The 144,179-nt window shown below is 48.6% G+C and overlaps 1 protein-coding gene and 2 non-coding genes across 3 annotated transcripts; 1 reads left to right on the top strand and 2 right to left on the bottom strand.

Annotated features, from left to right (window-relative positions):
* The first annotated feature begins 4,060 nt into the window (after positions 1–4,060).
* LOC139278588 (U1 spliceosomal RNA) lies at positions 4,061–4,222 on the top strand. Its single transcript, XR_011596311.1, has one exon. It is a non-coding gene; the product is annotated as a U1 spliceosomal RNA (small nuclear RNA).
* A 3,999-nt stretch (positions 4,223–8,221) lies between these two features.
* On the bottom strand, positions 8,222–8,384 carry LOC139278574 (U1 spliceosomal RNA). The gene has a single exon (XR_011596307.1). It is a non-coding gene; the product is annotated as a U1 spliceosomal RNA (small nuclear RNA).
* A 25,361-nt stretch (positions 8,385–33,745) lies between these two features.
* LOC139274588 (CD276 antigen homolog) lies at positions 33,746–85,960 on the bottom strand. Its single transcript, XM_070891296.1, has 7 exons — positions 85,927–85,960; positions 67,495–67,836; positions 64,034–64,303; positions 56,902–57,243; positions 56,554–56,823; positions 39,972–40,081; positions 33,746–34,770 (listed from the first exon to the last, which is right to left on the bottom strand). The coding sequence occupies exons 2-7, from the start codon at positions 67,718–67,720 to the stop codon at positions 34,657–34,659; spliced, it is 1,332 nt and encodes a 443-aa protein (XP_070747397.1). The 5' UTR covers positions 67,721–67,836; positions 85,927–85,960; the 3' UTR covers positions 33,746–34,656.
* Positions 85,961–144,179: the final 58,219 nt, after the last annotated feature.

The following is a 144,179-nucleotide window of genomic DNA, read 5'->3' as shown; positions in this document are numbered from 1 at the left end:
TTATGGTAGCTACCCTAATGCCTCACCCTTCAGGGATCTTGGCGGCTTGTCCCCTTTTTCTAGGACAGCCTAGGCACTTTTCCCCCTTTAGCTAGGAAAGTCCTTTTTTAAAATTCCTCTTTTTCTTTTAAGCCAATCTTACTTTTGTTCGTTTTGGATCTCGTTATCAGAGATCCTGCCGACTACGCCAGAAACTGTCGAGGAAATTTCTAAGTTAAATTAACTCAAGCGGAGATTTCAGAGTCTTGCTTCAAGAGATTCTTTATTTTACACGCGAGATATCTCGGAGAGCTGCTTGGTCGTTACCAAGGCAATACTCTGAATTCTACAGAAAACTCATTCTATCTTTATACAGAAACAAAGGAATTTTATCTCATACAATTGATAACCTCATTATTCATAAACATTACTAATTCTAAACAGGGCACAAAGGTCAGTTCGAAAAGCATGACTTTATCTATTCGGGGACATTTATCATTTCTTCTGAGGGTCAGCAAGATCATCATGAAAAGCCCCTCTTATCAGTTCCTGCATAGTTGAGAAATCTGTCTGCCTCCAGGCCATGGGGGTATCTTATCATATACAAATACCAGATGTACAGCCTTCATGTTATCTGTTCTTTTCTGTAATTTAAGGAACATTAAGTATTTTCTGGCTTTGCTGGATTCTGCTGTCTCAGCAAAGAAGCAAACTCAATTTACAGAAAGGAATTTAACCCCTTCTTATACTGTGAAAGCGGCTGGTTACTTTCTTCCACACAAGGTGTTGCTTCACTGGGAGCCAATGTAGGTCAGCGAGCACAGGGAGTGATGGGTGAGTGGGACTTGGTGCGAGTTAGGACACGGGTCAGCGAGCACAGGGAGTGATGGGTGAGTGGGACTTGGTGCGAGTTAGGACACGGGTCAGCGAGCACAGGGAGTGATGGGTGAGTGGGACTTGGTGCGAGTTAGGACACGGGTCAGCGAGCACAGGGAGTGATGGGTGAGTGGGACTTGGTGCGAGTTAGGACACGGGTCAGCGAGCACAGGGAGTGATGGGTGAGTGGGACTTGGTGCGAGTTAGGACACGGGGCAGTGAGCACAGGGAGTGATGGGTGATCGGGACTTGGTGCAAGTTAGGACACGGGGCAGTGAGCACAGTGTGTGATGGGTGATCGGGACTGGGTGTGAGTTAGGACACGGGGCAGTGAGCACAGGGGGTGATGGGTGATCGAGACTTGGTGCGAGTTAGGACACGGGTCAGCGAGCACAGTGGGTGATGGGTGATCGGGACTGGGTGTGAGTTAGGACACGGGGCAGTGAGCACAGGGGGTGATGGGTGAGTGGGACTTGGTGTGAGTTAGGACACGGGGCAGTGAGCACAAGGGGTGATGGGTGATCGGGACTTGGTGCGAGTTAGGACACGGGGCAGTGAGCACAAGGGGTGATGGGTGATCGGGACTGGGTGCGAGTTAGGACACAGGGCAGTGAGCACAGTGGGTGATGGGTGATCGGGACTTGGTGTGAGTTAGGAGACGGGGCAGCGAGCACAGGGAGTGATGGGTGATCGGGACTGGGTGCGAGTTAGGACACGGGGCAGTGAGCACAGGGGGTGATGGGTGATCGGGACTGGGTGTGAATTAGGACACGGGGCAGCGAGCACAGGGGGTGATGGGTGATCGAGACTGGGTGTGAGTTAGGACACGGGGCAGTGAGCACAAGGGGTGATGGGTGAGTGGGACTGAGTGCGAGTTAGGACACGGGGCAGTGAGCACAGGGGGTGATGGGTGATCGAGACTTGGTGCGAGTTAGGACACGGGGCAGTGAGCACAAGGGGTGATGGGTGAGTGGGACTGGGTGTGAGTTATGACACGGGGCAGTGAGCACAGGGAGTGATGGGTGAGTGGGACTGGGTGTGAGTTAGGACACGGGGCAGTGAGCACAGGGGGTGATGGGTGAGTGGGACTGGGTGTGAGTTAGGACACGGGGCACAGTGGGTGATGGGTGATCGGGACTTGGTGCGAGTTAGGACACGGGGCAGTGAGCACAGTGGGTGATGGGTGATCGGGACTGGGTGTGAGTTAGGACACGGGGCAGTGAGCACAGCAGGTGATGGGTGATCGAGACTTGGTGCGAGTTAGGACACGGGGCAGTGAGCACAAGGGGTGATGGGTGAGTGGGACTGGGTGTGAGTTATGACACGGGGCAGTGAGCACAGGGAGTGATGGGTGAGTGGGACTGGGTGTGAGTTAGGACACGGGGCAGTGAGCACAGGGGGTGATGGGTGAGTGGGACTGGGTGTGAGTTAGGACACGGGGCACAGTGGGTGATGGGTGATCGGGACTTGGTGCGAGTTAGGACACGGGGCTGTGAGCACAGGGGGTGATGGGTGAGTGGGACTGGGTGCGAGTTAGGACACGGGGCACAGGGGGTGATGGGTGATCGGGACTTGGTGTGAGTTAGGACACGGGGTCAGCGAGCACAGTGGGTGATGGGTGATCGGGACTGGGTGTGAGTTAGGACACGGGGCAGTGAGCACAGGGGGTGATGGGTGAGTGGGACTTGGTGTGAGTTAGGACACGGGGCAGTGAGCACAGTGGGTGATGGGTGATCGAGACTTGGTGCGAGTTAGGACACGGGGCAGCGAGCACAGGGAGTGATGGGTGATCGGGACTTGGTACGAGTTAGGACACGGGGCAGCGAGCACAGCGGGTGATGGGTGATCGGGACTGGGTGTGAATTAGGACACGGGGTCAGCGAGCACAGTGGGTGATGGGTGATCGGGACTGGGTGCGAGTTAGGACACGGGGCAGTGAGCACAGTGGGTGATGGGTGATCGGGACTGGGTGTGAGTTAGGACACGGGGCAGCGAGCACAGTGGGTGATGGGTGATCGAGACTTGGTGCGAGTTAGGACACGGGGCAGCGAGCACAGCGGGTGATGGGTGATCGGGACTGGGTGTGAGTTAGGACACGGGGCAGTGAGCACAGCGGGTGATGGGTGATCGGGACTGGGTGTGAGTTAGGACACGGGGCAGCGAGCACAGTGGGTGATGGGTGATCGAGACTTGGTGCGAGTTAGGACACGGGGCAGTGAGCACAGTGGGTGATGGGTGATCGGGACTGGGTGCAAGTTAGGACACGGGGCAGTGAGCACAGGGGGTGATGGGTGATCGAGATTTGGTGTGAGTTAGGACACGGGGCAGCGAGCACAGGGAATGATGGGTGATCGGGACTTGGTACGAGTTAGGACACGGGGCAGCGAGCACAGGGGGTGATGGGTGATCGAGACTTGGTACGAGTTAGGACATGGGCTGCCGAGTTTTGGATGACCTCAAGTTTACGTGGTGTAGAATGTGGGAAGCCAGCCAGGAGTGCGTTTGTGTAGTCAAGTCTGGAAGGAGATGCAATGGTTGCTGTCGAGGTTCATCCCAAGCAGCTCCATAACACAGGACTCTGTGCTCTACGGGCTGTTCCCAGGGACACACACCGAGACAGACATCATCAGCTGCTGGAGGGCCATCAACTCAGTGAAAGACGCACTTTGGTCTTCCCGAAACTTGCTGGTCTTCCAGAGCAAGGAGATGTCCACGTCTGCGTGTTGCAGACTGGCACAATCCAAGATCCAGGAGTACGTGCTGAGGGTCACACTAACAATTGGTGCAGTCGCCGCAAAGGCACGATGGGGAAGGGCCACAGTTTAAAGTCCTTCCACCACGGTAAACCCAGGGGATGGAATCAGACCCCCCTCGGGCTGTACTTGTAAACTTGTTGTATACATAGAGCACCATGATCTGAAAACACCTGTGTAGTGCCATGTATAATGCAAGTTCTGTTTAGTAATGTATGTTGCAAAGAAATGTAACTGTACCCTCACCCATTCCATGTACCGTATAGTGTCACTAGTAAAGTAATTTGATGACTGTATTACAATGTATCCTGGATTGTACTGAAATGTACCTCGAAATGTAAAGCAAGCAAATGTATTGAACGGAACTGCCGTCAGCATCCAAATGTATTGTATGGAATTGCTGACCACATCCAAATGTACTGAACTGCCCCCAATGTATTGTGCACATTTTTATATCAATCAAGTATATTTTGAAATGTAACAAAAAGGTGCTCCCAGGCTGAGGCTATCTCTCCCATTGCACTTGGGGTGTGGTGACTCCTGCGATGTCCCCAAATGTGGGATACTCGACTGCAGAATTTGTGGTAGTGGGGGACTGCGTTCGCTCTCCCCTGGCTTTACAATCAAAATCAGAATTTCAAATGCATCTATTGGCAAATTCAACATTTTGTTGATCAATCTCACGGTCTGTTTCAATTCCAGCTCTATTTTATTTCCAATAGAGGGAACTACAAAACCGGCCTTCCTCAGAAACACACAACACCATCCTGCACCTTTTCCTTCCACAGTCCCCCTGGTCCACCATCACTTCTTTCCTCACTAACATCACTTCCAACCTCACTCAGCACACCAATGTCGATCACCTGCACCACCTTTAAAACAACTCACCAGTCAGTCTATTCAAATGGCCCCATAAGTCATACCAACATTCACATTCAGTTCATCTCCACGCTCACATTTAGATTCATCTCTACAACTATCAAATGCCACATTTTACACAAAAAATCAACAATTTTTCACACTTGCAACTCAGTCAGTCATAGGCAGTCCCTCGGAATCGAGGAGGACTTGCTTCCACTCCTGAAGTGAGTTCTTCGGTGACTGAACAGTCCAATACGAGAGCCACAAACTCTGTCACAGGTGGGACAGATAGTCGTTGAGGGAAGGGGTGGGTGGGACTGGTTTGCTGCACGCTCCTTGCACTGTCTGTGCTTGATTTCTGCATGCTCTCAGCGATGAGACTCGGATGTACTTCCTCCACTGAGGGCGGTCTTTGGCCAGGGACTCCCAGGTGTCAGTGGGGATGTTGCACTTTATCAGGGAGGCTTTGAGGGTGTCCTTGTAACGTTTCCTCTGCCCACCTGGGGCTCATTTGCCGTGAAGGAGTTCTGAGTAGAGCGCTTGCTTTGGGAGTCTCGTGTCTGGCATGTGAACTATGTGGCCTGCCCAGCGGAGCTGGTCGAGTGTGGTCAGTGCTTCAATGCTGGGGATGTTGGCCTGGTTGAGGACGCTGATGTTGGTGCGTCTGTCCTCCCAGGGGATTTGTAGGATCTTGCGGAGACATCGTTGGTGGTATTTCTCCAGCGACTTGAGATGTCTACTGTACATGGTCCATGACTCTGAGCCATACAGGAGGGCGGGTATCACTGCAGCCCTGTAGACCATGAGCTTGGTGCAGGATGGTGTTGTGTGTTTCTGAGGAAGGCCGGTTTTGTAGTTCCCTCTATTGGAGGGCCTGGTCTTCAAACACTCTTTTCCTCAGACAACTCACACCACATCCAACAACATTTTCAGAGCAACATGCCAACTCTGCACTTTACCTCATAAGTATTAGTATCAGGCAGTCCCTCATATGGAGGATGACCTGGTTCCACACCAAAAATAGATGAGTTCACAGGTGTTTCAATGAGGGACCTGACAATCTAGGTCTCGAACTACAACCTGAAGGGTGGAAGATGCCTGTGCGTGGATTCTTTTAACGTGAGGTGGCCGTTGCACACCAGCCACCACACGGGCTTGACAGAGCGAGGTCTTGATCCAGTGACAAGGGTTAACCAAGGCGACTGGAGACCTGCTCTGCTGCACAGACCTAGAGCGCACGCATGCTCCTAGTATCCATAGATCGCAGTGTGGGCTGGCCTGTGCTGCCCCTGAACCCTCCCTCTCCTGGGCCCCGAACCCTCACCTCTCCTGGGCCTCGAACCCTCGCCTCTCCTGGGCCCCGAACCCTCGCCTCTCCTGGGCCTCGAACCCTCGCCTCTCCTGGGCCCCGAACCCTCGCCTCTCCTGGGCCTCGAACCCTCCCTCTCCTGGGCCCCGAACCCTCGCCTCTCCTGGGCCTCGAACCCTCCCTCTCCTGGGCCCTGAACCCTCGCCTCTCCTGGGCCCCGAACCCTCGCCTCTCCTGGGCCCTGAACCCTCGCCTCTCCCGAGCCCTAAACCCTCGTCTCTCCTGGGCCCTGAACCCTCGCCTCTCCTGGGCCCCGAACCCTCGCCTCTCCTGGGCCCTGAACCCTCGCCTCTCCCGGGCCCTGAACCCTCGCCTCTCCTGGGCCTCGAACCCTCGTCTCTCCTAGGCCCTGAACCCTCGCCTCTCCTGGGCCCCGAACCCTCGCCTCTCCTGGGCCCCGAACCCTCGCCTCTCCTGGGCCCTGAACCCTCGCCTCTCCTGGGCCTCGAACCCTCGCCTCTCCTGGGCCCCGAACCCTCCCTCTCCTGGGCCCTGAACCCACGCCTCTCCCGGGCCCTGAACCCTCGCCTCTCCTGGGCCCCGAACCCTCGCCTCTCCTGGGCCCTGAACCCTCGACTCTCCTGGGCCCTGAACCCTCGCCTCTCCTGGGCCCCGAACCCTCGCCTCTCCTGGGCCCCGAACCCTCGCCTCTCCTGGGTCCTGAACCCTCGCCTCTCCTGGGCCCTGAACCCTCGCCTCTCCTGGGCCCTGAACCCTCGCCTCTCCTGGGCCCTGAACCCTCGCCTCTCCTGGGCCCCGAACCCTCGCCTCTCCTGGGCCCTGAACCCTCGCCTCTCCTGGGCCTCGAACCCTCGCCTCTCCTGGGCCTCGAACCCTCCCTCTCCTGGGCCCTGAACCCTTGCCTCTCCCGGACCCCGAACCCTCCCTCTCCTGGGCCCCGATCTCTCACTGCTCCTCCACCCCAATCACAAATGGAACAGTCAGAAACAGGACATCAATTAGTCTCCTCTTATCTTGGAGACATCAAATATGAACACACTGTTATTTGAAATATCAAAATATTAAACTCCAGCCTAGTTGAAGGGTTATTAACATCAGCAGAAACAAACAGTAACTAACAGAATGAAGACAATTCAGTAGGATGTGAATAACAGCAGAATCCATACCCTGCAGTCACTTGTGAACTCGCTGGTGTCTCAGCAGGTTGGATGACTGAGTGAATCCCTTCCCACACTCAGAGCAGGTGAACGGTCTCTCCCCAGTGTGAACTCGCTGGTGTGTAAGTACTTTGATGGCTGTAAACTGCTTTGCGGTTGTCAAAGGCGCTATATAAATGCACCTCTTTCTTTTTCCACAACATTTTCAATCTTATACGACACAGCACAAGACGAGGCCATTCGGCCCATCCTATCTCTGACGGCCCTTTCAAAGGGCTATCCAATTCATCCCACTCCTCTCTTCTTTCCCCAAAGCCCTGACATTATTTATCCTTCAAGTATTATCCAAATTAACTTTTCAACATTACTATTCAATGTGCTTCCACCATGTTTTCAGACAGCTCACAACAATTTGCTGCCTAATGTTGTTTTACCTGAAGTCGCTTCAGGCCGGCGGGGGAACATCCTTCTGTTGCCTCTGGTTCTTTGGCAAATTTTCTCCAATCTCTGTCCCCTGGTTAATGACCCTTGTGACACTGGAAAAAGTTAATCCTTATTTACTTATCAATTTATAATTTATATAGCGCCTTTAACGTAGTAAAACATTCCAAGGCACTTCACAGGAATGTTATCAAACAAAATTTGACACGAGCCACATAAGGAGATATTAGGACATGTGACCTAAAGTTTGGTCAAAGAGCGAGGTTTCGAGGAGCGTGTTAAAGGAGGCGAGGTTTGGGGAGGGAATTCCAGTGTTTAGGGCCGAGGCAGCTGAAAGCAGGCCCACCAATAGGGGCTGTGCAAAAACGTGAAACTCCACTTAAAGCAAAGAAGGTGGAGTGAGATGAGCTACGGGAAACTGGTGAAATGGTTCCAGCACAGGAGGTGAATGTCACAGTCCTGGGAAATCCCTTGGGAAGTCTCACTGTGTGAGCTGATTTGTAGCAAAACTTTGCAGGATGTATTGAGAGAGTGTTTGAACAAATATTGCAGTGAGGCAGAAGTTGCAGCCTTGGGTTGCATATTGACCTTGAAAGTAAGGAAGTGTGTCGATGAGTAATTACTCTGGAGCCATTAAGGGCGGGAAAAATGTCTTGCAAATGCACGACAACTCTTGGTGCAGATAAAGTAACTGTTGGTGACGTGCGTGTGAAGAAAGCAGTTTCTATTGTCACAGATAAAGACAAAATAGGGAGCGAGAGCAGAGGATAAAGAAAGTGTAGAAGAGAGGCACTTTGCTGAAATCTAACTTTGAATTGTAAAGCCAGGGGAGAGTGCAGACACAGTCCCACACTACCACAAATGTTACAGTCGAGTATCCCACATTTGGGGACATCGCAGGCTCCAGCACACCCCAAGTGCAATGGGCTAGCCTCATCCTGGGAGCTTGTTTATTGTTTCACAAATATACTTTATTCATATAAAAATATTCACAATACATTGTAAAATACCTTGTGGTCAGCAATTCCATACAATTCGATGGATGCTGACAGCAATTCCATACAATGCACTAGCGTACATTTCATTTCAAGGTACAGTTTAGTACAATCCGTAAATCACGTTACATGTAGTACTGAGCAAATAAGGGTATTACATGGAGCAGGTAAGGACAGGTTTACATTACATTTCGGGATACATTTCAATACCGATGACCAATCATGTTACAGGTAGCACTGTGCAGATGAAAGCAGCACACAGAACGGATGAGAATACATTTATATTTCTTTACAAGTTACTAAACAGTGCAGAACTTTCATTATACATGACACTACACAGGTGTTTTCAGATCATGGTGCTCTATGTATACAACAAGTTTACAAGTACAGGCCGAGGGGAGTTTTATACTGATTCCAGCCCCTGGGTTTACCGTGGTGGAAGGACTTTAAACTGTGGCCCTTCCCCACCGTGCCTTTGCGGCGACTGCACCAATTGTTAGTGTGTCCCTCAGCACGTACTCCTGGATCTTGGATTGTGCCAGTCTGCAACACGCAGACGTGGACATCTCCTTGCTCTGGAAGACCAGCAAGTTTCGGGAAGACCAAAGTGCGTCTTTCACTGAGTTGATGGCCCTCCAGCAGCAGATGATGTCTGTCTCGGTGTGTGTCCCTGGGAACAGCCCGTAGAGCACAGAGTCCTGTGTTACGGAGCTGCTTGGGATGAACCTCGACAGCAACCACTACATCTCCATCCAGACCTGCCTTGCAAAGGGGCAATCCCGAAGGAGATGGATGACAGTCTCGTCTGCACCACAGCCAACTCTGGGGCAGAGTGCCGTGTCTCTGAAACCCCGGCTGTGTATGAAGGATCTGACGGGTAGGGCCCTCCTCACCACCAACCAAGCCACATCTTGGTGCTTGTGTGAAAGTTCTGGCGATGAGACGTTCTGCCAGACGAGTTCGACAGTCTGCTCGGGGAACCACCCGACAGGATCCATCATCTCCTTCTTCTGTAGGGTGTCCAGGACCTTGCGTGCTGACCACTGCTTTATGGCCTTGTGGTCAAAGGTGTTTTTCTTGAAAAACTTTCCCACGAAGGACAGGTGGACAGACATGGTCCAACTTGTGGGGGCGTTTCGCAGCAGCGTGGCCAGACCCATCCTTCGCAACACCGGGGACAGGTAGACCCTCAGCACGTAGTGACACTTGGTGTTTGTGTACCGGGAGTCTGTGCACAGCTTGATGCAGCCGCACACAAAGGTGGCCATCAGGATAAGGGCCACGTTCGGAACATCCTTTCCTCCACTGTCCAGAGATTTGTACATCGTGTGTCTGCGGACACGGTCTATTTTGGATCTCCAGACAAAGTGGAAGACGGCCCGGGTGACTGCCGCAGCACAGGAGCGTGAGATAGGCCAGACCTGTGCCACGTACAACACCGAGAGCACCTCACTCCTGATGACCAGGTTCTTTCCTGCGATGGAGAGGGAGTGCAGCTTCCACCATCCCAGTTATTGTTTCACTTTGGTGATACGCTCTTCCCAGTTTTTGGCGCACGCCCCGTCCGCTCCGAACCATATTCCCAACACCTTCAGGAAATCTGGCTTAACGGTGAAGGGAATAAAGGATCGGTCGGCCCAGCTCCCAAAGAACAGGGCCTGGCTCTTGCTGTGATTAACCTTTGCCCCCGAGGCCAGTTCAAACTGGTCGCAGATTGTGAGCAATCCGCAGACCGACTGCGGATCAGAGCAAAAGATGGCGATGTCGTCCATGTACAGGGAGGTCTTGACCTGAGCACCTCCGCTGCCTGGGATCATCACCCCTCTAATGCCCGCATCCTTCCTGATGGACCCGGTAAAGGGCTCGATACAGCACACAAACAAGACAGAGGAGAGGGGACAGGCTTGCCTGACTCCAGACCTGATCGGAAAGCTTTCAGTTTCCCACCCGTTGATTAGAACTGTGCTACTGATGTCTGTGTAGGGCAGTTGGATCCAATTGTGGATACCCTCCCCAAAGCCCATCTTGGAGAGCAGGTACGTGTGCGATATCCTGTCAAAGGCCTTCTCCTGGTCCAAGCTGATTGAACAGGTGTCCACCCTCCTGTCCCACACGTAGGCGATCGTATCCCTGAGTAGCGAGAGGCTATCAGAGATCTTCCTGCCGGTGACAGCTCAGGTCTGGTCCGGGTGGATCACCAGCTCCAGAGCAGACTTGACCCTGTTGGCGATGACCTTTGACAGGATCTTGTCGTTAACATTGAGCAGCGAGATGGGCCGCCAGTTTTTGATTTCCTCCCTCTCCCCCTTCAGAATGGCAGGCAGTGACTCGTGGGGTACCGCAAGTTTCAGTGCTGGGACCCCAGCTATTTACAATGTATATTGCTGATTTAGACGAAGGAATTGAATGTAATATCTCCAAGTTTGCAGATGACACTAAGCTGGGTGGTGGTGTGAGCTGTGAGGAGGATGCTAAGAGGCTGCAGGATGCATGGCAGATGCAGTATAATGTGAATAATTGTGAGGTTATCCAAGTTGGTGGCAAAAACACGAAGGCAGAATATTATCTGAATGGCGGCAGATTAGTAAAAGGGGAGGTGCAACGAGACCTGGGTGTCATGGGACATCAGTCATTGAAAATTGGCTTGCAGGTACAGCAGGCAGTGAAGAAAGTAAATGGCATGTTGGCCTTCATAGATAGGGGATTTGAGTATAGGAGCAGGGAGGTCTTACTGCAGTTGTACAGGGCCTTAGTGAGGCCTCACCTGGAATACTGTGTTCAGTTTTGGTCTCCTAATCTGAGGAAGGACATTCTTGAGGGAGTGCAGCGAAGGTTCACCAGACTGATTCCCGGGATGGCGGGACTGACATATGAGGAGAGACTGGATCGACTGGGCATGTATTCACTGGAGTTTAGAAGAATGAGAGGGGATCTCATAGAAACATATAAAATTCTGATGGGACTGGATAGGTTAGATGCAGGAAGAATGTTCCCGATGTTGGGGAAGTCCAGAACCAGGGGTCACAGTCTAAGGATAAGGGGTAAGCCATTTAGGAACGAGATGAGGAGAAACTTCTTCACTCAGAGAGTAGTTAACCTGTGAAATTTCCTGCCGCAGAGAGTTGTTGATGCCAGTTCATTGGATATATTCAAGAGGGAGTTAGATATGGCCCTTATGGCTAAAGGGATCAAGGGGTATGGAGAGAAAGCAGGAAGGGGTACTGAGGGAATGATCAGCCATGATTTTATTGAATGGTGGTGCAGGCTCGAAGGGCTGAATGGCCTACTCCTGCACCTATTTTCTATGTTTTGTTTAGCATGTGTTTATGGGGTAAAAATAATGCACCAGTACCTGTTTGGGTTTCGCTTCGAGCTGGAAACCGATCGCAAGCCGCTTATATCGTTGTTCTCTGAACACAAAGGTTTCAATACCAACGCATTGTCCTCCATCCAGAGGTGGGTGCTGACATTATCTGCCTATGATTATGCCATTCGCCATAGACCAGGCACCAACAACTGCACTGATGCATTGAGCCGGTTACCATTCCCCACACCAGAGGTGGAAATGCCAATGCCCGCAGAGCGACTCATGGTCATGGATGCCTTTGAGAGAGAAGGGTCGCCTGTCACTGCTCAACAAGTTAAGACCTGGACCAAGCAGGATCTGACCCTATCGGTTGTAAAACGTTGTGTTCTTAATGGGGACTGGTCGACCATCCCCAAGGAAATGGGTGATGAAACCAAACCGTACAGCCATCGCAAAGATGAGCTTTCCATCCAGCCCGACTGTTTACTGTGGGGTAATCGTGTTGTAATGCCCAAGAAAGACAGGGCGAGATTTGTACGGGAGTTACATAGTACGCATCCCGGTATTGTCATGATGAAGACCATCGCCAGGTCCCATGTTTGGCATTGACTCGGACTTAGAGTCACGCGTGCATCAGTGCAGCACCTGCATGCAGTTAAGCAATGCCCCAAAGGAAGCTCTGCTCAGTCTGTGGTCATGGCCATCCAAACCGTGGTGTAGAATCCACATCGACTTTGTGGGCCCCTTCCTCGGTAAAATGTTTTTTGTGGTGGTGGATGCATACTCCAAATGGATGGAATGTGTGATCATATCATCCAGCACTTCCACTGCCACCATTGAGAAGCTGAGAGCCATGTTTGCCACACATGGTCTGCCAGACATCATTGTCAGCGACAACGGCCCGTGTTTCACGAGCCTGGAGTTTCAAGAGTTCATGAAATGCAATGGCATAAAACTCGTGAGGTCAGCACCGTTCAAACCCGCGTCCAATGGTCAAGCGGAGCGGGTAGTTCAAACCATCAAGCAGAGCCTGAAACACGTAACTCACGGTTCCTTGCAGACACGCCTGTCACGCATACTGCTCAGTTACAGGACAAGGCCACACACACTCATCAGGTTCCCGCCTGCAGAACTATTGATGAAGAGAGGTCTCAAAACCAGGCTCTCTCTCGTCCATCCTAATCTTAACGATCATGTTGAAACCCGACGTCAACGCCAGCAGTGGTATCACGACCACGCTGCAGTGTCACGCGACATATCTGTAAATGACCCAGAGTATGTACTTAACCATGGTCAAGGGCCCAAGTGGCTCCTGGTCAACGTCACGGATAAGGAGGGTAACCGGGTGTATATGGTTAAGCTCAAGAATGGGCAGATGTGCAGGAAACACATTGATCAAATCAAGCTAAGACATAATGACGAACCGGAACAGTTGGAAGAAGACACTGCGAGCTTAGACAACCAACTCACGTCCAGCCATCAGAAGAACCCACTGTGGTCAACGCCCAGCCCCAAGTCTTGAGAGACTCGGAAAGCACTGGGATTGTACTGAGACGGTCAACGAGGGAGCGAAGGGCTCCGGACCATCTCCACTTGTAATATGGACTTGTGCCAAGAACTGGGGGGGTGAATGATGTACTGTATGTACATAAGGTCTGCCCACCACCAGAGGGCGCTACCATCGGAGGTCCGAGTGTCATAGGTACACCCGTGCTGGACCCGGTATATAAGCTGAACTTCTCCTTTGTATCTTCACTTCTGGAAGCTATTAAAGACTGACCAGGTTACACCTGATCGTTCGGGCTCAGAGAGGGGAAAGTGAGAGGGGATGGTGAAAACACGGCAAGGGCTGAGATTGGAAGAAGGGGTGGGATCATAGGGAAGAAGGTTCCGGAAAGGCGTAGGTGTCCAAGAGTTGTTGAAGTTTACCATCCTTGACACCTGAAAGGAAGGAGAAAAGTTATTTGTTAAAGTGCCGGATGAGGCGAAGGATGAAATGGAACTGTGGACCAGGACAGCTGGGAGATCGAGTGAGTCGGTGCTGCTGTCCACAGCGGGTGTCCAGGGAGGCCTACAAGAGGCCCATCAGTCGGTGGGAGATCGTCGTCGGAGAGGAGGGGGAGCGGGTGTCGGGGAGACCTACAAGAGGCCCATCAGTCGGTGGGAGTTCACCGTCGGAGAGGAGGGGGAGCGGGTGTCGGGGAGACCTACAAGAGGCCCATCAGTCGGTGGGAGCTCACCGTCGGAGAGGAGGGGGAGCGGGTGTCAGGGAGACCTACAAGAGGCCCATCAGTCGGTGGGAGCTCACCGTCGGAGAGGAGGGGGAGCGGGTGTCGGGGAGACCTACAAGAGGCCCATCAGTCGGTGGGAGTTTACCATCGGAGAGGAGGGGGAGCGGGTGTCAGGGAGACCTACAAGAGGCCGACTGGTGCAGCTGCAGCAGGGAGAGAAGGCAAAAAAGAAGTCGAATGAAATAGAAGGGTGACCTCAGAGCCAAGGGGGTACGTGATTGGCTGGTGATTGGTGAGTAGTTTTTATTTTTCTTTTCTTTATCAGTAAGTAATCTTTTAGCATTGTTGTTGCCAAACTAAGTTAATCTAAGGGTTAAGTCACGGCAGGAGAGCTCGGGCACGTGTTATGCTCCTCCTGCACTATGTGGGAAGTCAGGGGCACTTCCCGTGTCCCTGACGACTACATCCACCTGCAGCACCTGACAGACCGCATTGCGGCACCGGAGCTGTGGGTGGATTTACTCTGGAGCATCCGCGATGCTGAGGATGTCGTGAATAGCATGATTAGTGAGTTGGTCACACCGCAGGTAAAGGGTACACAGCCAGATAGTAAATGGGTGCCCAGCAGGAAGAGCAGTGCAAGGAAGGTAGTGCAGGGGTCTCCTGCGGTCATCCTCCTGCAAAATAGATACGGGGAGGGCAGCAGCAGCCAAGTTCATGGCACTGTGGGTGGCTCTGCTGCACAGGAGGGCAGGAAAAAGGGTGGGGGAGCTATAGTGGTAGGGGATTCTATTGTAAGTGGGATAGATAGACGTTTCTGTGGCCGCAACCGAGATTCCAGGATGGTATGTTGCCTCCCTGGTGCAAGGGTCAAGGATGTCTCGGAGTGGGTGCAGGAAATTTTGAAGAGGGAGGGTGAACAGCCAGTTGTCGTGGTGCATATCGGTAGCAAAGATATAGGTAAAAAAACGGGATGAGGTCCTACAAGACGAATTTAAGGAGCTATGAGCTAAATTAAAAAGTAGGACCTCAAAAGTAGTAATCTCAGGATTGCTACCAGTGCCACATGCGAGTCAGAGTAGGAATCGCAGGATAGCTCAGATGAATACGTGGCTTGAGGAGTGGTGCAGCAGGGAGGGATTCAAATTCCTGGGACATTGGAACCGGTTCTGGGGGAGGTGGGACCAGTACAAACCGGACGGTCTGCACCTGGGCAGGACCAGAAGAAATGTCCGAGGGGGAATGTTTGCTCGTGCTGTTGGGGAGGGGTTAAACTAATATGGCAGGGGGATGGGAACCTATGCAGGGAGACAGAGGGGAGTAGAATGGGGGCAGAAGCAAGAGATAGAAAGAAGAAAAGTAAAAGTGGAGGGCAGAGAAACCTAAGGCAAAAAGCAAAAAGGGCCACATTACAGCAAAATTCTAAAGGGGCAAAGTGTGTTCGAAAGACAAGCCTGAAGGCTCTGTGCCTCAATGCGAGGAGTATTCGGAATAAGGTGGACAATTAACTGCGCAGATAGCAGTTAACGGGTATGATGTAATTGGCATCACGGAGACATGGCTCCAGGGTGACCAAGGCTGGGAACTCAACATCCAAGGCTATTCAACATTTAGGAAGGTTAGACAGAAAGGAAAAGGAGGTGGGGTGGCATTGTTGGTTAAAGAGGAAATTAATGCAATAGTAAGGAAGGACATTGGCTTGGATGATGTGGAATCGGTATGGGTGGAGCTGCGGAATACCAAAGGGCAGAAAACACTAGTGGGAGTTGTGTATAGACCACCAAACAGTAGTAGTAAGGTTGGGGACAGCATCAAACAAGAAATTAGGTGCATGCAATAAAGGTACAGCAGTTATAATGGGGAACTTTAATCTATATATTGATTGGGCTAACCAAACTGGTAGCAATACAGTGGAGGAGGATTTCCTGGAGTGTATTAGGGATGGTTTTCGAGACCAATATGTTGAGGAACCAACCAGAGAGCTGGCCATCCTAGACTGGGTGATGTGTAATAGAAACATAGAAAATAGGTGCAGGAGTAGGCCATTCGGCCCTTCTAGCCTGCACCGCCATTCAATGAGTTCATGGCTGAACATTCAACTTCAGTACCCCATTCCTGCTTTCTCGCCATACCCCTTGATCCCCCTAGTAGTAAGGACCTCATCTAACTCCTTTTTGAATATATTTAGTGAATTGGCCTCAACAACTTTCTGTGGTAGAGAATTCCACAGGTTCACCACTCTCTGGGTGAAGAAGTTCCTCCGCATCTCGGTCCTAAATGGCTTACCTCTTATCCTTAGACTGTGACCTCTGGTTCTGGACTTCCCCAACATTGGGAACATTCTTCCTGCATCTAACCTGTCTAACCCCGTCAGAATTTTAAATGTTTCTATGAGGTCCCCTCTCATTCTTCTGAACTCCAGTGAATACAAGCCCAGTTGATCCAGTCTTTCTTGATATGTCAGTCCCGCCATCCCGGAAATCAGTCTGGTGAACCTTCGCTGCACTCCCTCAATAGCAAGAATGTCCTTCCTCAGGTTAGGAGACCAAAACTGTACACAATACTCCAGGTGTGGCCTCACCAATGCCCTGTACAACTGTAGCAACACCTCCCTGCCCCTGTACTCAAATCCCCTTGCTATGAAGGCCAACATGTCATTTGCTTTCTTAACCGCCTGCTGCACCTGCATGCCAACCTTCAATGACTGATGTACCATGACACCCAGGTCTCTTTGCACCTCCCCTTTTCCTAATCTGTCACCATTCAGATAATAGTCTGTCTCTCTGTTTTTACCACCAAAGTGGATAACCTCACATTTATCCACATTATACTTCATCTGCCATGCATTTGCCCACTCACCTAACCTATCCAAGTCGCTCTGCAGCCTCATAGAATCCTCCTTGCAGCTCACACTGCCACCCAACTTAGTGTCATCCGCAAATTTGGAGATACTACATTTAATCCCCTCGTCTAAATCATTAATGTACAGTGTAATGAGAAAGGACTAATTAGCAATCTTGTTGTGTGAGGCCCCTTGGGGAAGAGTGACCATAATATGGTAGAATTCTTTATTAAGATGGAGAGTGACACAGTTAATTCAGAGACTAGGGTCCTGAACTTAAGGAAAGGTAACTTTGATGGTATGAGGCGTGAATTGGCGAGAATATACTGGCGAGTGATACTTAAAAGGTTGACAGTGGATAGGCAATGGCAAATATTTAAAGATCACATGGATGAACTTCAACAATTGTACATCCCTGTCTGGAGTAAAAATAAAACGGGGAAGGTGGCTCAACCGTGGTTAACAAGGGAAATTAAAGATACTGTTAAATCCAAGGAAGAGGCAAATAAATTGGCCAGAAAAAGCAGCAAACCTGAGGACTGCGAGAATTTTATAATTCAGCAGAGGAGGACAAAGGGTTTAATTAGGAGGGGGAAAATAGAGTATGAGAGGAAGCTTGCTGGGAACCTAAAAATTGACTGCAAAAGCTTCTATAGATATGTGAAGAGAATAAGATTAGTGAAAACAAATGTAGGTCCCTTGCAGTCAGACTCAGGTGAATTTATAATGGGGAACAAAGAAATGGCGGACCAGTTAAACAAATACTTTGGTTCTGTCATCACGAAGGAAGACATAAATAACCCTCTGGAAATACTAGGGGACCGAGGATCTAGTGAGAAGGAGGAACTGAAGGAAATCTTATTAGGTGGGAAATTGTGTTAGGGAAATTGATGGGATTGAAGGCCGATAAATCCCTGGGGCCTGATAGTTTGCATCCCAGAGGACTTAAGGAAGTGGCCCGAGAAATCGTGTATGCATTGGTGATCATTTTCCAACAGTCGATCGACTCTGGATCGGTTCATATGGACTGGAAGCTAGCTAATGTAACACCATTTTTCAAGAAAGGAGGGAGAGAGAAAATGGGTAATTATAGACCGGTTAGCCTGACATCAGTAGTGGGGGAAATGTTGGAATCAATTATGAAAGATGAAATAGCAGCGCATTTGGAAAGCAGTGACAGGATCAGTCCCAGTCAGCATGGATATATGAAAGGAAAATCATGTTTGACAAATCTTCGAGAATTTTTTGAGGATGTAACTGGTAGAGTGGACAAGGGAGAACCAGTGGATGTGGTGTATTTGGACTTTCAAAAGGCTTTTGACAAGGTCCCACACAAGAAACTGGTGTGCAAAATTAAAGCACATGGTATTGGGGGTAATGTACTGACGTGGATAGAGAACTGGTTGGCAGACAGGAAGCAGAGAGTCGGGATAAACGGGTCCTTTTCAGAATGGCAGGCAGTGACTAGTGGGGTGCCACAGGGCTCAGTGCTGGGACTCCAGCTATTTACAATATACAATAATGATTTGGATGAGGGAATTGAGTGTAATATCTCTAAGTTTGCAGATGACACTAAACTTGGTGTCAGTGTGAGCTGTGAGGAGGATGCTTAAAGGCTGCAGGGTGACTTGGACAGGTTAGGTGAGTGGGCAAATGCATGGCAGATGCAGTATAATGTGGATAAATGTGAGGTTATCCACTTTGGTGGCAAAAACACGAAGGCTGAATATTATCTGAATGGCGGCAGATTAGGAAAAGGGGAGGTGCAACGAGACCTGGGTGTCATGGTTCATCAGTCATTGAAAGTTGGCATGCAGGTACAGCAGGCAGTGAAGAAGGCAAATGGTATGTTGGCCTTCATAGCGAGGGCATTTGAGTATAGGAGCAGGGAGGTCTTACTGCAGTTGTATACGGCCTTGGTGAGGCCTCACCTGGAATATTGTGTTCAGTTTTGGTCTCCTAATCTGAGGAAGGACGTTCTTACTATTGAGGGAGTGCAGCAAAGGTTCACCAGACTGATTCCCGGGATGGCAGACTAACTTATGAGGAGAGACTGGATCGACTGGGCCTGTATTCACTAGAGATTAGAAGGATGAGAGGGGATCTCATAGAAACATATAAATTTCTGACGGGACTGGACAGGTTAGATGCAGGAAGAATGTTCCCGATGTTGGGGAAGTCCAGAACCAGGGGACACAGTCTAAGGATAAGGGTTAAGCCATTTAAGACTGAGATGAGGAGAAATCTCTTCACTCAGAGTTGTTAACCTGTTGAATTCCCTGCCGCAGAGAGTTGTTGATGCCAGTTCATTGGATATATTCAAGAGGGAGTTAGATATGGCCCTTACGGCTAAAGGGATCAAGGGTTATGGAGAGAAAGTGGGAAAGGGGTACTGAGGGAATGATCAGCCATGATCTTATTGAATGGTGGTGCAGGCTCAATGTTTCTATATTTCTATGTTTATATCTCTCCCAGTCCCCTGGATCTATACTTCTGTCTGCTCTTTTCTTTGCTTTGATGTTATGTCTCAGCTCTTTTATCGGTCAGGGCTGTTTTATTTGGTGAGAACGTAAGAACATAAGAATTAGGAACAGGAGTAGGCCATCTAGCCCCTCGAGCCTGCTCCGCCATTCAACAAGATCATGGCTGATCTGGCCGTGGACTCAGCTCCACTTACCCGCCCGCTCCCCATAACCCTTAATTCCCTTATTGCTTAAAAATCTATCTATCTGTAACTTCAATACATTCAATGAGCTAGCCTCAACTGCTTCCTTGGGCAGAGAATTCCACAGATTCACAACACTCTGGGAGAAGAAATTCCTTCTCAACTCGGTTTTAAATTGGCTCCCCCGTATTTTGAGGCTGTGCCCCCGAGTTCTAGTCTCCCCGACCAGTGGAAACAACCTCTCTGCCTCTATCTTGTCTATCCCTTTCATTATTTTAAATGTTTCTATAAGATCACCCCTCATCCTTCTGAACTCCAACGAGTAAAGACCTAGTCTACTCAATCTATCATCATAAGGTAACCACCTCATCTCTGGAATCAGCCTAGTGAATTGTCTCTGTACCCCTCCAAAGCCAGTATATCCTTCCTTAAGTAAGGTGACCAAAACTGCACGCAGTACTCCAGGTGCAGCCTTACCAATACCCTATACAGTTGCAGCAGGACCTCCCTGCTTTTGTACTCCATCCCTCTCGCAATGAAGGCCACCATTCCATTCACCTTCCTGATTACCTGCTGCACCTGCAAACTAACTTTTTGGGATTCATGCACAAGGACCCCCAGGTCCCTCTGCACCGCAGCATGTTGTAATTTCTCCCCATTCAAATAATATTCCCTTTTACTGTTTTTTTTCCCAAGGTGGATGACCTCACACTTTCCGACATTGTATTCCATCTGCCAAACCTTAGCCCATTCGCTTAACCTATCCAAATCTCTTTGCAGCCTCTCTGTGTCCTCTACACAACCCGCTTTCCCACTAATCTTTGTGTCATCTGCAAATTTTGTTACACTGCACTCTGTCCCCTCTTCCAGGTCATTTATGTATTTTGTTAACAGTTGTGGTCCCAGCACCGATCCCTGTGGCACACCACTAACCACCGATTTCCAACCCGAAAAGGACCCATTTATCCCGACTCTCTGCTTTCTGTTCACCAGCCAATTCTCTATCCATGCTAATACATTTCCTCTGACTCCGCGTACCTTTATCTTCTGCAGTAACCTTTTGTGTGGCACCTTATCGAATGCCTTTTGGAAATCTAAATACACCACATCCATCGGGACACCTCTATCCACCATGCTCGTTATATCCTCAAAGAAATCCAGTTAATTAGTTAAACATGATTTCCCCTTCATGAATCCATGCTGCGTCTGCTTGATTGCACTATTCCTATCTAACTGTCCCGCTATTTCTTCCTGAATAATAGTTTCAAACATTTTCCCCACTACAGATGTTAAACTAACCGGCCTATAGTTACCTGCCTTTTGTCTGCCTCCTTTTTTAAACAGAGGCGTTACATTAGCTGCTTTCCAATCCGCTGGTACCTCCCCAGAGTCCAGAGAATTTTGGTAGATTATAACGAATGCATCTGCTATAACTTCCGCCATCTCTTTTAATACCCTGGGATGCATTTCATCAGGACCAGGGGACTTGTCTACCTTGAGTCCCATTAGCCAGTCCAGCACTACCCCAATAGTGATAGTGATTGTCTCAAGGTCCTCCCTTCCCACATTCCTATGACCAGCAATTTTTGGCATGGTTTTTGTGTCTTCTACTGTGAAGACCGAAGCAAAATAATTGTTTAAGGTCTCAGCCATTTCCACATTTCCCATTATTTAATTCCCCTTCTCATCTCCTAAGGGAGCAACATTTACTTTAGTCACTCTTTTCCGTTTTATATATCTGTAAAAGCTTTTACTATCTGTTTTGGTAAGTAGTGCTCTTACCCCTAAGGGTTATATATCGTTTCTGCATTTAGCTAAATGATTTTTGAACACCTCCCACTGATCCTCCGTATTATTACCCTGTTATGTATGCAACCCGATGTAACAGCATTCTATCGCCACCAGAGGGTGTATCTGTTGGAGCACTGTATATAAGCAGGCCTCCCATGCTGTATCAACACTCTGGAGTTAGAATAAAGAGACTAAGGTCACACTTACTCACGTCCACTGTACTCAATCACGTTACTTTATTCTGGACATAACAACTGGCGACGAGATAACGAACCATCATGCGAAAGTGCAGAGAACTGTTGGTATTCTGGAGAAATTCTCAGAAGGACATGATTAGGAGGCCTTCATGGAGTGACTCGACTAATACTTTGTGGCCAACGAGCTGGAAGGGAATGTGAATGCTGCCAAACGAAGGGCGATTCTCCTCACCGTCTGTGGGGCAACAGCCTATGGCCTCATGAAGAATCTTCTAGCTCTGGTGAAAGCAACAACCAAATCGCATGAAGAACTGTGTACGCTGGTCCGGGAGCACCGAAATCCGAAGGAGAGCGTTCTAATGGCAAGGTATCTATTTTACACATGTCAACGGTTTGAAGGCCAGGAAGTGGCGAGCTACATCACCTTGCAGGACATTGTGAATTTGATGGATTCCTGGAGCAAATGCTAAGAGACCTTTTTGTGCTTGGCTTTGGCCATGAGGTTATCGTTCGCAAAGTATTGACTGCTGAAACACCGAACCTGAGTAAAGCCATAACGATAGTCCAGGCATTTATGTCCACCAGCGATAACACCAAACAAATTTCACAGCATAAAGATGTTTCGGCAAGTACTGTACACAAAGTAACATCGTTTTCAGGCAGGAATGCATATGGCAGAACGTACACGCCTGCAGCTGCATGACCTCAGATGACTGAGTCCGCCATCAATTGTTAATGCGAAGGCCCAACCAACTCACCTGTGTTTGTACCGAGACGATCAACTAGGAAGCGGAAAGCCCCAGATCGTCTCACCCTGTAAATAAGTGTACTATTGACTTTGGGAGGGAGTAATGTTATGTATGTAACCCGATGTAATCAACATTCTACCGCTCTCAGAGCGTGTATCTGTTGGAGTGCCAAGGGATCCCAGCATCCCTTGGGAGCACTGTATATAAGCAGGCCTCCCATGCTGTGCCAACACTCTGGAGTTAGAATAAAGAGACAAAGTTCACACTTACTCACGTCCACAGTACTCAATCACATTACTTTATTCTGAACATAACATACCCAATGACAATTTTGACCAGTTTGCTGTTTTTAGTCACTGCCTTATCCCGGTAAAGAACATAAGAACATAAGGATTGGATCAGGGGTAGGCCATACAGCCCCTCGAGCCTGCTCCGCCATTCAATACGATCATGGCTGATCCGATCATGGACTCAGCTCCACTTCCCTTCCCACTCCCCATAACCCCATATTTCCTTATCAGTTAAGAAACTGTCCACCACTGTTTTAAATTTATTCAATGACCCAGCTTCCACAGCTCTCTGAGGCAGCGAATTCCACAGATTTACAACCCTCTGCGAGAAGAAATTCCTCCTCATCTCAGTTTTAAATGGGCGGCCCCTTATTCTAAGACCATGCCCCCTAGTTGTAGTCTCCCCCATCAGTGGAAACATCCTCTCTGCATCCACCTTGTCAAGCCCCCTCATAATCTTATACGTTTCGATAAGATCGCCTCTCATTCTTCTGAATTCCAATGAGTAGAGGCCCAACCTCCTCAACCTTTCCTCATAAGTCAAACCCCTCATCTCCGGAATCAACCTCGTGAACCTTCCCTGAGCTGCCTCCAAAGCAATTATATCCTTTCGTAAATATGGAAACCAAAACAGCACGCAGTATTCCAGGTGTGGCCTCACTAATACCCTGTATAACTGTAGCAAGACTTCCCTGCTTTTATACTCCAACCCCTTTGCAATAAAGGCCAAGATTCCATTGACCTTCCTGATCACTTGCTGTACCTGCATATTAATCTTTTGTGTTTCATGCACAAGTGCCCCCAGGTTCCGCTGTACTGCAACATTTTGCAATCTTTCTCCATTTAAATAATAACTTGCTCTTTGAGTTTTTTTGCCAAAGTGCATGACCTCACACTTTCCAACATTATACTCCATCTGCCAAATTTTTGCCCACTCACTTAGCCTGTCTATGTCCTTTTGCAGATTTTGTGTCCTCCTCACACATTGCTTTTCCTCCCATCTTTGTATCATCAGCAAACTTGGCTACGTTACACTCGGTCCCTTCATCCAAGTCGTTGATATAGATTGTAAATAGTTGGGGTCCCAGCACTGATCCCTGCGGCACCCCACTAGTTACTGATTGCCAACCTGAGAATGAACCATTTATCCCGACTATCTGTTTTCTGTTAGTTAGCCAATCCTCTCTCCATGCTAATATATTACCCCCAACCCCGGGAACTTTTATCTTGTGCATTAACCTTTTATGTGGCATCTTAAAGCAACTCTGCTTTTGCTATAAGCCTCTCCAATCTCTGAATTAATACCTTCTGCCACTTCATTGCTGCTATCAGTATATATCAATGAGTCGGACTTGAATGTTGGGGGTATGATTAAGAAGTTTGCAGATGACACTAATATAGACTGTGTGGTTGATAATGAAAAAGAAAACTGTGGATTGCAGGAAGATATCAGTGTACTGGTCAGATGGGCAGAACAGTGGCAAATGGAATTTAATCTGGCTAAGTTTGAGGTAATACATTTGGGGATGTCTAACAAGACAAGGTAATACACATTAAATGGAATGGCACTGAAAAGTGTAGAGGAACAAAGGGAGTGCAGGTCCACAGATCCCTGAAGGTAGCAGGCCAGGTAGATAAGGTGGTTAAGAAGGCATACGGACTACTTGCCTTTATTAGTCGAGGTATAGAATACAAGAGCAGGGGGGTTATGCTTGAATAAAACACTAGTTAGGCTGCAGCTGAAATACTGTGTGGAGTTCTGGTCACCACATTCCAGGAAAGATGTAATTGCAGAGGAGATTTACAAGAATGTTGCCTGGACTGGAGAATTTTGGCTATGAGGAAAGATTGGAGATGCTGGGTCTGTTTTCTTTGAAACAGAGGAGGCTGAAGGGAGAACTGATTGAGGTGTATAAAATTATGAGGAGCCTGGATAGAGTGGATAGGAAGGACCTGTTTCCCTTTGAAGAGGGGTCAACAACCAGGGGGCATAGGTTTAAAGTAATTGGAGGGAGGTTTAGAGGGGATATGAGGGGAAATTTGTTCACCCTGAGGGTGGTGGTGGTCTGGAACTCACTGCCTAAAAGGATGGTAGAGGCAGAAACCCTCACCACATTTAGAAAATTCTTGGAAGTGCATTGAAGTTGCATGTTCAGCCGTGAACTCATTGAATGGCAGTGCAGGCTCGAAGGGCCGAATGGCCTATTCCTGCACCTATTTTCGATGTTTCTATGTTTCTAAAGTGCCGTAACCTACAGGGCTACGGACCGAGAGCTGGAAAGTGGGATTAGGCTGGATAGCTCTTGTTTGGCCGGCGTGGACATGATGGGCCGAAATGGCCTCCTTCCGTGCTATAAATTTCTATGATTCTATGATCAGGAGGCCTGTAGACAACTCCCATTGCAGGTTGATCAGTTCTAACCACAGAATAACCGTTGATTGATTTCCCTTATCTATTTCTGCTTTTGCTAATGTTTTAATAGTATCTTTAATCGATAAGGCTTCACTTCGCCTCTTCCTGTGTCCCGATCCTTCCTAAAGATGGGAATTACACGCATAGAATTCTAATGAATGATTTTCAATGTAGTCAGATTTTTGTAGGTTTTATTTTAAAATAGTCCATGTAAAAATGAAACAGTGGTAAAAAATGGTAAGACCTATATAGAAATAGGCAGGATCCATAACTCAGTGAATGTTCCCTTCTGGTTATCTCAAAGTCCTGTGAGTGACACATGGAGGTCTTTTCACTGAAGTGATACATTTTGGTCGGAAGAACGAGGAGAGACAATATAAACTAAAGGGTGATGTTGTGTATCTGTAAAACATGCACTCCCATGTCCTGCCACCAGGGAGCGCATCCCCTGAAGTCCCAAGGGATCCCAGCATCCCTTGGGAGCACTGTATATAAGCCGGCCCCTAAGGCCTGTTCCTCAATCTGGAGTGTCTTAATAAAGACTGAGGTCACTGTTACTTTAACCTCCCTGTGTGCAGTCTCACCTGTGTTAGGAACACAACAACTGGCGACGAGTATACGAATTCAATGCAAAGATGCAGCAAACTGTGGGCATCCTGGAGAAGTTCTCGGAGGGTGAGGACTGGGAAGCCTACATCGAATGGTTAGACCAGTACGTTGTAGCCAACGAGCTGGACGGAGAAGGATGCGCTGCAAAAAGGAGAGTGGTCCTCCTCACAGTCTGCGGGGCTCCAACCTACAGCCTCATAAAGAATCTTCTGGCTCCAGTGAAACCCACAGATAAGTCATATGAGGAGCTGTGTACACTGGTTCGGGAGCATCTTAACCCGAGGGAGAGCGTACTGATGGTGAGGTATCTATTCTACACGTGCCAGCGATCTGAAGGTCAGGAAGTGGCGAGCTACGTCGCCGAGCTAAGGTGACTTGCAGGACAATGTGAGTTTGATGGCTACATGGAGCAGATGCTCAGAGACTTTTTTTGTACTGGGCATTGGCCACGAGACCATCCTACGAAAACGTTTGACTGTAGAGACACTGACCCTCAGTAAGGCCATTGCGATAGCACAGGCGTTTATGTCCACCAGTGATAACACCAAACAAATCTCTCAGCACACAAGTGCGAGCAATGTTCATAAATTAACTGGAACTGTGTTTGCGAGCAGAAATGTACAGGGCAGAACCCACGAGTCTGCAACTGCCAGCAGGCCTCAGGTGACCCGGATGACTCAGAGTCCACAACAAAGGATGAATGCACGGCGATTCACACCTTGTTGGCATTGTGGAGGCTTCCATTCAGCCTATTCATGCCGCTTCAAAGTGTATGTTTGCAAGAGCTGTGGAACAGACGAGCTACAAGCTCTGCAAAACCTGCGAACCACCACGTGGCAGAGGAAGGTCGGTCCATGGTGGATCAAAGCAATTTCGAGCCTCAGAGAGAGGAGGCAGATGCTGAAGTACACGGGGTGCACACATTTTCGACGAAATGTCCACCGATAATGCTAAATGTAAAATTGAATGCTTACCTGCAGCCATGGAACTGGACACTGGCGCTAGCCAATCCATCATGAGTAAAAAGATGTTTGAGAGACTGTGGTGCAACAAGGCATTCAGACCAGCCATGAGCCCCATCCACACGAAACTGAGAACGTACACCAAAGAGCTTATCACTGCCCTGGGCAGCGCCATGGTCAAGGTCACCCACGAGGGCACAGTGCACGAACTGCCACTCTGGATTATCCCGAGCGATGGCCCCGCACTGCTTGGAAGGAGCTGGCTGGGCAAAATCTGCTGGAACTGGGAAAACATCCGAGCGCTATCACATGTCGATGATGCCTCATGTACCCAACTTCTTAACAAATTTTTTTAAATTTCAAAATATACTTTATTGATATAAAAAGTGGCACAATACATTGGAGGCAGTTCAGTACATTTGGATGTGGTCAGCAATTCCATGCAATACATTTGGATGCTAACGGCAGTTCCGTTCAATACATTTGCTTGCTTTACATTTCGAGGTACATTTCAGTACAATCCAGGATACATTGTAATACAGTCATCATATTACTTTACTAGTGACACTATACGGTACACGGAATGGGTGAGGGTACAGTTACATTTCCTTGCAGCATACATTACTAAACATTGCATTATACATGGCACTACACAGGTGTTTTCAGATCATGGTGCTCTATGTATACAACAAGTTTACAAGTACAGCCCGAGGGGAGTTTTATACTGATTCCAGCCCCTGGGTTTACCGTGGTGGAAGGGCTTTAAACTGTGGCCCTTCCCCACCGTGCCTTTGCGGCGACTGCACCAATTGTTAGTGTGTCCCTCAGCACGTACTCCTGGATCTTGGATTGTGCCAGTCTGCAACACGCAGACGTGGACATCTCCTTGCTCTGGAAGACCAGCAAGTTTCGGGAAGACCAAAGTGCGTCTTTCACCGAGTTGATGGCCCTCCAGCAGCTGATGATGTCTGTCTCGGTGTGTGTCCCTGGGAACAGACCGTAGAGCACAGAGTCCTGTGTTACCTCGATGAACCTCGACAGCAACCACTGCATCTCCATCCAGACCTGCCTTGCAAAGGGGCAATCCCAAAGGAGATGGATGACTGTCTCGTCCGCCCCACAGCCAACTCTGGGGCAGAGGGCCGTGTCTCTGAAACCCCGGCTGTGTATGAAGGATCTGACGGGTAGGGCCCTTCTCACCCCCAACCAAGCTACGTCTTGGTGCTTGTGTGAAAGCTCTGGCGATGAGACGTTCTGCCAAACGAGTTCGACAGTCTGCTCGGGGAACCACCCGACAGGATCCATCATCTCCTTCTTCTGTAGGGCGTCCAGGACCTTGCGTGCCGACCACTGCTTTATGGCCTTGTGGTCAAAGGGGTTTTTTCTGAAAAACGTTTCCACGAAGGACAGGTGGACAGGCATGGTGCAACTGGTGGGGGCGTTTCGCAGCAGCGTGGCCAGACCCATCCTTCGCAACACCGGGGACAGGTAGAACCTCAGCACGTAGTGACACTTGGTGTTTGTGTACCGGGAGTCTGTGCACAGCTTGATGCAGCCGCACACAAAGGTGGCCATCAGGATAAGGGCCACGTTCGGAACATCCTTTCCTCCACTGTCCAGAGATTTGTACATCGTGTCTCTGCGGACACGGTCTATTTTCAATCTCCAGACAAAGTGGAAGACGGCCCGGGTGACTGCCGCAGCACAGGAGCGTGAGATAGGCCAGACCTGTGCCACGTACAACACCGAGAGCACCTCACTCCTGATGACCAGGTTCTTTCCTGAGATGGAGAGGGAGTGCAGCTTCCACCATCCCAGTTATTGTTTCACTTTGGTGATACGCTCTTCCCAGTTTTTGGCGCACACCCCGTCCGCTCCGACCCATATTCCCAACACCTTCAGGTAATCTGGCTTAACGGTGAAGGGAATAAAGGATCGGTCGGCCCAGCTGTCAAAGAACATGGCCTGGCTCTTGCTGTGATTGACCTTCACTCCCGAGGCCAGTTCAAACTGGTCACAGATTGTGAGCAATCTGCGGACCGACTGCAGATCCGAGCAAAAGATGGTGACATCGTCCATGTACAGGGAGATCTTGACCTGAGCACCTCCGCTGCCTGGGATCGTCACCCCTCTAATGCCCACATCCTTCCTGATGGACTCGGCAAAGGGCTCGATACAGCACACAAACAAGACAGAGGAGAGGAGACAGCCTTGCCTGACTCCAGACCTGATCGGAAAGCTTTCAGTTTCCCACCCGTTGATTAGAACTGTGCTACTGATGTCTGTGTAGAGCAGTTGGATCCAATTGCAGATACCCTCCCCAAAGCCCATCTTGGAGAGCACGTCCATCAGGTACGTGTGCGATATCCTGTCAAAGGCCTTCTCCTGGTCTAAGCTGATTAAACAGGTGTCCACCCTCCTGTCCCGCACGTAGGCGATCGTATCCCTGAGTAGCGCGAGGCTATCAGAGATCTTCCTGCCGGGGACAGCACAGGTCTGGTCTGGGTGGATCACCAGCTCCAGAGCAGACTTGACCCTGTTGGCGATGACCTTTGACAGGATCTTGTCGTTAACATTGAGCAGCGAGATGGGCCGCCAGTCTTTGATTCCCTCCCTCTCCCCCTTCTGCTTGTAGGTGAAGGTGATGATGCCTTTCCTCATTGATTCTTAACAAATTTCCTTCCCTTTTTGAGCCAGACATTGGAAACTCTTCCAGGGCGAAGGTGCGGATCCACTTGGTCCCAGAGGCACGACCCATTCACCACAAGGCGCGAGGGAGAGAGTGGAAATCGAGCTGGACAGGCTGCAATGCGAGGGCATCAGCTCCCCAGTGGAATTCAGTGAGTGGGCCAGCCCGATTGTTCCAGTACTCAAAATGATGGCACGGTCAGGATTTGCGATGATAAAGTTACTCTTAATTGTTTCTCGCTACAGGACCAATACCCGCTACCTAAGGCAGACGACCTATTTGCGATGCTGGCAGGAGGCAAGACGTTCACCAAGCTCGACCTGACTTCGGCCTACATGACGCAGGAGCTGGATAAGTCTTTGAAGGGCCTCACCTGCATCAACACGCACAAAGGACTGTTCATTTACAACAGATGCCCGTTTGGAATTCGGTCGGCTGCAGCGATCTTCCAGAAAGACATGGAGAGCCGATTCAAGTCGGTACCACGCACGGTGGTTTTTCAGGGCGATATATTGGTCACGGGTCGGGACACCGTCGAGCACCTACAGAACCTGGAGGAGGTCCTCGCGTAGGGCTGCAGCTGAAGCGGTCAAAATGTGTCTTCATGGCAACAGAAGTGGAGTTTTTGGGGAGAAAGATCATGGCGGATGGCATTCGGCCCACAGACGCCAAGATAGAGGCTATCAGGAACGTGCCCAGGCCACAGAACGTCATGGCTACGGTCGTTCCTGGGACTCCTCAACTATTTTGGTAACTTCCTACTGGGATTAAGCACCCTCTTAGAGCCCCTACATGTGTTATTGCGTAAAGGTGAGAAGTGGGTATGGGGAAAAAACCAAGTAGTTGCTTTTGAGAAAGCCAGAAACAGTTTATGCTCCAACAAGCTGCTTGTATTGTATAACACGTGTAAAAGACTTGTGCTAGCATGTGATGCATCGTCGTACGGAGTCGGGTGTGTATTACAACAAGCTAATGTTGTGGGGAAGTTGCAACCTGTCGCCTATGCTTCCAGGAGTTTGTCTAAGGCCGAGAGGGCCGACAGCATGATTGAGAATGAGGCATTAGCGTGTGTGTTCGGGGTAAAGAAAATGCATCAGTAACTGTTTGGCCTCAAATTTGAGCTGGAAACCGATCACAAGCCCCTCATATCCCTGTTCGCTGAAAACAAGGGGATAAATATAAATGCCTCAGCCCGCATACAAAGGTGGGCACTCGCGCTATCAGCGTATAACTATACCATCCACCACAGGCCAGGCACCGAGAACTGTGCGGATGCTCTCAGTCGGCTACCATTGCCCACCACGGGGGTGGAAATGGCGCAGCCTGCAAACTTGTTGATGTTGGCACAGCCCGCAGACTTGTTGATGGTCATGGAAGTGTTTGAAAATGATAAATCACCTGTCACGGCCCGCCAGATTATGACTTGGACCATCCAAGATCCTCTGCTGTCCCTAGTAAAAAGCTGTGTACTGCATGGGAGCTGGGCCAGCATCCCCGTTGAAATGCAAAAGCTAATCAAGCCATTCCAGCAGCGAAAGGACAATCTGTCCATTCAGGCAGACTGCCTGTTGTGGGGTAACCGCGTAGTGTTACCCAAAAATGGCAGGGAGACGTTCTTCTCGGATCTCCACAGCACACACCCGGGTATAGTAATGATGAAAGCGATAGCCAGATCCCACGTGTGGTGGCCTGGTATCGACTCTGACTTAGAGTCTAGTGTACGGCAATGCAATGTGTGTGCTCAGTTGAGCAACGTGCCCAGAGAGGCACCACTAAGTTTGTGGTCCTGGCCCTCCAGACCATGGTCGAGGATCCATGTCGACTATGCGGGCCCGTTTCTCAGTAAAATGTTCCTGGTGATGGTGGATGCTTTTTCAAAATGGATTGAATGTGAAATAATGTCGGGAAGCACTGCCACCACCACCATTGAAAGCCTGAGGGCCATGTTTGCCACCCACGGCCTGCCTGACATACTGGTCAGTGACAACGGGCTATGTTTCACCAGTGCCGAATTTAAAGAATTCATGACCCGCAATGGGATCAAACATGTCACCTCGGCCCCGTTTAAACCAGCCTCCAATGGACAGGCAGAGCGGGCAGTACAAACAATCAAACAGAGCCTTAAACGAGTCACAGAAGGCTCACTCCAAACCCGCCTATCCCGCGTACTGCTCAGCTACCGCACGAGACCCCACTCACTCACAGGGGTGCCCCCGGCTGAGCTACTCATGAAAAGGACACTTAAAACCAGACTCTCGCTGGTTCACCCCAACCTGCATGATCAGGTAGAGAGCAGGCGGCAGCAACAAAATGTAAACGATGGTCGCGGCACTGTGTCACGGGAAATTGATCTGAATGATCCTGTGTATGTGCTAAACTATGGACATGGTCCCAAGTGGATCGTGGGCACGGTGATAGCTAAAGAAGGGAGTAGGGTGTTTGTAGTCAAACTAGACAATGGACAAATTTGCAGAAAGCACCTGGACCAAACGAGGCTGCGATTCACAGACTGCCCTGAACAACCCACAGCAGACACCACCTTTTTCGAGCCCACAACACACACCCAAAGGATCAACGACACCACCCCAGACCAGGAAATGGAACCCAGCAAGGCCAGGCTCACCCAGCAGCCCTGCAGGGCCAATAACACGCCAGCCCAGCAAGGGCACAGCTAACACACCAGAACAGACATTTGTACCGAGGCGGTCCACCAGGGAAAGGCTCCCGACCGCCTCACCTTGTAAATAGTTTTCACTTTGACTTTGGGCGGGGAGTGATGTTGTGTATCTGTAAAGCATGCACTCCCATGTTCCACCACCAGGGAGCGCATCCCCTGAAGTCCCAAGGGATCCCAGCATAAGCCGGATAAGCCGGCCCCTAAGGCCTGTTCCTTACTCTGGAGTGTCTTAATAAAGACTGAGGTCACTATTACTTTAACCTCTCTGTGTGCAGTCTCATCTGTGTTAGGAACACAATAGGTGCAACTCTAAAGGGAGTGAATGAACAGAGAGACCGGGGGGTATATGGAGGTGGCAGGATGGTTGAGAAAATGGTTAAGAAAGCTTATGAGATCCTGGGCTTTATAATTAGAGAGATAGTGCAAAAGCAAGGACACTATGATGAACCTGTATAAAACACCGGTTCGGCCTGTGCTGCAGTATTGTGACCAATTCTGGGCACCACACTTTAGGAGGGATGTGAAGGCCTTAGAGAGGGTGCAGAGGAGATTTACCAGAATGGTTCCAGGGATGTGGGGCTTCAGTTACGTGGATAGATTGGAGAAGCTGGGGTTGTTCTCCTTGGAGCAGAGAAGGTTGAGAGGAGATTTGATCATGAGGGGTCTGGACAGAGTAGATCGAGAGAAACTGTTCCCATTGGTGGAAGGGTCGGGAACCAGAGGACACAGATTTAAGGTGATTGGCAGAAGAACCAAAGGCCAGATGAGGAAAAACGTTTTTATGCAGCGAGTGGTTCAGATCTGGAATGCACGGCCTGAGAGGGTGGTGGAGGCAGATTCAATCGTGGCTTTCAAAAGGGAATTGGATAAGTAGCTGATGTTAAACAATTTGCAGGGCTCCGGGGAAAGGGCGGGGGAGGGGGACAAGCTGAAGTGATAGTTTTTTATTTACACAGATCCATTACCTTGGATACATTCCCGTAAATGGTCAAAAGAATGAAGTCCGAAAGAAAGGGAAATGTATTCTCATTATTGCAACATGGGTAAAGAGGAATAAGAACAGAACACGCAGGAAATACTCAGCGGGTCAGGCAGCATCTGTGGAGCGAGAAACAGAGTTAATGTTTCAGCTCGATGACCTTTCAACAGAACTGGAAGATGTTGGAGATTTGACAGTTTTCAAGCAAGTCGAGATCCAGAGAAAAGTGTGTGTGGAAAGAACAAAGGGGAAGGTGTGTGATCGGGAGAGGGTCGGAGTGATTCAATGACAATACTTTCCCATTCCATTCCCAACCAATCTCTTCATCACAATCTATCAGTGCAATCAGCAAACAATTGATTAGCAGGGCTTTTAAATGATTGTTGAGGATAAATTAATAGAACATTCCCAGAGCTGGAATAATTCCCACTTTAATTTGCATATTTACTTTCCCACTTTTATTCATGCTGGTTCTTTTCTGTTAATCTTTCAGTCGCACTCTGCTGCAAACAATTCCCTGGGTGAGAGCATGGAGACATCCTTCCCCTGAGATTGTCCGAGGGACTGTCTAAGGGAGAGAAAACTGTAGCCCCAGTGTGGGGCCTCACCGGCCGCGAGTGGAGATCAGCAAATCTGCCCAATGTCCGATGAATTTCCACCCTTTGTAATTTCATACAGTGACCGGGAAAGTTAGCACTTGTAAAGTAAAATAACAGATACTGAGACTGACTGGGAACTATTGAACTGTAAACTTTGGGATATAAACTAATCCAGTTACACAAAAGATTACCACAAAATAAATCCAGAATAAAAACACAAATCTATTTCTAAAGTTTCCACGAAGTATCGATGTAGGTTCCTGAGGCTGCAGAACTCGATGGGCAGAGACACCATGGGCTGAATGCAGGGCTGGATTAAGGCTGTGTGGGGCCGAAGGTTAATAGGAGGGAAGGGCCTATATATGTACTATATATTGGTATCTATGGGGGATATCTAGGGGTATCTATGGGGGATATCTAGGGGTATCTATGGGGGATATCTAGGGGTATCTATGGGGGATATCTAGGGGTATCTATGGGGGATATCTAGGGGTATCTATGGGGATATCTAGGGGTATCTATGGGGATATCTAGGGGTATCTATGGGGGATATCTAGGGGTATCTATGGGGGATATCTAGGGGTATCTATGGGGGATATCGAGGGGTATCTATGAGGGATATCGAGGGGTATCTATGGGGGATATCTAGGGGTATCTATGGGGGATATCTAGGGGTATCTCTGAGGGATATCTAGGGGTATCTATGAGGGATATCTAGGGGTATCTATGGGGGATATCTAGGGGTATCTATGGGGGATATCTAGGGGTATCTATGGGGGATATCTAGGGGTATCTATGAGGGATATCGAGGGGTATCTATGAGGACATACTTACTCGACTAAATACTTTTCACATTTGACTTTGTCGTCGACATTTCCACTTTCAAAAGATAAATGAAAATACTTCATCCTTTTGTAAGGATTCACAATGATCAGACCTGATATTATAGCACTGGTCCTGTGAACAGTGCACATAACTCTCTGGGTGAATCATTTTTGGATATTTAAACATGTTTCCAGATTGTCACAGAATTTTAAACACACTTTGAGCCATAAGGACACAATATTTTGCACCTCTGAAGATATAATTATGCAGTTATATATGATATTGCTTCGCCAACCTTGTGATAAAGATTTAGGGTTAATGGTATAAAAATGAGGGCCTAAAGTCGAGGGCCTAAAAAATGAGGGCCTAAGGCTATAGCCTTCTTAGCCAATGGGTTAATCCGGCCCTGGCTGAATGGCCTCCTTCTATGCTGTACCAGTCATTCTATGGTCTCCAGATCAGGGTCAGAGTTCAGGGTCTGTAATGCGATAGCTTCTGGTGCATCATCTGTTTCATTTCCTGTCGCCTTTTGTGGGCTCCCGCTGTGCAATATCTGACAAAAGACAAGAAATGTGCTTTAAATAAAGAGTTTATGCTTCAAGAATAAACAGTGGACTGGAAGTGATGGATAAAGAGGAAGTTGAATAGAGGAGTAATTTTACAGAATGGGGAACAGAACAGAACATGGCCCACACATCACTGGCTCAGTGTTACTGAGATAATTTCAACAATTAAAGGTTCAGTCATTGGAAGAAGTAGACCTGATTAAAATGATAAACTAACTCCAGTTACTGAGAGAAGATATTGTGGAAGATTTTTCCCACTATGAATATATGAATGTAAAATAAGTTTATACTTTTGAGGTTAAAGGTCATGGCCATAGTGTGACCACATTTCTAAGAGGTTCTCCCTGTGGTTGACTGACCTCACCAGTAAAGTTACCTCGTTGAACTTATAACTCTGCTTCTGACACAACAATGGTCTCCTCCTGAAGCTACTGATCCTGTCTCTTTTGTTACCTCCCTGAGCTGTGATCTGCTGTGACGTTTATCAGAATCATTCATTTTCACAAAGTCAGTCATACTGTTCAATTTATTGTCATTTTTAATCTTACTTTTCAAATAATATTGGTTTCTGACAACATGGAAGTCATTAACTTCCAATATCAAAGAGGAATATGTTTGATAGTAAATTAAATGAACATAGAAACATGAACATAGAAAATAGGTGCAGGAGTAGGCCATTCGGCCCTTCGAGCCTGCACCACCATTCAATAAGATCATGGCTGATCATTCCCTCAGTACCCCTTTCCTGTTTTCTCTCCATACCCCTTGATCCCTTTAGGCGTAAGGGCCACATCTAACTCCCTCTTGAATATATCCAATGAACTGGTCTCAATGAGTCTCTGCAGTAGGGAATCCCACAGGTTAACAACTCTCTGAGTGAAGAAGTTTATCCTCATCTCAGTCCTAAATGGCCTGCCCCTTATCCTAAGACGGTGTCCCCTGGTTCTGGACTTCCCCAACATCGGGAACATTCTTCCTGCATCGAACCTGTCCAGTCCTGTCAGAATTTTATATGTTTCTATGAGATCCCCACTCATCCTTCTAAACTCCAATGTATAAAGGCCCAGTTGATCCAGTCTCTCCTCATTTGTCAGTCCAGCCATCCCAGGAATCTGTCTGGTGAACTTTCGCTGCACTGCCTCAATCTCAAGAACGTCCTTCCTCAGATTAGGAGACCAAAACTGAACACAATATTCCAGGTGAGGCCTCACTAAGGCCCTGTACAACTGCAGTAAGACATCCATGCTCCTATACTCAAATCCCCTAGCTATGAAGGCCAACATACCATTTGCCTTCTTCACCGCCTGCTGTACCTACATGCCAATTTTCAATGACTGATGTACCATGACACCCAGGTCTCATTGCACCTCCCCTTTTCCTAATCTGTCACCATTCAGATAATATTCTGTCTTCGCGTTTTTGCCCCCCAAGTGGATAACCTCACATTTATCCACATTATACTGCATCTGCCATGCATTTGCCCACTCACCTCACCTGTCCAAGTCACCCTGCAGCCTCTTAGCATCCTCCTCACAGCTCACCCAGTTTAGTGTCATCTGCAAACTTGGAGATATTACACTCATTTCCTTCATCCAAATCATTAATGTATATTGTAAAGAGCTGGGGTCCCAGCACTGAGCCCTGCGGCACTCCACTAGTCACTGTCTGCCATTCTGAAAAAGACCCGTTTATCCCGACTCTCTGCTTCCTATCTGCCAATCAGTTCTCTATCCATGTCAGTACATTACCCCCAATACCATGTGCTTTAATTTTGCACACCAATCTCTTGTGTGGGACCTTGTCAAAAGCCTTTTGAAAGTCCAAATACACCACATCCACTGGTTCTCCCTTGTCCACTCTACTAGTTATATCCTCTAAAAATTCCAGAAGATTTGTCAAGCATGATTTCCCTTTCATAAATCCATGCTGACTTGGGCGGATCCGGTCACTGCTTTCCAAATGCGCTGCTATTTCATCCTTAATAACTGATTCCAACATTTTCCCCACTACTGATGTCAGACTAACCGGTCTATAATTACCCGCTTTCTCTCTCCCTCCCTTTTTAAAAAGTGGTGTTACATTAGTTACCCTCCAGTCCATAGGAACTGATTCAGAGTCGATAGACTGTTGGAAAATGATCTCCAATGTATCCACTATTTCTAGGGCCACTTCCTTAAGTACTCTGGGATGCAGACTATCAGGCCCTGGGGATTTATCGGCCTTCAATCCCATCAATTTCCCTAACACAATTTCCCGCCTAATAAGGATTTCCTTCAGTTCCTCCTTCTCACTAGACCCTCGGTCCCCTAGTATTTCCGGAAGGTTATTTGTGTCTTCCTTAGTGAAGACAGAACCAATTTGTTGACTTGGTCTGCCATTTCTTTGTTCCCCATTATAAATTCACCTGATTATGACTGCAAGGGACCTACATTTGTCTTCACTAATCTTTTTCTCTTCACATATCTATAGAAGCTTTTGCAGTCAGTTTTTATGTTCTCGGCAAGCTTCTTCTCACATTCTATTTTCCCCCTCCTAATTAAATCCTTTGTCCTCCTCTGCTGAATTCTAAATTTCTCCCAGTCCTCAGGTTTGTTGCTTTTCCTGGCCAATTTATATACCTCTTCCTTGGATTGAACATTATCATTAATATCTCTTGTTAGCCACGGTTGAGCAACCGTCCTCTTTTTATTTTTACTCCAGACAGGGATGTACAATTGCTGGAGTTCATCCATGTGATCTTTAAATGTTTGCCACTGACTATCCACCGTATCATTTGCCAGTCTATTCTAGCCAATTCACGCCTCAAACCATCGAAGTTACCTTTCCTTAAGTTCAGGACCTTAGTTTCTGAATTAAATGTGTCACTCTCCATCTTAATAAAGAATTCTACCATATTATGGTCACTCTTCCCCAAGGGGCCTCGCACAACAAGATTGCTAATTAGTCCTTTCTCATTACACATCACCCAGTCTGGGAGGGCCATCTCCCTCGTTGGTTCCTCGAGATATTGGTCTAGAGAACCATCCCTAATACACTCCAGGAAATCCTTCTCCACCGCATTGCTACCAGTTTGGTTAGCCCAATCAATATGTAGATTAAAGTCGCCCATGATAACTGCTGTACCTTTATTGCATACATCCCTAATTTCTTGTTTGATGCTGTCCCCAACCTCACTACTACTGTTTGGTGGTCTGCACACAACTCCCACTAGCATTTTCTGCCCTTTGGTATTCCGTAGCTCCACCCATACCGATTCCACATCATCCAAGCTAATGTCCTTCCTTACAATTGCATTAATTTCCTCTTTAACCAGCATTGCCACCCCGCCTCCTTTTCCTTTCTGTCTATCCTTCTTAAATGTTGACTACCCCTGGATGTTGAGTTCCCAGCCTTGGTCACCCTGGAGCCATGTCTCCGTGATGCCAATGACATCATTACCGTTAACTACTATCTGCGCAGTTAATTCGTCCACCTTATTCCGAATACTCCTCGCATTGAGGCACAGAGCCTTCAGGCTTGTCTTTTTAACACACTTTGCCCCTTTAGAATTTTGGTGTAATGTGGCCCTTTTTGCTTTTTGCCTTAGGTTTCCCTGCCCTCCACTTTTACAATTCTCCTTTCTATCTTTTGCTTCTGCCCCCATTCTACTTCCCTCTGTCTCCCTACATAGGTTCCCATCCCCCTGCCATATTAGTTTAACTCCTCCCCAACAGCACTAGCAAACACTCCCCCTGGGACATTGGTTCCGGTCTTGCCCAGGTGCAGACCGTCCGGTTTGTACTGGTCCCACCTCCCCCAGAACTGGTTCCAATGTCCCAGGAATTTGAATCCCTCCCTTGTGCACCACTCCTCAAGCCACGTATTCATCTGAGCTATCCTGCGATTCCTACTCTGACAAGCACGTGATTAGTTATCCTGAGATTACTACTTTTGAGGTCCTACTTTCTAATTTAGCTCCGAGCTCCCTAAATTCGTCTCGTAGGATCTCATCCCGTTTTTTACCTATATTCTTGGTACCTATATGCACCATGACAATAATTTGAATTCTAGAATATTGGACTCAATGTGAGCAATCTCCTTTGATTTTCCGTTTTAATTTTATTCACTGATAATCAGGTACGGCTCTCAGAGATCTCACTGACATTCCAGGCTGGAGCTCACACACACACACAGAGGTTGGGGTGAATAGTATAGATTAAATTTAGGGGAGGCTAGATAAGTACACGAGGGAGAAAGGAATAGAAGGAGGTGTCGATTGGGTGGGAGGTGGCTCGTGTGGAGCATAAACCCCGACATGGACCAGCTGGGCCGAATGGCCTGTTTCTCTCTGTGAATTCTATGTAAACATCCTGAACAATACAGGTTACCTCACATCCTTCATGTAAGTTCAAACCTTCCACTAGTTACCACATTGCTGTGCCTCTCACCCCAACAGTTCCCATTCTACAATTCCTCGCACACAGCCCTGAAACACTCCTTCCTCGAACACTATCCCAACTGGGCTCTCCCAAACAGAAACTTTCCTTTTGAATGGACTGAGATTTGACCGTGAGTAAATCAGGTGAACCAAACCTACCACAGAGGAAGTGTTTACAGAGCGACAAATTCATTTCTATGCCCCAACACTCCTGCAGCTCTCTGGCGCCACCAGGCCACAGCAACAGGAATAACAGCAACGTTAAAATGATCAAACTCATTGCCAAACAAGCATTTGTATTTTGAGTTCATCTTAATTTTTACAGGTCGTGCTTTAACTGTTCAACTATTGGTTCCTGATAACTTTCAAGTTACTAATTTCCAAGAGGAATACTTGTGACAGTAAATGAAAAATAGTCAAAGATTGGGCCCCTAGTTTGAGCATTGTCCAATCATTGTCCAGCTATGGCCCTCCGAGATCTCCCTGATTCCTTCCTCAGAGCCTGGTGGAAAGTGGCAGCAGGGAAGTTAGTGCTGTTTGAATCAGGAAAAACATTCAAAGCTGTAAGAATTTAGCGAATTTGGAACAATTGCTTTCTTTAAATGTGCCAATCAATGATTCTTTAAATTCAGTACAATGTACAATATTTAAATAACATTTAAAAATACAGTTTGTGACATAATATCTGTTCAAAGAACATCAGTTTATCCGTGTCAAGTGACAGCTCGGCACTAATTCCTGATTTACTGGAAAGCTAAAAGAAATTCTTACTCTGTTCATCCTCTTCAAGCAGGAAATGAGTCCGACAGCAATGCCCAGTTTAACCAACAAGTAGCCCGAAACTGTGACCATCCAAATGGTCGGAAGTGGTCTCACTCTCACTGTGAAGGACAAAGTTAGAGTTTCAGTTTCACTCTCCATCTCGTTGAATATTTAAATACTCCTGTCAGTCATTCTATAAAAGATGTGGAAAGTGAAAACATTCAGCTTTAAACACTGGGAGCTAGAGGGCCAAATATTTCCACCAAGACCAAGTCCACGTCTTCTTTTTGTCCCATTTTATGTGTCTGAATTTGACTATTTTCATCAGATTATAGTGGGTGCAATAGCTTTAAATTAAAGTGAGCAGCTCTGAGGGAAAAGGGAGCGAATTAACGGGCATCAACTGGATGTAGACGTTAACCATCAAGGTGTCAGACAGACCCAGATCTGGAACTGGCATCACTAAAAAACACCCACGGTAACAAGGTGCAATTTTGTTGGAACTGTTCATATCTACCAGTCCGATCATGCGTGTTTTTAAAGTTCCGTGTGTTCTTGCAATGTTTATCTACCGAAGTAAAGTTCCCTCGACACTGTCCCATCAAACACTCCCAGGGCAGCTACAGCACGGGGTTAGATACAGAGTAAAGCTCCCTCTACACTGTCCCATCAAACACTCCCCGGGCAGCTACAGCACGGGGTTAGATACAGAGTAAAGCTCCCTCTACACTGTCCCATCAAACACTCCCAGGGCAGGTACAGCACGGGGTTAGATACAGAGTAAAGCTCCCTCTACACTGTCCCATCAAACACTCCCAGGGCAGGTACAGGGGGTTAGATACAGAGTAAAGCTCCCTCTACACTGTCCCATCAAACACTCCCAGGGCAGGTACAGCACGGGATTAGATACAGAGTAAAGCTCCCTCTACACTGTCCCATCAAACACTCCCAGGGCAGGTACAACACGGGGTTAGATACAGAGTAAAGCTCCCTCTACACTGTCTCATCAAACACTCCCAGGGCAGCTACAACACGGGGTTAGATACAGAGTAAAGCTCCCTCGACACTGTCCCATCAAACACTCCCAGGGCAGCTACAGCACGGGGTTAGATGCAGAGTAAAGCTCCCTCTACACTGTCCCATCAAACACTCCAAGGGCAAGTACAACACGGGTTAGATACAGAGTAAAGCTCCCTCTACACTGTCCCATCAAACACTCCAAGGGCAAGTACAACACGGGTTAGATACAGAGTAAAGTTCCCTCTACACTGTCCCATCAAACACTCCCAGGGCAGGTACAGCACGGGGTTAGATACAGAGTAAAGCTCCCTCTACACTGTCCCATCAAACACTCCCAGGGCAGGTACAGCACGGGGTTAGATACAGAGTAAAGCTCCCTCTACACTGTCCCATCAAACACTCCCAGGGCAGCTACAGCACGGGGTTAGATACAGAGTAAAGCTCCCTCTACACTGTCCCATCAAACACTCCAAGGGCAAGTACAACACGGGTTAGATACAGAGTAAAGCTCCCTCTACACTGTCCCAGCAAACACTCCCAGGGCAGGTACAGCACGGGTTAGATACAGAGTAAAGCTCCCTCTACACTGTCCCATCAAACACTCCAAGGGCAAGTACAACACGGGTTAGATACAGAGTAAAGCTCCTTCTACACTGTCATAAGAACATATGAACATAAGAATTAGGAACAGGAGTAGGCCATCTAGCCCCTCGAGCCTGCTCCACCATTCAACAAGATCATGGCTGATCTGGCCGTGGACTCAGCTCCACTTACCCGCCCGCTCCCCGTAACCCTTAATTCCCTTATTGGTTAAAAATCTATCTATCTGTGACTTGAATACATTCAATGAGCTGGGCTCAACTGCTCCTTGGGCAGAGAATTCCACAGATTCACAACCCTCTGGGAGAAGAAATTCCTTCTCAACTCGGTTTTAAATTGGCTCCCCCGTATTTTGAGGCTGTGCCCCCTAGTTCTAGTCTCCCCGACCAGTGGAAACAACCTCTCTGCCTCTATCTTGTCTATCCCTTTCATTATTTTAAATGTTTCTGAAAGATCACCCCTCATCCTTCTGAACTCCAACGAGTAAAGACCCAGTCTACTCAATCTATCATCGTAAGGTAACTCCCTCATCTCCGGAATCAGCTTCGTGAATCGTCTCTGTACCCCCTCCAAAGCCAGTATATCCTTCCTTAAGTAAGGTGACCAAAACTGCACGCAGTACTCCAGGTGCGGCCTCACCAATACCCTGTACAGTTGCAGCAGGACCTCCCTGCTTTTGTACTCCATCCCTCTCGCAATGAAGGCCAACATTCCATTCGCCTTCCTGATTACCTGCTGCGCCTGCAAACTAACTTTTTGGGATTCATGCACAAGGATCCCCAGGTCCCTCTGCATCGCAGCATGTTGTAATTTCTCCCCATTCAAATAATATTCCCTTTTCCTGTTTTTTTTGCCAAGGTGGATGACCTCACATTTTCCGACATTGTATTCCATCTGCCAAACCTTAGCCCATTCGCTTAACCTATCCAAATCTCTTTGCAGCCTCTCTGTGTCCTCTACACAACCCGCTTTCCCACTAATCTTTGTGTCATCTGCAAATTTTGTCACACTACACTCTGTCCCCTCTTCCAGGTCATCTATGTATATTGTAAACAGTTGTGGTCCCAGCACCGATCCCTGTGGCACACCACTAACCACCGATTTCCAACCCGAAAAGGACCCATTTATCCCGACTCTCTGCTTTCTGTCAGCCAGCCAATTCTCTATCCATGCTAATACATTTCCTCTGACTCTGCGTACTTTTATCTTCTGCAGTAACCTTTTGTGTGGCACCTTATCGAATGCCTTTTGGAAATCTAAATACACCACATCCATCGGTACACCTCTATCCACCATGCTCGTTATATCCTCAAAGAATTCCAGTAAATTAGTTGAACATGATTTCCCCTTTGCATGTTGTATCTGCTTGATTGCACTATTCCTATCTAGATGTCCCGCTATTTCTTCCTTCATGATAGCTTCAAGCATTTTCCCACTACAGGTGCTAAACTAACCGGCCTATAGTTACCTGCCTTTTGTCTGCCCCCTTTTTTAAACAGAGGCGTTACATTCGCTGCTTTCCATTTTCCAAGAGTAAAGCGATAAATACCAATGCATCGGCCTGCATCCAGAGATGGGCGCTCGCGTTGTCCGCATACAACTACGCCATCCGCCACAGGCCAGGCACAGAAAACTGCGCCGAGCAGCAGTCGGTGAGAGGCGGGAGCAGCGTGGTGAGGCCTATAAAGGCCCAGCGGGTGTTCCACAGGCAGTCGGTGAGAGGCGGGAGTCGAGGTGAGGCCTATAAAGGCCCAGCGGGAGTTCCACAGGCAGTCGGTGAGAGGCGAAAGGCGGGAGCAGCGTGGTGAGGCCTATAAAGGCCCAGCGGGTGTTCCACAGGCAGTCGGTAAGAGGCGGGAGCAGCGTGGTGAGGCCTATAAAGGCCCAGCGGGTGTTCCACAGGCAGCGGCAGTCGGTGAGAGGCGGGAGCAGCGTGGTGAGGCCTATAAAGGCCCAGCGGGTGTTCCACAGGCAGTCGGTGAGAGGCGGGAGTCGAGGTGAGGCCTATAAAGGCCCAGCGGGTGTTCCACAGGCAGTCGGTGAGAGGCGGGAGTCGAGGTGAGGCCTATAAAGGCCCAGCGGGTGTTCCACAGGCAGTCGGTGAGAGGCGGGAGTCGAGGTGAGGCCTATAAAGGCCCAGCGGGTGTTCCACAGGCAGCAGCAGTCGGTGAGAGGCGGGAGTCGAGGTGCGAGGTGAGGCCTATAAAGGCGGGGCTTGTGCACCTCCAGCCGGGAGAAAAAGCAGAAAAGAAGTAGAAAGGAATCAAAAGGTGACGTCACAGCCAAAGGGGTAAGTGATTGGCTGGTGATTGGTGAGTAGTTTTTCTTTTTCTTTTTTATTTCAGGAAGTAACCTGTAACAGTGTTGTCACCAATTTAAGGGTATCTAAGGGTTAATTCATGGCAGGAGAGCTCTGTCACGTGATATGCTCTCCTGTACCATGTGGGAACTCAGGGATATTTCCAGTGTCCCTGACGACTACATCTGCGGGAAGTGTATCCGCCTCCAGCTCCTGACAGACCACGTTGCGGAATTGGAGCTGAGGGTGGATTCACTCTGGAGCATCCACGATGCTGAGAATGACGTGAGTAGCACGTGCAGCGAGTTGGTCTTACCGCAGGAGAAGGGTCCACAGCCAGCTAGGGAATGGAAGACCAGCAGGAAGAGTAGTGCAAGGAAGGTAGTGCAGGGGTCCCCTGCGGTCATCCCCCTGCAAAACAGATACACTGCTTTGAGTACTGTTGAGGGGGATGACTCATCAGGGGAGGGCAGCAGCAGCCAAGTTCATGGCACCGTGGCTGGCTCTGCTGCACAGGAGGGCAGGAAAAAGAGTGGGAGAGCAATAGTGATAGGAGATTCAATTGTAAGGGGAATAGATAGGTGTTTCTGCGGCCGCAACCGAGACTCCAGGATGGTATGTTGCCTTCCTGGTGCAAGGGTCAAGGATGTCTCGGAGCGGGTGCAGGACATTCTAAAAAGGGAGGGTGAACAGCCAGTTGTCGTGGTGCACATTGGTACCAACGACATAGGAAAAAAAAGGGATGAGGTCCTACGAAACGAATTTAAGGAGCTAGGAGCTAAATTAAAAAGTAGAACCTCAAAAGTAGTAATCTCGGGATTGCTACCAGTGCCACGTGCTAGTCAGAGTAGGAATCGCAGGATAGCGCAGATGAATACGTGGCTTGAGCAGTGGTACAGCAGGGAGGGATTCAAATTCCTGGGGCATTGGAACCGGTTCTGGGGGAGGTGGGACCAGTACAAACCGGACGGTCTGCACCTGGGCAGGACCGGAACCAATGTCCTAGGGGGAGTGTTTGCTAGTGCTGTTGGGGAGGAGTTAAACTAATATGGCAGGGGGATGGGAACCAATGCAGGGAGACAGAGGGAAACAAAAAGGAGACAAAAGCAAAAGACAGAAAGGAGATGAGGAAAAGTGGAGGGCAGAGAAACCCAAGGCAAAAAGGGCCACTGTACAGCAAAATTCTAAAAGGACAAAGGGTGTTAAAAAAACAAGCCTGAAGGCTTTGTGTCTTAATGCAAGGAGTATCCGTAATAAGGTGGATGAATAAACTGTGCAAATAGATGTTAACAAATATGATGTGATTGGGATTACAGAGACGTGGCTCCAGGATGTTCAGGGCTGGGAACTCAACATCCAGGGGTATTCAACATTCAGGAAGATGGAATAAAAGGAAAAGGAGGTGGGGTAGCATTGCTGGTTAAAGAGGAGATGAATGCAATAGTTAGGAATGACATTAGCTTGGATGATGTGGAATCTATATGGGTAGAGCTGCAGAACACCAAAGGGCAAAAAACATTAGTGGGAGTTGTGTACAGACCTCCAAACAGCAGTAGTGATGTTGGGGAGGGCATCAAACAGGAAATTAGGGGTGCATACAATAAAGGTGCAGCAATTATAATGGGTGACTTTAATATGCACATAGATTGGGCTAACCAAACTGGAAGCAATACGGTGGAGGAGGATTTCCTGGAGTGCATAAGGGATGGTTTTCGAGACCAATATGTCGAGGAACCAACTAGGGGGGAGGCCATCTTAGACTGGGTGTTGTGTAATGAGAGAGGATTAATTAGCAATCGCGTTGTGCGAGGCCCCTTGGTGACCATAATATGGTGGAATTCTGCATTAGGATGGAGAATGAAACAGTTAATTCAGAGACTATGGTCCAGAACTTAAAGAAGGGTAACTTTGAAGGTATGAGGCATGAATTGGCTTGGATAGATTGGCGAATGATACTTAAGGGGTTGACTGTGGATGGGCAATGGCAGACATTTAGAGACCGCATGGATGAACTACAACAATTTTACATTCCTGTCTGGCGTAAAAATAAAAAAGGGAAGGTGGCTCAACCGTGGCTATCAAGGGAAATCAGGGATAGTATTAAAGCCAAGGAAGTGGCATACAAATTGGCCAGAAATAGCAGCGAACCCGGGGACTGGGAGAAATTTAGAACTCAGCAGAGGAGGACAAAGGGTTTGATTAGGGCAGGGAAAATGGAGTACGAGAAGAAGCTTGCAAGAAACATTAAAACGATTGCAAAAGTTTCTATAGATATGTAAAGAGAAAAAGGTTAGTAAAGACAAACGTAGGTCCCCTGCAGTCAGAATCAGGGGAAGTCATAACGGGGAACAAAGAAATGGCAGACCAATTGAACAAGTACTTTGGTTCGGTATTCACTAAGGAGGACACAAACAACCTTCCGGATATAAAAGGGGTCAGAGGGTCGAGTAAGGAGGAGGAACTGAGGGAAATCCTTATTAGTCGGGAAATTGTGTTGGGGAAATTCATGGGATTGAAGGCCGATAAATCCCCAGGGTCTGATGGACTGCATCCCAGAGTACTTAAGGAGGTGGCCTTGGAAATAGCAGATGCAATGACAGTCATTTTCCAACATTCCATTGACTCTGGATCAGTTCCTGTAGAGTGGAGGGTAGCCAATGTAAACCCACTTTTTAAAAAAGGAGGGAGAGAGAAAGCAGGGAATTATAGACTGGTCAGCCTGACCTCAGTCGTGGGTAAAATGACGGAATCAATTATTAAGGATGTCATAGCAGCACATTTGGAAAGAGGTGACATGATAGGTCCAAGTCAGCATGGATTTGTGAAAGGGAAATCATGCTTGACAAATCTTCTGGAATTTTTTGAGGATGTTTCCAGTAGAGTGGACAAGGGAGAACCAGTTGATGTGGTATATTTGGACTTTCAGAAGGCTTTCGACAAGGTCCCACACAAGAGATTAATGTGCAAAGTTAAAGCACATGGGATTGGGGGTCGTGTGCTGACATGGATTGAGAACTGGTTGGCAGACAGGAAGCAAAGAGTAGGAGTAAATGGGGACTTTTCAGAATGGCTGGCAGTGACTAGTGGGGTATCGCAAGGTTCTGTGCTGGGGCCCCAGCTGTTTACACTGTACATTAATGATTTAGACGAGGGGATTAAATGTAGTATCTCCAAATTTGCAGATGACACAAAGTTGGGTGGCAGTGTGAGCTGCGAGGAGGATGCTATGAGTCTGCAGAGTGACTTGGATAGGTTAGGTGAGTGGGCAAATGCATGGCAGATGAAGTATAATGTGGATAAATGTGAGGTTATCCACTTTGGTGGTAAAAACAGAGAGACAGACTATTATCTGAATGGTGACAGATTAGGAAAAGGGGAGGTGCAACGAGACCTGGGTGTCATGGTACATCAGTCATTGAAGGTTGGCATGCAGGTACAGCAGGCGGTTAAGAAAGCAAATGGCATGTTGGCCTTCATAGCGAGGGGCTTTGAGTACAGGGGCAGGGAGGTGTTGCTATAGTTGTACAGGGCCTTGGTGAGGCCACACCTGGAGTATTGTGTGCAGTTTTGGTCTCCTAACTTGAGGAAGGACATTCTTGCTGTTGAGGGAGTGCAGCGAAGGTTCACCAGACTGATTCCCGGGATGGCGGGACTGACCTATCAAGAAAGACTGGATCAACTGGGCTTATATTCACTGGAGTTCAGAAGAATGAGAGGGGACCTCATGGAAACGTTTAAAATTCTGATGGGTTTAGACAGGTTAGATGCAGGAAGAATGTTCCCAATATTGGGGAAGTCCAGAACCAGGGGACACAGTCTAAGGATAAGGGGTAAGCCATTTAGGACTGAGATGAGGAGAAACTTCTTCACGCAGAGAGTGGAGAACCTGTGGAATTCTCTACCACAGAAAGTTGTTGAGGCCAATTCACTAAATATATTCAAAAAGGAGTTAGATGAAATCCTTACTACTCGGGGGATCAAGGGGTATGGCGAGAAAGCAGGAATGGGGTACTGAAGTTGCATGTTCAGCCATGAACTCATTGAATAGCGGTGCAGGCTAGAAGGGCCGAATGGCCTACTCCTGCACCTATTTTCTATGTTTCTATGTTTCTCAGTCGGCTGCCATTGCCCACCACGGGGGTGGAAATGTTGCAGTCCACAGATCTAGCCATGGTTATGGAAACATTTGAGAGTGAGCAATCACCTGTCACTGCCCGACAGATCAAAACCTGTTCAAACCAGGACACGTTATTATCTCTAGTCAAAAGCTGTGCGCTTTACGGGAGCTGGTCCAGTGTCCCAGTGCAAATGCAGGAAGAGATAAAGCCATTCCAGCAGAGCAAAGATGAAATGTCTATACAGGCAGACTGCCTTCTGTGGGGCAATCGAGTAGTGGTCCCCAAGAAGGGCAGAGACACTTTCATCAATGACCTCCACTGTACCCACCCAGGCATCAGAATGATGAAAGCGATAGCCAGATCCCATGTGTGGTGGCCCGGTATCAATATGGACTTAGAGTCCTGCGTTCACAGATGTAATACATGCTCGCAGTTAAGCAATGTACCCAGAGAGGCGCAGCTCAGTTTATACTCTTGGCCCTCCAAACCGTGGTCTAGGGTACACGTCGACTGTGCAGGCCCGTTCTTGGGTAAAATGTTCCTTGTGGTTGTTGATGCATACTCCAAGTGGATTGAATGTGAGATAATGTTGACTAGCACGTCCGCTGCCACTACTGAAACCCTGTGGGCCATGTTTGCCACTCACGGCTTACCTGATGTCCTGGTGAGCGACAACGGGCCATGTTTTACCAGTGCTGAGTTCAAAGTAACGGGATCAAACATGTCACATCTGTCCCGTTTAAACCAGCGTCCAATGGTCAGGCAGAGAGAGCAGTGCAAACCATCAAGCAAGGCTTGAAGAGGGTAACTGAAGGCTCACTGCAGACTCGCCTATCCCGAGTTCTGCTTAGCTACCGCACGAGATCCCACTCGCTCACTGGGATCCCACCTGCTGAAATGCTCATGAAAAGAGCACTTAAGACAAGGCTCTCGTTAGTTCACCCTGATCTACATGAACAGGTAGAGAGCAGGCGGCTTCAACAAAGTGCATACCATGATAGCGCAAATGTGTCAGGCGAGATTGAAATCAACGATGCTGTATTTGTATTAAATTATGGACAAGGTCCCAAGTGGCTTCCTGGCACTGTCGTGGCCAAAGAGGGGATCAGGGTATTTCGGGTCAAACTTTCAAATGGACTCATTCACCGGAAACACTTGGACCAAATCAAACTCAGATTCACGGGCTACCCTGAGCAACCCACCTTGGACCCTACCTTTTTTGATCCTCCAACATACACACCAGTGGCAACCAGCACCACGGCTGACCACGAAGCAGAACCCATCATCCACAGCAGCCCAGCAAGGCCAGCTGCACAGCAGCCCAGCGAGGGCCCAACAAATGATTCAGCAACACCAGCTTTCACACCGAGATGATCAACCAGGGCAAGAAAGGCCCCAGATCGACTCACATTGTAAATAGTTACACTATTGACTTTGCGGGGGGGAGTGTTGTTCTATATGTGGACTTGTATTTACTCTGTACAGCCACCAGAGGGCTCATCCTCTGGAGTCCTAAGTGATCCCACAATCCCTTGGGAGCACAGGTATTTAAGGAGGCTTCACAGGTTGGAGAGGCACTCTGGAGACCTGCAATGAAAGACTAAGGTCAAACTTTACTTTGAGCTCACAGTGTTCAGTCTGACTCTTTCTCCATACACAATATCCTCAATACACGGGCAGTGACCCCGTGCATGATGTCACTGAGGCGCAGCATGTAGATTAGGAAAAGGAAGGAACATTATATTCGGAAACAACCAGCTGCCTTTTTCAACCTCATCTACGTTTTTGCTTTTCCACAGGTATCTAGTCTGTCTATGTACCAGGGCAGAGAAAAACTCCAGAACTTTAGGTGGGCTTTCTTACCCTCCAGATGGTGGGCAGCACATTCTGGACCTTTTCATGGCATCGCCCTGTGACCAAATATCCCCAACACTCCAGGTTCATGCTGGACCCCTGCAAACTCTCCTCCTCCACCACATACTGTACCACCTCTTCAGACCTCCCTTCCCACAGCCTCCACTGTTGGCCATGATAACCACTGCTGAAACCCTCATCATTGCCTTTGTTACCTCGACACTTCACTATTCCAAAGCACTCTTGGCTGGCCTCTCACATTCTACCCTACGTAAACTAGAGATGATCCTAAACTCGACTGTCCCTGTCCTAACTCGCACCAAGTCCCACTCACCCATCACCCTCTGTGCTCGCTGACCTACATTGGCTCCCAGTTAAGCAACACCTCGATTTCAAAATTGTCATCCTTGTTTTCAAATCCCTCCATGACCTCGCCCCTCCCTATCTCTGTAATCTCCTCCAGCCCCTCACCCCCCGCCCCCCCATCCCCCGAGATGTCTGCGCTCCTCTATTTCTGCCCTCTTGAACAGCCCTGATTAGAATCGCTCCACCATTGGTGGCCATGCCTTCTGTTGTCTAGACCCCAAGCTCTGGAACTCCCTGCCTAAACCTCCCCGCCTCTCGAGCTCTCTTTCCTCCTTCAAAACACTTTTTAAAACATACCTCTGACCAAGCTTCTGGTCACCTGCCGTGATTTCTACTTATGCAGCTCGGTGTCAAATATTTGTCTCATAATATTCCTATGAAGCACCTTGGGATGTTTCACTACGTTAAAGGCGCTCTATAAATACAAGTTGTTGTGTTATTGTTGTAGTGCAATGAGTTAATGGAACGTTTTGACCAAAATCTAGGCAGCCTGTGGCTCCTCTGCTCCCTCCTCTCCCCCATCTTACACACTGCTTCGTGATCCGAGGAGGAAGACATTCACTAATCGCCCAAGGGTTGCTATGGTAACTGTGCTTACACTTTGCCTCCTTTTACAATCTGACCTTCCAACACAGGCTGTCAGCACTTCACTGCAAGTTTAATGGGGCATCAAGGTGGGAAAATGTACAGCTCTCTGACAACTGTTCACCCACTTTCCAAATACACAGAAACACTGGACACCCGAGCACACTGCCAACACAAGATATCTGCACACTGCGTGTTCACAGACTCACAAACGGTGGAAGTTAGGCTCGGTCTAGGGTGGCACTGTCTCTGCTCACAATACCAGAAAATGTCTCTTCTCTATCTGCTTACAGAAGGCTGCACAGGTGAAGAGATTTGTACCTGAGGGGGACCTCCCAACCAGTGCTCACTGACTGAGAGTAAACTCAGCAATTCCACACTCCCAGTGTAAATGTTTCTGACAGTGAAATGGGGAAGAAGTTGTTTACTTTTCATACCAACGTTAATCCCCGGGAATGTCCCTTCCCACAATCTGCCTGTGGAGTTCCCAAATTAGCTCATTTACATACATTATAAGGAGGGCCAGTGGATTTGCAGCCTTGAGTTTCTTGCTTTTGATCTCACAATGCACAAGCCCGAGCAGACTGTCGAACTCGTCTGGCAGAACGTCTCATCGCCAGAGCTTTCACACAAGCACCAAGACTAGACACCAAGCACCAGGGTGAGGAGGGCCCTACCCATCAGACCCTTCAGGCACAGCCGGGGTTTCAGAGACACGGCCCTCTGCCCCAGAGTTGGCTGTGGTGCGGATGAGACAATCCTCCATCTCCTTTGGGATTGCCCCTTTGCAAGGCAGGTCTGGATGGAGATGCAGTGGTTGCTGTCGAGGTTCATCCCAAGCAGCTCCGTAACACAGGACTCTGTGCTCTACGGGCTGTTCCCAGGGACACACACCGAGACAGACATCATCAGCTGCTGGAGGGCCATCAACTCAGTGAAAGACGCACTTTGGTCTTCCCGAAACTTGCTGGTCTTCCAGAGCAAGGAGATGTCCACGTCTGTGTGTTGCAGACTGGCACAATCCAAGATCCAGGAGTACGTGCTGAGGGTCACACTAACAATTGGTGCAGTCGCCGCAAAGGCACGGTGGGGAAGGGCCACAGTTTAAAGTCCTTCCATCACGGTAAACCCAGGGGCTGGAATCAGTATAAAACTCCCCTCGGCCTGTACTTGTAAACTTGTTGTATACATAGAGCACCATGATCTGAAAACACCTGTGTTGTGCCATGTATAATGCAAGTTCTGTTTAGTAATGTATGTTGCAAGGAAATGTAACTGTACCCTCACCCATTCCGTGTACCGTATAGTGTCACTAGTAAAGTAATTTGATGACTGTATTACAATGTATCCTGGATTGTACTGAAATGTACCTCGAAATGTAAAGCAAGCAAATGTATTGAACGGAACTGCCGTCAGCATCCAAATGTATTGTATGGAATTACTGACTGCATCCAAATGTACTGAACTGCCTCCAATGTATTGTGCCACTTTTTATATCAATAAAGTATATTTTGAAATTTAAAAAAAAGGAGGGATCATCATCATAGGCAGTCCCTTTTGGGAGCTGAGTGCTTTGAAGTGTTGCTGCTCAGTGGCACTCTCTGTGGATTGGCCATTCATGTGCTAATTGACTAATTGCAGAAACTCATCTTTCCAGTTTGGCTGGGTCTGGTCTTTTTGCTCGGGACAAGCACCAATTGTAGAAATCTGCACGTCGAACGACCAACGGTCAGCCAAGGTGCCGGACTGGCACCACGAAAGATTGGAGGCTTCGGCCAAAACACAAGCTGAAAGGAGGAATCTGCAAATGGATGGTGGCCAACCGAGCGGTGAACCAGGGCGTCCGAAACACCATCCGAGTGACGGTGAAGAAAGTGGAAGGACAGACAACGATGCACCGGGACCTCTTCGTGAAGAAAGTCCTGCTTGGAACCTGTGGCATGAAAGTCGCGGATATCTTCACCTTGCAGGACATCCCGAAGAGAGGTTACTTTGATGTGTCCTTCAGAAACGTCACCCTATGCCTGAAGTTCCTGAGGGGATTGAAGGAGGTGAGTGAACCACTGCGGTCAATGCTGACTTGGGAACCACTGTTCATCCTCCCGTCGCAGAGAAGACGCACTATCACAGTGCAGATGTACAACCCCCACATCCCGGTCATTGATGTGCTGACATTCCTCACCAGGTATGTCGATGGGGCAGGAAGCAGCATCGACCTGAAAGACCTCCACGGGATTTGGACCAGCAAGCACCAGATCCAGGTCACCATGAAAGTGGACGCCAGCGGAACCATCCTGCACCCTCCCTCCAGCTTCACCATCGGAGGAAGTCGGGGCTACATGGTGTACGCCGGACAACCCAACGTGTGCCGGACCTGCGGGAAGGCAGGCCACGTGGTGGCAAGCTGCACAACTGTCATCTGCTGCAACTGCAAGAAGGAAGGCCACCAGACAAAGGACTGTAAGGAGACCAAGTGCTGCAACCTTTGTGGTCAGGCTGGAGATCTGTGCAAGGCCTGCCCCAAGCACAATGTCAGCTCTGCGCAGGCGGCAAAGAACATGGTGACCCGTGAGGAGAAAGCTGAGGAACACAACGCCCCAGAGGAGACCGACACCGCCCTCCCTCCCAACACACCGTGCGAACAAACCACTGCCCTAGTCGACACTGACCGAGAGGAGGAAGGGCAGTCTGCCACAGCAAGCCGCCAGACACTAGCACCCAGCAGTGAAACTCCCCCCGAGACACCGAGTCCATGGAAGAGGAGGGAGCAGGAGCAGAAGGAAAACAGGAATGGCAGCTCATCAAGATGAAGAAGAAGGCGGCCCACAAGTCAAGGGAAAAGAGGCCTCCTGCAGAAACGAGAGGCAAAAGACAGCTACTGTCCACGACGGACAGCAGTGACTGCAGCTCACCCGATGACGAAGGGCGAGGCAAAAGCCCCCACTACCACCAGCAGAAGGGGCAAAACACCAATGTGACCAGCGCAGTCCAGCTCCGGGACCCTGGGAGCAGTGATGTCACCAATACCCCCCGCTCCGGATCTCTGGGAGCGATGAAGAGACAGATACACCCCCGCTCCGGATCTCTGGGAGCGATGAAGTGACAGATGCCCCCCCGCTCCGGATCTCTGGGAGCGACGAAGTGACAGATGCCCCCCCGCTCCGGATCTCTGGGAGCGACGAAGTGACAGATGCCCCCCGCTCCGGATCTCTGGGAGCGACGAAGTGACAGATACACCCCCGCTCCGGATCTCTGGGAGCGATGAAGAGACAGATACACCCCCGCTCCGGATCTCTGGGAGCGACGACACCACAGGGGATGCACACAAGGAACAACCAACACCAGGCAAGGGCAGCCCAGTTAACATGGAGGTCCCCCGTCCATACTGCTGGTGTCCCCTGGTCAACCCATCCCCAAGGCAGAGGACAACCCATATCTCAGCCAAGGTGCAGTAGAAAAGTTTAAAGTTAACCTATGTATACGGGAACAGGCCACAGGGCCAAAGGACTGCGTGTTTGAAATGTAATGTTTGGATTGTAATCACCAATTTAAAAATGGGTTTAAAGATAGCATCCATTAACGTGCGTAGCATTAAGTCATCTACGCGATGTGTTTCCACCTTGGGGTACCTCGCCAAGGTCAAGGCAGACCTGCTGTTCTTGCCGGAGTGTGGCCTGCCGCACTTCAGCAGTTACCGGCAGTGGTCGCAATGGACCATCCGTCTGGTCAGGAGGCAACGATTGCCGGGCCTCCGGCCTGGGCATTCTGCTGCGGGGAGGTCACTTCACCATCACCGAAGTTAAGGAGGTGGTGGGCGGCCGCCTGCTCGTAGCAGATGTATTGTATAAAAATGTTCCTCTAAGGCTAATTAACGTGTATGCCTCACCTCTCAGAAGCCAGCGACTGGCCCTCCTCCAGCAGCTCCCACTGCTGCTGGCGACATCCAGACCAGTCGTTCTGGGCAGTGACTCCAACTGTACCATCGATGTGGCTGGACGATCCAGCAGAGCCGACAGCAAACTGGACGCCACGTCCAGACTCCTGATGGACGCGGTAAAAGATGCCAAGCTGTGCGACATCTTCAGCAACCCTGCAGACGGAGCACCGCGCAGATACACCTGGTCGAGACCAGACGGGTCCGTCCATTCCAGAATAGACTTCCTGTTTGTGTCCCACACGCTCAAGGTCGATCCACATACGTCACGCCGGTGTTCTTCTCTGACCACTGCCTCCTACTGGCTGACTGCCTCCCACAGGAAGACCAGAAAGTTGACAGGGGGATATGGAAGCTCAACATGAAACTGTTGACCCCGGAAAACATTGAGGAACTCAAGAGGGATTACAAAAGTTGGAGAACTGTAAAACCCCTCTGCGATTCCCCGATGCACTGGTGGGAAACAATCAAGACAAACATCAAGAGGTTCTTCATCCTCAAAGGTGTTCAGGAGGCGAGAGGGAGACAGAGGGAATTGTCCCAACTCCAGAAGAGTATACAAAACCTGCTCCTATTGCAGACGATGGGGGTCGATGTCGCGGAGGAACTCCAAGAGGTGAAGGGCCAGCAAGCCTCGCTCTTTGCCTCAGAGTCCTCCAAAATCATCTTCCGCTCCAGAGTCCGCTCCGTCGAGCAGGATGAGACGTGTTCGCGTTTCTTCTTCCAAAAGGTACACAGGGGGAGCTCTGTGATCACCAGCCTAAAGGAAGAAGACGGCTCTGTGACGTCTTCGCAGCCCGACATGCTGAGAATCAGCAAATCCTTCTATGCCGGGCTGTACGACGTCAAGCCCACAGACCGCGCGGCCTCTCAGTCTTTCCTGTCGTCTATCTCAGAGATCTTAGACGACAGCGAGCGGGAGAGTCTGGACCACCCGCTAACTCTGGACAAGCTGACAAAGGCCGTCCGGTCCCTCGCGACGAGTAAAACTCCCGGAAGCGACGGCTTACCGGGCGAGTTGTATTGGGCTCTGTGGGACTGGATGGGCCCAGACCTGCTGGAAGTGTACGGGGGTATGCTTCTGGCCGGCAGTATGTCAGAATCAATGAGGAAAGGCATCATCACCCTCATCTACAAGCAGAAGGAGGAGAGGGAGGAAATCAAAAACTGGCGGCCCATCTCGCTGCTCAATGTGGACTACAAGATCCTGTCAAAGGTCATCGCAAACAGGGTCAAGTCTGCTCTGGAGCTGGTGATCCACCCGGACCAGACCTGCACTGTCCCCGGCAGGAAGATCTCTGATAGCCTCGCGCTACTCAGGGATACGATCGCCTACGTGCGGGACAGGAGGGTGGACACCTGTTTAATCAGCTTGGACCAGGAGAAGACCTTTGACAGGATATCGCACACGTACCTGATGGACATGCTCTCCAAGATGGGCTTTGGGGAGACTTCCAATTGCAATATTTGCAGCTGGGAATTATTTGCTCTGATTTTTCGGAGCATTCTGATTGATTCTGTGTCAGAAAACCAACAGAAATGACTTCTGTACTACTGGATTGTCAAACTTAAATGCTTGTCCTGTCTCAGTGAGTTTACCAAGAGCGTAGTTGAGGCACACAGACCAGGAAAGTTCCTCGCTCGATCCCAGGCTGTGCTGAGTTATCTCAGGGTAGATTTCCTGAGGCTCTGAATCACTGTACAGCTTCACACACAGGATATAAAGGAGGGGTTACTCCAGGCAACAAGAACAATAAGTGCTAAGAATTTCCTGTGGAGATTATAAGATTAAAGAGCAAACCCTGAGTCACTTACCACTGGGCTCCAGATAGTACGGGACTAAAACCTGGGGCCGGTTTTGATAAAACACAGCACATATCCAGTTCCCTCTGCCTCTGTCAGCTTTCTGAATAATCAGTCGCAATGATTTCTCTTCCCCATTCCGTCCATTCAATGTTTTCTCTCCAACAGTTCTGCCGTCACTATTGATCCAAACCAGTCTCATTGGTTCAGTGACATCAGACACAGAGCAGGTCGGGGTAACGGTGTCTCCCTCAGTCTCTGCATCAGATGGTTCAGCTGTGACTGTGGAAACAGGAAAATCATTCAGCTTTTACACAATGACTTTATCATTGAAAACACCAGCAACATTCTGTGTCCTACCTTTAACTGTGATTAGTTTAATGGTCACAAATTTACGTGATCCCAGAGAACATGTGTAAACTCCTGCATCGTCAAACAGTACAGGGACAATCCTCACACTGAAGGTCCTGCCATTAAAATGTCCCACTGTGGGCACCAGTCGACTCCCAAAGTCGGTCCTGTTCACATCGATAGGCTGAGATTTCGAAGCAGTTGCTATTTTTTTCTCCTGATTTGGAAGATGATGTGAGCTCCAGGTCCATGCAGCAGCATTGTAAGTAGAGGCAACAGAACGGCAAATCAGGTCGAGTTCACTGCGATCTGTGCCTGACCGATAAAGTGTGTAACTCTCTTGATATAAATCTGTGATAGAGAGACAGAGAACAACGTGTTAGAATTTTACAGTTTCTAAGGTAGAGAGAAAAGCCAGAATAATTATTGGCAAAAATTATATAAAACTATTTTGTGTTTTGATTATCATAACTAGCCACGCCTCTCGCCAAGCTGTCCCAGTACAGCTACAACACTGGGATCTACCCGACAATGTGGAAAACTGCCCAGGTATGTCCTACAATCAAAAAGCAGGACAAATCCAATCCAGCCAATTACCGCCCCTTCAGTCTACTCTCAATCTTCAGCAAAGTGATGGAAGGTGTCGTCAACAGAGCTATCAAGCAGCCCTTACTCACCAATAACCTGCTCACGATACTCAGTTTGTATTCAGTGGAGTGGTTCATTCACAGTGAGCATCTGTCTCCTTCTGTATTGAACATTCTGCACAGACTTTATACCTGTGCCTTTTCTATTCTTTCTTTGTTACTTTCTTTCTTTCTCCTGATATTTCTTTCACTATTTCCACTAAAGCCTTCACATTTTCTCAGCAAGACTAACCCAGAGTCATTTTAATTGCTTTTGCAATACAACTTGGCAGTTGACAAGATTGAAAAATTGGAAAACCTTTCCTTATTGTCCAAGGGGCAATCACGATACTTTCTTTCAAAAACATGGGGGTAATTTGGCCTTGTGCGATAGTGTAAAAGAGGTGATAGTGAATGTGATATCTGCCTTACCACATCACAGACACACACATGCACAAGATGGCTCGACAGGAACTTGTTATGTGACCTTGTCACATGATGCTTGTATTGAATTTGCATGAGAAGTTGCATTACCACAGTAGTCCACTAAGTGGAGCTCTATTACACTTCTCCCTTCTTAATGAAGAAGTAATCATAACAATGCAGCTCCAACAACACTCAAGAAGCTCGACACCATCCAGGACAAAGCACCCACTTGATTGGCACCCCATACACCACGTTAAACATTCACTCCCTCCACCACCGGCGCACCGTGGCTGCAGTGTGTACCATCTACAAGATGCACTGCAGAAACTCGCCAAGGCTTCTCCAAAATCACCTCCCAAACCCGCGACCTCTACTTCCCAGAAGGATAAGGGCAGCAGGCGCATGGGAACACCACCACTTCCACGTTCCCCTCCCAGTCACACACCATCCCGACATGGGAATATATTGGCCGTTCCTTCATCATCGCTGGGTCAAAATCCTGGAACTCCCTCCCCAACAGCACTGTGGGAACACCTTCACCACACGGACTGCAGCGGTTCAAGAAGGCAGCTCACCACCACCTTTGAGGGCAATTAGGAATGGCCAATAAATGCCGGCCTTGCCAGCGACGCCCACATCATTGGGAACAAATAAAAATAAACTGCCTTTAACCCCTACTTTTTTATTCACCTTCCTTTTAATCCAGTTTTCTATCCTCCTCCAAATTCCACGCCCCTTAATCTTCTCGAGTAATCTCTTGTGCAGTAATCTTATCGGATCAACTAGGCTTATATTCACTGGAATTTAAAAGAATGAGGGGGATCTCATAGAAACATATAAAATTTTGACAGGACTGGACAGGTTAGATGCAGGAAGAATGTTCCCAATGTTGGGGAAGTCCAGAACCAGGGGACACAGTCTAAGGATAAGGGGTAACCATTTAGGACCGAGATGAGGAGAAACTTCTTCACCCAGAGAGTGGTGAACCTGTGGAATTCTCTACCGCAGAGAGTTGTTGAGGCCAGTTCGTTAGATATATTCAAAAGGGAGTTAGGTGTGGCCCTTACGACTAAAGGGATCAAGGGGTATGGAGAGAAAGCAGGATGGGGTACTGAAGTTGTATGATCAGCCATGATCATATTGAATGGTGGTGCAGGCTCGAAGGGCCGAATGGCCTACTCCTGCACCTATTTTCTATGTTTCTAAACAATCACCATACATAATTTGCATGGTTCAACATAACAAATATTTTTCCATTTTTACAAATCAAACTTTACCTCTTGTTTTCTGTTTCGAAGAGGATACCTTCACTCTCGAACAGATCTTTCCAAACTTGGTGTCGAACTTAAACTCATTCTAGGCTGAGCCTGAGGAGAGTTTTTCTTCAAGGGCAACCCTTGATCTACATTTTGACTCTCTACAACTTCAGACTGTCTGTCTGCCTGACTCAGACTCAGACTTAAATTCTGACTTTCTCTTGTACTTGTTTCTAGTACATCTGATGTAGGATTTGCTACTGGTACTCTACTTGTAATAAGGCTATCTGTCTCATCAGAAATAATCGAATCATTCCAACTTTCAACTCCTTCCACATCTGTAGGTAAAATATGATCAATGTGAACAAACCTAACCTTTCCATGATCAAACATCTTGTCCAAATATGTTCGAGAGTCGCATATCCTCACTAGGCTTCCTGGTAACCATTTTAACCAATTATGGTGATGGTTCTTCACTCTCACCTTCTGATTTAATTTCACACTTCTCTCTCTTATTTTACCTCTATCATGATTCTCTTTCTGTCTTAGTTGTTTCCCTTCTACTAACTGTGCCAAGTTTGGCTTCAACAACGAGAACCTGATTCGTGGTTGTCGTTTGAGAAACAATTCTGCTGGTGTTCCACTAGTAGTTGTATGAGGAGTATTACGATACATAATCAGAACATTTGCTAGTTTGTGATCCAATGACAACTGCCATTTCTTTGGATTTGGATCCAATATTTGCTTGTTGAGGGCAGGTTTTACAATTTGTACTGTGCACTCGGTGCACCATTTGAAGCAGGGTGGTAAGGTGGAACCTTGGTATGTTTCACACTGTTCCTGCTCATGAACTGTGAAAATTCTTCTCAACAAAATTGCGGCCCATTATCAGAAACAATTTCTTCTGGGAGACCATATGAAGAAAACAATATTTGCAAATTGTCTATTGTTTTATTTGTTGTTATTTTCTGCATCGGAAATACTTCTACCCATTTCGAATGATTATCAATCACAATGAACAATTGTTGTCCTTCTAGCTCAGCAAAATCTACATGTAACTTTTGCCACACCCTGGGAGGCCATTTCCATGGCTGTAATGGTACTGATGGTGATATCGTGCTTACCGATTGACATATTGTACACTGACTGATGATGCACTCTGTATCTTTACCTAGACCTGGCCACCATAAGTAACTGCGTGCAAAACTCTTGGTCAGGCACATTCCTAGGTGCTGGTCATGAAGATCTCCTAACACCTTGGACCTGAACTTATTTGGGATAACTACTCTTGCACCCACATGATAAATCTTTATCGACTGATAATTCATTCCTCTGGACAAAGTATGGATGAATATCTTCCTCTGATATCTGGTTTGGCCAGCTATTTGCTTTACAATCATACACCTTTGACATAACTGAGACATGCTTAGTTGCTCTACCAAGTTCTTCAGCTGTGACAGGCAAGTGATCAATGTATGAAAAATAGAACACTTCTTCCTCATTGGGTGTAACTTGTGATGGGGATGGCAACCTGGACATAGCATCAGCATTACCATCTGACTTAGGTACAACAACAATGGGTATAGCCCAATACTTAGGTCTACTTTAGAGATAATGTTCTCAGTTTCTAGTCTTTTGAGCACTTGATCAACTTTCTCTTTGAGTTCATATGGCATGGGATATGGCTTGCAGTAAACTGGTCTAGCATTCTCCTGTACCCTGACACTCACCTTGAAACCTAGGATTGCACTGCCTGTTTCACGGACACCTTTGGATACTGTTTGATGACATCATCCTTCGATGCAAATCTCGTTTCAACTCAAAAAATCTCACTCCAATCCAACTTCAATGATCCCCACCTATTTCTACCTATTAAGGCTTGTCTCCTGCCATGAATAAGAGAGGTAAGCTCTGAAACTGATCCTTGTATTTTACCGGTACGGTGATACATCCTACCACAGGAATTTGCTCTCCTGAGTAGCCTCGCAGTTCTATGTTTGACTTTTTCAGTGAAAAATCACTCAACTTGTCGAGATATAATAATTCCAGTACTACGCTCACGGATGCACCAGTGTTGATTTCCAAGGGTATCCTGGTCCCTGCAACGTCTACTTGGATGACGATACTTCATGAATCGTTGTTAGGTACCGTTGTGCTCCTGATGACGTGTGTCTTCAGAACCTCCTCATCCTGTTGCTTCTGTTCAATGCTACATAGTCTCTGGTGATTTCTACTGATAGTTTACCCTTCAGTCGGCATGCCTTCGCAAGATATCCAGTTTTCTTGCAGAAGAAACACTCTGCCTTCACATACATACAATTTTGAGCGATGTGTTGTCCCAATCACCGATAGCATGGCTTCAATGCACTGTTACCTTGGTCAGTTGGGGAGGCCTTGGGGCCCAACTGCTTTTTACTTCTAGCCTGAAGCCGATTCACCTCGGTTGTCTGAAGACTGGAAATGGCGTGAAATTCTCAGGAATATTGGTCTGCCATACCCATCGACATAGCTGTCTTGCAAGCTAAATAAAAATTCAAGTTAGGGGTTGTCAACAACTTTCTTCTGATTGCTTTATTTTTCATCCCACAGACAATGTGGTCACGCAATGCTTGGTCCTGAAAGTTTACGAAATGACAGTGAATGGAAAGCTTTTTTAAAGCTACAATGTACTCACTGATACTCTCGTCAATGAATTGATTTCATATTCCAAAACATTAACTTTCAGCAACTTCCAGGGGCTCAGGACTGTCGTGCTAACAATCTCCGTCAGTGGCGGGCCCTTTGTCTTGTCAGGAACAAGCACATTTTTCAGGGTTGCATCCACCTCCAGGCCTGATTAAGTCAGGCAAATAGCCCGTTTTCTTTCTAACACCACCCAGTTACGGTTTTCATCATCAGGGACTTTGATGATACTATTTGCGGTGAAAAACATTTCTAGCCACTCCATGTATGCTCTGAAAGTCTCTCAGTCAGGCTGGAACTCACCCAAGCACCCTATTATTCCCATAGGTGTGGCCATCTGGACTCTGGCAATGTCAACAGTGTGCTTGAAATTTACCTTGGATTTTTAGTTGTGTTGCAAATCAAAGAACCTCTCAAAGTCTCTCTGCTGGTTGGCTGGAACAGCCACCAAAAAAAAATCAGTTAGGGAATCCAGAAATCCCATCCTACATCGCCAATGTGATATCTTCCTTACAACATCACAAACACACACATACACAAGATGGCTGTACTGGAACTTGTCAGGTGACCTTGTCACATGATGCTTTTATTGTATATACGTGAGTAGTTACATTACCACAGTAGTCCACTAGGTGGATCAGTAGTCCACCAGGTTGAGCTCTATTATGTGATAGTGTAAAACAGCTGGTAGTGAATTGGAAACACATTTTACATCTCACAAAGATAACTTACTATTGCACAAAGTCAAAATGACCCATCCACATTCTCTCCCACACTAAAACCTCCTACTTTGTCTACACACACACTGAAAACCTATCTCTGACCAAGCTTTCAGTCACCTCTCTTTCTCACTAATACCGATGTCCACTTCATTCTTCCTCAGTGAAGTATCGTTTTATTTCTTTCTTCAAGGTGCTGCTACTGAAAGCATTTTCTGTTTTTGTTTTATCTCCGGTACCATTTATTAAAAAAACGCTGCAATTCAGATTTTCTACCTTCCGGTGTTGAACTGCTTCATTTACTTTAACAATTCTAGACAAGATAAACCAACATTGACTGCAGCCTTGTCACTCTCCTCCACTTGCCTCTCAACAGCTGGTGAAGTGGTTCCCCATTCAGTTACCTGTACAGAACCGGCCACATTATAACCACCCACCCTCCCTCCACTCCCAATCTATTGATATCAGATGCTAACGACCACACAGCACCATAACTGTTTGTACACTTCTGGTACGACCAATGATGTTCAACCAAAGTCACTCAGTATTGTCCCCTATGTGTGTGTATTGGGAGAGCACTGAGTAGTCAGTCAGGGCTGGACTGTAATTCTGTGCCTGTGCAGTGAGTAAAGTGAACCATATTTAGAAAATAATTGTCTCGGTGTTATGGTCATTGATGAGCTGTGTGAGAATGTTTCTGTTCACCTTTAACCCTTTAGCTATTTATTATCCAATCCATCAAGATCTGGTTGTTGATATTTGCCCAGAGTATTGCAATGTTATATTTACACCAATGTTCCAAAGAGAAAATACAGCCCAGTCTGCAGTAAAAGCATCTGATGTCTCTGTGCTCCCTGGACATTGTGTGGAACAGTGTTATTTCAGTAACTCTTTAATATCTACTGTAAGGTAGTTCTGGGCTTACCCAGATCCACATCAATAGTTTTGATGCTATTTTAATAAGAGTATTTTTTCTACACTTCACACAAATACACATTCTTATCTTCTGTTCCAAAGCCCCACTCCCAGCTTTTCCTCTCTCCCTCCCCCAAAGCCCCACTCCCAGCCTTTGTCGTTTCCCCCTGCCCACCATCTCTCCTCTACATTCCCAACATTTCCATCCTTCCCTCTCCCGTTCATGGCCACTGATTCCCTGCCCTTCCCTCTTCCCTTAGTCCTGCTCCCGGCTCAGTGCTTATTTGAAGCTGAGAGTATGCAGCGCCTGGAATCACTTCCAATAGCAGCAGAACTGGGTGAGAAGTGACATTGAGGGGAGAGAGGCCAGTTTGTGTTCAATGCTGATATGTGCACCAGGCCCCCACATGCTGACTGTGGGCATGGTGCTGATGGTTGTAATGTATGGTTCCACTTTATATGTAACAGTTTTATATTAGTAACTCTTTAATATCCACTGTGAGGTAACTGCACTTACCGGGGTACACAGAGAAATGTGCTTTTCCTGTGAGAATACTGGATCCATTTTCCTGCACTTCACACGTGTACAACTCCTGATCCTCTACTGCAACGTGTCTGACTATCAGATAGACTGTGTTATTTAGTCGGATCTGATCAGTGTTCCTCCTGTCCTGCTGAGATGAATCTCTGGGTTTCCATTGAAGACTGACTGTATCTGAGAGTTTGGAGATGGTACAGCTGAGTGTAACGTCACTGCCCACCACAGCTCTCTGTGGACTTCTCTCAACTGTGAAAAACAGATCAATAAGATTTAGTGTACGTCGTGACATGTACAATCCAATGATTAGGTTCTAACTGACAGTAGAATGTGCCCATTATCAATACTTGTAACTTGCTGCATTAAAGAGTCAGGCCAGGTTACACACAGTACATTTTAATCAGTAAAATATTGGGCCCGAAATCACTCGGTCCTGCTCCACCAATGTAAGTGAGGCAGAGTGGGGTCGGTGAACTTTACCCCTGACCCTGCTGGAGTATCCGGGGTCAGGTCAAGGTTACACAGTATGGATGGTATTTGGGGATGGTCAGGTGAAGAAACTCACCAGAGGAGGGTGTGCTGGAAATGTAGCACCATATTATCAGACATGGAGAGGGCTCCAGTCCTACTCAGTTCTCTATGGGCCGAGCACACTGCAGTAAGACCAGCCAACACATGCACTAGGAGCCTGTTCACAAAACCCACCTCAAAGGTCATTACAGTCCCAGACATTATTTAAATGAGTGTGCTCCCAGAATGCTCCTGAGCAGAGCTCCAATCATTGAGCCTCCACGAGGAATGGAACTTCAGGAGACCCTTGTTCTAAAAATGTTCACCCTGACGTTCAGTCCCACCTACAACATAACAAGTAAAAATCAAATCTTCAACAGGGACTTTATTTCCAATGCCAGGCCAATACAATGGTGGCATCCATTAGGTGCTGGCACCCAACACACTGGTGCCCGACCCATGTGGCATTCCCCATGTACCACGCACTATGTACCATGAGTGCCACTAACACGTGTAAATGGGTGGACTTTCTATCATGGTCAACTCGTGCTGGTGCAGTTTGGGCCAACACCTCAGGAACAATTTTCTTTTCTCTTGTCTATTGAATAGAGTAGGCTGAGGAGTAACCTGATAATGGTCTTTAAAATGATGAAGGGTGTTGATCGAGTAGATACAGAGAGAGAGTTTCCACTTGTGGGGAAGAGCAGAACTAGAGGCCACCAATATAAGATAATCACCCAAAAAATCCAATAGGGAATTCAGAAGAAACTTCTTTACCCAGAGAGTGGTGAGAATGTGGAACTCACTACCACAGGGAGGGGTTGAAGTGAATAGTATCGATGTGTTTAAGGGGAGGCTGGATAAGCATATGAGGGAGAAGGGAATGGAGGGTTATGCTGATAGATTTCGATGAGGTAAGACGGGAGGAGGATCCAGTGGAGCATAAACTGGACTGGTTGGGCCGAATGGCCTGTTTATGTTCTGTATATCTGATAGCTGAAGGCGTGGTCACCGATGGTGAGATGAAGGAGGGGATTTACAAGAGGCGAGAGTTAGAGGAATGCAGTTATGGGGCATGGAAGGGATGGGTTGCATGGTTAGTGGAGGTTACAGTGACCTAAGGGTGAAGCCATGAAAGGATTTAAACACAGGGATGATAATCTTCAATTAGATTAATTGTGGGATCCAGAACCAATGTAGGTCCTCAAGAACAAGGGTGATGGATGAGTGGAACTTGGTGTTGGATAGAATTTGGACATCAGAGTTTTGAACAAGCTGAAGTTTACAGAGGGTAGAGGGTGTGATGCCGGCCAGGAAAACATTGCAATAGTCAAGTCTGGAGGTGACAAATACATGAATGAGAGTTTTAGCGGCAGTTAGGCTGGAGTAGGGGAAGAGTCGGGCGGTGTTGCAGAAGTGGAAGGGATACTCTATCTGTAACTGATATATAGCCACCATACAAACACAGGGGGCAGATGGATGTTTGATATTAACAATCAATTTAGTGGTTGGAGATCAATGGCTCATTCTATGTTTCCGAAACCCCTTAGTGACCCCTCGGGGCCATAAAAGGAGCAGTGAGCGATGGCCATGGGCAGTGTGGAGACCCCGACCTGCGAGGGAACATCAGCGGCAGGTCGGGCCATAAAAGGAGCAGTGAGCGATGGCCATGGGCAGCGTGGCTGCATACCACGGCAAGGTACTGCGTGAGCTGGTGCAGGAGGGCGACGGCAACCAAGAGTGAAGTCATCAAGGTCCAGGTCAGTGATTGGAGCGTGGGCAGATACAGCAGGAGCAGCGAGGTCGGGGCGAAGGAGCTGTGAGAGACTGTGGAGGGAGGTGATCGGGGCCCAGGGGAGGCATGAGTTCAGGGCCAGGGGCCCAGGGGCAGCACGGTCCAGCCCACACTGCGATATGTGTGTGCACTAGGCCCGTGCAGCAGAGCAGGTCTCCAGTTGTCTTGGGTAATCCTTGCCACTGGACCAAGACCTAGCTCTGTCAAGTCCGTGTGGTGGCTGGTGTGCAACGGTCACCCCACGTTAAAAAATCCACGCACTGACATCTTCCACCCTTCAACATGGAGTTCGGGATCGGGAATATTAGGTCCTTCATTGAAACACCTGTGAACTCGTCCTTTTTTTGGCGTTTCGAGGACCGCCTATGATGATGATATCCGATGTATTCCTATGTAATGGTCCAGGGACAGTACCGTCACGATCATATTTTGTCCATGATGATATTTCAGTATAGGATGATATTTTGTGTCAAGTTCATTTGACGGTGACCTTCGCCTCATTTAGATGTTCCACCCATCAATCAACCAGGATGTGAAGCTGTTCAGCAACATCTTTTGTTGGCACCATTTAAAGATTTTGATTTATTTACACTAAAGATTTTAAATATTATTGAATTGACACAATATACCTATTTTTCTCTGTCATGTTCCTTCCCGCTTTCCTGAAGGCGTTAACTCTTTGGCAGAGCACAAGTTCCACAGACACCCCACATCCTCTGTGACCTGAACTAAGTGCCACATCTAACGGGTTCAGTGGGCACCAATCAGGAGCAGTGATACTGGCCCATCGTATACCTGTCCCACAGTGCTGAGGCCTATTACTACAGTGACCTATTGTTGTGGTAACAGTGTTCACTACATCTTACAGGGAGTACGTCAGTGTACAGACCATAATACTCTCTGTGGGCTAGATTCCTCCGTTTGCTATTTCTGGTGAAATTATCAACACATTTTTACTCATGTTGACTATTTCAGGAGAAACAACGAACAAAATCTTTCCCCTGTTTAATGAGAGCTGCTCTCTGCACTGGGTGATATCAATCTCACGTGGTCCTGGCAATCTCTCATCATTACATGTGAAATTATTTACCGAGAATCGTTTTGTTGACCTTTTTCTGCTCTTTGTCCCACTCACCTTTGATCCCAAATAGTTCGTACAGTTTCAGGGTTTTATTACTCGGCTGTGTTTGAGTTAAGATGAACGATCCCGCAAGTTTAAATGTGAGATTGTAAATTCTCAGATTGATGGTACCAGGATCCTGCCGTGCTTTACTGTACAAGTCCTGATCTCCAGTCTCATCATTCCATTGTGCGTCCCACCGGCCCGAACTCCTCTTGTGAAAAGTAACCAGCCGCTGCATTACTTGCCCTGAGTGTGCTTTCCATTCCCAGACAACAGGGCCATCCCCAGGATTGTCTGGTCCTTTTAATGGAATTTCAGCTCTCTCATCTAAAAAATAAATATGATTGGTGTTTCCTGTTGGAAAGAGAAACAATGTCAGCACTTTGATATCAAATCACAATTCCTTAATCCATGTTAGTAATTATTTATATCGTTCATTTATTTACAGTCATATTTGTATATTGAACTGATCATGTTACCTTCACTGCAATCACTATTACAGAGAAAAACAGAACAATTCCATTATACATTCAGTGTATCCATTACTAGATTTATAAAAACATACAGCATTACTACAATTATCAACATAAAAAGAGAGGAAATAGTTCATTCCAGGTTAAAGGATATAAAGGCTCCAAATATCTTTAAAAAAATGTATTCATGGGATGTGATCGTCACTGCCAAGCCCGACATTTATTGTCCATCGCTAACTGCCCCTTGAGAAGGTGGTGGTGAGCTGCCTTCTTGAACCGCTGCAGTCCGTGTGGTGAAGGTGCTCCCACAGTGCTGTTCGGGAGGGAGTTCCAGGATTGTGATCCAGCGACGATGAATGAACGGCCGATATATTTCAAGTCAGGATGGTGTGTGACTCGGAGGGGAACGTGGAGGTGGTGGTGTTCCCATGTGCCTCCTGCACTTGTCTATCGAGGTGGTAGAGATCGCTGGTTTGCGAGTTGCTGCCGAAGAAGCCTTGAGAGTCGTCTGATCGGGCTGTAATTGGCCAGATTGGATTTGTCCTCCATTTGTGGACAGGACTTACCTGGGCAGTTTCCCACATTGTCAGGTCGATGCCAGTGTTGTAGCTGTACTGGAACAGCTTGACGAGAGACGCGGCTAGTTCTGGAGCACAAGTCTTCAGCACAACAGTCAGGATGCTGTCGGGACCTATAGCCTTTGCTGTATCCAGTGCGCTCAGCCGTTTCTTGGTATCACGTGGAGTGAATCGACTTGGCTGAAGTCTGGCTTCTGTGATGGTGGGGACCTCAGGTGGAGGCCAATATGGATCACCCACTCGGCACTTCTGGCTGAAGATGGTTGTAAACGCTTCAGCCTTGTCTTTTGCACTCACGTGCTGGGTTCCGCCATCGTTGAGGATGGGGATATTCATGGAGACTCCTCCTCCAGTTGTTACATTCATGACTGGATGTGGCAGAACTGCAGAGCTTTGATCTGATCCGTTGATTGTGGGATCGCTTAGCTCTGTCTATAGCATGCTGCTTCCGCTGTGCAGCATGTATGTAGTCTTGTGTTGCAGATTCTCCAGGTTGGCACCTCATTTTCAAGTATTCCTGGTGCTGCTCCTGGCATGCTGTTTCTACACTCCTCATTGAACCAGGGTTGGTCTCCTGGCTTGATGGTAATGGTAGAGTGAGGGATATGTCGGGCCATGAGGTTACAGATTGTGGTGGAATACAATTCTGCTGCTGCTGATGGCCCACAGCCCCTCAGGGATGACCAGATTTGATCTTCTAGATCTGTTCTGAATCTATCCCATTGAGTACGGTGGTAGTTCCACACAACACGATGGAGGGTGTCCTCAGTGTGAAGACGGGACTTTGTCTCCACAATGACTGTGTGGTGGTTACTGCTACCAATGCTGTCATGGACAGATGTATCTGTGACAGGTAGATTGGTGAGGACAAGGTCAAGTAGGTTGCTCTCTCGTATTGGTTCTCTCACCACCTGCCGCAGGCCCAGTCTGGGAGCTATGTCCTTCAGGACTCGGCCAGTTCGGTCAGTAGTGGTGCTACCGAGCCACTCCTGGTGATGGACATTGAAGTCCCCCACCCAGAGTACATTCTGTGCCCTTGCTACCCTCAGTGCTTCTACCAAGTGGTGTTGAACATGGAGGAGAACTGATTCATCAGCTGAGGGAGGGCGGTCGGTGGGAATCAGCAGGAGGTTTCCGTGTCCATGTTTGACCTGAAGCCATGAGACCTCATGGGGTCCGGAGTCAATGTTGAGGACTCCCAGGGCCACTCCCTCCGCACTGTATACCACTGAGCCAGCACCTCGGGTGGGTCTGTCCTGCCGCTGGGATGGTGATGGAGGAGTCTGGGATATTGGTTGAAAGGTATGATTGTGTGAGGCTGTTGCTTGACTGGTCAGTGGGACAGCTCTCACAATTTTACCACAAGTCCCCAGACATTGGTGAGGAGGACTTTGCCGGGTGGGCTGGGCTGGGTGGGCCGTTATCGTGCCCGAAGCCAGTGTCAAGGTCGATGTCGGGTGGTCCGTCCGGTTTTATTCTTATTATTGTTTTTCGTAGCGGTTTGTTACAACTGAGTGGCTTGCTATGTGATTGCAGAGGGCAGTTAAGGGTCAACCACATCTGAGGCCTTGCAGAGAGCAAGGGGAGAGGCGTTGAAGTGTGTCAGCACACTGTGTGGAGCATCCACATAGAGCTTCCTTCAGTTCCCCAATAGTGCTCCGGGTCCCACCCCCAAAGGAAGTGCAGCGCGTGAGATTGTGTTCCACTTCCTGTGTGGGGCAATTCCGGGCGCTCAAAGTCCCGGCCCCAGAAACTTACTGCCCCAATCAGGGCACAGGGCAAGCTTTCCTCCAAAGTATTGTTAGATCATTGTGGCCAGTGATTATTCCTTTTCTCTGTACTTCAGCAATTGTAAAAATGTTTTTTTGAATTAATTCTTGAGATATGAGCATCACTGCCAAGGTCACCCTTTAGTGGCCCTCCCTAATTGCCCGTGAGAAGCTGATGGTAAGTCGCCTTCCTGAACCGCAGAGGGCAGTTCAAAGTCAATCACATTGCTGTGGGTCTGGAGTCACATGTAGGCCAGACCGGGTAGGGCATTAGTGAACCAGATGGGGATTATAACAATCAGATAGTTTCATGGTCACCATTACTGATAATAGCTTTTCATTCCAGATTTTAACTCACTGAATATTTTATTCCCCAGTTGCCGTGGTGGGATTTGAACTCTGGCCTCTGGATCATTTGTCCAGGCATCTGGATTACTGGCCCAATAACATAACCACTATGAACATAAGAACATAAGAAATAGGAGCATGAGTAGGCCATACGGCCCCTCGAGCCTGCTCCCCATAATCTCTTATTCCCTTATCAGTTAAGAAACTGTCTATCTCTGTCTTAAATTTATTCAATGTCCCAGCTTCCACAGCTCTCTGAGGCAGCGAATTCCACAGATTTACAACCCTCTGAGAGAAGAAATTTCTCCTCATCTCAGTTTTAAATGGGCGGCCCCTTATTCTAAGATTATGCCCCCTAGTTCTAGTCTCCCCCATCAGTGGAAACATCCTCTCTGCATCCACCTTGTCAAGCCCCCTCATAATCTTATACATGTTTCGATAAGATCACCTGTCATTCTTCTGAATTCCAATGAGTAGAGGCCCAACCGACTCAACCTTTCCTCATAAGTCAACCCCCTCATCAACCCAGTGAACCTTCTCTGAACTGCCTCCAAAGCAAGTATATCCTTTCGTAAAAATATGGAAACCAAAACTGCACGCAGTATTCCAGGTGTGACCTCACCAATACTCTGTATAACTGTAGCAAGACTTCCCTGCTTTTACACTCCATCCCCTTTGTAATAAAGGCCAAGATACCATTGGCCTTCCTGATCACTTGCTGTACCTACCTACTATCCTTTTGTGTTTCATGCACCAGTACCCCCATGTTACTGTTACAACTCCTGGTCAACTGTGGCTGTGACAGTGACAAATGTACTTCAGGTTAATGTATTCCGATACTTCCAGGTGGCCTCTGGTGACAGTGGTCACATCATTCAGTCAATAGTCCATCACTACCAATCACAGAACTGCACTTTCACCTTTGATTCATGAGGTGCCTTCACTCTAAGCACAGCAGTAAACAAATATTATTGGATACTCAAGGGTAACAGTACAATCCCCATTGTAACAATTTTTAAATTTACTTGTTCATAAATGAACTTAGCTGAAGCGATAAATTCCAAGTATCTGTGACTCTAGATTAAATAGCAATTCACATCACAGTTACCAAAAATAAAAGTGTTCCATGCTCAATGTATACACAGTGAAGTTTAAACACAGAGGTCGAGGAATTGGCCTCCTGAGCACCTCCCGTTGTTACCTCTGGGGGGCGATACTGGTCCCTAAACATTTACTGACCATCTGCAGCGAGAAGATCAACTCAACAGTTGTTTATCGCACTGGAGGGAGGTACACAGTGGTGTTCCCCAGGGTCGGTATACAGTGGTGTTCCCCAGGGTCGGTACAAAGTGGTGTACCCCAGGATCGTTACACAGTGTCGTTCCCCAGGGTCGGTACACAGTGGTGTTCCCCAGCGTCGGTACACAGTGGTGTTCCCCAGGGTCGGTACACAGTGGTGTTCCCCAGGATCGGTACACAGTGGTGTACCCCAGGGTCGGTACACAGTGGTGTTCCCCAGGGTCGGTACACAGTGGTGTTCCCCAGGATCGGTACACAGTGGTGTACCCCAGGGTCGGTACACAGTGGTGTTCCCCAAGGTCGGTACACAGTGGTGTTCCCCAGGGTCGGTACACAGTGGTGTTCCCTAGGGTCGGTACACAGTGGTGTTCCCCAGGGTCGGTACAAAGTGGTGTACCCCAGGATCGGTACACAGTGTCGTTCCCCAGGATCGGTACACAGTGGTGTACCCCAGGATCGGTACACAGTGGTGTTCCCCAGGATCGGTACACAGTGGTGTACCCCAGGGTCGGTACACAGTGGTGTTCCCCAGGGTCGGGACACAGTGGTGTTCCCCAGGATCGGTACACAGTGGTGTACCCCAGGGTCGGTACACAGTGGTGTTCCCCAGGGTCGGTACACAGTGGTGTTCCCCAGGGTCGGTACACAGTGTTGTTCCCCAGGGTCGGTACACAGTGTTGTTCCCCAGGGTCGGTACACAGTGTTGTTCCCCAGGGTCGGTACACAGTGGTGTTCCCCAGGGTCGGTACACAGTGGTGTTCCCCAGGATCGGTACTCAGTGTTGTTCCCCAGGGTCGATACACAGTGGTGTTCCCCAGGGTCGTACACAGTGGTGTTCCCCAGGGTCGGTACACAGTGGTGTACCCCAGGAATGGTACACAGTGGTGTTCCCCAGGGTCGGTACACAGTGGTGTACCCCAGGGTCGTACACAGTGGTGTTCCCCAGGGTCGATACACAGTGGTGTTCCCCAGGGCGGTACACAGTGGTGTTCCCCAGGGTCGTACACAGTGGTGTACCCCAGGGTCGTACACAGTGGTGTACCCCAGGGTCGTACACAGTGGTGTTCCCCAGGGTCGATACACAGTGGTGTTCCCCATGGTCTGTACATAGTGTCGTTCCCCAGGGTCAGTACACAGTGGTGTTCCCCAGGGTCGGTACACAGTGGTGTTCCCCAGGGTCGGTACACAGTGGTGTTCCCCAGGGTCGGTACACAGTGATGCTACCCAGGGTCGGTACACAGTGGTGTTCCCCAGAGTCGGTACACAGTGGTGTACCCCAGGGCGGTACACAGTGGTGTACCCCAGGGTTGGTACACAGGGGTGTACCCCAAGGTCGGTACACAGTGGGGTTCCCCAGGGTCGGTATACAGTGGTGTACCCCAGGATCGGTACACAGTGGTGTTCCCCAGGATCGGTACACAGTGGTGTTCCCCAGGGTCGGTACACAGTGGTGTTCCCCAGGGTCGGTACACAGTGGTGTTCCCCAGAGTCGGTACACAGTGGTGTACCCCAGGGTCGGTACACAGTGTTGTTCCCCAGGATCGGTACACAGTGGTGTTCCCCAGGGTCGATACACAGTGGTGTTCCCCAGAGTCGGTACACAGTGGTGTTCCCCAACGTCGGTACACAGTGGTGTTCCCCAGGGTCGGTACACAGTGGTGTACCCCAGGGTCGATACACAGTGGTGTTCCCCAGAGTCGGTACACAGTGGTGTTCCCCAGGGTCGGTACACAGTGGTGTACCCCAGGGTCGGTACACAGTGGTGTACCCCAGGGTCGATACACAGTGGTGTTCCCCAGGGTCGGTACACAGTGGTGTTCCCCAGGGTCGGTACACAGTGGTGTTCCCCAGGGTCGGTACACAGTGGTGTTCCCCAGAGTCGGTACACAGTGTCGTTCCCCAGGGTCGGTACACAGTGGTGTTCCCCAGGGTCGGTACACAGTGGTGTTCCCCAGGGTCGGTACACAGTGTCGTTCCCCAGGGTCGGTACACAGTGGTGTTCCCCAGGGTCGGTACACAGTGGTGTTCCCCAGGGTCGGTACACAGTGTCGTTCCCCAGGGTCGGTACACAGTGGTGTTCCCCAGGGTCGGTACACAGTGTCGTTCCCCAGGGTCGGTACACAGTGGTGTTCCCCAGAGTCGGTACACAGTGTCGTTCCCCAGGGTCGGTACACAGTGGTGTTCCCCAGGGTCGGTACACAGTGTCGTTTCCCAGGGTCGGTACACAGTGGTGTTCCCCAGGGTCGGTACACAGTGGTGTTCCCCAGGGTCGGTACTGGGACCGCTGCTTTCTGCAAAGTCTCTGCTCCACGGCTCCACTCAGTGACCCCCCCCTACCCCCCTGGCCCAGTGTGCACCCCCCACCAGATCAGTCCCCCCCCGTGCCCCCCCGGCCCAGTGTGCCCCCCAGCCCAGTGCCCAGTGTGCCCCCCAGCCCAGTGCCCAGTGTGCCCCCCAGCCCAGTGCCCAGTGTGCCCAGTGTGCCCCCCAGCCCAGTGCCCAGTGTGCCCCCCAGCCCATTGCCCAGTCTGCCCCCCAGCCCAGTGCCCAGTGTGCCCCCAGCCCATTGCCCAGTGTGCCCCCCAGCCCAGTGCCCAGTGTGCCCCCCAGCCCAGTGCCCAGTGTGCCCCCAGCACATTGCCCAGTGTGCCCCCCAGCCCAGTGCCCAGTGTGCCCCCCAGCCCAGTGCCCAGTGTGCCCCCAGCACATTGCCCAGTTTGCCCCCCAGCCCAGTGCCCAGTGTGCCCCCCAGCCCAGTGCCCAGTTTGCCCCCCAGCCCAGTGCCCAGTGTACCCCCAGCCCAGTGCCCAGTGTGCCCCCCCAGCCCAGTGCCCAGTGTGCCCCCAGTGCCCAGTATGCCCCCAGTGTGCCTTCCAGCCCAGTGCCCAGTGTGCCCCCCAGTGCCCAGTGCCCCCCAGCCCAGTGCCCAGTGTGCTCCCAGTGCCCCCCAGCCCAGTGCCCAGTGTGCCCCCCCCCCAGCCCAGTGACCAGTGTGCCCCCCAGCCCAGTGCCCAGTGCCCCCAGCCCAGTGCCCAGTGTGCCCCCCAGTGCCCAGTGTGCCCCCCAGTGCCCAGTGTGCCCCCCAGTGCCCCCTCCCCCTGCCCACTGCCCATCGCGCTCCAGGAAGGAAGTGGAACCTTACTGCCCACTGGGCAAACGGAAAATGTTGTAAAAGTTTGAAATCATTCGCGTTTGGAACTAATTTTTTAAACTTTTAAAAGTTAACAGCCCACACGGGGTGCTCCCCAATTTCAGCCCCGATGAGTCTCTGATTCTAAAGGAGCAGGGACATGAAAATTATGGGTCTCAATTTTCCCCAGTGATTTGTGCCGTTTTTTTGGCCTAAATTTTAAAGTCCAAGTTTCCCCAAAGATTGTGTGCCAGCGTAACTCAGTTAGTTACGGTTTGTTTGAGACATAGTAACCTGATGTCTGTGTCATTTTTACACAATTATGCAAGTTTGGCCAACTTCCATTTCTCCGAGGACAGCGAATGTGACCACTCCTAAAAAACCTTCTGGTCACTTACAAAAAACCAGCGCACGTCAAAAAATCAACGCAGAAAGACACCGTTGTGTTTCGGTGACGTTTTGGAGGGAGTCACGAACACATAAATACACATCATCGGGCTTCATTTTTCCAACTGAAGATACAGAGAATGGAGCTTTCGTGCAATTCTTTAAGTTTGGATAATTTTTAAAGTGCCACGCCCCCACCGGACATCTCCAAACCGGGCTCGAGGGTCGGAGCGTCAACCGGCAGAATCAGTCCCTCGCCCGCACACAGGGGCTCGGGGCTCGGCTCGAAAAGCCCAGCGGGGTGGGCTGGGGGGTGGCGGGGGGTGTGGAATCTGAACTGAAGGGATGAGAACCCTTACACTATGTCACTCTGCATCAAATAAATCCAGCGGGGGGAGGTTCCCGATCTATGCAAACACATTGCACATGCTCAGACCTGGGTGTGGTCCATACTGGGACATTGACCTTGGGGAGCGAGACAACAAAGAAACTTGTCCTGCCTGTCGTTTTGAGCTTCTTGCAAAGATACAATTTAATCATGGGGGCAATAGTGACAATGTCATACTACGTGCAAGCCTTCTGCATGATGGTGCTGCGGAGGAGACAATTGATTAGACACCATCGTGTGAGGAACCTCAGAACATGTAGGATGATGGGCAGGAGGCCTTACCCACCTCGGGTATATTGAGACAGGTGTTAGTACCTGCACCTGAGTGATGCAGACTGTGTCAGAAGGCTGCGTTTCCACAAAAAAGTTGTAACTGAGATCTGTGAGTTAGTGAAAGCAGACCTGCAACCTGGAAGCGTCAGGAGGATTGCTTTGTCAGTTGAAGTGAAGCTTCCAGCTGCACTTTCATTCTATGTATCTGGATCGTTTCCAGCTACAACTGGGGATGTGTGCGCCATTTCTCAACATGCAACACATGTCTGCATTCGACAGGTGACTGCTGCAGTATATGCCCGGAGGAATGACTACATGTCCACCCAGGCAATGCGTGAAAGGGCTGTGGGCTTCTCCAGGATTGCTGGCTTCCCAAAAGTACAGGGCAGTATTGATTGTACCCACATCGCCTTGCTTGCATCTTGGGAGGAATGCGAGTTGTACAGGAAAAGAAAAGGCTTCCGCTCCATTAATGTGCAACTCGTGTGTGACGACATGAATCGCATCATGTCAGTTGATGCAAGATACCCTGGGAGCACCCATGATACGTTCATCCTATGCAAGAGCGCTATATCTACCATGTTTCAGCAGCAGCCAGAAGGACAGAGCTGACTACTGGGAGACAAAGGGTACGGCCTGCCACCTGGCTCATGATGCCCTTGCGTATAACCCGGACGGAAGCTGACCGGGAATACAACATGTCGCACATTGCGACGCACAGCATAATAGAGAGGACCATTGGCATCTTGAAACAGTGTTTCCGATGCCTGGACCATTCTGGAGGCTACTTGCTATACTCCCCTGAGATTGTCGGTCAGTTCACTGTTGTGTGCTGCATGCTGCATAACTTAGTCATGAGGCAGCAGCAGCTGGTAGTGAAGACCCACCTGAGGTGAGAGTGGCTGATGATGATGAGGAAGCTGCAGATGAGGAGGAGGAGGAGGAGGAGGAGGAGGAGGAGGAGGAGGAGGAGGAGGAGGAGGAGGAGGAGGAGTTGGAGGAGGACGAGGAGGAGGAGGAGGAGGAGGAGGAGGAGGAGGAGGAGGAAGCCATGCAACTACCTGAACCCAGAGTACGATGGCGGAGGAGAGCGGGCCTTCGTGCCCCTTTAACGATTGCTCGAGCCTTGCACCAGCAGCTCATCCATGAACACTTTGCTGCCGAGGGCTCAGCGGCAACTATTCCGTAATGTGAATTGTGTTAATGGAACAAATCATGGAAATGATTCTTGTTTACTTCAAAATCTTGTGTTAGTAATGGAACAAATAATGGCAATGATTCAGTTATAATTTAAAATATATTTTTTTCAAAAGTTTAAGAAACATTTGTTTGTACTTACCTTTAATAAAAATATTCTTGTATCAAACTTTAAAGTTTTCAGTTAAGATCACTTACAAACTTTAACATTGCTGACAAATCTAAGATCACTTCAAACTCTAAGATCATTAAAAACTTTAAGATCACTTTGGAACTTTGAAACTTGTAAATTTATATAACTTACAAAAATGTTTAATTTGAGAACAGTGACAACAGTAACAGCAATAATAAAAAGAACAGCAGCAGCAAAGAAAGGCAGCACCCATCTCTCCTCCACCTTATTCTCAGACCGCCCGCTGCACTTGGTGTTGGTGACACGCATCGTTTCTTGGGTTGGTACCAAGCTTATTCTTTCGAACATCTCGGATATTGCGCACTTCTTGATGGGGGGGGGCGGGGGGGGGAGGGGCGGTAATGTAGAAGGCCCGACTTGGGCCCCTTCAGAGTCTGGTCTGGGGATTGGAGTGGGAGTGGCAACTGATTCTGTCAATGGGCGCAGGGTCTGAGCGCATTCCCCTATTGCAGCAGCTAACTCCGACATTCCCTCCCTCATGTGCCCCGACTGCGTCTCACCTACCTGCAACATTCCCTCCCTCATGTTCACTAACAGTGTATCACCTACCTGCAACATTCCCTCCCTCATGTTCATTAACAGTGTGTCACCTACCTGCAACATTCCCTCCCTCATGTTCACTAACAGTGTGTCAACTACCTGTGACATTCCCTCCCTCATGTTCACTAACAGTGTGTCACCTACCTGTGACATTCCCTCCCTCATGTTCACTAACAGTGTGTCACCTACCTGTGACATTCCCTCCCTCATGTTCACTAACAGTGTGTCACCTACCTGTGACATTCCTCCCTCATGTTCACTAACAGTGTGTCAACTACCTGTGACATTCCCTCCCTCATGTTCACTAACAGTGTGTCAACTACCTGTGACATTCCCCCCCTCATGTTCACTAACAGTGTGTCAACTACCTGTGACATTCCCTCCCACATGTTCACTAACAGTGTGTCACCTACCTGTAACATTCCTCCCTCATGTTCACTAACAGTGTGTCACCTACCTGTGACATTCCTCCCTCATGTTCACTAACAGTGTGTCAACTACCTGTGACATTCCCTCCCTCATGTTCACTAACAGTGTGTCAACTACCTGTGACATTCCCTCCCACATGTTCACTATCAGTGTGTCACCTACCTGTGACATTCCCTCCTTCATGTTCACTAACAGTGTGTCACCTACCTGTGACATTCCCTCCTTCATGTTCACTAACAGTGTGTCACCTACCTGTGACATTCCCTCCCTCATGTTCACTAACAGTGTGTCAACTACCTGTGACATTCCCTCCCTCATGTTCACTAACAGTGTGTCACCTACCTGTGACATTCCCTCCCTCATGTTCACTAACAGTGTGTCACCTACCTGCAACATTCCCTCCCTCATGTTCACTGACAGTGTGTCAACTACCTGTGACATTCCCTCCCACATGTTCACTAACAGTGTGTCAACTACCTGTGACATTCCTCCGTCATGTTCACTAACAGTGTGTCAACTACCTGCAACATTCCCTCCCTCATGTTCACTAACAGTGTCACCTACCTGTGACATTCCCTCCCTCATGTTCACTAACAGTGTGTCACCTACCTGTGACATTCCCTCCCTCATGTTCACTAACAGTGTGTCAACTACCTGTGACATTCCTCCGTCATGTTCACTAACAGTGTGTCAACTACCTGTGACATTCCCTCCCTCATGTTCACTAACAGTGTGTCAACTACCTGTGACATTCCCTCCCTCATGTTCACTAACAGTGTGTCACCTACCTGTGACATTCCCTCCCTCATGTTCACTAACAGTGTCTCACCTACCTGTGACATTCCCTCCCTCATATTCACTAACAGTGTGTCACCTACCTGTGACATTCCCTCCCTCATGTTCACTAACAGTGTGTCACCTACCTGTGACATTGCCTCCCTCATGTTCACTAACAGTGTGTCACCTACCTGTGACATTCCTCCCTCATGTTCACTAACAGTGTGTCACCTACCTGTGACATTCCCTCCCTCATGTTCACTAACAGTGTGTCACCTACCTGTGACATTCCCTCCCTCATGTTCACTAACAGTGTGTCACCTACCTGTGACATTCCCTCCCTCATGTTCACTAACAGTGTGTCAACTACCTGTGACATTCCTCCCTCATGTTCACTAACAGTGTGTCAACTACCTGTGACATTCCCTCCCTCATGTTCACTGAGAACGTCTCACCTACCTGTGACATTCCCTCCCTCATGTTCACTAACAGTGTCTCACCTACCTGTGACATTCCCTCCCTCATGTTCACTAACAGTGTGTCACCTACCTGTGACATTCCCTCCCTCATGTTCACTAACAGTGTGTCACCTACCTGTGACATTCCCTCCCTCATGTTCACTAACAGTGTGTCAACTACCTGTGACATTCCTCCCTCATGTTCACTGAGAACGTCTCACCTACCTGTGACATTCCCTCCCTCATGTTCACTAACAGTGTCTCACCTACCTGTGACATTCCCTCCCTCATGTTCACTAACAGTGTGTCACCTACCTGTGACATTCCCTCCCTCATGTTCACTAACAGTGTGTCACCTACCTGTGACATTCCCTCCCTCATGTTCACTAACAGTGTGTCACCTACCTGTGACATTCCCTCCCTCATGTTCACTAACAGTGTGTCACCTACCTGTGACATTCCTCCCTCATGTTCACTAACAGTGTGTCACCTACCTGTGACATTCCCTCCCTCATGTTCACTAACAGTGTGTCACCTACCTGTGACATTCCCTCCCTCATGTTCACTAACAGTGTGTCACCTACCTGTGCCATTCCCTCCCTCATGTTCACTAACAGTGTGTCACCTACCTGTGACATTCCCTCCCTCATGTTCACTAACAGTGTGTCACCTACCTGTGACATTCCCTCCCTCATGTTCACTAACAGTGTGTCACCTACCTGTGACATTCCCTCCCTCATGTTCACTAACAGTGTGTCACCTACCTGTGACATTCCCTCCCTCATGTTCACTAACAGTGTGTCAACTACCTGTGACATTCCTCCGTCATGTTCACTAACAGTGTGTCAACTACCTGTGACATTCCCTCCCTCATGTTCACTAACAGTGTGTCAACTACCTGTGACATTCCCTCCCTCATGTTCACTAACAGTGTGTCACCTACCTGTGACATTCCCTCCCTCATGTTCACTAACAGTGTCTCACCTACCTGTGACATTCCCTCCCTCATATTCACTAACAGTGTGTCACCTACCTGTGACATTCCCTCCCTCATGTTCACTAACAGTGTGTCACCTACCTGTGACATTGCCTCCCTCATGTTCACTAACAGTGTGTCACCTACCTGTGACATTCCTCCCTCATGTTCACTAACAGTGTGTCACCTACCTGTGACATTCCCTCCCTCATGTTCACTAACAGTGTGTCAACTACCTGTGACATTCCTCCCTCATGTTCACTGAGAACGTCTCACCTACCTGTGACATTCCCTCCCTCATGTTCACTAACAGTGTCTCACCTACCTGTGACATTCCCTCCCTCATGTTCACTAACAGTGTGTCACCTACCTGTGACATTCCCTCCCTCATGTTCACTAACAGTGTCTCACCTACCTGTGACATTCCCTCCCTCATGTTCACTAACAGTGTGTCACCTACCTGTGACATTCCCTCCCTCATGTTCACTAACAGTGTGTCAACTACCTGTGACATTCCCTCCCTCATGTTCACTAACAGTGTGTCAACTACCTGTGACATTCCTCCCTCATGTTCACTAACAGTGTGTCAACTACCTATAACATTCCTCCCTCATGTTCACTAAGAGTGTGTCACCTACCTGCAACATTCCCTCCCTCATGTTCACTAACAGTGTGTCACCTACCTGTGACATTCCCTCCCTCATGTTCACTAACAGTGTGTCACCTACCTGTGACATTCCTCCCTCATGTTCACTGACAGCGTCTCACCTACCTGTGACATTCCCTCCCTCATATTCACTAACAGTGTGTCAACTACCTGTGACATTCCTCCCTCATGTTCACTGACAGCGTCTCACCTACCTGTGACATTCCCTCCCTCATATTCACTAACAGTGTGTCACCTACCTGTGAAATTTTCTCCCTCATGTTCACTAACAGTGTGTCAACTACCTGTGACATTCCTCCCTCATGTTCACTAACAGTGTGTCACCTACCTGTGAAATTTTCTCCCTCATGTTCACTAACAGTGTGTCAACTACCTGTGACATTCCCTCCCTCATGTTCACTAACAGTGTGTCAACTACCTGTGACATTCCTCCCTCATGTTCACTAACAGTGTGTCAACTACCTGTGACATTCCCTCCCTCATGTTCACTAACAGTGTGTCACCTACCTGTGACATTCCCTCCCTCATGTTCACTAACAGTGTGTCAACTACCTGTGACATTCCTCCCTCATGTTCACTGAGAACGTCTCACCTACCTGTGACATTCCCTCCCTCATGTTCACTAACAGTGTCTCACCTACCTGTGACATTTCCTCCCTCATGTTCACTAACAGTGTGTCAACGACCTGTGACATTCCCTCCCTCATGTTCACTAACAGTGTCAACTACCTGTGACATTCCTCCCTCATGTTCACTAACAGTGTGTCACCTACCTGTGACATTCCCTCCCTCATGTTCACTAACAGTGTGTCACCTACCTGTGACATTCCCTCCCTCATGTTCACTAACAGTGTGTCACCTACCTGTGACATTCCCTCCCTCATGTTCACTAACAGTGTGTCACCTACCTGTGACATTCCCTCCCTCATGTTCACTAACAGTGTGTCACCTACCTGTGACATTCCCTCCCTCATGTTCACTAACAGTGTGTCAACTACCTGTGACATTCCCTCCCTCATGTTCACTAACAGTGTGTCAACTACCTGTGACATTCCTCCCTCATGTTCACTAACAGTGTGTCAACTACCTGTGACATTCCTCCCTCATGTTCACTAACAGTGTGTCACCTACCAGTGACATTCCCTCCCTCATGTTCACTAACAGTGTGTCAACTACCTGTGACATTCCCTCCCTCATGTTCACTAACAGTGTGTCACCTACCTGTGACATTCCCTCCCTCATGTTCACTAACAGTGTGTCAACTACCTGTGACATTCCCTCCCTCATGTTCACTAACAGTGTGTCACCTACCTGCAACATTCCCTCCCTCATGTTCACTAACAGTGTGTCACCTACCTGTGACATTCCTCCCTCATGTTCACTAACAGTGTGTCACCTACCTGCAACATTCCCTCCCTCATGTTCACTAACAGTGTGTCACCTACCTGTGAAATTTTCTCCCTCATGTTCACTAACAGTGTGTCACCTACCTGTGACATTCCCTCCCACATGTTCACTAACAGTGTGTCACCTACCTGTGACATTCCCTCCCTCATGTTCACTAACAGTGTGTCAACTACCTGTGACATTCCTCCCTCATGTTCACTAACAGTGTGTCACCTACCTGTGACATTCCTCCCTCATGTTCACTAACAGTGTGTCACCTACCTGTGACATTCCTCCCTCATGTTCACTGAGAACGTCTCACCTACCTGTGACATTCCTCCCTCATGTTCACTAACAGTGTGTCAACTACCTGTGACATTCCCTCCCTCATGTTCACTAACAGTGTGTCAACTACCTGTGACATTCCCTCCCTCATGTTCACTAACAGTGTGTCACCTACCTGTGACATTCCCTCCCTCATGTTCACTAACAGTGTGTCACCTACCTGTGACATTCCTCCCTCATGTTCACTAACAGTGTGTCACCTACCTGTGACATTCCTCCCTCATGTTCACTAACAGTGTGTCACCTACCTGTGACATTCCCTCCCTCATGTTCACTAACAGTGTGTCAACTACCTGTGACATTCCTCCCTCATGTTCACTAACAGTGTGTCAACTACCTGTGACATTCCCTCCCTCATGTTCACTAACAGTGTGTCAACTACCTGTGACATTCCTCCCTCATGTTCACTGACAGGGTCTCACCTACCTGTGACATTCCCTCCCTCATGTTCACTAACAGTGTGTCACCTACCTGTGACATTCCCTCCCTCATGTTCACTAACAGTGTGTCAACTACCTGTGACATTCCCTCCCTCATGTTCACTAACAGTGTGTCAACTACCTGTGACATTCCCTCCCTCATGTTCACTAACAGTGTGTCACCTACCTGTGACATTCCCTCCCTCATGTTCACTAACAGTGTGTCAACTACCTGTGACATTCCCTCCCTCATGTTCACTAACAGTGTGTCACCTACCTTTGACATTCCCTCCCTCATGTTCACTAACAGTGTGTCACCTACCTGTGACATTCCCTCCCTCATGTTCACTAACAGTGTGTCACCTACCTGTGACATTCCCTCCCTCATGTTCACTAACAGTGTGTCAACTACCTGTGACATTCCCTCCCTCATGTTCACCGACAATGTATCAGCCACCTGCAAAACTCCCTCCCTCATGTTCCCGCAGTGTTTCCATTTCTACTGAGAGTGTTGTTACTTCTCCCGACAGTCCTGATACCTCATCACCCACCCCACTATTGGTGTCCAGGAGTGATCGTGTAAGGTCAATGCTCTCCACACTCATTGTCATCATCTGAACCACATCTGTTAGATCCTGCAGCTGAGGAGAGCGCTGTCGAGCTCTCCTTCCCCTCTTCACCCTGGGTGTGGCTCACTACATCCCACTGGGACCCACAGCCTCGGACAGTGGGGCCCTGGGTGTGGCTCACTACATCCCACTGGGACCCACAGCCTCGGACAGTGGGGCCCTGGGTGTGGCTCACTACATCCCACTGGGACCCACAGCCTCGGACAGTGGGGCCCTGGGTGTGGCTCACTACATCCCACTGGGACCCACAGCCTCGGACAGTGGGGCCCTGGGTGTGGCTCACTACATCCCACTGGGACCCACAGCCTCGGACAGTGGGGCCCTGGGTGTGGCTCACTACATCCCACTGGGACCCACAGCCTCGGACTGTGGGGCCCTGGGTGTGGCTCACTACATCCCACTGGGACCCACAGCCTCGGACTGTGGGAACCCATGGAATGTCCCAGCAACACTCGTATCACTCAGGAAAAGGGTTGGCACCTCAATGGGGGACACCTGCACCTCCTCCAGAGTGAGTACAACCCCTCCCCCTCACCCTCATGCTCTTGGTCTGGAAGATGGGATTGTCTCGTCTGCGTCTCAATCTTCTGCATCGTCAAGGTTGGCCTCAAGTTCTGCAAAATATAACAGAACAGACAAATGGTTAGTAGCAGAGGAGGGGCCAGGGTGGGTGGTAGGAGGAGGCTCACACAGTGCAGGCAGCAGGCTGATTTGAAGGACCACGATGAATGATAGCACATTGCATTAACTGAAGTGTAGCTGATGGAGACATCCCCATGAACCGAAGCGTGGCTAGCCCGCGCGGTACTTAACATTTAGCAAAGGCAGACTGTGGAATTTGCAGGACTTACCCTCTCCCTCGAGTGTGGGCCCAGCTTGTGTCGTGGTGATTGCTTTTCTCCAGGCAGGACCATCAAAGCAGTGAGCCTCTCTTCCAAGAGTGTCAGTGGGTGCAGGTTTACCAGGCTCCTCCTGTTCGAGTTCTTTCCCTTTTGTTGTGTGCCAGCTTCCTCTGCAAAGATGAAAACATAACTTTTGAGGGAGGGTGTCTTTCTGCTGGGTGGGACATGCAGCTGGTCACATTTACAATTGCAATTCCATTGAATAAATGAAAATATTCCTTACACTGACTACTTGACCAAGGTCCTGCCACTTCTCTCTGCACCGACCTCCAGACCTCGGGGTGGTCAGCATTGCACAGTAATCTTCTGCAAGTTGGTTCCAGCGTTTCTTCATTTCTTTTGGTGAAACTTATATGTGACCTCTGCTGGTGTCCAGCTCGTGCCATCTGGCCTCAATCACAGTAACTAGTGCGTCCACTTCACCCTGTAAGGAATTCTAGGTCCTTGTGCCGCGTTGCATCTTGTATTGCAGCTCGGATTTTTCCAATGAGAATTAAAGTTCTCACACCCAACTGGTCCTTTACAAATGGCCGAAAGCAGACCGAGAGCTGTCCTGTGCATGCGCGCCCATAGCAATCACGTCAAAAACGTCCATTTTTTTCACGCATGCGCAGAAGGGGGGCATTGTTTTTTCGGTGCAGACATTAGGCTCCACCCCCTGAAGATACAGGGCAGGCTGCGTGGCCCCAATTTCAAACAATAGAACGGGGAAACTTGCTACTTATTTTTTTTGAGTTGAGGCGTAACTCTGGCAATATGCAAAAAAACGGCATTGTGGAAATTTGAGGCCATAGACCTTACGTACTTCCTGAATACCCGCTGAATGAATTCATTAAACAGTGATACAGTAAAACTGTGATTGGTGGAAATAAGACACTTACTGTGTGTGAGAACAGACGGAAGGAGAAACACACAGAAACTGAACATCAAACCAGCTGGCATTTTGCTGCAGACAAATCGTCGACTCATTTCACAGATTCACTCTCTTTCCCTGTAAGAAATACACACATAGATACAGATATATATTGTACCAGAAAACCACCAGACGTAAAACTGAGGCACATTTCTTCAATATGTTTAACACTTTGGACTGTGAAGAAAAATAAAACAGATAAAACAGCTTACCAAATGATTTCCTCACGCATGGGAACACCATCGCCTCCAAGTTCCCCTCCAAGTCACATGTCACCCTGTCGATATTCTTGAACTCCCTCCCTAAGGGCATTGTAGGAATATCTTTGCCACACGGACTGCAGCAGTTCAAGAAGGCGGCCCATCACCAGCTTCTCAAGGGCAACTAGAGATGGGCAAAAATGCCAGCCTTACCAGCGACGCCCATATCCCGAGAAGAATTATTAATAAAATACATTTGAAAGACTTTTAACAGGCCATTATGCACGCTGGCAAAAAGGTATTACAGGATACCATCTCACAAACTGATGTAAAACATAAACTACTGGTCGGGATTGGGGTTAAAAGAACTAGTTAGCAAAAGGAAAGTCTTGGTGTGACTATCACTAACACTGAGCCAAATCAGAGTTAACTTAGTTCCATCACTCCTGACCACCGCTACATTTTGCACCTCAGTTGTGTGATCTATTTGGCAGCCTTCCCTCAGGTTGGTGCTCTCTGTAGTGACCAATGAAACTCTTTGTAAATGAGGTTGTATCAAATCAGCAGCCTGGATTTGGAAGCTATCTTGAGGCTGAGACTCATAGGCCTAGAAACTCAATGGGGCAGCGCCCATTTTTTGGGCACAAGCTGGATCCCTAATCTTCCAATATGGTGGGCAGCGATGTCATAGGGTTGAGATGATTGGCTTGAAATTGTCACAACCATCGTCGTCGCTCATTCCCACTGATACCAGTTTTACAGGGGCTCCTTACTGCCTCACTTGGTTAAATGCTGTCTTGATTTCAAGCACAGTATATAAGTACCAGTTCTTTCTCTCTAATGCGTGTGTGCATGCACATACACGTGTGTGCGTGTGTGGAACTGGGTTGGAGTGAAGCTGAAGAGACACCATTCCTTGTACAAGATCTCCCACTTTGTGCTTATTCTCTCAGCAGCATTTCTTGTTCTCTACATCTCAGGCAGAATCTATACAAGTAACTGATTCGCTCCAGGATTCGGTTCTCTCTGATGGATACAAAGATAATTGCTCACTATATTCTTCAATGGCGTCACTCCTTTCTATAGAGACATTGAAGATTACATCAGAGGAAGTTGTCCCGTTGTGTCTGTGCCAACACTTTGCTCGAACAATCCAAAAACTAATCCCACTGCCCCACTCACTCTCACAGCCCGAAATCTTACCCCGCTTCAAATATTTATCCAATTTTCCCTTAAAGATACACAAACGTACCTGTGAGAGTGTTCCACTGAGCCACGGCTGACACCTTATATACAGAGTCTTGTGTCAGAAAGTTAGGTGAAACTAATCATTTTTATATTTAGTGTTACAAATAAAACGTAGAATACCAACTCCGAAACACGAGCTAAAATGTTTTCTTATGAATCTTTGAAATGTCGGACAATAATGAAATGGTGGTGGGCTTGTTTAATTGATCCTGACTTTGGTCATGTGAGAGACCCAAAGCAGTAGATAGTTATCTTAGTGTCACTGTTTCGCATTAACCACATTTACATCCTTCACTGAACTGTCAAGGCCCAGGTAACTGTAAATGGGAAGTAACCCTTCCGTTTAAATATTTCCAAACAGAATTCTTGAAAGGCAGTAGCGGTTAAATTGAATAACCCCTGAGAACGTGATAGAGCGTTCTAATCTCTATCAATCAGGACTCAACCCAAACATTCATGTGTTTCCCCTCACCCTCACACACTTAGCACTTTTGCAAGCCTCCAACCTACATCTCACAGCTTGCACACACAGGCAGCTATTCAACCATGTCAGTCACATCACCCGGACAGATTGCACAATACTCACTGACACACTTCCATCTTTCTCGGTGGAGAAGGTAATGCAGAACCGGATGAAGCAGGGACTAACCGGAGGGGGTGAGGCGTGTCTGCATGTTGGAACCTCTATGGAGATACGATGCTGGCCATTTTGGGAAGGGCCATTGTTGAGGCCGTGGCCACCAGCGGGGCTGAGACCATTGAAGATAAGGGTATCCACATTCCTAATCCTCCTTCTCTCATCCCACCTCTGTCCCATCCCACAATCTCTTCTGACTGAGAAGCTGCAGATGGTGTAAACAAGCACTTCTTACTTTCTCCTCGCCCCTCACCACAACCCTTCACGTGTCACTTTTCATTTGAAATAGCCAGGAACTACGAGCTGCCCAGACAGTGGAGGCAGAGCAGGAAGACACACCGTCACTGGGTTTCACAGTCGCAGCCACCAGCTCACATACTGACATTGTGTGTAATTGCGAGAGGAAAGAGGTGGGATCTGCACACGGTGAGACACTGGGCACAAGTGCGCTGCAGCCAGGGCAGGGGGAAATGACAGCTCAGGTAGCAGCTCGCCGCAGGTTGAGGCCACGCACTAGTTCTGATACAGAGGACTCAGCTAATGACTTCGATGGGCCAGGCTACACCAGAGGCTGCTGGGTGGACACACCGGAAAGCCTGCCAGAACCCTACCTTCAATGTTAAGGAGCATGGACAACTCAGGCACTAACTTGGCACAGGGCTTTGTGCAGAGCTTGGAGCCCATCATTTCCAACATGGAACGGGTGGCTACCTCCAGCAGCACACCTGTGGAACCAACCAGGACGCAGCGTCTGATGGCCGATGTCCCAGCTTCCATTGCAACACAAGCAGCACCCACCCAAAGTCTGAGTGTTGCAGAGGAAGCTCAGACTGTTGTCAGGTAATCTCAGCTTGTGGTCATTGGATCCTCAGACTGTTGTCAGGCAATCTCAGCGTGTGGTCATTGGATCCTCAGACTGTTGTCAGGTAATCTCAGCGTGTGGTCATTGGATCCTCAGACTGTTGTCAGGTAATCTCAGCTTGTGGTCATTGGATCCTCAGACTGCTGTCAGGCAATCTCAGCTTGTGGTCATTGGATCCTCAGACTGTTGTCAGGTAATCTCAGCTTGTGGTCATTGGATCCTCAGACTGTTGTCAGGCAATCTCAGCTTGTGGTCATTGGATCCTCAGGCTGTTGTCAGGCAATCTCAGCTTGTGGTCATTGGATCCTCAGACTGTTGTCAGGTAATCTCAGCTTGTGGTCATTGGATCCTCAGACTGTTGTCAGGCAATCTCAGCTTGTGGTCATTGGATCCTCAGACTGTTGTCAGGCAATCTCAGCTTGTGGTCATTGGATCCTCAGACTGTTGTCAGGCAATCTCAGCTTGTGGTGATTGGATCCTCAGACTGTTGTCAGGTAATCTCAGCTTGTGGTCATTGGAGGCTCAGACTGTTGTCAGGTAATCTCAGCTTGTGGTCATTGGATCCTCAGACTGTTGTCAGGTAATCTCAGCTTGTGGTCATTGGCAGCTCAGACTGTTGTCAGGCAATCTCAGCTTGTGGTGATTGGATCCTCAGACTGTTGTCAGGTAATCTCAGCTTGTGGTCATTGGATCCTCAGACTGTTGTCAGGCAATCTCCACTTGTGGTCATTGGCAGCTCAGACTGTTGTCAGTCAATCTCAGCGTGTGGTCATTGGATCCTCAGACTGTTGTCAGGTAATCTCAGCGTGTGGTCATTGGCAGCTCAGACTGTTGTCAGGCAATCTCAGCTTGTGGTCATTGGATCCTCAGACTGTTGTCAGGTAATCTCAGCTTGTGGTCATTGGATCCTCAGACTGTTGTCAGGCAATCTCAGCTTGTGGTCATTGGATCCTCAGACTGTTGTCAGGTAATCTCAGCTTGTGGTCATTGGATCCTCAGACTGTTGTCAGGCAATCTCAGCGTGTGGTCATTGGATCCTCAGACTGTTGTCAGGTAATCTCAGCTTGTGGTCATTGGATCCTCAGACTGTTGTCAGGTAATCTCAGCGTGTGGTCATTGGATCCTCAGACTGTTGTCAGGCAATCTCAGCTTGTGGTCATTGGATCCTCAGACTGTTGTCAGGCAATCTCAGCTTGTGGTCATTGGATCCTCAGACTGTTGTCAGGCAATCTCAGCTTGTGGTCATTGGATCCTCAGACTGTTGTCAGGCAATCTCAGCTTGTGGTCATTGGCAGCTCAGACTGTTGTCAGGCAATCTCAGCTTGTGGTCATTGGATCCTCAGACTGTTGTCAGGTAATCTCAGCGTGTGGTCATTGGATCCTCAGACTGTTGTCAGGTAAAGTCAGCGTGTGGTCATTGGATCCTCAGACTGTTGTCAGGTAATCTCAGCTTGTGGTCATTGGATCCTCAGACTGTTGTCAGGCAATCTCAGCTTGTGGTCATTGGATCCTCAGACTGTTGTCAGACAATCTCAGCTTGTGGTCATTGGATCCTCAGACTGTTGTCAGGCAATCTCATGTTGTGGTCATTGGATCCTCAGACTGTTGTCAGGTAATCTCAGCTTGTGGTCATTGGATCCTCAGACTGTTGTCAGGCAATCTCAGCTTGTGGTCATTGGATCCTCAGACTGTTGTCAGGCAATCTCAGCTTGTGGTCATTGGATCCTCAGACTGTTGTCAGGTAATCTCAGCTTGTGGTCATTGGATCCTCAGACTGTTGTCAGGCAATCTCAGCTTGTGGTCATTGGATCCTCAGGCTGTTGTCAGGCAATCTCAGCTTGTGGTCATTGGATCCTCAGACTGTTGTCAGGTAATCTCAGCTTGTGGTCATTGGATCCTCAGACTGTTGTCAGGCAATCTCAGCTTGTGGTCATTGGATCCTCAGACTGTTGTCAGGCAATCTCAGCTTGTGGTCATTGGATCCTCAGACTGTTGTCAGGCAATCTCAGCTTGTGGTGATTGGATCCTCAGACTGTTGTCAGGTAATCTCAGCTTGTGGTCATTGGAGGCTCAGACTGTTGTCAGGTAATCTCAGCTTGTGGTCATTGGATCCTCAGACTGTTGTCAGGTAATCTCAGCTTGTGGTCATTGGCAGCTCAGACTGTTGTCAGGCAATCTCAGCTTGTGGTCATTGGATCCTCAGACTGTTGTCAGGCAATCTCAGCTTGTGGTGATTGGATCCTCAGACTGTTGTCAGGTAATCTCAGCTTGTGGTCATTGGATCCTCAGACTGTTGTCGGGCAATCTCAGCTTGTTGGTCATTGGCAGCTCAGACTGTTGTCAGTCAATCTCAGCTTGTGGTCATTGGATCCTCAGACTGTTGTCAGGTAATCTCAGCATGTGGTCATTGGCAGCTCAGACTGTTGTCAGGCAATCTCAGCTTGTGGTCATTGGATCCTCAGACTGTTGTCAGGTAATCTCAGTTTGTGGTCATTGGACCCTCAGACTGTTGTCAGGCAATCTCAGCTTGTGGTCATTGGATCGTCAGACTGTTGTCAGGTAATCTCAGCGTGTGGTCATTGGATCCTCAGACTGTTGTCAGGCAATCTCAGCGTGTGGTCATTGGATCCTCAGACTGTTGTCAGGTAATCTCAGCTTGTGGTCATTGGATCCTCAGACTGTTGTCAGGTAATCTCAGCTTGTGGTCATTGGATCCTCAGACTGTTGTCAGGCAATCTCAGCTTGTGGTCATTGGATCCTCAGACTGTTGTCAGGTAATCTCAGCGTGTGGTCATTGGATCCTCAGACTGTTGTCAGGCAATCTCAGCGTGTGGTCATTGGATCCTCAGACTGTTGTCAGGTAATCTCAGCTTGTGGTCATTGGATCCTCAGACTGTTGTCAGGTAATCTCAGCGTGTGGTCATTGGATCCTCAGACTGTTGTCAGGCAATCTCAGCTTGTGGTCATTGGATCCTCAGACTGTTGTCAGGCAATCTCAGCTTGTGGTCATTGGATCCTCAGACTGTTGTCAGGCAATCTCAGCTTGTGGTCATTGGATCCTCAGACTGTTGTCAGGCAATCTCAGCTTGTGGTCATTGGCAGCTCAGACTGTTGTCAGGCAATCTCAGCTTGTGGTCATTGGATCCTCAGACTATTGTCAGGTAATCTCAGCGTGTGGTCATTGGATCCTCAGACTGTTGTCAGGTAAAGTCAGCATGTGGTCATTGGATCCTCAGACTGTTGTCAGGTAATCTCAGCTTGTGGTCATTGGCAGCTCAGACTGTTGTCAGGCAATCTCAGCTTGTGGTCATTGGATCCTCAGACTGTTGTCAGACAATCTCAGCTTGTGGTCATTGGATCCTCAGACTGTTGTCAGGCAATCTCAGCTTGTGGTCATTGGATCCTCAGACTGTTGTCAGGTAATCTCAGCTTGTGGTCATTGGATCCTCAGACTGTTGTCAGGCAATCTCAGCTTGTGGTCATTGGATCCTCAGACTGTTGTCAGGCAATCTCAGCTTGTGGTCATTGGATCCTCAGACTGTTGTCAGGTAATCTCAGCTTGTGGTCATTGGATCCTCAGACTGTTGTCAGGCAATCTCAGCTTGTGGTCATTGGATCCTCAGGCTGTTGTCAGGCAATCTCAGCTTGTGGTCATTGGATCCTCAGACTGTTGTCAGGTAATCTCAGCTTGTGGTCATTGGATCCTCAGACTGTTGTCAGGCAATCTCAGCTTGTGGTCATTGGATCCTCAGACTGTTGTCAGGCAATCTCAGCTTGTGGTGATTGGATCCTCAGACTGTTGTCAGGCAATCTCAGCTTGTGGTGATTGGATCCTCAGACTGTTGTCAGGTAATCTCAGCTTGTGGTCATTGGAGGCTCAGACTGTTGTCAGGTAATCTCAGCTTGTGGTCATTGGATCCTCAGACTGTTGTCAGGTAATCTCAGCTTGTGGTCATTGGCAGCTCAGACTGTTGTCAGGCAATCTCAGCTTGTGGTCATTGGATCCTCAGACTGTTGTCAGGCAATCTCAGTTTGTGGTGATTGGATCCTCAGACTGTTGTCAGGTAATCTCAGCTTGTGGTCATTGGAGGCTCAGACTGTTGTCAGGTAATCTCAGCTTGTGGTCATTGGCAGCTCAGACTGTTGTCAGGCAATCTCAGCTTGTGGTCATTGGATCCTCAGACTGTTGTCAGGCAATCTCAGCTTGTGGTGATTGGATCCTCAGACTGTTGTCAGGTAATCTCAGCTTGTGGTCATTGGATCCTCAGACTGTTGTCAGGCAATCTCAGCTTGTGGTCATTGGCAGCTCAGACTGTTGTCAGTCAATCTCAGCTTGTGGTCATTGGATCCTCAGACTGTTGTCAGGTAATCTCAGCATGTGGTCATTGGCAGCTCAGACTGTTGTCAGGCAATCTCAGCTTGTGGTCATTGGATCCTCAGACTGTTGTCAGGTAATCTCAGCGTGTGGTCATTGGATCCTCAGACTGTTGTCAGGCAATCTCAGCTTGTGGTCATTGGATCCTCAGACTGTTGTCAGGCAATCTCAGCTTGTGGTCATTGGATCCTCAGACTGTTGTCAGGCAATCTCAGCTTGTGGTCATTGGATCCTCAGACTGTTGTCAGGCAATCTCAGCTTGTGGTCATTGGCAGCTCAGACTGTTGTCAGGCAATCTCAGCTTGTGGTCATTGGATCCTCAGACTATTGTCAGGTAATCTCAGCGTGTGGTCATTGGATCCTCAGACTGTTGTCAGGTAAAGTCAGCATGTGGTCATTGGATCCTCAGACTGTTGTCAGGTAATCTCAGCTTGTGGTCATTGGCAGCTCAGACTGTTGTCAGGCAATCTCAGCTTGTGGTCATTGGATCCTCAGACTGTTGTCAGACAATCTCAGCTTGTGGTCATTGGATCCTCAGACTGTTGTCAGGCAATCTCAGCTTGTGGTCATTGGATCCTCAGACTGTTGTCAGGTAATCTCAGCTTGTGGTCATTGGATCCTCAGACTGTTGTCAGGCAATCTCAGCTTGTGGTCATTGGATCCTCAGACTGTTGTCAGGCAATCTCAGCTTGTGGTCATTGGATCCTCAGACTGTTGTCAGGTAATCTCAGCTTGTGGTCATTGGATCCTCAGACTGTTGTCAGGCAATCTCAGCTTGTGGTCATTGGATCCTCAGGCTGTTGTCAGGCAATCTCAGCTTGTGGTCATTGGATCCTCAGACTGTTGTCAGGTAATCTCAGCTTGTGGTCATTGGATCCTCAGACTGTTGTCAGGCAATCTCAGCTTGTGGTCATTGGATCCTCAGACTGTTGTCAGGCAATCTCAGCTTGTGGTGATTGGATCCTCAGACTGTTGTCAGGCAATCTCAGCTTGTGGTGATTGGATCCTCAGACTGTTGTCAGGTAATCTCAGCTTGTGGTCATTGGAGGCTCAGACTGTTGTCAGGTAATCTCAGCTTGTGGTCATTGGATCCTCAGACTGTTGTCAGGTAATCTCAGCTTGTGGTCATTGGCAGCTCAGACTGTTGTCAGGCAATCTCAGCTTGTGGTCATTGGATCCTCAGACTGTTGTCAGGCAATCTCAGTTTGTGGTGATTGGATCCTCAGACTGTTGTCAGGTAATCTCAGCTTGTGGTCATTGGAGGCTCAGACTGTTGTCAGGTAATCTCAGCTTGTGGTCATTGGCAGCTCAGACTGTTGTCAGGCAATCTCAGCTTGTGGTCATTGGATCCTCAGACTGTTGTCAGGCAATCTCAGCTTGTGGTGATTGGATCCTCAGACTGTTGTCAGGTAATCTCAGCTTGTGGTCATTGGATCCTCAGACTGTTGTCAGGCAATCTCAGCTTGTGGTCATTGGCAGCTCAGACTGTTGTCAGTCAATCTCAGCTTGTGGTCATTGGATCCTCAGACTGTTGTCAGGTAATCTCAGCATGTGGTCATTGGCAGCTCAGACTGTTGTCAGGCAATCTCAGCTTGTGGTCATTGGATCCTCAGACTGTTGTCAGGTAATCTCAGTTTGTGGTCATTGGATCCTCAGACTGTTGTCAGGCAATCTCAGCTTGTGGTCATTGGATCCTCAGACTGTTGTCAGGCAATCTCTGCTTGTGGTCATTGGATCCTCAGACTGTTGTCAGGTAATCTCAGCTTGTGGTCATTGGATCCTCAGACTGTTGTCAGGCAATCTCAGCTTGTGGTCATTGGATCCTCAGACTGTTGTCAGGCAATCTCAGCTTGTGGTCATTGGATCCTCAGACTGTTGTCAGGTAATCTCAGCTTGTGGTCATTGGATCCTCAGACTGTTGTCAGGTAATCTCAGCGTGTGGTCATTGGATCCTCAGACTGTTGTCAGGTAAAGTCAGCGTGTGGTCATTGGATCCTCAGACTGTTGTCAGGTAATCTCAGCTTGTGGTCATTGGATCCTCAGACTGTTGTCAGGCAATCTCAGCTTGTGGTCATTGGATCCTCAGACTGTTGTCAGACAATCTCAGCTTGTGGTCATTGGATCCTCAGACTGTTGTCAGGCAATCTCATGTTGTGGTCATTGGATCCTCAGACTGTTGTCAGGTAATCTCAGCTTGTGGTCATTGGATCCTCAGACTGTTGTCAGGCAATCTCAGCTTGTGGTCATTGGATCCTCAGACTGTTGTCAGGCAATCTCAGCTTGTGGTCATTGGATCCTCAGACTGTTGTCAGGTAATCTCAGCTTGTGGTCATTGGATCCTCAGACTGTTGTCAGGCAATCTCAGCTTGTGGTCATTGGATCCTCAGACTGTTGTCAGGCAATCTCAGCTTGTGGTCATTGGATCCTCAGACTGTTGTCAGGCAATCTCAGCTTGTGGTGATTGGATCCTTTGACTGTTGTCAGGTAATCTCAGCTTGTGGTCATTGGAGGCTCAGACTGTTGTCAGGCAATCTCAGCTTGTGGTCATTGGATCCTCAGACTGTTGTCAGGTAATCTCAGCTTGTGGTCATTGGCAGCTCAGACTGTTGTCAGGCAATCTCAGCTTGTGGTCATTGGATCCTCAGACTGTTGTCAGGCAATCTCAGCTTGTGGTGATTGGATCCTCAGACTGTTGTCAGGTAATCTCAGCTTGTGGTCATTGGATCCTCAGACTGTTGTCAGGCAATCTCAGCTTGTGGTCATTGGCAGCTCAGACTGTTGTCAGTTAATCGCAGCTTGTGGTCATTGGATCCTCAGACTGTTGTCAGGTAATCTCAGCATGTGGTCATTGGCAGCTCAGACTGTTGTCAGGCAATCTCAGCTTGTGGTCATTGGATCCTCAGACTGTTGTCAGTTAATCTCAGTTTGTGGTCATTGGATCCTCAGACTGTTGTCAGGCAATCTCAGCTTGTGGTCATTGGATCGTCAGACTGTTGTCAGGTAATCTCAGCGTGTGGTCATTGGATCCTCAGACTGTTGTCAGGCAATCTCAGCGTGTGGTCATTGGATCCTCAGACTGTTGTCAGGTAATCTCAGCTTGTGGTCATTGGATCCTCAGACTGTTGTCAGGTAATCTCAGCGTGTGGTCATTGGATCCTCAGACTGTTGTCAGGCAATCTCAGCTTGTGGTCATTGGATCCTCAGACTGTTGTCAGGCAATCTCAGCTTGTGGTCATTGGATCCTCAGACTGTTGTCAGGCAATCTCAGCTTGTGGTCATTGGATCCTCAGACTGTTGTCAGGCAATCTCAGCTTGTGGTCATTGGCAGCTCAGACTGTTGTCAGGCAATCTCAGCTTGTGGTCATTGGATCCTCAGACTGTTGTCAGGCAATCTCAGCTTGTGGTCATTGGATCCTCAGACTGTTGTCAGGCAATCTCAGCTTGTGGTCATTGGATCCTCAGACTGTTGTCAGGCAATCTCAGCTTGTGGTCATTGGATCCTCAGACTGTTGTCAGGTAATCTCAGCTTGTGGTCATTGGATCCTCAGACTGTTGTCAGGTAATTTCAGCTTGTGGTCATTGGATCCTCAGACTGTTGTCAGGCAATCTCAGCTTGTGGTCATTGGATCCTCAGACTGTTGTCAGGTAATCTCAGCGTGTGGTCATTGGATCCTCAGACTGTTGTCAGGCAATCTCAGCGTGTGGTCATTGGATCCTCAGACTGTTGTCAGGTAATCTCAGATTGTGGTCATTGGATCCTCAGACTGTTGTCAGGTAATCTCAGCGTGTGGTCATTGGATCCTCAGACTGTTGTCAGGCAATCTCAGCTTGTGGTCATTGGATCCTCAGACTGTTGTCAGGCAATCTCAGCTTGTGGTCATTGGATCCTCAGACTGTTGTCAGGCAATCTCAGCTTGTGGTCATTGGATCCTCAGACTGTTGTCAGGCAATCTCAGCTTGTGGTCATTGGCAGCTCAGACTGTTGTCAGGCAATCTCAGCTTGTGGTCATTGGATCCTCAGACTATTGTCAGGTAATCTCAGCGTGTGGTCATTGGATCCTCAGACTGTTGTCAGGTAAAGTCAGCATGTGGTCATTGGATCCTCAGACTGTTGTCAGGTAATCTCAGCTTGTGGTCATTGGATCCTCAGACTGTTGTCAGGCAATCTCAGCTTGTGGTCATTGGATCCTCAGACTGTTGTCAGACAATCTCAGCTTGTGGTCATTGGATCCTCAGACTGTTGTCAGGCAATCTCAGCTTGTGGTCATTGGATCCTCAGACTGTTGTCAGGTAATCTCAGCTTGTGGTCATTGGATCCTCAGACTGTTGTCAGGCAATCTCAGCTTGTGGTCATTGGATCCTCAGACTGTTGTCAGGCAATCTCAGCTTGTGGTCATTGGATCCTCAGACTGTTGTCAGGTAATCTCAGCTTGTGGTCATTGGATCCTCAGACTGTTGTCAGGCAATCTCAGCTTGCGGTCATTGGATCCTCAGGCTGTTGTTAGGCAATCTCAGCTTGTGGTCATTGGATCCTCAGACTGTTGTAAGGTAATCTCAGCTTGTGGTCATTGGATCCTCAGAGTGTTGTCAGGCAATCTCAGCTTGTGGTCATTGGATCCTCAGACTGTTGTCAGGCAATCTCAGCTTGTGGTCATTGGATCCTCAGACTGTTGTCAGGCAATCTCAGCTTGTGGTGATTGGATCCTCAGACTGTTGTCAGGTAATCTCAGCTTGTGGTCATTGGAGGCTCAGACTGTTGTCAGGTAATCTCAGCTTGTGGTCATTGGATCCTCAGACTTTTGTCAGGTAATCTCAGCTTGTGGTCATTGGCAGCTCAGACTGTTGTCAGGCAATCTCAGCTTGTGGTCATTGGATCCTCAGACTGTTGTCAGGCAATCTCAGCTTGTGGTGATTGGATCCTCAGACTGTTGTCAGGTAATCTCAGCTTGTGGTCATTGGAGGCTCAGACTGTTGTCAGGTAATCTCAGCTTGTGGTCATTGGCAGCTCAGACTGTTGTCAGGCAATCTCAGCTTGTGGTCATTGGATCCTCAGACTGTTGTCAGGCAATCTCAGCTTGTGGTGATTGGATCCTCAGACTGTTGTCAGGTAATCTCAGCTTGTGGTCATTGGATCCTCAGACTGTTGTCAGGCAATCTCAGCTTGTGGTCATTGGCAGCTCAGAATGTTGTCAGTCAATCTCAGCTTGTGGTCATTGGATCCTCAGACTGTTGTCAGGTAATCTCAGCATGTGGTCATTGGCAGCTCAGACTGTTGTCAGGCAATCTCAGCTTGTGGTCATTGGATCCTCAGACTGTTGTCAGGTAATCTCAGTTTGTGGTCATTGGATCCTCAGACTGTTGTCAGGCAATCTCAGCTTGTGGTCATTGGATCCTCAGACTGTTGTCAGGCAATCTCAGCTTGTGGTCATTGGATCCTCAGACTGTTGTCAGGTAATCTCAGCTTGTGGTCATTGGATCCTCAGACTGTTGTCAGGTAATCTCAGCTTGTGGTCATTGGATCCTCAGACTGTTGTCAGGCAATCTCAGCTTGTGGTCATTGGATCCTCAGACTGTTGTCAGGCAATCTCAGCTTGTGGTCATTGGATCCTCAGACTGTTGTCAGGTAATCTCAGCTTGTGGTCATTGGATCCTCAGACTGTTGTCAGGCAATCTCAGCTTGTGGTCATTGGATCCTCAGGCTGTTGTCAGGCAATCTCAGCTTGTGGTCATTGGATCCTCAGACTGTTGTCAGGTAATCTCAGCTTGTGGTCATTGGATCCTCAGACTGTTGTCAGGCAATCTCAGCTTGTGGTCATTGGATCCTCAGACTGTTGTCAGGCAATCTCAGCTTGTGGTCATTGGATCCTCAGACTGTTGTCAGGCAATCTCAGCTTGTGGTGATTGGATCCTCAGACTGTTGTCAGGTAATCTCAGCTTGTGGTCATTGGAGGCTCAGACTGTTGTCAGGTAATCTCAGCTTGTGGTCATTGGATCCTCAGACTGTTGTCAGGTAATCTCAGCTTGTGGTCATTGGCAGCTCAGACTGTTGTCAGGCAATCTCAGCTTGTGGTCATTGGATCCTCAGACTGTTGTCAGGCAATCTCAGCTTGTGGTCATTGGATCCTCAGACTGTTGTCAGGCAATCTCAGCTTGTGGTCATTGGCAGCTCAGACTGTTGTCAGGCAATCTCAGCTTGTGGTCATTGGATCCTCAGACTGTTGTCAGGTAATCTCAGCGTGTGGTCATTGGATCCTCAGACTGTTGTCAGGTAATCTCAGTGTGTGGTCATTGGATCCTCAGACTGTTGTCAGGCAATCTCAGCGTGTGGTCATTGGATCCTCAGACTGTTGTCAGGTAATCTCAGCTTGTGGTCATTGGATCCTCAGACTGTTGTCAGGTAATCTCAGCTTGTGGTCATTGGATCCTCAGACTGTTGTCAGGCAATCTCAGCTTGTGGTCATTGGATCCTCAGACTGTTGTCAGGTAATCTCAGCGTGTGGTCATTGGATCCTCAGACTGTTGTCAGGCAATCTCAGCGTGTGGTCATTGGATCCTCAGACTGTTGTCAGGTAATCTCAGATTGTGGTCATTGGATCCTCAGACTGTTGTCAGGTAATCTCAGCGTGTGGTCATTGGATCCTCAGACTGTTGTCAGGCAATCTCAGCTTGTGGTCATTGGATCCTCAGACTGTTGTCAGGCAATCTCAGCGTGTGGTCATTGGATCCTCAGACTGTTGTCAGGCAATCTCAGCTTGTGGTCATTGGATCCTCAGACTGTTGTCAGGCAATCTCAGCTTGTGGTCATTGGCAGCTCAGACTGTTGTCAGGCAATCTCAGCTTGTGGTCATTGGATCCTCAGACTATTGTCAGGTAATCTCAGCGTGTGGTCATTGGATCCTCAGACTGTTGTCAGGTAAAGTCAGCATGTGGTCATTGGATCCTCAGACTGTTGTCAGGTAATCTCAGCTTGTGGTCATTGGATCCTCAGACTGTTGTCAGGCAATCTCAGCTTGTGGTCATTGGATCCTCAGACTGTTGTCAGACAATCTCAGCTTGTGGTCATTGGATCCTCAGACTGTTGTCAGGCAATCTCAGCTTGTGGTCATTGGATCCTCAGACTGTTGTCAGGTAATCTCAGCTTGTGGTCATTGGATCCTCAGACTGTTGTCAGGCAATCTCAGCTTGTGGTCATTGGATCCTCAGACTGTTGTCAGGCAATCTCAGCTTGTGGTCATTGGATCCTCAGACTGTTGTCAGGTAATCTCAGCTTGTGGTCATTGGATCCTCAGACTGTTGTCAGGCAATCTCAGCTTGTGGTCATTGGATCCTCAGGCTGTTGTCAGGCAATCTCAGCTTGTGGTCATTGGATCCTCAGACTGTTGTAAGGTAATCTCAGCTTGTGGTCATTGGATCCTCAGACTGTTGTCAGGCAATCTCAGCTTGTGGTCATTGGATCCTCAGACTGTTGTCAGGCAATCTCAGCTTGTGGTCATTGGATCCTCAGACTGTTGTCAGGCAATCTCAGCTTGTGGTGATTGGATCCTCAGACTGTTGTCAGGTAATCTCAGCTTGTGGTCATTGGAGGCTCAGACTGTTGTCAGGTAATCTCAGCTTGTGGTCATTGGATCCTCAGACTTTTGTCAGGTAATCTCAGCTTGTGGTCATTGGCAGCTCAGACTGTTGTCAGGCAATCTCAGCTTGTGGTCATTGGATCCTCAGACTGTTGTCAGGCAATCTCAGCTTGTGGTGATTGGATCCTCAGACTGTTGTCAGGTAATCTCAGCTTGTGGTCATTGGAGGCTCAGACTGTTGTCAGGTAATCTCAGCTTGTGGTCATTGGCAGCTCAGACTGTTGTCAGGCAATCTCAGCTTGTGGTCATTGGATCCTCAGACTGTTGTCAGGCAATCTCAGCTTGTGGTGATTGGATCCTCAGACTGTTGTCAGGTAATCTCAGCTTGTGGTCATTGGATCCTCAGACTGTTGTCAGGCAATCTCAGCTTGTGGTCATTGGCAGCTCAGAATGTTGTCAGTCAATCTCATCTTGTGGTCATTGGATCCTCAGACCGTTGTCAGGTAATCTCAGCATGTGGTCATTGGCAGCTCAGACTGTTGTCAGGCAATCTCAGCTTGTGGTCATTGGATCCTCAGACTGTTGTCAGGTGATCTCAGCTTGTGGTCATTGGATCCTCAGACTGTTGTCAGGCAATCTCAGCTTGTGGTCATTGGATCCTCAGGCTGTTGTCAGGCAATCTCAGCTTGTGGTCATTGGATCCTCAGACTGTTGTCAGGTAATCTCAGCTTGTGGTCATTGGATCCTCAGACTGTTGTCAGGCAATCTCAGCTTGTGGTCATTGGATCCTCAGACTGTTGTCAGGCAATCTCAGCTTGTGGTCATTGGATCCTCAGACTGTTGTCAGGCAATCTCAGCTTGTGGTGATTGGATCCTCAGACTGTTGTCAGGTAATCTCAGCTTGTGGTCATTGGAGGCTCAGACTGTTGTCAGGTAATCTCAGCTTGTGGTCATTGGATCCTCAGACTGTTGTCAGGTAATCTCAGCTTGTGGTCATTGGCAGCTCAGACTGTTGTCAGGCAATCTCAGCTTGTGGTCATTGGATCCTCAGACTGTTGTCAGGCAATCTCAGCTTGTGGTGATTGGATCCTCAGACTGTTGTCAGGTAATCTCAGCTTGTGGTCATTGGAGGCTCAGACTGTTGTCAGGTAATCTCAGCTTGTGGTCATTGGCAGCTCAGACTGTTGTCAGGCAATCTCAGCTTGTGGTCATTGGATCCTCAGACTGTTGTCAGGCAATCTCAGCTTGTGGTGATTGGATCCTCAGACTGTTGTCAGGTAATCTCAGCTTGTGGTCATTGGATCCTCAGACTGTTGTCAGGCAATCTCAGCTTGTGGTCATTGGCAGCTCAGACTGTTGTCAGGTAATCTCAGCTTGTGGTCATTGGAGGCTCAGACTGTTGTCAGGTAATCTCAGCTTGTGGTCATTGGCAGCTCAGACTGTTGTCAGGCAATCTCAGCTTGTGGTCATTGGATCCTCAGACTGTTGTCAGGCAATCTCAGCTTGTGGTGATTGGATCCTCAGACTGTTGTCAGGTAATATCAGCTTGTGGTCATTGGCAGCTCAGACTGTTGTCAGGCAATCTCAGCTTGTGGTCATTGGCAGCTCAGACTGTTGTCAGGTAATCTCAGCTTGTGGTCATTGGCAGCTCAGACTGTTGTCAGGCAATCTCAGCTTGTGGTCATTGGATCCTCAGACTGTTGTCAGGTAATCTCAGCTTGTGGTCATTGGATCCTCAGACTGTTGTCAGGTAATCTCAGCTTGTGGTCATTGGATCCTCAGACTGTTGTCAGGCAATCTCAGCTTGTGGTCATTGGAGGCTCAGACTGTTGTCAGGTAATCTCAGCTTGTGGTCATTGGATCCTCAGACTGTTGTCAGGCAATCTCAGCTTGTGGTCACTGGAGGCTCAGACTGTTGTCAGGCAATCTCAGCTTGTGGTCATTGGATCCTCAGACTGTTGTCAGTCAATCTCAGCTTGTGGTCATTGGATCCTCAGACTGTTGTCAGGTAATCTCAGCATGTGGTCATTGGCAGCTCAGACTGTTGTCAGGCAATCTCAGCGTGTGGTCATTGGATCCTCAGACTGTTGTCAGGTAATCTCAGCTTGTGGTCATTGGATCCTCAGACTGTTGTCAGGTAATCTCAGCTTGTGGTCATTGGATCCTCAGACTGTTGTCAGGTAATCTCAGCTTGTGGTCATTGGATCCTCAGACTGTTGTCAGGTAATCTCAGCTTGTGGTCATTGGATCCTCAGACTGTTGTCAGGCAATCTCAGCTTGTGGTCATTGGATCCTCAGACTGTTGTCAGGCAATCTCAGCTTGTGGTCATTGGATCCTCAGACTGTTGTCAGGTAATCTCAGCTTGTGGTCATTGGATCCTCAGACTGTTGTCAGGCAATCTCAGCTTGTGGTCATTGGATCCTCAGGCTGTTGTCAGGCAATCTCAGCTTGTGGTCATTGGATCCTCAGACTGTTGTCAGGTAATCTCAGCTTGTGGTCATTGGATCCTCAGACTGTTGTCAGGCAATCTCAGCTTGTGGTCATTGGATCCTCAGACTGTTGTCAGGCAATCTCAGCTTGTGGTCATTGGATCCTCAGACTGTTGTCAGGCAATCTCAGCTTGTGGTGATTGGATCCTCAGACTGTTGTCAGGTAATCTCAGCTTGTGGTCATTGGAGGCTCAGACTGTTGTCAGGTAATCTCAGCTTGTGGTCATTGGATCCTCAGACTGTTGTCAGGTAATCTCAGCTTGTGGTCATTGGCAGCTCAGACTGTTGTCAGGCAATCTCAGCTTGTGGTCATTGGATCCTCAGACTGTTGTCAGGCAATCTCAGCTTGTGGTCATTGGATCCTCAGACTGTTGTCAGGCAATCTCAGCTTGTGGTCATTGGCAGCTCAGACTGTTGTCAGGCAATCTCAGCTTGTGGTCATTGGATCCTCAGACTGTTGTCAGGTAATCTCAGCGTGTGGTCATTGGATCCTCAGACTGTTGTCAGGTAATCTCAGTGTGTGGTCATTGGATCCTCAGACTGTTGTCAGGCAATCTCAGCGTGTGGTCATTGGATCCTCAGACTGTTGTCAGGTAATCTCAGCTTGTGGTCATTGGATCCTCAGACTGTTGTCAGGTAATCTCAGCTTGTGGTCATTGGATCCTCAGACTGTTGTCAGGCAATCTCAGCTTGTGGTCATTGGATCCTCAGACTGTTGTCAGGTAATCTCAGCGTGTGGTCATTGGATCCTCAGACTGTTGTCAGGCAATCTCAGCGTGTGGTCATTGGATCCTCAGACTGTTGTCAGGTAATCTCAGATTGTGGTCATTGGATCCTCAGACTGTTGTCAGGTAATCTCAGCGTGTGGTCATTGGATCCTCAGACTGTTGTCAGGCAATCTCAGCTTGTGGTCATTGGATCCTCAGACTGTTGTCAGGCAATCTCAGCGTGTGGTCATTGGATCCTCAGACTGTTGTCAGGCAATCTCAGCTTGTGGTCATTGGATCCTCAGACTGTTGTCAGGCAATCTCAGCTTGTGGTCATTGGCAGCTCAGACTGTTGTCAGGCAATCTCAGCTTGTGGTCATTGGATCCTCAGACTATTGTCAGGTAATCTCAGCGTGTGGTCATTGGATCCTCAGACTGTTGTCAGGTAAAGTCAGCATGTGGTCATTGGATCCTCAGACTGTTGTCAGGTAATCTCAGCTTGTGGTCATTGGATCCTCAGACTGTTGTCAGGCAATCTCAGCTTGTGGTCATTGGATCCTCAGACTGTTGTCAGACAATCTCAGCTTGTGGTCATTGGATCCTCAGACTGTTGTCAGGCAATCTCAGCTTGTGGTCATTGGATCCTCAGACTGTTGTCAGGTAATCTCAGCTTGTGGTCATTGGATCCTCAGACTGTTGTCAGGCAATCTCAGCTTGTGGTCATTGGATCCTCAGGCTGTTGTCAGGCAATCTCAGCTTGTGGTCATTGGATCCTCAGACTGTTGTCAGGTAATCTCAGCTTGTGGTCATTGGATCCTCAGACTGTTGTCAGGCAATCTCAGCTTGTGGTCATTGGATCCTCAGACTGTTGTCAGGCAATCTCAGCTTGTGGTCATTGGATCCTCAGACTGTTGTCAGGCAATCTCAGCTTGTGGTGATTGGATCCTCAGACTGTTGTCAGGTAATCTCAGCTTGTGGTCATTGGAGGCTCAGACTGTTGTCAGGTAATCTCAGCTTGTGGTCATTGGATCCTCAGACTGTTGTCAGGTAATCTCAGCTTGTGGTCATTGGCAGCTCAGACTGTTGTCAGGCAATCTCAGCTTGTGGTCATTGGATCCTCAGACTGTTGTCAGGCAATCTCAGCTTGTGGTCATTGGATCCTCAGACTGTTGTCAGGCAATCTCAGCTTGTGGTCATTGGCAGCTCAGACTGTTGTCAGGCAATCTCAGCTTGTGGTCATTGGATCCTCAGACTGTTGTCAGGTAATCTCAGCGTGTGGTCATTGGATCCTCAGACTGTTGTCAGGTAATCTCAGTGTGTGGTCATTGGATCCTCAGACTGTTGTCAGGCAATCTCAGCGTGTGGTCATTGGATCCTCAGACTGTTGTCAGGTAATCTCAGCTTGTGGTCATTGGATCCTCAGACTGTTGTCAGGTAATCTCAGCTTGTGGTCATTGGATCCTCAGACTGTTGTCAGGCAATCTCAGCTTGTGGTCATTGGATCCTCAGACTGTTGTCAGGTAATCTCAGCGTGTGGTCATTGGATCCTCAGACTGTTGTCAGGCAATCTCAGCGTGTGGTCATTGGATCCTCAGACTGTTGTCAGGTAATCTCAGATTGTGGTCATTGGATCCTCAGACTGTTGTCAGGTAATCTCAGCGTGTGGTCATTGGATCCTCAGACTGTTGTCAGGCAATCTCAGCTTGTGGTCATTGGATCCTCAGACTGTTGTCAGGCAATCTCAGCGTGTGGTCATTGGATCCTCAGACTGTTGTCAGGCAATCTCAGCTTGTGGTCATTGGATCCTCAGACTGTTGTCAGGCAATCTCAGCTTGTGGTCATTGGCAGCTCAGACTGTTGTCAGGCAATCTCAGCTTGTGGTCATTGGATCCTCAGACTATTGTCAGGTAATCTCAGCGTGTGGTCATTGGATCCTCAGACTGTTGTCAGGTAAAGTCAGCATGTGGTCATTGGATCCTCAGACTGTTGTCAGGTAATCTCAGCTTGTGGTCATTGGATCCTCAGACTGTTGTCAGGCAATCTCAGCTTGTGGTCATTGGATCCTCAGACTGTTGTCAGACAATCTCAGCTTGTGGTCATTGGATCCTCAGACTGTTGTCAGGCAATCTCAGCTTGTGGTCATTGGATCCTCAGACTGTTGTCAGGTAATCTCAGCTTGTGGTCATTGGATCCTCAGACTGTTGTCAGGCAATCTCAGCTTGTGGTCATTGGATCCTCAGACTGTTGTCAGGCAATCTCAGCTTGTGGTCATTGGATCCTCAGACTGTTGTCAGGTAATCTCAGCTTGTGGTCATTGGATCCTCAGACTGTTGTCAGGCAATCTCAGCTTGTGGTCATTGGATCCTCAGGCTGTTGTCAGGCAATCTCAGCTTGTGGTCATTGGATCCTCAGACTGTTGTAAGGTAATCTCAGCTTGTGGTCATTGGATCCTCAGACTGTTGTCAGGCAATCTCAGCTTGTGGTCATTGGATCCTCAGACTGTTGTCAGGCAATCTCAGCTTGTGGTCATTGGATCCTCAGACTGTTGTCAGGCAATCTCAGCTTGTGGTGATTGGATCCTCAGACTGTTGTCAGGTAATCTCAGCTTGTGGTCATTGGAGGCTCAGACTGTTGTCAGGTAATCTCAGCTTGTGGTCATTGGATCCTCAGACTTTTGTCAGGTAATCTCAGCTTGTGGTCATTGGCAGCTCAGACTGTTGTCAGGCAATCTCAGCTTGTGGTCATTGGATCCTCAGACTGTTGTCAGGCAATCTCAGCTTGTGGTGATTGGATCCTCAGACTGTTGTCAGGTAATCTCAGCTTGTGGTCATTGGAGGCTCAGACTGTTGTCAGGTAATCTCAGCTTGTGGTCATTGGCAGCTCAGACTGTTGTCAGGCAATCTCAGCTTGTGGTCATTGGATCCTCAGACTGTTGTCAGGCAATCTCAGCTTGTGGTGATTGGATCCTCAGACTGTTGTCAGGTAATCTCAGCTTGTGGTCATTGGATCCTCAGACTGTTGTCAGGCAATCTCAGCTTGTGGTCATTGGCAGCTCAGAATGTTGTCAGTCAATCTCATCTTGTGGTCATTGGATCCTCAGACCGTTGTCAGGTAATCTCAGCATGTGGTCATTGGCAGCTCAGACTGTTGTCAGGCAATCTCAGCTTGTGGTCATTGGATCCTCAGACTGTTGTCAGGTGATCTCAGCTTGTGGTCATTGGATCCTCAGACTGTTGTCAGGCAATCTCAGCTTGTGGTCATTGGATCCTCAGGCTGTTGTCAGGCAATCTCAGCTTGTGGTCATTGGATCCTCAGACTGTTGTCAGGTAATCTCAGCTTGTGGTCATTGGATCCTCAGACTGTTGTCAGGCAATCTCAGCTTGTGGTCATTGGATCCTCAGACTGTTGTCAGGCAATCTCAGCTTGTGGTCATTGGATCCTCAGACTGTTGTCAGGCAATCTCAGCTTGTGGTGATTGGATCCTCAGACTGTTGTCAGGTAATCTCAGCTTGTGGTCATTGGAGGCTCAGACTGTTGTCAGGTAATCTCAGCTTGTGGTCATTGGATCCTCAGACTGTTGTCAGGTAATCTCAGCTTGTGGTCATTGGCAGCTCAGACTGTTGTCAGGCAATCTCAGCTTGTGGTCATTGGATCCTCAGACTGTTGTCAGGCAATCTCAGCTTGTGGTGATTGGATCCTCAGACTGTTGTCAGGTAATCTCAGCTTGTGGTCATTGGAGGCTCAGACTGTTGTCAGGTAATCTCAGCTTGTGGTCATTGGCAGCTCAGACTGTTGTCAGGCAATCTCAGCTTGTGGTCATTGGATCCTCAGACTGTTGTCAGGCAATCTCAGCTTGTGGTGATTGGATCCTCAGACTGTTGTCAGGTAATCTCAGCTTGTGGTCATTGGATCCTCAGACTGTTGTCAGGCAATCTCAGCTTGTGGTCATTGGCAGCTCAGACTGTTGTCAGGTAATCTCAGCTTGTGGTCATTGGAGGCTCAGACTGTTGTCAGGTAATCTCAGCTTGTGGTCATTGGCAGCTCAGACTGTTGTCAGGCAATCTCAGCTTGTGGTCATTGGATCCTCAGACTGTTGTCAGGCAATCTCAGCTTGTGGTGATTGGATCCTCAGACTGTTGTCAGGTAATATCAGCTTGTGGTCATTGGCAGCTCAGACTGTTGTCAGGCAATCTCAGCTTGTGGTCATTGGCAGCTCAGACTGTTGTCAGGTAATCTCAGCTTGTGGTCATTGGCAGCTCAGACTGTTGTCAGGCAATCTCAGCTTGTGGTCATTGGATCCTCAGACTGTTGTCAGGTAATCTCAGCTTGTGGTCATTGGATCCTCAGACTGTTGTCAGGTAATCTCAGCTTGTGGTCATTGGATCCTCAGACTGTTGTCAGGCAATCTCAGCTTGTGGTCATTGGAGGCTCAGACTGTTGTCAGGTAATCTCAGCTTGTGGTCATTGGATCCTCAGACTGTTGTCAGGCAATCTCAGCTTGTGGTCACTGGAGGCTCAGACTGTTGTCAGGCAATCTCAGCTTGTGGTCATTGGATCCTCAGACTGTTGTCAGTCAATCTCAGCTTGTGGTCATTGGATCCTCAGACTGTTGTCAGGTAATCTCAGCATGTGGTCATTGGCAGCTCAGACTGTTGTCAGGCAATCTCAGCGTGTGGTCATTGGATCCTCAGACTGTTGTCAGGTAATCTCAGCTTGTGGTCATTGGATCCTCAGACTGTTGTCAGGTAATCTCAGCTTGTGGTCATTGGATCCTCAGACTGTTGTCAGGTAATCTCAGCTTGTGGTCATTGGATCCTCAGACTGTTGTCAGGCAATCTCAGCGTGTGGTCATTGGATCCTCAGACTGTTGTCAGGTAATCTCAGCTTGTGGTCATTGGATCCTCAGACTGTTGTCAGGTAATCTCAGCTTGTGGTCATTGGATCCTCAGACTGTTGTCAGGCAATCTCAGCTTGTGGTCATTGGATCCTCAGACTGTTGTCAGGCAATCTCAGATTGTGGTCATTGGATCCTCAGACTGTTGTCAGGCAATCTCAGCTTGTGGTCATTGGATCCTCAGACTGTTGTCAGGCAATCTCAGCTTGTGGTCATTGGATCCTCAGACTGTTGTCAGGCAATCTCAGCTTGTGGTCATTGGCAGCTCAGACTGTTGTCAGGCAATCTCAGCTTGTGGTCATTGGATCCTCAGACTGTTGTCAGGTAATCTCAGCGTGTGGTCATTGGATCCTCAGACTGTTGTCAGATAATCTCAGCGTGTGGTCATTGGATCCTCAGACTGTTGTCAGGCAATCTCAGCGTGTGGTCATTGGATCCTCAGACTGTTGTCAGGTAATCTCAGCTTGTGGTCATTGGATCCTCAGACTGTTGTCAGGCAATCTCCACTTGTGGTCATTGGCAGCTCAGACTGTTGTCAGTCAATCTCAGCTTGTGGTCATTGGATCCTCAGACTGTTGTCAGGTAATCTCAGCGTGTGGTCATTGGCAGCTCAGACTGTTGTCAGGCAATCTCAGCTTGTGGTCATTGGATCCTCAGACTGTTGTCAGGTAATCTCAGCTTGTGGTCATTGGATCCTCAGACTGTTGTCAGGCAATCTCAGCTTGTGGTCATTGGATCCTCAGACTGTTGTCAGGTAATCTCAGCGTGTGGTCATTGGATCCTCAGACTGTTGTCAGGCAATCTCAGCGTGTGGTCATTGGATCCTCAGACTGTTGTCAGGTAATCTCAGCTTGTGGTCATTGGATCCTCAGACTGTTGTCAGGTAATCTCAGCGTGTGGTCATTGGATCCTCAGACTGTTGTCAGGCAATCTCAGCTTGTGGTCATTGGATCCTCAGACTGTTGTCAGGCAATCTCAGCTTGTGGTCATTGGATCCTCAGACTGTTGTCAGGCAGTCTCAGCTTGTGGTCATTGGATCCTCAGATTGTTGTCAGGCAATCTCAGCTTGTGGTCATTGGCAGCTCAGACTGTTGTCAGGCAATCTCAGCTTGTGGTCATTGGATCCTCAGACTATTGTCAGGTAATCTCAGCGTGTGGTCATTGGATCCTCAGACTGTTGTCAGGTAAAGTCAGCATGTGGTCATTGGATCCTCAGACTGTTGTCAGGCAATCTCAGCTTGTGGTCATTGGATCCTCAGACTGTTGTCAGGCAATCTCAGCTTGTGGTCATTGGATCCTCAGACTGTTGTCAGGCAGTCTCAGCTTGTGGTCATTGGATCCTCAGATTGTTGTCAGGCAATCTCAGCTTGTGGTCATTGGCAGCTCAGACTGTTGTCAGGCAATCTCAGCTTGTGGTCATTGGATCCTCAGACTATTGTCAGGTAATCTCAGCGTGTGGTCATTGGATCCTCAGACTGTTGTCAGGTAAAGTCAGCATGTGGTCATTGGATCCTCAGACTGTTGTCAGGTAATCTCAGCTTGTGGTCATTGGATCCTCAGACTGTTGTCAGGCAATCTCAGCTTGTGGTCATTGGATCCTCAGACTGTTGTCAGACAATCTCAGCTTGTGGTCATTGGATCCTCAGACTGTTGTCAGGCAATCTCAGCTTGTGGTCATTAGATCGTCAGACTGTTGTCAGGTAATCTCAGCGTGTGGTCATTGGATCCTCAGACTGTTGTCAGGCAATCTCAGCGTGTGGTCATTGGATCCTCAGACTGTTGTCAGGTAATCTCAGCTTGTGGTCATTGGATCCTCAGACTGTTGTCAGGTAATCTCAGCGTGTGGTCATTGGATCCTCAGACTGTTGTCAGGCAATCTCAGCTTGTGGTCATTGGATCCTCAGACTGTTGTCAGGCAATCTCAGCTTGTGGTCATTGGATCCTCAGAGTGTTGTCAGGCAATCTCAGCTTGTGGTCATTGGATCCTCAGACTGTTGTCAGGTAATCTCAGCGTGTGGTCATTGGATCCTCAGACTGTTGTCAGGCAATCTCAGCGTGTGGTCATTGGATCCTCAGACTGTTGTCACGTAATCTCAGCTTGTGGTCATTGGATCCTCAGACTGTTGTCAGGTAATCTCAGCGTGTGGTCATTGGATCCTCAGACTGTTGTCAGGCAATCTCAGCTTGTGGTCATTGGATCCTCAGACTGTTGTCAGGCAATCTCAGCTTGTGGTCATTGGATCCTCAGACTGTTGTCAGGCAATCTCAGCTTGTGGTCATTGGATCCTCAGACTGTTGACAGGCAATCTCAGCTTGTGGTCATTGGCAGCTCAGACTGTTGTCAGGCAATCTCAGCTTGTGGTCATTGGATCCTCAGACTATTGTCAGGTAATCTCAGCGTGTGGTCATTGGATCCTCAGACTGTTGTCAGGTAAAGTCAGCATGTGGTCATTGGATCCTCAGACTGTTGTCAGGTAATCTCAGCTTGTGGTCATTGGATCCTCAGACTGTTGTCAGGCAATCTCAGCTTGTGGTCATTGGATCCTCAGACTGTTGTCAGACAATCTCAGCTTGTGGTCATTGGATCCTCAGACTGTTGTCAGGCAATCTCAGCTTGTGGTCATTAGATCGTCAGACTGTTGTCAGGTAATCTCAGCGTGTGGTCATTGGATCCTCAGACTGTTGTCAGGTAATCTCAGCTTGTGGTCATTGGCAGCTCAGACTGTTGTCAGGCAATCTCAGCTTGTGGTCATTGGATCCTCAGACTGTTGTCAGGCAATCTCAGCTTGTGGTGATTGGATCCTCAGACTGTTGTCAGGTAATCTCAGCTTGTGGTCATTGGATCCTCAGACTGTTGTCAGGCAATCTCAGCTTGTGGTCATTGGATCCTCAGACTGTTGTCAGGCAATCTCAGCTTGAGGTCATTGGATCCTCAGACTGTTGTCAGGTAATCTCAGCTTGTGGTCATTGGATCCTCAGACTGTTGTCAGGCAATCTCAGCTTGTGGTCATTGGATCCTCAGACTGTTGTCAGGCAATCTCAGCTTGTGTTCATTGGATCCTCAGACTGTTGTCAGGTAATCTCAGCTTGTGGTCATTGGATCCTCAGACTGTTGTCAGTCAATCTCAGCGTGTGGTCATTGGATCCTCAGGCTGTTGTCAGGCAATCTCAGCTTGTGGTCATTGGATCCTCAGACTGTTGTCAGGTAATCTCAGCTTGTGGTCATTGGATCCTCAGACTGTTGTCAGGCAATCTCAGCTTGTGGTCATTGGCAGCTCAGACTGTTGTCAGGCAATCTCAGCTTGTGGTCATTGGATCCTCAGACTATTGTCAGGTAATCTCAGCTTGTGGTCATTGGATCCTCAGACTGTTGTCAGGCAATCTCAGCTTGTGGTCATTGGATCCTCAGACTGTTGTCAGGCAATCTCAGCTTGTGGTCATTGGATCCTCAGACTGTTGTCAGGCAATCTCAGCTTGTGGTGATTGGATCCTCAGACTGTTGTCAGGTAATCTCAGCTTGTGGTCATTGGATCCTCAGACTGTTGTCAGGTAATCTCAGCTTGTGGTCATTGGATCCTCAGACTGTTGTCAGGTAATCTCAGCATGTGGTCATTGGCAGCTCAGACTGTTGTCAGGCAATCTCAGCTTGTGGTCATTGGATCCTCAGACTATTGTCAGGTAATCTCAGTTTGTGGTCATTGGATCCTCAGACTGTTGTCAGGCAATCTCAGCTTGTGGTCATTGGATCGTCAGACTGTTGTCAGGTAATCTCAGCGTGTGGTCATTGGATCCTCAGACTGTTGTCAGGCAATCTCAGCGTGTGGTCATTGGATCCTCAGACTGTTGTCAGGTAATCTCAGCTTGTGGTCATTGGATCCTCAGACTGTTGTCAGGTAATCTCAGCGTGTGGTCATTGGATCCTCAGACTGTTGTCAGGTAAAGTCAGCATGTGGTAATTGGATCCTCAGACTGTTGTCAGGCAATCTCAGCTTGTGGTCATTGGATCCTCAGACTGTTGTCAGGCAATCTCAGCTTGTGGTCATTGGATCCTCAGACTGTTGTCAGACAATCTCAGCTTGTGGTCATTGGATCCTCAGACTGTTGTCAGGCAATCTCAGCTTGTGGTCATTGGATCCTCAGACTGTTGTCAGGTAATCTCAGTTTGTGGTCATTGGATCCTCAGACTGTTGTCAGGCAATCTCAGCTTGTGGTCATTGGATCCTCAGACTGTTGTCAGGCAATCTCAGCTTGTGTTCATTGGATCCTCAGACTGTTGTCAGGTAATCTCAGCTTGTGGTCATTGGATCCTCAGACTGTTGTCAGTCAATCTCAGCGTGTGGTCATTGGATCCTCAGGCTGTTGTCAGGCAATCTCAGCTTGTGGTCATTGGATCCTCAGACTGTTGTCAGGTAATCTCAGCTTGTGGTCATTGGATCCTCAGACTGTTGTCAGGCAATCTCAGCTTGTGGTCATTGGATCCTCAGACTGTTGTCAGGCAATCTCAGCTTGTGGTCATTGGATCCTCAGACTGTTGTCAGGCAATCTCAGCTTGTGGTGATTGGATCCTCAGACTGTTGTCAGGTAATCTCAGCTTGTGGTCATTGGATCCTCAGACTGTTGTCAGGTAATCTCAGCTTGTGGTCATTGGATCCTCAGACTGTTGTCTGGTAATCTCAGCATGTGGTCATTGGCAGCTCAGACTGTTGTCAGGCAATCTCAGCTTGTGGTCATTGGATCCTCAGACTGTTGTCAGGTAATCTCAGTTTGTGGTCATTGGATCCTCAGACTGTTGTCAGGCAATCTCAGCTTGTGGTCATTGGATCGTCAGACTGTTGTCAGGTAATCTCAGCGTGTGGTCATTGGATCCTCAGACTGTTGTCAGGCAATCTCAGCGTGTGGTCATTGGATCCTCAGACTGTTGTCAGGTAATCTCAGCTTGTGGTCATTGGATCCTCAGACTGTTGTCAGGTAATCTCAGCGTGTGGTCATTGGATCCTCAGACTGTTGTCAGCCATTCTCAGCTTGTGGTCATTGGATCCTCAGACTGTTGTCAGGCAATCTCAGCTTGTGGTCATTGGATCCTCAGACTGTTGTCAGGCAATCTCAGCTTGTGGTCATTGGATCCTCAGACTGTTGTCAGGCAATCTCAGCTTGTGGTCATTGGCAGCTCAGACTGTTGTCAGGCAATCTCAGCTTGTGGTCATTGGATCCTCAGACTGTTGTCAGGTAATCTCAGAGTGTGGTCATTGGATCCTCAGACTGTTGTCAGGTAATCTCAGCGTGTGGTCATTGGATCCTCAGACTGTTGTCAGGTAATCTCAGCTTGTGGTCATTGGATCCTCAGACTGTTGTCAGGCAATCTCAGCTTGTGGTCATTGGATCCTCAGACTGTTGTCAGACAATCTCAGCTTGTGGTCATTGGATCCTCAGACTGTTGTCAGGCAATCTCAGCTTGTGGTCATTGGATCCTCAGACTGTTGTCAGGCAATCTCAGCTTGTGGTAATTGGATCCTCAGACTGTTGTCAGGCAATCTCAGCTTGTGGTCATTGGATCCTCAGACTGTTGTCAGGCAATCTCAGCTTGTGGTCATTGGATACTCAGACTGTTGTCAGGCAATCTCAGCGTGTGGTCATTGGATCCTCAGACTGTTGTCAGGCAATCTCAGCTTCTGGTCATTGGATCCTCAGATTGTTGTCAGGCAATCTCAGCTTGTGGTCATTGGATCCTCAGACTGTTGTCAGGCAATCTCAGCTTGTGGTCATTGGATCCTCAGACTGTTGTCAGGCAATCTCAGCTTGTGGTCATTGGATCCTCAGACTGTTGTCAGGCAATCTCAGCTTGTGGTCATTGGATCCTCAGACTGTTGTCAGGCTATCTCAGCTTGTGGTCATTGGCAGCTCAGACTGTTGTCAGGCAATCTCAGCTTGTGGTCATTGGATCCTCAGACTGTTGTCAGGTAATCTCAGAGTGTGGTCATTGGATCCTCAGACTGTTGTCAGGTAATCTCAGCGTGTGGTCATTGGATCCTCAGACTGTTGTCAGGTAATCTCAGCTTGTGGTCATTGGATCCTCAGACTGTTGTCAGGCAATCTCAGCTTGTGGTCATTGGATCCTCAGACTGTTGTCAGACAATCTCAGCTTGTGGTCATTGGATCCTCAGACTGTTGTCAGGCAATCTCAGCTTGTGGTCATTGGATCCTCAGACTGTTGTCAGGCAATCTCAGCTTGTGGTCATTGGATCCTCAGACTGTTGTCAGGCAATCTCAGCTTGTGGTCATTGGATCCTCAGACTGTTGTCAGGCAATCTCAGCTTGTGGTCATTGGATCCTCAGACTGTTGTCAGGCAATCTCAGCGTGTGGTCATTGGATCCTCAGACTGTTGTCAGGCAATCTCAGCTTGTGGTCATTGGATCCTCAGATTGTTGTCAGGCAATCTCAGCTTGTGGTCATTGGATCCTCAGACTGTTGTCAGGCAATCTCAGCTTGTGGTCATTGGATCCTCAGACTGTTGTCAGGCAATCTCAGCTTGTGGTGATTGGATCCTCAGACTGTTGTCAGGTAATCTCAGCTTGTGGTCATTGGATCCTCAGACTGTTGTCAGACAATCTCAGCTTGTGGTCATTGGATCCTCAGACTGTTGTCAGGCTATCTCAGCTTGTGGTCATTGGATCCTCAGACTGTTGTCAGGTAATCTCAGCTTGTGGTCATTGGATCCTCAGACTGTTGTCAGGTAATCTCAGCTTGTGGTCATTGGATCCTCAGACTGTTGTCAGGCAATCTCAGCGTGTGGTCATTGGATCCACAGACTGTTGTCAGGTAATCTCAGCTTGTGGTCATTGGATCCTCAGACTGTTGTCAGGTAATCTCAGCTTGTGGTCATTGGCAGCTCAGACTGTTGTCAGGCAATCTCAGCTTGTGGTCATTGGATCCTCAGACTGTTAGGCAATCTCAGCTTGTGGTCATTGGATCCTCAGACTGTTGTCAGGTTATCTCAGCTTGTGGTCATTGGATCCTCAGACTGTTGTCAGGCAATCTCAGCTTGTGGTCATTGGATCCTCAGACTGTTGTCAGGTAATCTCAGCGTGTGGTCATTGGATCCTCAGACTGTTGTCAGGCAATCTCAGCGTGTGGTCATTGGATCCTCAGACTGTTGTCAGGTAATCTCAGCTTGTGGTCATTGGATCCTCAGACTGTTGTCAGGTAATCTCAGCGTGTGGTCATTGGATCCTCAGACTGTTGTCAGGCAATCTCAGCTTGTGGTCATTGGATCCTCAGACTGTTGTCAGGCAATCTCAGCTTGTGGTCATTGGATCCTCAGACTGTTGTCAGGCAATATCAGCTTGTGGTCATTGGATCCTCAGACTGTTGTCAGGCAATCTCAGCTTGTGGTCATTGGCAGCTCAGACTGTTGTCAGGCAATCTCAGCTTGTGGTCATTGGATCCTCAGACTATTGTCAGGTAATCTCAGCGTGTGGTCATTGGATCCTCAGACTGTTGTCAGGTAAAGTAGGCATGTGGTCATTGGATCCTCAGACTGTTGTCAGGTAATCTCAGCTTGTGGTCATTGGATCCTCAGACTGTTGTCAGGCAATCTCAGCTTGTGGTCATTGGATCCTCAGACTGTTGTCAGGCAATCTCAGCTTGTGGTCATTGGATCCTCAGACTGTTGTCAGGCAATCTCAGCTTGTGGTCATTGGCAGCTCAGACTGTTGTCAGGCAATCTCAGCTTGTGGTCATTGGATCCTCAGACTGTTGTCAGGCAATCTCAGCTTGTGGTCATTGGATCCTCAGACTGTTGTCAGGCAATCTCAGCTTGTGGTCATTGGATCCTCAGACTGTTGTCAGGCAATCTCAGCTTGTGGTCATTGGATCGTCAGACTGTTGTCAGGTAATCTCAGCGTGTGGTCATTGGATCCTCAGACTGTTGTCAGGCAATCTCAGCGTGTGGTCATTGGATCCTCAGACTGTTGTCAGGTAATCTCAGCTTGTGGTCATTGGATCCTCAGACTGTTGTCAGGTAATCTCAGCGTGTGGTCATTGGATCCTCAGACTGTTGTCAGGCAATCTCAGCTTGTGGTCATTGGATCCTCAGACTGTTGTCAGGCAATCTCAGCTTGTGGTCATTGGATCCTCAGACTGTTGTCAGGCAATCTCAGCTTGTGGTCATTGGATCCTCAGACTGTTGTCAGGCAATCTCAGCTTGTGGTCATTGGCAGCTCAGACTGTTGTCAGGCAATCTCAGCTTGTGGTCATTGGATACTCAGACTGTTGTCAGGTAATCTCAGCGTGTGGTCATTGGATCCTCAGACTGTTGTCAGGCAATCTCAGCTTGTGGTCATTGGATCCTCAGACTGTTGTCAGGCAATCTCAGCTTGTGGTCATTGGATCCTCAGACTGTTGTCAGGCAATCTCAGCTTGTGGTCATTGGATCCTCAGACTGTTGTCAGGCAATCTCAGCTTGTGGTCATTGGCAGCTCAGACTGTTGTCAGGCAATCTCAGCTTGTGGTCATTGGATCCTCAGACTATTGTCAGGTAATCTCAGCGTGTGGTCATTGGATCCTCAGACTGTTGTCAGGTAAAGTCAGCATGTGGTCATTGGATCCTCAGACTGTTGTCAGGTAATCTCAGCTTGTGGTCATTGGATCCTCAGACTGTTGTCAGGTAATCTCAGCGTGTGGTCATTGGATCCTCAGACTGTTGTCAGGTAAAGTAGGCATGTGGTCATTGGATCCTCAGACTGTTGTCAGGTAATCTCAGCTTGTGGTCATTGGATCCTCAGACTGTTGTCAGGCAATCTCAGCTTGTGGTCATTGGATCCTCAGACTGTTGTCAGGCAATCTCAGCTTGTGGTCATTGGCAGCTCAGACTGTTGTCAGGCAATCTCAGCTTGTGGTCATTGGATCCTCAGAGTGTTGTCAGGCAATCTCAGCTTGTGTTGATTGGATCCTCAGACTGTTGTCAGGTAATCTCAGCTTGTGGTCATTGGATCCTCAGACTGTTGTCAGACAATCTCAGCTTGTGGTCATTGGATCCTCAGACTGTTGTCAGGCTATCTCAGCTTGTGGTCATTGGATCCTCAGACTGTTGTCAGGTAATCTCAGCTTGTGGTCATTGGATCCTCAGACTGTTGTCAGGTAATCTCAGCTTGTGGTCATTGGATCCTCAGACTGTTGTCAGGCAATCTCAGCGTGTGGTCATTGGATCCACAGACTGTTGTCAGGTAATCTCAGCTTGTGGTCATTGGATCCTCAGACTGTTGTCAGGTAATCTCAGCTTGTGGTCATTGGCAGCTCAGACTGTTGTCAGGCAATCTCAGCTTGTGGTCATTGGATCCTCAGACTGTTAGGCAATCTCAGCTTGTGGTCATTGGATCCTCAGACTGTTGTCAGGTTATCTCAGCTTGTGGTCATTGGATCCTCAGACTGTTGTCAGGCAATCTCAGCTTGTGGTCATTGGATCCTCAGACTGTTGTCAGGTAATCTCAGCGTGTGGTCATTGGATCCTCAGACTGTTGTCAGGCAATCTCAGCGTGTGGTCATTGGATCCTCAGACTGTTGTCAGGTAATCTCAGCTTGTGGTCATTGGATCCTCAGACTGTTGTCAGGTAATCTCAGCGTGTGGTCATTGGATCCTCAGACTGTTGTCAGGCAATCTCAGCTTGTGGTCATTGGATCCTCAGACTGTTGTCAGGCAATCTCAGCTTGTGGTCATTGGATCCTCAGACTGTTGTCAGGCAATATCAGCTTGTGGTCATTGGATCCTCAGACTGTTGTCAGGCAATCTCAGCTTGTGGTCATTGGCAGCTCAGACTGTTGTCAGGCAATCTCAGCTTGTGGTCATTGGATCCTCAGACTATTGTCAGGTAATCTCAGCGTGTGGTCATTGGATCCTCAGACTGTTGTCAGGTAAAGTCAGCATGTGGTCATTGGATCCTCAGACTGTTGTCAGGTAATCTCAGCTTGTGGTCATTGGATCCTCAGACTGTTGTCAGGCAATCTCAGCTTGTGGTCATTGGATCCTCAGACTGTTGTCAGACAATCTCAGCTTGTGGTCATTGGATCCTCAGACTGTTGTCAGGCAATCTCAGCTTGTGGTCATTGGATCGTCAGACTGTTGTCAGGTAATCTCAGCGTGTGGTCATTGGATCCTCAGACTGTTGTCAGGCAATCTCAGCGTGTGGTCATTGGATCCTCAGACTGTTGTCAGGTAATCTCAGCTTGTGGTCATTGGATCCTCAGACTGTTGTCAGGTAATCTCAGCTTGTGGTCATTGGATCCTCAGACTGTTGTCAGGTAATCTCAGCGTGTGGTCATTGGATCCTCAGACTGTTGTCAGGTAATCTCAGCGTGTGGTCATTGGATCCTCAGACTGTTGTCAGGCAATCTCAGCGTGTGGTCATTGGATCCTCAGACTGTTGTCAGGTAATCTCAGCTTGTGGTCATTGGATCCTCAGACTGTTGTCAGGCAATCTCCACTTGTGGTCATTGGCAGCTCAGACTGTTGTCAGTCAATCTCAGCTTGTGGTCATTGGATCCTCAGACTGTTGTCAGGTAATCTCAGCGTGTGGTCATTGGCAGCTCAGACTGTTGTCAGGCAATCTCAGCTTGTGGTCATTGGATCCTCAGACTGTTGTCAGGTAATCTCAGCTTGTGGTCATTGGATCCTCAGACTGTTGTCAGGCAATCTCAGCTTGTGGTCATTGGATCCTCAGACTGTTGTCAGGTAATCTCAGCGTGTGGTCATTGGATCCTCAGACTGTTGTCAGGCAATCTCAGCGTGTGGTCATTGGATCCTCAGACTGTTGTCAGGTAATCTCAGCTTGTGGTCATTGGATCCTCAGACTGTTGTCAGGTAATCTCAGCGTGTGGTCATTGGATCCTCAGACTGTTGTCAGGCAATCTCAGCTTGTGGTCATTGGATCCTCAGACTGTTGTCAGACAATCTCAGCTTGTGGTCATTGGATCCTCAGACTGTTGTCAGGCAATCTCAGCTTGTGGTCATTGGATCCTCAGACTGTTGTCAGGCAATCTCAGCTTGTGGTCATTGGCAGCTCAGACTGTTGTCAGGCAATCTCAGCTTGTGGTCATTGGATCCTCAGACTATTGTCAGGTAATCTCAGCGTGTGGTCATTGGATCCTCAGACTGTTGTCAGGTAAAGTCAGCATGTGGTCATTGGATCCTCAGACTGTTGTCAGGTAATCTCAGCTTGTGGTCATTGGATCCTCAGACTGTTGTCAGGCAATCTCAGCTTGTGGTCATTGGATCCTCAGACTGTTGTCAGACAATCTCAGCTTGTGGTCATTGGATCCTCAGACTGTTGTCAGGCAATCTCAGCTTGTGGTCATTGGCAGCTCAGACTGTTGTCAGGCAATCTCAGCTTGTGGTCATTGGATCCTCAGACTATTGTCAGGTAATCTCAGCGTGTGGTCATTGGATCCTCAGACTGTTGTCAGGTAAAGTCAGCATGTGGTCATTGGATCCTCAGACTGTTGTCAGGTAATCTCAGCTTGTGGTCATTGGATCCTCAGACTGTTGTCAGGCAATCTCAGCTTGTGGTCATTGGATCCTCAGACTGTTGTCAGACAATCTCAGCTTGTGGTCATTGGATCCTCAGACTGTTGTCAGGCAATCTCAGCTTGTGGTCATTGGATTCTCAGGCTGTTGTCAGGTAATCTCAGCTTGTGGTCATTGGATCCTCAGACTGTTGTCAGGCAATCTCAGCTTGTGGTCATTGGATCCTCAGACTGTTGTCAGGCAATCTCAGCTTGTGTTCATTGGATCCTCAGACTGTTGTCAGGTAATCTCAGCTTGTGGTCATTGGATCCTCAGACTGTTGTCAGTCAATCTCAGCGTGTGGTCATTGGATCCTCAGGCTGTTGTCAGGCAATCTCAGCTTGTGGTCATTGGATCCTCAGACTGTTTTCAGGTAATGTCAGCTTGTGGTCATTGGATCCTCAGACTGTTGTCAGGCAATCTCAGCTTGTGGTCATTGGATCCTCAGACTGTTGTCAGGCAATCTCAGCTTGTGGTCATTGGATCCTCAGACTGTTGTCAGGCAATCTCAGCTTGTGGTGATTGGATCCTCAGACTGTTGTCAGGTAATCTCAGCTTGTGGTCATTGGATCCTCAGACTGTTGTCAGGTAATCTCAGCTTGTGGTCATTGGATCCTCAGACTGTTGTCAGGTAATCTCAGCATGTGGTCATTGGCAGCTCAGACTGTTGTCAGGCAATCTCAGCTTGTGGTCATTGGATCCTCAGACTGTTGTCAGGCAATCTCAGCTTGTGGTCATTGGATCGTCAGACTGTTGTCAGGTAATCTCAGCGTGTGGTCATTGGATCCTCAGACTGTTGTCAGGCAATCTCAGCGTGTGGTCATTGGATCCTCAGACTGTTGTCAGGTAATCTCAGCTTGTGGTCATTGGATCCTCAGACTGTTGTCAGGTAATCTCAGCGTGTGGTCATTGGATCCTCAGACTGTTGTCAGCCATTCTCAGCTTGTGGTCATTGGATCCTCAGACTGTTGTCAGGCAATCTCAGCTTGTGGTCATTGGATCCTCAGACTGTTGTCAGGCAATCTCAGCTTGTGGTCATTGGATCCTCAGACTGTTGTCAGGCAATCTCAGCTTGTGGTCATTGGCAGCTCAGACTGTTGTCAGGCAATCTCAGCTTGTGGTCATTGGATCCTCAGACTGTTGTCAGGTAATCTCAGAGTGTGGTCATTGGATCCTCAGACTGTTGTCAGGTACTCTCAGCGTGTGGTCATTGGATCCTCAGACTGTTGTCAGGTAATCTCAGCTTGTGTTCATTGGATCCTCAGACTGTTGTCAGGCAATCTCAGCTTGTGGTCATTGGATCCTCAGACTGTTGTCAGACAATCTCAGCTTGTGGTCATTGGATCCTCAGACTGTTGTCAGGCAATCTCAGCTTGTGGTCATTGGATCCTCAGACTGTTGTCAGGCAATCTCAGCTTGTGGTCATTGGATCCTCAGACTGTTGTCAGGCAATCTCAGCTTGTGGTCATTGGATCCTCAGACTGTTGTCAGGCAATCTCAGCTTGTGGTCATTGGATCCTCAGACTGTTGTCAGGCAATCTCAGCGTGTGGTCATTGGATCCTCAGACTGTTGTCAGGCAATCTCAGCTTGTGGTCATTGGATCCTCAGATTGTTGTCAGGCAATGTCAGCTTGTGGTCATTGGATCCTCAGACTGTTGTCAGGCAATCTAAGCTTGTGGTCATTGGATCCTCAGACTGTTGTCAGGCAATCTCAGCTTGTGGTCATTGGATCCTCAGACTGTTGTCAGGCAATCTCAGCTTGTGGTCATTGGATCCTCAGACTGTTGTCAGACAATCTCAGCTTGTGGTCATTGGATCCTCAGACTGTTGTCAGGCAATCTCAGCTTGTGGTCATTGGATCCTCAGACTGTTGTCAGGTAATCTCAGCTTGTGGTCATTGGATCCTCAGACTGTTGTCAGGTAATCTCAGCTTGTGGTCATTGGATCCTCAGACTGTTGTCAGGCAATCTCAGCGTGTGGTCATTGGATCCACAGACTGTTGTCAGGTAATCTCAGCTTGTGGTCATTGGATCCTCAGACTGTTGTCAGGTAATCTCAGCTTGTGGTCATTGGCAGCTCAGACTGTTGTCAGGCAATCTCAGCTTGTGGTCATTGGATCCTCAGACTGTTGTCAGGCAATCTCAGCTTGTGGTCATTGGAGGCTCAGACTGTTGTCAGGTAATCTCAGCGTGTGGTCATTGGATCCTCAGACTGTTGTCAGGTAATCTCAGCTTGTGGTCATTGGATCCTCAGACTGTTGTCAGGTAATCTCAGCGTGTGGTCAATGGATCCTCAGAATGTTGTCAGGCAATCTCAGCGTGTGGTCATTGGATCCTCAGACTTTTGTCAGGCAATCTCCGCTTGTGGTCATTGGCAGCTCAGACTGTTGTCAGGCAATCTCAGCTTGTGGTCATTGGATCCTCAGACTGTTGTCAGGCAATCTCAGCGTGTGGTCATTGGATCCTCAGACTGTTGTCAGGCAATCTCAGCTTGTGGTCATTGGATCCTCAGACTGTTGTCAGGTAATCTCAGCCTGTGGTCATTGGATCCTCAGACTGTTGTCAGGTAATCTCAGCGTATGGTCATTGGAGGCTCAGACTGTTCTCAGGCAATCTCAGCTTGTGGTCATTGGATCCTCAGACATTTCTCAGGCAATCTCAGCTTGTGGTCATTGGATCCTCAGACTGTTGTCAGGTAATCTCAGCCTGTGGTCATTGGATCCTCAGACTGTTGTCAGGTAATCTCAGCTTGTGGTCATTGGATCCTCAGACTGTTGTCAGGCAATCTCAGCTTGTGGTCATTGGATCCTCAGACTGTTGTCAGGCAATCTCAGCTTGTGGTCATTGGATCCTCAGACTGTTGTCAGGTAATCTCATCTTGTGGTCATTGGATCCTCAGACTGTTGTCAGGCAATCTCAGCTTGTGGTCATTGGATCCTCAGACTGTTGTCAGGCAATCTCAGCTTGTGGTCATTGGATCCTCAGACTGTTGTCAGGCAATCTCAGCTTGTGGTGATTGGATCCTCAGACTGTTGTCAGGTAATCTCAGCTTGTGGTCATTGGAGGCTCAGACTGTTGTCAGGTAATCTCAGCTTGTGGTCATTGGATCCTCAGACTGTTGTCAGGTAATCTCAGCTTGTGGTCATTGGCAGCTCAGACTGTTGTCAGGCAATCTCAGCTTGTGGTCATTGGATCCTCAGACTGTTGTCAGGCAATCTCAGCTTGTGGTGATTGGATCCTCAGACTGTTGTCAGGCAATCTCAGCTTGTGGTCATTGGATCCTCAGCCTGTTGTCAGGCAATCTCAGCTTGTGGTCATTGGCAGCTCAGACTGTTGTCAGTCAATCTCAGCTTGTGGTCATTGGATCCTCAGACTGTTGTCAGGTAATCTCAGCATGTGGTCATTGGCAGCTCAGACTGTTGTCAGGCAATCTCAGCTTGTGGTCATTGGATCCTCAGACTGTTGTCAGGTAATCTCAGTTTGTGGTCATTGGAACTTCAGACTGTTGTCAGGCAATCTCAGCTTGTGGTCATTGGATCGTCAGACTGTTGTCAGGTAATCTCAGCGTGTGGTCATTGGATCCTCAGACTGTTGTCAGGCAATCTCAGTTTGTGGTCATTGGATCCTCAGACTGTTGTCAGGCAATCTCAGCTTGTGGTCATTGGATCGTCAGACTGTTGTCAGGTAATCTCAGCGTGTGGTCATTGGATCCTCAGACTGTTGTCAGGCAATCTCAGCGTGTGGTCATTGGATCCTCAGACTGTTGTCAGGTAATCTCAGCTTGTGGTCATTGGATCCTCAGACTGTTGTCAGGTAATCTCAGCGTGTGGTCATTGGATCCTCAGACTGTTGTCAGCCAATCTCAGCTTGTGGTCATTGGATCCTCAGACTGTTGTCAGGCAATCTCAGCTTGTGGTCATTGGATCCTCAGACTGTTGTCAGGCAATCTCAGCTTGTGGTCATTGGATCCTCAGACTGTTGTCAGGCAATCTCAGCTTGTGGTCATTGGCAGCTCAGACTGTTGTCAGGCAATCTCAGCTTGTGGTCATTGGATCCTCAGACTGTTGTCAGGTAATCTCAGCGTGTGGTCATTGGATCCTCAGACTGTTGTCAGGTAATCTCAGCGTGTGGTCATTGGATCCTCAGACTGTTGTCAGGCAATCTCAGCGTGTGGTCATTGGATCCTCAGACTGTTGTCAGGTAAACTCAGCTTGTGGTCATTGGATCCTCAGACTGTTGTCAGGCAATCTCAGCTTGTGGTCATTGGATCCTCAGACTGTTGTCAGGTAATCTCAGCGTGTGGTCATTGGATCCTCAGACTGTTGTCAGGCAATCTCAGCGTGTGGTCATTGGATCCTCAGACTGTTGTCAGGTAATCTCAGCTTGTGGTCATTGGATCCTCAGACTGTTGTCAGGTAATCTCAGCGTGTGGTCATTGGATCCTCAGACTGTTGTCAGGCAATCTCAGCTTGTGGTCATTGGATCCTCAGACTGTTGTCAGGCAATCTCAGCTTGTGGTCATTGGATCCTCAGACTGTTGTCAGGCAATCTCAGCTTGTGGTCATTGGATCCTCAGACTGTTGTCAGGCAATCTCAGCTTGTGGTCATTGGCAGCTCAGACTGTTGTCAGGCAATCTCAGCTTGTGGTCATTGGATCCTCAGACTGTTGTCAGGTAATATCAGCGTGTGGTCATCGGATCCTCAGACTGTTGTCAGGTAAAGTCAGCATGTGGTCATTGGATCCTCAGACTGTTGTCAGGTAATCTCAGCTTGTGGTCATTGGATCCTCAGACTGTTGTCAGGCAATCTCAGCTTGTGGTCATTGGATCCTCAGACTGTTGTCAGACAATCTCAGCTTGTGGTCATTGGATCCTCAGACTGTTGTCAGGCAATCTCAGCTTGAGGTCATTGGATCCTCAGACTGTTGTCAGGTAATCTCAGCTTGTGGTCATTGGATCCTCAGACTGTTGTCAGGCAATCTCAGCTTGTGGTCATTGGATCCTCAGACTGTTGTCAGGCAATCTCAGCTTGTGGTCATTGGATCCTCAGACTGTTGTCAGGTAATCTCAGCTTGTGGTCATTGGATCCTCAGACTGTTGTCAGGCAATCTCAGCTTGTGGTCATTGGATCCTCAGGCTGTTGTCAGGCAATCTCAGCTTGTGGTCATTGGATCCTCAGACTGTTGTCAGGTAATCTCAGCTTGTGGTCATTGGATCCTCAGACTGTTGTCAGGCAATCTCAGCTTGTGGTCATTGGATCCTCAGACTGTTGTCAGGCACTCTCAGCTTGTGGTCATTGGATCCTCAGACTGTTGTCAGGCAATCTCAGCTTGTGGTGATTGGATCCTCAGACTGTTGTCAGGTAATCTCAGCTTGTGGTCATTGGAGGCTCAGACTGTTGTCAGGTAATCTCAGCTTGTGGTCATTGGATCCTCAGACTGTTGTCAGGTAATCTCAGCTTGTGGTCATTGGCAGCTCAGACTGTTGTCAGGCAATCTCAGCTTGTGGTCATTGGATCCTCAGACTGTTGTCAGGTAATCTCAGCGTGTGGTCATTGGATCCTCAGAATGTTGTCAGGCAATCTCAGCGTGTGGTCATTGGATCCTCAGACTGTTGTCAGGCAATCTCCGCTTGTGGTCATTGGCAGCTCAGACTGTTGTCAGGCCATCTCAGCTTGTGGTGATTGGATCCTCAGAATGTTGTCAGGTAATCTCAGCTTGTGGTCATTGGATCCTCAGACTGTTGTCAGGCAATCTCAGCTTGTGGTCATTGGCAGCTCAGACTGTTGTCAGTCAATCTCGGCTTGTGGTCATTGGATCCTCAGACTGTTGTCAGGTAATCTCAGCTTGTGGTCATTGGCAGCTCAGACTGTTGTCAGGCAATCTCAGCTTGTGGTCATTGGATCCTCAGACTGTTGTCAGGTAATCTCAGCGTGTGGTCATTGGATCCTCAGAATGTTGTCAGGCAATCTCAGCGTGTGGTCATTGGATCCTCAGACTGTTGTCAGGCAATCTCCGCTTGTGGTCATTGGCAGCTCAGACTGTTGTCAGGCAATCTCAGCTTGTGGTGATTGGATCCTCAGACTGTTGTCAGGTAATCTCAGCTTGTGGTCATTGGATCCTCAGACTGTTGTCAGGCAATCTCAGCTTGTGGTCATTGGATCCTCAGACTGTTGTCAGTCAATCTCAGCGTGTGGTCATTGGCAGCTCAGACTGTTGTCAGGCAATCTCAGCTTGTGGTCATTGGATCCTCAGACTGTTGTCAGGTAATCTCAGTTTGTGGTCATTGGATCCTCAGACTGTTGTCAGGCAATCTCAGCTTGTGGTCATTGGATCGTCAGACTGTTGTCAGCTAATCTCAGCTTGTGGTCATTGGATCCTCAGACTGTTGTCAGGCAATCTCAGCGTGTGGTCATTGGATCCTCAGACTGTTGTCAGGTAATCTCAGCTTGTGGTCATTGGATCCTCAGACTGTTGTCAGGTAATCTCAGCGTGTGGTCATTGGATCCTCAGACTGTTGTCAGCCAATCTCAGCTTTTGGTCATTGGATCCTCAGACTGTTGTCAGGCAATCTCAGCTTGTGGTCATTGGATCCTCAGACTGTTGTCAGTCAATCTCAGCTTGTGGTCATTGGATCCTCAGACTGTTGTCAGGCAATCTCAGCTTGTGGTCATTGGCAGCTCAGACTGTTGTCAGGCAATCTCAGCTTGTGGTCATTGGATCCTCAGACTGTTGTCAGGCAATCTCAGCGTGTGGTCATTGGATCCTCAGACTGTTGTCAGGCAATCTCAGCTTGTGGTCATTGGATCCTCAGATTGTTGTCAGGCAATCTCAGCTTGTGGTCATTGGATCCTCAGACTGTTGTCAGGCAATCTCAGCTTGTGGTCATTGGATCCTCAGACTGTTGTCAGGCAATCTCAGCTTGTGGTCATTGGATCCTCAGACTGTTGTCATGCAATCTCAGCTTGTAGTCATTGGATCCTCAGACTGTTGTCAGACAATCTCAGCTTGTGGTCATTGGATCCTCAGACTGTTGTCAGGCAATCTCAGCTTGTGGTCATTGGATCCTCAGACTGTTGTCAGGTAATCTCAGCTTGTGGTCATTGGATCCTCAGACTGTTGTCAGGTAATCTCAGCTTGTGGTCATTGGCAGCTCAGACTGTTGTCAGGCAATCTCAGCTTGTGGTCATTGGATCCTCAGACTGTTGTCAGGCAATCTCAGCTTGTGGTCATTGGAGGCTCAGACTGTTGTCAGGTAATCTCAGCGTGTGGTCATTGGATCCTCAGACTGTTGTCAGGTAATCTCAGCTTGTGGTCATTGGATCCTCAGACTGTTGTCAGGTAATCTCAGCGTGTGGTCATTGGATCCTCAGAATGTTGTCAGGCAATCTCAGCGTGTGGTCATTGGATCCTCAGACTTTTGTCAGGCAATCTCCGCTTGTGGTCATTGGCAGCTCAGACTGTTGTCAGGCAATCTCAGCTTGTGGTCATTGGATCCTCAGACTGTTGTCAGGCAATCTCAGCGTGTGGTCATTGGATCCTCAGACTGTTGTCAGGCAATCTCAGCTTGTGGTCATTGGATCCTCAGACTGTTGTCAGGTAATCTCAGCCTGTGGTCATTGGATCCTCAGACTGTTGTCAGGTAATCTCAGCGTATGGTCATTGGAGGCTCAGACTGTTCTCAGGCAATCTCAGCTTGTGGTCATTGGATCCTCAGACTTTTCTCAGGCAATCTCAGCTTGTGGTCATTGGATCCTCAGACTGTTGTCAGGTAATCTCAGCCTGTGGTCATTGGATCCTCAGACTGTTGTCAGGTAATCTCAGCTTGTGGTCATTGGATCCTCAGACTGTTGTCAGGCAATCTCAGCTTGTGGTCATTGGATCCTCAGGCTGTTGTCAGGCAATCTCAGCTTGTGGTCATTGGATCCTCAGACTGTTGTCAGGTAATCTCAGCTTGTGGTCATTGGATCCTCAGACTGTTGTCAGGCAATCTCAGCTTGTGGTCATTGGATCCTCAGACTGTTGTCAGGCAATCTCAGCTTGTGGTCATTGGATCCTCAGACTGTTGTCAGGCAATCTCAGCTTGTGGTGATTGGATCCTCAGACTGTTGTCAGGTAATCTCAGCTTGTGGTCATTGGAGGCTCAGACTGTTGTCAGGTAATCTCAGCTTGTGGTCATTGGATCCTCAGACTGTTGTCAGGTAATCTCAGCTTGTGGTCATTGGCAGCTCAGACTGTTGTCAGGCAATCTCAGCTTGTGGTCATTGGATCCTCAGACTGTTGTCAGGTAATCTCAGCGTGTGGTCATTGGATCCTCAGAATGTTGTCAGGCAATCTCAGCGTGTGGTCATTGGATCCTCAGACTGTTGTCAGGCAATCTCCGCTTGTGGTCATTGGCAGCTCAGACTGTTGTCAGGCAATCTCAGCTTGTGGTGATTGGATCCTCAGACTGTTGTCAGGTAATCTCAGCTTGTGGACATTGCATCCTCAGACTGTTGTCAGGCAATCTCAGCTTGTGGTCATTGGCAGCTCAGACTGTTGTCAGTCAATCTCAGCTTGTGGTCATTGGACCCTCAGACTGTTGTCAGGTAATCTCAGCATGTGGTCATTGGCAGCTCAGACTGTTGTCAGGCAATCTCAGCTTGTGGTCATTGGATCCTCAGACTGTTGTCAGGTAATCTCAGTTTGTGGTCATTGGATCCTCAGACTGTTGTCAGGCAATCTCAGCATGTGGTCATTGGATCCTCAGACTGTTGTCAGGTAATCTCAGCTTGTGGTCATTGGATCCTCAGACTGTTGTCAGGTAATCTCAGCGTGTGGTCATTGGATCCTCAGACTGTTGTCAGCCAATCTCAGCTTGTGGTCATTGGATCCTCAGACTGTTGTCAGGCAATCTCAGCTTGTGGTCATTGGATCCTCAGACTGTTGTCAGGCAATCTCAGCTTGTGGTCATTGGATCCTCAGACTGTTGTCAGGCAATCTCAGCTTGTGGTCATTGGCAGCTCAGACTGTTGTCAGGCAATCTCAGCTTGTGGTCATTGGATCCTCAGACTGTTGTCAGGTAATCTCAGCGTGTGGTCATTGGATCCTCAGACTGTTGTCAGGTAATCTCAGCGTGTGGTCATTGGATCCTCAGACTGTTGTCAGGTAATCTCAGCTTGTGGTCATTGGATCCTCAGACTGTTGTCAGGCAATCTCAGCTTGTGGTCATTGGATCCTCAGACTGTTGTCAGACAATCTCAGCTTGTGGTCATTGGATCCTCAGACTGTTGTCAGGCAATCTCAGCTTGTGGTCATTGGATCCTCAGACTGTTGTCAGGCAATCTCAGCTTGTGGTCATTGGATCCTCAGACTGTTGTCAGGCAATCTCAGCTTGTGGTCATTGGATCCTCAGACTGTTGTCAGGCAATCTCAGCTTGTGGTCATTGGATCCTCAGACTGTTGTCAGGCAATCTCAGCTTGTGGTCATTGGATCCTCAGACTGTTGTCAGGCAATCTCAGCTTGTGGTCATTGGATCCTCAGATTGTTGTCAGGCAATCTCAGCTTGTGGTCATTGGATCCTCAGACTGTTGTCAGGCAATCTCAGCTTGTGGTCATTGGATCCTCAGACTGTTGTCAGGCAATCTCAGCTTGTGGTCATTGGATCCTCAGACTGTTGTCAGGCAATCTCAGCTTGTGGTCATTGGATCCTCAGACTGTTGTCAGGCAATCTCAGCTTGTGGTCATTGGATCCTCAGACTGTTGTCAGGCAATCTCAGCTTGTGGTCATTGGATCCTCAGACTGTTGTCAGGTAATCTCAGCTTGTGGTCATTGGATCCTCAGACTGTTGTCAGGTAATCTCAGCTTGTGGTCATTGGATCCTCAGACTGTTGTCAGGCAATCTCAGCGTGTGGTCATTGGATCCTCAGACTGTTGTCAGGTAATCTCAGCTTGTGGTCATTGGATCCTCAGACTGTTGTCAGGTAATCTCAGCTTGTGGTCATTGGATCCTCAGACTGTTGTCAGGCAATCTCAGCTTGTGGTCATTGGAGGCTCAGACTGTTGTCAGGTAATCTCAGCGTGTGGTCATTGGATCCTCAGACTGTTGTCAGGTAATCTCAGCTTGTGGTCATTGGATCCTCAGACTGTTGTCAGGTAATCTCAGCGTGTGGTCATTGGATCCTCAGAATGTTGTCAGGCAATCTCCGCTTGTGGTCATTGGCAGCTCAGACTGTTGTCAGGCAATCTCAGCTTGTGGTCATTGGATCCCCTCAGACTGTTGTCAGGCAATCTCAGCGTGTGGTCATTGGATCCTCAGACTGTTGTCAGGCAATCTCAGCTTGTGGTCATTGGATCCTCAGACTGTTGTCAGGTAATCTCAGCCTGTGGTCATTGGATCCTCAGACTGTTGTCAGGTAATCTCAGCGTGTGGTCATTGGAGGCTCAGACTGTTCTCAGGCAATCTCAGCTTGTGGTCATTGGATCCTCAGACTTTTCTCAGGCAATCTCAGCTTGTGGTCATTGGATCCTCAGACTGTTGTCAGGTAATCTCAGCCTGTGGTCATTGGATCCTCAGACTGTTGTCAGGTAATCTCAGCTTGTGGTCATTGGATCCTCAGACTGTTGTCAGGCAATCTCAGCTTGTGGTCATTGGATCCTCAGACTGTTGTCAGGTAATCTCAGCTTGTGGTCATTGGATCCTCAGACTGTTGTCAGGCAATCTCAGCTTGTGGTCATTGGATCCTCAGACTGTTGTCAGGCAATCTCAGCTTGTGGTCATTGGATCCTCAGACTGTTGTCAGGCAATCTCAGCTTGTGGTGATTGGATCCTCAGACTGTTGTCAGGTAATCTCAGCTTGTGGTCATTGGAGGCTCAGACTGTTGTCAGGTAATCTCAGCTTGTGGTCATTGGATCCTCAGACTGTTGTCAGGTAATCTCAGCGTGTGGTCATTGGATCCTCAGACTGTTGTCAGGTAATCTCAGCCTGTGGTCATTGGATCCTCAGACTGTTGTCAGGTAATCTCAGCGTATGGTCATTGGAGGCTCAGACTGTTCTCAGGCAATCTCAGCTTGTGGTCATTGGATCCTCAGACTTTTCTCAGGCAATCTCAGCTTGTGGTCATTGGATCCTCAGACTGTTGTCAGGTAATCTCAGCCTGTGGTCATTGGATCCTCAGACTGTTGTCAGGTAATCTCAGCTTGTGGTCATTGGATCCTCAGACTGTTGTCAGGCAATCTCAGCTTGTGGTCATTGGATCCTCAGGCTGTTGTCAGGCAATCTCAGCTTGTGGTCATTGGATCCTCAGACTGTTGTCAGGTAATCTCAGCTTGTGGTCATTGGATCCTCAGACTGTTGTCAGGCAATCTCAGCTTGTGGTCATTGGATCCTCAGACTGTTGTCAGGCAATCTCAGCTTGTGGTCATTGGATCCTCAGACTGTTGTCAGGCAATCTCAGCTTGTGGTGATTGGATCCTCAGACTGTTGTCAGGTAATCTCAGCTTGTGGTCATTGGAGGCTCAGACTGTTGTCAGGTAATCTCAGCTTGTGGTCATTGGATCCTCAGACTGTTGTCAGGTAATCTCAGCTTGTGGTCATTGGCAGCTCAGACTGTTGTCAGGCAATCTCAGCTTGTGGTCATTGGATCCTCAGACTGTTGTCAGGTAATCTCAGCGTGTGGTCATTGGATCCTCAGAATGTTGTCAGGCAATCTCAGCGTGTGGTCATTGGATCCTCAGACTGTTGTCAGGCAATCTCCGCTTGTGGTCATTGGCAGCTCAGACTGTTGTCAGGCAATCTCAGCTTGTGGTGATTGGATCCTCAGACTGTTGTCAGGTAATCTCAGCTTGTGGACATTGCATCCTCAGACTGTTGTCAGGCAATCTCAGCTTGTGGTCATTGGCAGCTCAGACTGTTGTCAGTCAATCTCAGCTTGTGGTCATTGGACCCTCAGACTGTTGTCAGGTAATCTCAGCATGTGGTCATTGGCAGCTCAGACTGTTGTCAGGCAATCTCAGCTTGTGGTCATTGGATCCTCAGACTGTTGTCAGGTAATCTCAGTTTGTGGTCATTGGATCCTCAGACTGTTGTCAGGCAATCTCAGCTTGTGGTCATTGGATCGTCAGACTGTTGTCAGGTAATCTCAGCTTGTGGTCATTGGATCCTCAGACTGTTGTCAGGCAATCTCAGCGTGTGGTCATTGGATCCTCAGACGGTTGTCAGGTAATCTCAGCTTGTGGTCATTGGATCCTCAGACTGTTGTCAGGTAATCTCAGCGTGTGGTCATTGGATCCTCAGACTGTTGTCAGCCAATCTCAGCTTGTGTTCATTGGATCCTCAGACTGTTGTCAGGCAATCTCAGCTTGTGGTCATTGGATCCTCAGACTGTTGTCAGGCAATCTCAGCTTGTGGTCATTGGATCCTCAGACTGTTGTCAGGCAATCTCAGCTTGTGGTCATTGGCAGCTCAGACTGTTGTCAGGCAATCTCAGCTTGTGGTCATTGGATCCTCAGACTGTTGTCAGGTAATCTCAGCGTGTGGTCATTGGATCCTCAGACTGTTGTCAGGTAATCTCAGCGTGTGGTCATTGGATCCTCAGACTGTTGTCAGGTAATCTCAGCTTGTGGTCATTGGATCCTCAGACTGTTGTCAGGCAATCTCAGCTTGTGGTCATTGGATCCTCAGACTGTTGTCAGACAATCTCAGCTTGTGGTCATTGGATCCTCAGACTGTTGTCAGGCAATCTCAGCTTGTGGTCATTGGATCCTCAGACTGTTGTCAGGCAATCTCAGCTTGTGGTCATTGGATCCTCAGACTGTTGTCAGGCAATCTCAGCTTGTGGTCATTGGATCCTCAGACTGTTGTCAGGCAATCTCAGCTTGTGGTCATTGGATCCTCAGACTGTTGTCAGGCAATCTCAGCTTGTGGTCATTGGATCCTCAGACTGTTGTCAGGCAATCTCAGCTTGTGGTCATTGGATCCTCAGATTGTTGTCAGGCAATCTCAGCTTGTGGTCATTGGATCCTCAGACTGTTGTCAGGCAATCTCAGCTTGTGGTCATTGGATCCTCAGACTGTTGTCAGGCAATCTCAGCTTGTGGTCATTGGATCCTCAGACTGTTGTCAGGCAATCTCAGCTTGTGGTCATTGGATCCTCAGACTGTTGTCAGGCAATCTCAGCTTGTGGTCATTGGATCCTCAGACTGTTGTCAGGCAATCTCAGCTTGTGGTCATTGGATCCTCAGACTGTTGTCAGGTAATCTCAGCTTGTGGTCATTGGATCCTCAGACTGTTGTCAGGTAATCTCAGCTTGTGGTCATTGGATCCTCAGACTGTTGTCAGGCAATCTCAGCGTGTGGTCATTGGATCCTCAGACTGTTGTCAGGTAATCTCAGCTTGTGGTCATTGGATCCTCAGACTGTTGTCAGGTAATCTCAGCTTGTGGTCATTGGATCCTCAGACTGTTGTCAGGCAATCTCAGCTTGTGGTCATTGGAGGCTCAGACTGTTGTCAGGTAATCTCAGCGTGTGGTCATTGGATCCTCAGACTGTTGTCAGGTAATCTCAGCTTGTGGTCATTGGATCCTCAGACTGTTGTCAGGTAATCTCAGCGTGTGGTCATTGGATCCTCAGAATGTTGTCAGGCAATCTCAGCGTGTGGTCATTGGATCCTCAGACTGTTGTCAGGCAATCTCCGCTTGTGGTCATTGGCAGCTCAGACTGTTGTCAGGCAATCTCAGCTTGTGGTCATTGGATCCTCAGACTGTTGTCAGGCAATCTCAGCGTGTGGTCATTGGATCCTCAGACTGTTGTCAGGCAATCTCAGCTTGTGGTCATTGGATCCTCAGACTGTTGTCAGGTAATCTCAGCCTGTGGTCATTGGATCCTCAGACTGTTGTCAGGTAATCTCAGCGTGTGGTCATTGGAGGCTCAGACTGTTCTCAGGCAATCTCAGCTTGTGGTCATTGGATCCTCAGACTTTTCTCAGGCAATCTCAGCTTGTGGTCATTGGATCCTCAGACTGTTGTCAGGTAATCTCAGCCTGTGGTCATTGGATCCTCAGACTGTTGTCAGGTAATCTCAGCTTGTGGTCATTGAATCCTCAGACTGTTGTCAGGCAATCTCAGCTTGTGGTCATTGGATCCTCAGACTGTTGTCAGGTAATCTCAGCTTGTGGTCATTGGATCCTCAGACTGTTGTCAGGCAATCTCAGCTTGTGGTCATTGGATCCTCAGACTGTTGTCAGGCAATCTCAGCTTGTGGTCATTGGATCCTCAGACTGTTGTCAGGCAATCTCAGCTTGTGGTGATTGGATCCTCAGACTGTTGTCAGGTAATCTCAGCTTGTGGTCATTGGAGGCTCAGACTGTTGTCAGGTAATCTCAGCTTGTGGTCATTGGATCCTCAGACTGTTGTCAGGTAATCTCAGCTTGTGGTCATTGGCAGCTCAGACTGTTGTCAGGCAATCTCAGCTTGTGGTCATTGGATCCTCAGACTGTTGTCAGGTAATCTCAGCGTGTGGTCATTGGATCCTCAGAATGTTGTCAGGCAATCTCAGCGTGTGGTCATTGGATCCTCAGACTGTTGTCAGGCAATCTCCGCTTGTGGTCATTGGCAGCTCAGACTGTTGTCAGGCAATCTCAGCTTGTGGTGATTGGATCCTCAGACTGTTGTCAGGTAATCTCAGCTTGTGGTCATTGCATCCTCAGACTGTTGTCAGGCAATCTCAGCTTGTGGTCATTGGCAGCTCAGACTGTTGTCAGTCAATCTCAGCTTGTGGTCATTGGATCCTCAGACTGTTGTCAGGTAATCTCAGCATGTGGTCATTGGCAGCTCAGTCTGTTGTCAGGCAATCTCAGCTTGTGGTCATTGGATCCTCAGACTGTTGTCAGGTAATCTCAGTTTGTGGTCATTGGATCCTCAGACTGTTGTCAGGCAATCTCAGCTTGTGGTCATTGGATCGTCAGACTGTTGTCAGGTAATCTCAGCTTGTGGTCATTGGATCCTCAGACTGTTGTCAGGCAATCTCAGCGTGTGGTCATTGGATCCTCAGACTGTTGTCAGGTAATCTCAGCTTGTGGTCATTGGATCCTCAGACTGTTGTCAGGTAATCTCAGCGTGTGGTCATTGGATCCTCAGACTGTTGTCAGCCAATCTCAGCTTGTGGTCATTGGATCCTCAGACTGTTGTCGGGCAATCTCAGCTTGTGGTCATTGGATCCTCAGACTGTTGTCAGGCAATCTCAGCTTGTGGTCATTGGATCCTCAGACTGTTGTCAGGCAATGTCAGCTTGTGGTCATTGGCAGCTCAGACTGTTGTCAGGCAATCTCAGCTTGTGGTCATTGGATCCTCAGACTGTTGTCAGGTAATCTCAGCGTGTGGTCATTGGATCCTCAGACTGTTGTCAGGTAATCTCAGCGTGTGGTCATTGGATCCTCAGACTGTTGTCAGGTAATCTCAGCTTGTGGTCATTGGATCCTCAGACTGTTGTCAGGCAATCTCAGCTTGTGGTCATTGGATCCTCAGACTGTTGTCAGACAATCTCAGCTTGTGGTCATTGGATCCTCAGACTGTTGTCAGGCAATCTCAGCTTGTGGTCATTGGATCCTCAGACTGTTGTCAGGCAATCTCAGCTTGTGGTCATTGGATCCTCAGACTGTTGTCAGGCAATCTCAGCTTGTGGTCATTGGATCCTCAGACTGTTGTCAGGCAATCTCAGCTTGTGGTCATTGGATCCTCAGACTGTTGTCAGGCAATCTCAGCTTGTGGTCATTGGATCCTCAGACTGTTGTCAGGCAATCTCAGCTTGTGGTCATTGGATCCTCAGATTGTTGTCAGGCAATCTCAGCTTGTGGTCATTGGATCCTCAGACTGTTGTCAGGCAATCTCAGCTTGTGGTCATTGGATCCTCAGACTGTTGTCAGGCAATCTCAGCTTGTGGTCATTGGATCCTCAGACTGTTGTCAGGCAATCTCAGCTTGTGGTCATTGGATCCTCAGACTGTTGTCAGGCAATCTCAGCTTGTGGTCATTGGATCCTCAGACTGTTGTCAGGCAATCTCAGCTTGTGGTCATTGGATCCTCAGACTGTTGTCAGGTAATCTCAGCTTGTGGTCATTGGATCCTCAGACTGTTGTCAGGTAATCTCAGCTTGTGGTCATTGGATCCTCAGACTGTTGTCAGGCAATCTCAGCGTGTGGTCATTGGATCCTCAGACTGTTGTCAGGTAATCTCAGCTTGTGGTCATTGGATCCTCAGACTGTTGTCAGGTAATCTCAGCTTGTGGTCATTGGATCCTCAGACTGTTGTCAGGCAATCTCAGCTTGTGGTCATTGGAGGCTCAGACTGTTGTCAGGTAATCTCAGCGTGTGGTCATTGGATCCTCAGACTGTTGTCAGGTAATCTCAGCTTGTGGTCATTGGATCCTCAGACTGTTGTCAGGTAATCTCAGCGTGTGGTCATTGGATCCTCAGAATGTTGTCAGGCAATCTCAGCGTGTGGTCATTGGATCCTCAGACTGTTGTCAGGCAATCTCCGCTTGTGGTCATTGGCAGCTCAGACTGTTGTCAGGCAATCTCAGCTTGTGGTCATTGGATCCTCAGACTGTTGTCAGGCAATCTCTGCGTGTGGTCATTGGATCCTCAGACTGTTGTCAGGCAATCTCAGCTTGTGGTCATTGGATCCTCAGACTGTTGTCAGGTAATCTCAGCCTGTGGTCATTGGATCCTCAGACTGTTGTCAGGTAATCTCAGCGTGTGGTCATTGGAGGCTCAGACTGTTCTCAGGCAATCTCAGCTTGTGGTCATTGGATCCTCAGACTTTTCTCAGGCAATCTCAGCTTGTGGTCATTGGATCCTCAGACTGTTGTCAGGTAATCTCAGCCTGTGGTCATTGGATCCTCAGACTGTTGTCAGGTAATCTCAGCTTGTGGTCATTGGATCCTCAGACTGTTGTCAGGCAATCTCAGCTTGTGGTCATTGGATCCTCAGACTGTTGTCAGGTAATCTCAGCTTGTGGTCATTGGATCCTCAGACTGTTGTCAGGTAATCTCAGCTTGTGGTCATTGGATCCTCAGACTGTTGTCAGGCAATCTCAGCTTGTGGTCATTGGAGGCTCAGACTGTTGTCAGGCAATCTCAGCGTGTGGTCATTGGATCCTCAGACTGTTGTCAGGCAATCTCAGCTTGTGGTCATTGGATCCTCAGACTGTTGTCAGGCAATCTCAGCTTGTGGTCATTGGATCCTCAGACTGTTGTCAGGTAATCTCAGCTTGTGGTCATTGGATCCTCAGACTGCTGCCATCGTGGCCGTAGTTACCAATGTTCAAAGGACTTTCCAGGGCATCACAATACTCCAGGTGTTTGTTCATCAACAGACCAATTGAAGAATTCCCCGGGCACGGGTGATAAATTCTACCCGAATATTCTGCAGTTCTATAATTGCCCAAGGTTGATAGCCTGGTTGCTGTTTTTTCTCTTCTATCTTTAAGATCATCTTGCCCATATCTCTGGGTTTTGCTGGTGGTTTTACAGCCAAGGTCAGATGGGGTGTCGAGTTCTCTTCTTTAAACCGTTTTTGTTGTAACGGTGTTAGCTCCACGGCCACCCCCAACCCTTCAGATCCGAAATAAATGTGGGGAGTAGCTTCTATTACTTCGTTTTTATTTAAGAACGGTTGCACAAAGCGCTGATAGTCTTCAGCCCTGTGTCGAGTATACCAGGCTGTACAGTGAAGCTGAACTGCCTCAAAGCTTGTTAAGATGATATACAATAACTCTTTAATATTAGGGTCAATTTTAATCTTTAAGTTTTCCACTGCCTCTTTTATCAGGGGGGAGTAGAAGTTGCCACTCAGTTGCCAACTATAAAGGGCAGCACTTTCTTTATTCTTTTCCTCTTTCTCTCTTTCTATCCCATTAAAGAACTGATGAATGTTATTCGGAGGCATCTCCATAAACATCCCTTCCTTTGTGCAATATATTGTGGCTCCTAGTTTGCACAAAGTCTGTCTTCCTAATAGAGGGAGAGGCGTTGTCTTAGAGACTATCAGGGTCTCGTCATTAACTTGTTGTCCTTCAATTGTCAATTTAGTAGGTTCGGATAAAAAATCTTTCAAGGGGACGCCGACCACACCCATGCTTAAAACAGTGGTGTTGCTTACGGGTAATCCCACAGAGGGCGGTACAGAAGACATAGTAGCGCCGGTATCCACCAGAAACTTCACATAAGTGTTTCCTACTTTTAGTATTGCCAAGGGATTTTCTTCTATGTCTGTTGAAAAGCGGAGAGTTGCTGCCTGTACCATTACGCCTCTGGGGCATCCCTATGCTGACTGATACGGATTGGGATTAGAAAAGGAAAATTGAGGGGCCAGTGGAGGTGGAGGTTCGGAAAAATTCCCTTGTGACCCTCCAGACTGTTTGGGCGGACATCTGCAATCTCGAGCCCAATGCCCTTTCCTTCCACAATTTCTACACTCGTCTTGAGAGCGATCTCGCTGGGACCACTGTCCTCTTCCTCTTCCTCTACCCCCAAACCCTCCTCGATTCTGCGTCTGTCCTCTGCCTCTCTGCTGATAGTATTGTCCTGTTACTTTGGTTTTACTTACGTAGGTGAATAATCCCTCCCTATCCATGTTAGCCAAGACAGTGACTGTCTCTTTCCAGGTTTTTCCTTGCCAATCCAAAACTTTAATCTTGTAGGTTTTGGCATGCTGTGGTAACATACAATTCAGCAGAGTTTGTACTGCTAAAGGTTCATTTGTATCCAAGGGTATTCCTGCATGCTCCTCCCAGCTATTTTTCCACCTGGCTGCGAAATCTATCATTGACTCTTCCGCTTTCTGCAGACAGCGGGTGACTTCCCATATATCCCCATGTTTTTTAGCCCCTTGCAGAATTGCGTTCCGTCCTCTATTTTGTAGCCAGTGCGTTAAAGATTCATTTCCCTCATTTAACAAGTCATTATCTGCTCTCCAATCCCCTCCCTCCCCGGGCAGGATAGAGAACATGTCTTTTACTCCCTGCCAGGAGGATCCATAGGCTGCTTGTAATAATAATTTAATATCCCCGGGTAGCGGATTGTAAATTGTACACGTCTGCTCAAGCCAGTTGTGAAATGCAATCGGTTTCTTTACCGGGTTAGGGGCGGCAGAGATCATATCTCTGGCCTCTCCCGGAGACCAGGGTTTTAAAACCGCTGTGGTTCCTATCATTACTCGGGGATTTTGGAGGAGGAGGGTAGAGTCGGCTTCTGCCTGAGCTGGGGTTGTTTGTGACCTTAGGACCATACCAGCTCTCAGATTGGCTCCCCCTCCCTCTGCTGCTTCAGCCTCTGCTGCTTCAGCCCCTGCTCCCAATACCCCCGGGTTTCCTTCATCAGCTCCTCCATTAGGTGGTGGGGCCGGGAAGACAGCTAGTTCTCCCTGGGCTTGATCTCTATGGGCAATAACCATTTCTAAAATTTCCTGCCAGCTATTTCGCTTTGGGGGTTCTATGCGAGGATAGAGTCCCACGGTTGGTGCTGAGGGGATAGGGAGGTTTGGAGGGCTATAAGAGGGAGGTTTTTCAGTTTCCCCCTTTTCTTTCTCTCCTGATTTATTCTCTGATATTTTTACTTTCGGAGGCTGATGTCTTTTTGCAACCTCTAGCCATTTAATAAAACATTTATCCATATAATCTTTGTCCCAAGTAGGGTCTCCTCCCCCTTCCTTAGTTATTTTCCTCCATTCTTCGATTAAAGACAATTTAAAACTTCCTCCATATGGCCAGTCCCCATCAGACCAACCGTATAAATCGCTACTAAATGTTACCGCTTATCGGTCATCTCCTGTTTCTTTAATTATTGTGTCCGCCGGCGAGCCGGGTGGCACAATTGGATCTCCTACCTTCTCTCGTTGCTTTACTACCTTACGAATCCTTTTCTCAGTTTTACGCTGTATACTCATTCCTTTGTTTGGAAGGTCGTTTTTCTTTCCTTTTCTAGGAGCTGGATGCAAGCATCCTGCTCGACTAGAGCTGTTTCCAATTCTTTCCGGGTTCAGTGTCTCGCGGTGTTTTCCTGAAATTAGAATTTAAGACACACCTACAAAAATATATATACACAGTACTTTACAAAGCGCTCACCGGTGCTCTCTTTTCGGCTCGGCTCGGGTCTCCTTTAGCTTTCTTGTTATTCTAGCTTCTTATGGTAGCTACCCTAATGCCTCACCCTTCAGGGATCTTGGCGGCTTGTCCCCATTTTCTAGGACAGCCTAGGCACTTTTCCCCCTTTAGCTAGGAAAGTCCTTTTTTAAAATTCCTCTTTTTCTTTTAAGCCAATCTTACTTTTGTTCGTTTTGGATCTCGTTATCAGAGATCCTGCCGACTACGCCAGAAACTGTCGAGGAAATTTCTAAGTTAAATTAACTCAAGCGGAGATTTCAGAGTCTTGCTTCAAGAGATTCTTTATTTTACACGCGAGATATCTCGGAGAGCTGCTTGGTCGTTACCAAGGCAATACTCTGAATTCTACAGAAAACTCATTCTATCTTTATACAGAAACAAAGGAATTTTATCTCATACAATTGATAACCTCATTATTCATAAACATTACTAATTCTAAACAGGGCACAAAGGTCAGTTCGAAAAGCATGACTTTATCTATTCGGGGACATTTATCATTTCTTCTGAGGGTCAGCAAGATCATCATGAAAAGCCCCTCTTATCAGTTCCTGCATAGTTGAGAAATCTGTCTGCCTCCAGGCCATGGGGGTATCTTATCATATACAAATACCAGATGTACAGCCTTCATGTTATCTGTTCTTTTCTGTAATTTAAGGAACATTAAGTATTTTCTGGCTTTGCTGGATTCTGCTGTCTCAGCAAAGAAGCAAACTCAATTTACAGAAAGGAATTTAACCCCTTCTTATACTGTGAAAGCGGCTGGTTACTTTCTTCCACACAAGGTGTTGCTTCACTGGGAGCCAATGTAGGTCAGCGAGCACAGGGAGTGATGGGTGAGTGGGACTTGGTGCGAGTTAGGACACGGGTCAGCGAGCACAGGGAGTGATGGGTGAGTGGGACTTGGTGCGAGTTAGGACACGGGTCAGCGAGCACAGGGAGTGATGGGTGAGTGGGACTTGGTGCGAGTTAGGACACGGGTCAGCAAGCACAGGGAGTGATGGGTGAGTGGGACTTGGTGCGAGTTAGGACACGGGGCAGTGAGCACAGGGAGTGATGGGTGATCGGGACTTGGTGCAAGTTAGGACACGGGGCAGTGAGCACAGTGGGTGATGGGTGATCGGGACTGGGTGTGAGTTAGGACACGGGGCAGTGAGCACAGGGGGTGATGGGTGATCGAGACTTGGTGCGAGTTAGGACACGGGTCAGCGAGCACAGTGGGTGATGGGTGATCGGGACTGGGTGTGAGTTAGGACACGGGGCAGTGAGCACAGGGGGTGATGGGTGAGTGGGACTTGGTGTGAGTTAGGACACGGGGCAGTGAGCACAAGGGGTGATGGGTGATCGGGACTTGGTGCGAGTTAGGACACGGGGCAGTGAGCACAGTGGGTGATGGGTGATCGGGACTTGGTGTGAGTTAGGACACGGGGCAGCGAGCACAGGGGGTGATGGGTGATCGAGACTGGGTGTGAGTTAGGACACGGGGCAGTGAGCACAAAGGGTGATGGGTGAGTGGGACTGAGTGCGAGTTAGGACACGGGGCAGTGAGCACAGGGGGTGATGGGTGATCGGGACTGGGTGTGAGTTAGGACACGGGGCAGTGAGCACAAGGGGTGATGGGTGATCGGGACTTGGTGCGAGTTAGGACACGGGGCAGTGAGCACAGTGGGTGATGGGTGATCGGGACTTGGTGTGAGTTAGGACACGGGGCAGCGAGCACAGGGGGTGATGGGTGATCGAGACTGGGTGTGAGTTAGGACACGGGGCAGTGAGCACAAAGGGTGATGGGTGAGTGGGACTGAGTGCGAGTTAGGACACGGGGCAGTGAGCACAGGGGGTGATGGGTGATCGGGACTGGGTGTGAGTTAGGACACGGGGCACAGTGGGTGATGGGTGATCGGGACTTGGTGCGAGTTAGGACACGGGGCAGTGAGCACAGTGGGTGATGGGTGATCGGGACTGGGTGTGAGTTAGGACACGGGGCAGTGAGCACAGCAGGTGATGGGTGATCGGGACTGGGTGTGAGTTAGGACACGGGGCACAGTGGGTGATGGGTGATCGGGACTTGGTGCGAGTTAGGACACGGGGCAGTGAGCACAGGGGGTGATGGGTGAGTGGGACTGGGTGCGAGTTAGGACACGGGGCACAGGGGGTGATGGGTGATCGGGACTTGGTGTGAGTTAGGACACGGGGTCAGCGAGCACAGTGGGTGATGGGTGATCGGGACTGGGTGTGAGTTAGGACACGGGGCAGTGAGCACAGGGGGTGATGGGTGAGTGGGACTTGGTGTGAGTTAGGACACGGGGCAGTGAGCACAGTGGGTGATGGGTGATCGAGACTTGGTGCGAGTTAGGACACGGGGCAGCGAGCACAGGGAGTGATGGGTGATCGGGACTTGGTACGAGTTAGGACACGGGGCAGCGAGCACAGCGGGTGATGGGTGATCGGGACTGGGTGTGAATTAGGACACGGGGTCAGCGAGCACAGCGGGTGATGGGTGATCGGGACTGGGTGTGAGTTAGGACACGGGGCAGCGAGCACAGTGGGTGATGGGTGATCGAGACTTGGTGCGAGTTAGGACACGGGGCAGTGAGCACAGTGGGTGATGGGTGATCGGGACTGGGTGCAAGTTAGGACACGGGGCAGTGAGCACAGGGGGTGATGGGTGATCGAGACTTGGTGTGAGTTAGGACACGGGGCAGCGAGCACAGGGAATGATGGGTGATCGGGACTTGGTACGAGTTAGGACACGGGGCAGCGAGCACAGGGGGTGATGGGTGATCGAGACTTGGTACGAGTTAGGACATGGGCTGCCGAGTTTTGGATGACCTCAAGTTTACGTGGTGTAGAATGTGGGAAGCCAGCCAGGAGTGCGTTTGTGTAGTCAAGTCTGGATGGAGATGCAGTGGTTGCTGTCGAGGTTCATCCCAAGCAGCTCCGTAACACAGGACTCTGTGCTTTACGGGCTGTTCCCAGGGTCACACACCGAGACAGACATCATCAGCTGCTGGAGGGCCATCAACTCAGTGAAAGACGCACTTTGGTCTTCCCGAAACTTGCTGGTCTTCCAGAGCAAGGAGATGTCCACGTCTGCGTGTTGCAGACTGGCACAATCCAAGATCCAGGAGTACGTGCTGAGGGTCACACTAACAATTGGTGCAGTCGCCGCAAAGGCACGGTGGGGAAGGGCCACAGTTTAAAATCCTTCCACCACGGTAAACCCAGGGGATGGAATCAGTATAAAACTCCCCTCGGGCTGTACTTGTAAACTTGTTGTATACATAGAGCACCATGATCTGAAAACACCTGTGTAGTGCCATGTATAATGCAAGGTCTGTTTAGTAATGTATGTTGCAAAGAAATGTAACTGTACCCTCACCCATTCCGTGTGCCGTATAGTGTCACTAGTAAAGTAATTTGATGACTGTATTACAATGTATCCTGGATTGTACTGAAATGTACCTCGAAATGTAAAGCAAGCAAATGTATTGAACGGAACTGCCGTCAGCATCCAAACGTATTGTATGGAATTGCTGACCACATCCAAATGT

This window comes from Pristiophorus japonicus, chromosome 1 (genome assembly GCF_044704955.1).
Source record: "Pristiophorus japonicus isolate sPriJap1 chromosome 1, sPriJap1.hap1, whole genome shotgun sequence".
In the NCBI taxonomy this organism is placed as follows: Eukaryota; Metazoa; Chordata; class Chondrichthyes; family Pristiophoridae; genus Pristiophorus; species Pristiophorus japonicus.
The sequence above is the reverse complement of the archived record's forward strand: the minus strand, read 5'-3'. Positions and strand labels throughout refer to the sequence as shown.

Coding starts and splice junctions, on each gene's coding strand:
- LOC139274588 (XM_070891296.1), bottom strand. CDS start 67,720: ATGCAGCGGCTGGTTACTTTTCACAAGAGGAGTTCGGGCCGGTGGGAC. Junction 64,304..67,494: donor CGAACTATTTGGGATCAAAG/GTGAGTGGGACA, acceptor TGTTTTTCACAG/TTGAGAGAAGTCCACAGAGA. Junction 34,771..39,971: donor GCTTGAAGAGGATGAACAGA/GTAAGAATTTCT, acceptor GTCTTTTGTCAG/ATATTGCACAGCGGGAGCCC.